The 144,179-nt window shown below is 41.2% G+C and overlaps 1 protein-coding gene across 3 annotated transcripts; it reads right to left on the bottom strand.

Moving 5' to 3' along the window:
* Positions 1-23,943: 23,943 nt before the first annotated feature.
* med23 (mediator complex subunit 23) lies at positions 23,944-121,814 on the bottom strand. Of its 3 annotated transcripts, none has more exons than XM_072251520.1 (30): positions 121,423-121,814; positions 114,455-114,486; positions 102,793-102,880; positions 101,781-101,905; positions 99,198-99,309; positions 95,692-95,790; positions 95,266-95,367; positions 90,548-90,617; positions 86,852-86,964; positions 75,617-75,712; positions 75,111-75,128; positions 74,165-74,365; positions 69,239-69,382; positions 68,993-69,138; positions 66,754-66,999; positions 65,749-65,891; positions 64,543-64,717; positions 60,767-60,930; positions 59,091-59,203; positions 51,117-51,322; positions 48,592-48,772; positions 47,572-47,742; positions 42,107-42,323; positions 40,303-40,539; positions 38,708-38,873; positions 38,098-38,170; positions 36,726-36,940; positions 30,895-31,015; positions 26,004-26,135; positions 23,944-25,553 (listed from the first exon to the last, which is right to left on the bottom strand). In XM_072251520.1, exons 1-30 carry the CDS (start codon positions 121,561-121,563, stop codon positions 25,383-25,385), a joined length of 4,218 nt encoding a protein of 1,405 aa, XP_072107621.1. In that variant the 5' UTR covers positions 121,564-121,814; the 3' UTR covers positions 23,944-25,382. The 3 variants fall into 3 exon arrangements, with proteins under 3 accessions (XP_072107621.1, XP_072107620.1, XP_072107622.1); XM_072251519.1 differs by having other exon boundaries at positions 23,945-25,553; positions 59,091-59,215; positions 121,423-121,813; XM_072251521.1 differs by lacking the exon at positions 75,111-75,128 and having other exon boundaries at positions 23,945-25,553; positions 59,091-59,215; positions 121,423-121,813.
* Between the last annotated feature and the right edge of the window lie 22,365 nt (positions 121,815-144,179).

The following is a 144,179-nucleotide window of genomic DNA, read 5'->3' as shown; positions in this document are numbered from 1 at the left end:
ATACTGCTACCCTGCTCCAGAGATTCGGGCTCTATCCTGAACTCAGTTCCTGTCTCCGTGGAATTTGCCTGTGGGTTTTCTCCAGGTCCTCCCTCAATGCAAAGACTTGCTGGAGGGTTAATTGGCTACTATAAAATGTCCCTAGAGTGGGCAAGTGGCAGGAGAATCAGGCTGGAGACAATGAACACGTGAGAGAGAATAGGTTACTGAAAATAAATGGGGAACTGAGACTGATTGGAATATTCTGAGAGCTGACATAGACGCGATAGGCTGAATGGCCTCCTCTCTGTCATTATGAAATTTAAGTCCAGAGGCAGGATGAAGAACCAACTGACCAAATCCTGGTGGGTTTTTGATGATGCAGCTGCACCATCCAAGATTGTATAATTCCCAAAATGAGCTGATATAGCTGATGCAGTGTAGATTTCCTCAAAGTGAATTATCTTTAACTAACTGAATTGAATAATCTGAAGAGATAATAGACATACATTTTCAGACTGCATGAAAGGCTGGTTAGAAAGATAAAATAAGGCTAATGCAATTAAAGCAGTTGGATAGAAAATTTCCTTCACATGCTTAAATCCTTCAAACCAAGAGGGTACATTGAGACCATGGTTTGTAAAAAAAAAGATAATAAATCTGGGATCCAGTGATTCATTAAAATACAGGGTACAGAAGCAGGGAAGATACTTCAAACCTGTACAATAAACAGATTAGACCAGAACCAGGGGGATGATTCACACTGCATTCTCCGAAGAACTTTCAAACCATTGAGAGACCAAGGAATTGATTGTGGACTTGAGAAGGGGAAGTTGAGGCAACATTTACCAGTCCTCATCAAGGGGTGGTGGGGTCAGCAGCTTCAAATTCCTTGGTGCCAGCATCTCTGAAGATCTATCCTGGGTTCAACATATTGATGCAATTAAAAAGAATATTTCATTAGGAGTTTGATTAGATTTGCTGTGTCACCAAACACTAGCAAATCTCTGCAGCTGTACGGTGGAGGGCATTTTAACTGGTTGCATTCATTGCCTGCTGTGGGGGGGGGGGGTGCCTTTGCACAGGATCAGAAAAATCTGCAGAGGTTTTTAAACTTAGCCAGCACCACCGTGGGTGCTGGCGTCCCCACCAGAGGACATACAGTACAGTACTGTGCAAACGTCTTAGGCACATATACAGTAAATACAGTGGCATGCAAAAGTTTGGGCACCCCGGTCAAAATTTCTGTTACTGTGAATAGCCAAGTGAGTAAAAGATGAACTGATTTCCAAAAGGCATAAAGTTAAATATGACACATTTATTTAATATTTTAAGCAAGAAAACTTTTTTATTTCCATCTTTTACAGTTTCAAAATAACAAAAAAGGAAAATGACCCGAAGCAAAAGTTTGGGCACCCTGCATGGTCAGTACTTAGTAACACCCCCTTTGGCAAGTATCACAGCTTGTAAACGCTTTCTGTAGCCAGCTAAGAGTCTTTCAATTCTTGCTTGGGGAATTTTCACCCATTCTTCCTTGCAAAGGGCTTCTAGTTCTGTGAGCTTATTGGGCCATCTTGCATGCACTGCTCTTTTGAGGTCTATCCACAGATTCTCGATAATGTTTAGGTCGGGGGGCTGTGAGGGCCATGGCAAAACCTACAGCTCGCCCCTCTTGAGATAGTCCATCGTGGATTTTGAGATGTGTTTAGGATCATTATCCTGTTGTGGAAGCCATCCTCTTTTCATCTTCGGCTTTTTTAGAGACAGTGTGATGTTTGCTTCCAGAATTTGCTGGTATTTAATTGAATTCATTCTTTCCTCGACCAGTAAATGTTCCCCGTGCCACTGGCTGCAACACAAGCCCAAAGCATGATCGATCCACCCCTGTGCTTAATGCTGGAGAGGTGTTCTTTTCTTGAAATTCTGCACCCTTTAACATACTAAAGGAACATCTAAACAAGCCTGATGCATTTTGGAAACAAGTCCTGTGGACTGATGAAGGTAAAATAGAATTTTTTGTCCACAATGAGCAAAGGTATGTTTAGAGAAAAAAGGGTGCAGAATTTCATGGACAAACTAAGAGAGCTTTGAGAGCGTTTGTCCATTGTACGTGGCCTATCAGCGGCTATAACCGGCGCACCAATCATGAGTTGGAGAGCAGGGAAGGTTCAGGCATAAAATGGGAGACACTGACTAGCAGAGCGGTCATCAACAGAGTGGTCTGAGGCAGGGTGGTAGGGCTTTGGCTCATTCGTGCTTTGGCGAGGTAAGTGGACTTCATTTTTTTTCTTTGCATTTTTTTGGAGGGATAGTACCTTGCTTTGGGTGTCAGATGTGGGAATCCTGGGAATCTTCCAGTCTCCCAGATGGCCACATCTGTGTCAGGAGCACCGAGATGCAGCTTCTGAGAAAAAGGGATATGGAGCTGTGGCTTTGATGACCTACAGCTCATAGGGAAAATGAGCAGGAGATAGATAGGAGCTACAAAGAGTTAGTCACACCAAGGCTGCAAGAGTTAGGTAAGTGGGTGACTGTCAGGGAAGGGATGGGAAGAGCTGTGCCCATCCCCCTCAGTAATTCTTATCTCGTTTTGGATGCTGTTGAGGGGGGTGACCTGACAGAGGACGACCACAGTGATCGGGTCCCTGGCACCGAGCCTGGTTCTGTCTTGCAGAAGGGAGAGAAGAAGAAGAGGAATGTGGTAGTCACAGGGGATTCCATAGTGAGGGAAACAGACAGGAGATTCTGTCAGTCTGATAGAGACACCCGCATTGTGTGTTGCCTCCCAGGTGCCAGGGTACGGCATGTCTTGGATCGAGTCCAGAATATTCTGAAGGGAGAGGGTGAACAGCCAGAAGTTTTGGTACACGTTGGTACCAACGACATAGGTAGAAAAAGGAAGGAGTCCCTGAAGAGAGAATTCAGGTAGTTGGGTAGGAAGCTGAAAAGCAGGACCTCCAGGATAGTAATCTCAGGACTGCTGCCTGTGCCACGTGCTAATGAGCGCAAGAATAGCGTGATCAGGCATATTAATGCGTGGCTGAGAGACTGGTGTAAGAGGCAGGGCTTCAGATTTCTGGATCATTGGGCTTCTTCTGGGGGAGGTACGACCTGTACAAAAAGGACGGGTTACACCTGAACCCAAAGGGGTCTAATATCCTAGCAGGCAGGTTTAATAGAGCTGTAGGGGGGGTTTAAACTAATTTGGCAGGGGGGTGGGAACTGGAGTGATAGGGCTGAGGAAGGGGAAAACAGAAATAAATCAGAGATAACGCAATAGAGATGATAGAAAGGACAGGCAGGAGATGAGACATAATCACAATCAGTGGGATGAGTTACAGAACAATAGAGGCATGGTGTAGTTAAAACAGAAAGCAACAAATCCTGGACTGAAAGTGTTGTATTTGAATGCACGCGGCATAAGAAATAAAATGGGCGATCTTGAAATAAGCTGCAGATTGGCAAGTATGACGTCGTGGCCATCTCTGAAACTTGGCTAAAGGATGGCTGCCACTGGGAGCTTAACATCCAAGGATATATGGTGTATCAGAAAAATAGGTTAGTAAGCAGAGGGGATGGTGTGGCCCTGTGTATAAGAAATAATATTAAATCATTAGAACGGGATGACATAGGATCAGAAAGTGGAGAGTCTGTATGGGTTGAGTTAAGGCAAGGGTAAAAGGACCCTAGTGACAGTTGTATACAGGCCTCCAAACAGCAGCCAGGATGTGGATTACAAATTACAGCAGGAGATAGAAAAGGCATGTCAGAAAGGCAATGTCATGATAATCGTTGGGGATTTTAACATGAAAGTGGATTGGGAAAACCAGGCTGGTAATGGACCAGAGAGAGAATTTGTAGACTGGCTTTTTAGAACAGCTTGTTGCTGAGCACACTAGGGGATCGGCTGCGCTGGATCAGGTGTTGTGCAATGATCTGGAGGTGATAAGAGAGTTAAGGTTAAGGAACCCTGAGGGAACAGTGATCACAATATGATCGAGTTCACTTTGAAATCTGAGAAGAAGAATCTAAATTCCAGTGTATCAGTATTTCAATGGAAAAAAGGAAATTACAACGGCATGAGAGGGGAACTAGCCAAGGTTGACTGGAAAGGGACACTAGCAGGAAGGACAACAGAGCAGCAATGGCTGGAGTTTCTGCAAACAATGAGGGAAGTGCAAGACTAGGAAGAAATAGGAAGAAATTTTCGAATGGAAGAAGGGAACTACTGTGGCTGACAAGTGAAGTCAGAACCAAAGTAAAAGCAAAAGAGAGGGCGTACAAGGAAGCCAAAGCTAGTGGGAAGATGGAGGATTGGGAAGCTTTCATAAACTTGTAGAAGGAAACTAAGAAGGTCTTTAGGAAGGAAAAGATGAATTATGAAAGGTTGCTGCTGACTAATATCGAAACCCTTTTTAAGTATATAAGGGAAAAAGAGAGTTGAGGGTATATATAGGACCAATAGAAAATGACGCTGGAGATATTGTAACCAGAAATGCAGAGATGGCAGAGGAACTGAATGCATATTTTGCAACAGTCTTCATAGTGGAAGACATCTGCAGTATACCAGACATTCAAGAAAGTCAAGGAAGTGAAGTTTGTGCAGTGAAAGATACGACTGAGAAGGCGCTTAGGAAGCTTAATGGTCTGAGGGTAGATAAAACTCCTGGACCTGATGGAATGCACCCTCGGGTTCTGAAGGAAGTAGCTGGAGAGATTGCAGAGGCATTAACAATGATCTTTCAAGAATCGATAGATTCTGGCATTATACCGGATGACTGGAAAACTACAAATATTACTCCACTATTGAGGAAGGGTGGGAAGCAGCAGAAAGGAAACTATAGACCTGTTAGCCTGACATCAATGGTTAGGAAGTTGTTGGAATCGATTGTTAGGGAGGAGACCTGGAGGCACATGACAAGATAAGCCAAAGAGAACATGGTTTCCTGACAGGAAAGTCCTGCCTGACTAACCTACTGCAATTTTTTGAGGAAATTACAAGCAGGGTAGACAAAGGAGATGTAGTAGATGTGATGTATTTGGATTTTCAGAAGGCCTTTGACAAGGTGCCGCAAATGAGGCTGCTTAGTAAGATAAGAGCCCATGGAATTACAGGGGAGTTACTAGCATGGGTGGAGCATTGGCTGGTTGGCAGAAAACAGAGAGTGGGAATAAAGGGATCCTATTCTGGCTGGCTGCCGGTTACCAGTGGAGTTCCACAGGAGTCGGTAGTGGGACCACTGTCTTTTACAATGTATCTCAATGAGTTGGACTACGAGATTAATGGATTTGTGGCTTAATTTGCTGATGATATAAAGGTAGGTGGAGAAGTGGGTAGTGTTGAGGAAATAGAGAGCCTGCAGAGAGACTTAGATAGTTTAGAGGAATGGGCAAAGAAGTGGCAAATAAAATACAATGTTGGAAAGTGTATGGTCATGCACTTTGGTGGAAGAAATAAACGGGCAGACTATTATTATGATTATGAGGACACACAGTCCCCTTTTATTGTCATTTAGTAATGCATGAATTAAGAAATGATAAAATGTTTTTCCAGAGTGATATCACGAAAAACACATGACAAACCGACTTAAAAACTAACAAAAACCACATAATTATAACATATAGTTACAACAGTGCAAAGCAATACCATAATTTGATAAGAACAGACCATGGCACAGTAGAAGTCTCAAAGTCCCTCGAAAGTCCCATCATCTCACACAGATGGTGAACCTCCAGCGCCACCAACTTGCCGATGCAGCATCCCAGAAACATCCATCCACAATCCGACTCCGAGTCCGTCCGAAAAACTCCGAGCCTCCGACCACCTATTCGACACCGAGCACCAAGCACCATCTCTACCAAGCGCTTCGACCCCAGCCCCGGCAACAGGCGATACGCAAAGCCGAGGATTTGGGGCCTTCGACTCCGGAGATTCTCAATCGCACAGTAGCAGTGGCAGCGAAGCAGGCATTTCAGAAGTTTCTCCAGATGTTCCTCTGCGCTTCTCACGGCTGTCTCCATCAAATCCGGATTGTGCATGGCACCCCTAGTTACACATACGGTATTCATTCGGAACGGCTGCATTTATTATTATTTATCCCCCATCTATTATTTAGATGGGGGAGAATTCAAAATGCAGAGATGTGAAGGGACTTGGGAGTCCTTGTGCAGGGTACCCTAAAGGTTAACCTCCAGGATGAGATGGTGGTGAAGAAGGCAAATGCAATGTTGACATTCATTTCTAGAGGTATAGAATATAAGAGCAGGGATGTGATGTAGAGGCTCTATAAGGCACTTGTGAGACCACACTTGGAGTATTGTGTGCAGTTTTGGGCTCCTTATTTTTGAAAGGATATACTGACATTGGAGAGGGTTCAGAGAAGGTTTATGAGAATGATCCTGGAATGAAAGGGTTACCGTATGAGGAACGTCTGGCAGCTCTTGGGCTGTATTCCCCGGAGTTCAGGAGAATGAGGGGGTATCTCAGAAGTTATTTCCCATGATTGGGGAGTCCAGGACAAGAAGGCATCACTTCAGGATTGAAGGATGTCCTTTCAGAACTGAGATGCGGAGAAATTACTTTAGTCAGAGGGTGGTAAATCTTTGGAATTCATTGCCACGAGTGGCTGTAGAGGCCAAGTCATTGAGTGTATTTAAGGCAGAGACAGATAGGTTCTTGATTAGCCAGGGCATCAAAGGGTATGGGGAGAAGGCATGGGAGTGGGGATGAGTGGACAAATTGTATCAGCCCATGATTGAATGGTGGAGCAGACTCAATGGGCCAAATAACCTACTTTTGCTTCTATTTCTTATGGTCTTATGGTCTTGCAGATACTAGATCAAAGAAATCTCTGGAATCCAACGATACTAGACTGAACAGCCAATCACGTTAAACAACTTACATGCCACGGAAAAAGAGAAAATGCAACTATTAAACAGGTTAGGGATATAATAAACATATGGAACATTGCACAGAGATAATGGTAGAAACAATGTTAAAAGCTAAAGTATAAAAATCATTCAGAATGTTTCACTGACAGCAGATATAAAATTAGCTTGTGAAAATAAAAAGATGTTGGAAATCTGTTGAAGAATCTTCAACCTAAACCATTATATTTTTCTCTCCATAAATGCTTCCTTGCCTTTTGAGAGCTTCCAGCACTCTTAAAAATTCACTACATCACTTAACAAAGCATAACAGAGTCAAGGTTATTTTAAGAAAGCAAAAGTGATTTGTTAATTCTCAGCGGGGCATGCGGTAACTGGGAAGGGAGAATCTGAGTTAATATTTCAGGTTTTGACTTTTCATCAGAATTAGACAGCTTGAAGACAAGAATGTTTTGAGTTTTAGACAAGGGAGAGGAACGGAAAGAATCACAGGAATGCCAGAGTTGGATGAAGATCATCAGAGACCATGATGGGATTGGCAGCCGAGCCGAATACCAAGCATGGTGATGAAGGTTTGTTACTTGTCGATGACACTTTTTGATATAAAAAGGAGAAGAATGGGAACAACAAGAAAATACTAGAACTGCGCCAAGGTTTAAAAAGAGGAATTTTCAACGGTTCTTGTTTCAGTCGAAGCAAGCAGCTGAGAAGAAGGGAGTGAAGAAATCGGGTAGAAAAAGTCTTTTTTTTAAACACTGCTCGGGGAGAAGGGTCTGCACTGCGCAGGCTCGTAATGTAGCACGCCAAGGTTTAAAAACAGACCACCGACCAGCGGGCAGCGTTGTGAGCAGGCAGCGGAGTGGGAGGGAGCAGAGTGGGATGGCTTTGGCTCAACAGGCTTCGGCAAGAACAGGCAGAGGCCAGGGTAGGTTCCGGTAAGTTTTTTCTCCAGTTTGTTTGGAGTAGAGAGAATGCCAGGCAGGATGTTGGAATGCTCCTCTTGCAGGATGTGGGAAGTCAGAGAGCCCTCTGGTGTCCCTGACAACGACACCTGCAAGAAGTGCATCCAGCTGCAGCTCCTAACAAACCACGTTAGGGAACTGGAGCAGGAGCTGGATGACCTCCGGATCATTCGGGAGAATGAGGAGATTATAGATAGTAGCTACAGGGAGGTAGTTACGCCAAAGGAGCAGAGGACAGGAAATTGGGTCACTGTCAGGCAAGGGAAGGGGAAAGGGCAGGGAGAGCAGGGTTCCCTTGTGGCCATTCCCCTCAACAACAAGTATACCGCATCGGTTACTGTTGGGGGGAGGGGGTGACTTAACTGGGACAAGCTGCAGTAGCCGGATCTCTGGCACTGAGTCTGGCTCTGCAGTGCAGAAGGGAGGGGGAAAAAGAGGAGAGCGGTAGTGATAGGGGACTCGATAGTTAGAGGTGCAGATAGGAGGTTCTGTGGTCATGACAGAGAATCCAGGATGGTTTGTTGCCTCTCGGGTGCCAGGGTCGAGGATGTCTCTGATCACTTGCATGACATTCTGAAGTGGGAGGGTGATCAGCCAGATGTCGTGGTGCACATCAGTACCAATGACATAGCAAGGAAGAGTGAGTATAGAGAGCTTGGTAGGAAGTTGAAAAGCAGGACCTCGAGGGTGCTAATCTCAGGATTGCTACCTGTGCTACGTGCCAGTGAGGGTAAGAATAGGATGCTCTGGAGGATGAACAAGTGGCTGAGGAACTGGTGTAGGGGGCAGGGTTTCAGATTTCAGGATCACTGGGACCTCTTCTGGGGCAGGTGGGACCTGTACAAGAGAGACGGGTTACACTTGAACTACAGGGAGGTTTGTTAGTGCTATTGGGGAGGCTTTAAACTAGATTTGCAGGGGGATGGGAACCAAAGTGCCAGAGCTGACAGTGGGACTGGGGTGAAAATAAATGATGTTAAAAGTTCAAGCAAAGCCGCAAATAGAAAGGTTGGGGAGTGGTGGTAAAAATCTTCTGAGGTGTATATATTCCAATGCTAGGAGTATTGCGGGGAAGGCAGATGAGTTGAGGGCGTGGATTGACACATGGAATTATGACGTTATAGCAATTAGTGAAACTTGGCTACAGGAGGGGCAGGACTGGCAGCTTAATATTCCAGGGTTCCGATGTTTCAGATGTGATAGAGGCAGAGGAATGGGGGGGGGGGTAGCATTGCTTGTCAGGGAAAATGTTACAGCAGTGCTCAGGCAGGACAGATTAGAGGGCTTGTCTACTGAGTCCTTATGGATGGAGCTGAGAAACAGGAAAGGTATGGCCACATTCGTGGGGTTGTATTATAGACCACCTATTAGTCTGTGAGAATTGGAGGAGCAAATCTGCAGAGAGATAGCAGGCAACTGCAGGAAACATAAAGTTGTGGTGGTAGGGGATTTTAATTTTCCATATATTGATTGGGACTCCCATACTGTTAGGGGTCTAAATGGGTTAGAGTTTGTAAAATGTGTTCAGAAAAGTTTTCTAAATCAATATATAGAGGTACCAGCTAGGGAGGATGCAATATTAGATCTGCTATTAGGAAACGAGTTAGGACAAGTGACAGAAGTGTGTGTAGGGGAGCACTTTGGTTCCAGTGATCATAACACCATTAGTTTCAACTTGATCATGGATAAAGATAGATCTGGTCCTAGGATTGAGGTTCTAAACTGGAAGAAGGCCAAATTTGAAAAAATGAGAAAGGATCTAAAAAGCGTGGATTGGGACAGGTTGTTCTCTGGCAAGGATGTGATCGGTAAGTGGGAAGCCTTCAAAGGAGAAATTTTGAGAGTGCAGAGCTTGTATGTTCCTGTCAGGATTAAAGGCAAAGTGAATAGGAATAAGGAACCTTGGTTCTGAAGGGATATTGCACCTCTGATAAAGAAGAAGAGGGAGTTGTATGACATGTATAGGAAACAGGGAGTAAATAAGGTGCTTGAGGAGTATAAAAAGTGCAAGAAAATACTGAAGAAGGAAATCAGGAGGGCTAAAAGAAGACCTGAGGTTGCCTTGTCGGTCAAGGTGAAGGATAATCCAAAGAGCTTTTACAGGTATATTAAGAGTAAAAGGATTGTAAGGGATAAAATTGATCTTCTTGAAGATCAGAGTGGTCGGCTATGTGCGGAACAAAAGGAAATGGGGGAGATCTTAAATGGTTTTTTTGCATCTGTATTTACTAAGGAAACTGGCATGGAGTCAATGGAAATAAGGGAAATAAGTAGTGAGATCATGGAAACTGTACAGATTGAAAAGGAGGAGGTGCTTGCTATCTTGAGGCAAATTAAAGTGGATAAATCCCCAGGACCTGACAGGGTATTCCCTCAGAAGGAGACTAGTGTTTAAATTGCAGGGGCCCTGGCAGATTATATTTAAAATGTCGGGGTCTACGGGTGAGGTGCGGGAGGATTGGAGAATGGTTCATGTGGTTCTGTTGCTTAAAAAAGGATCGAAAAGTAATCTGGGAAATTATAGGCCGGTAAGTTTGACGTCGGTAATGGGTAAGTTATTGGAGGGAGTACTAAGAGACAGAATCTACAAGCATTTGGATAGACAGCGACTTATTAGGGAGAGTCAACATGGCTTTGTGCATGGTAGGTCATGTTTGGCCAATCTATTGGAGTTTTTCGAGGAGGTTACCAGGAAAGTGGATGGAGGGAAGGCAGTGGATGTTGTCTACATGGACTTCAGTAAGGCCTTTGACAAGGTCCCGCATGGGAGGTTAGTTAGGAAAATTCAGTTGCTAGGTATACATGGAGAGGTGGTAAATTGGATTAGATATTGGCTCAATGGAAGAAACCAAAGAGTGGTAGTAGAGGATTGCTTCTCAGAGTGGAGGCCTGTGACTAGTGGTGTGCCACAGGGATCAGTGCTGGGTCCATTGTTATTTGTCATCTATATCAATGATCTGGATGATAATTTGGTAAATTGGATCAGCAAATTTGCTGATGATACAAAGATTGGAGGTGTAGCGGACAGTGAGGAAGGTTTTCAGAGCCTGCAGAGGGATTTGGACCAGCTGGAAAAATGGGCTGAAAAATGGCAGATGGAGTTTAATACAGACAAGAGTGAGGTATTGCACGTTGGAAGGACAAACCAAGGTAGAACATACAGGGTAAATGGTAGGGCACTGAGGAGTGCAGTAGAACAGAGGGATCTGGGAATACAGATACAAAATTCCCTAAAAATGGCGTCGCAGGTAGATAGGGTCGTAAAGAGAGCTTTTGGTACATTGGCCTTTATTAATCAAAGTATCGAGTATAAGAGCTGGAATGTTATGATGAGGTTGTATAAGGCATTGGTGAGGCTGAATCTGGAGTATTGTGTTCAGCTTTGGTCACCAAATTACAGGAAGGATATAAATAAGGTTGAAAGAGTGCAGAGAAGGTTTACAAGGATGTTGCCGGGACTTGAGAAACTCAGTTACAGAGAAAGGTTGAATAGGTTAGGACTTTATTCCCTGGAGCGTAGAAGAATGAGGGGAGATTTGATGGAGGTATATAAAATTATGATGGGTATAGATAGAGTGAATGCAAGCAGGCCTTTTCCACTGAGACAAGGGGAGAAAAAAGCCAGAGGACATGGGTTAAGGGTGAGGGGGGGAATGTTTAAAGGGAACATTCGTGGAGGGCTTCTTCACACAGAGAGTGGTGGGAGTGTGGAATGAGCTGCCAGACGAGGTGGTAAATGTGGGTTCTTTTTTAGCATTTAAGAATAAATTGGACAGCTACATGGATGGGAGGTGTATGGAGGGATATGGTCCGTGTGCAGGTTGGTGGGACTGGACAGAGAATGGTTCGGCACAGCCAAGAAGGGCTAAAGGGCCTGTTTCTATGCTGTGGTTTTTCTATCGTTTCTACGCTTTGTGTTATCATACAGAATTCTTCTGTCATCCAAGGGCGTTAAAGGACTACTAGTGGTTAAGATGCAAATTAAAAAGCTTTGCAAAGATGATATTTGTTGGGAGATTGTCTGAACCACTTGCAAATCAATATTGGGTAAGTGATCAAGTCCTCAGCATTCTAAAGTGGGAAGATGAACAGCCAGAAGTCATGGACCATGTAGGTACCAATGACATGGGCAGGATGAGTGATGAGGTTCTGCATAGGGAGTTCAGGGAGTTAGATGTTAATTTAAAGGGCTAGACTTCCAGGATTGTGCTCTCAGGATTACTACACATGCCACATACTGGTGAAACCAGAACTAGGAAGATTATACAATTTAATAAGGAGTTGGCTAAGGATTTGGTGTCGGAGGGAGGGCATAAGATTTTTGGATCATTGGACTCTCTTGTAGGGAATGTGGGACCTGTACAGAAGAGACAGTTTGCACCTGAACTGGAGGAGACTAATATCCCAGCGGGAAGGTCTGTTAATGCTGCATGGTGGTGCTTAAACTAATTGCAGGTAGATGGGAACCAGAGTGCCAGAAGAGTTAGTGGAGAGGTTATGGAGGCAGTGGTTGGTAAAACCTCAGACAAAGTTAGGAATCAAAAGGTTGAGCATGGTGCGACTAGTGTCTGGAGCTCCCTGTATTTCAACACAAGAAGTATCGTAGGAAAGGTGGATAATAGTGCTGAAGATGAGGTAGCTGGTTTACAAACAGAGGCAATGTGCAGTGAGGAAAGGCTGTTGATAGGGCAAAATTGCAGTCAACAGGATGAGTTGCAACGTTAAAAAGTCAGACAAAATCAAAAAGGGTGAATACAGGACTGAAGTTGTTGAATTTGAATGCACGCAGTATACGACAGGGGCTGTGGAGCATCCTTCTCACTTCCCTCGAAAAATTTGTCTCCATCCTAGACAATATCTCTTCCCACCCTGACACTTGCAAAAATGCCATCCCCTTCTCTCACTTCTTCCGTCTCTGCCGCATCTGCTCTCAGTATGAGGCTTTTCATTCCAAAACAAACGAAATGTCCTTCTTTAGAGAAAGGGGCCTTCTTTCCTTCACCATCAATGACACCCGCATCATCATCTCCTGCATTTCGTGCACCTCTGCCCTCACCCTATCCTCTCGACACCCCAGTGGCCTCTGCATCCAGCACATAATTCTCTGTAACTTCTGCCATCTCCAGTGGGCTTCCACCACCAAGCGCATCTTTCCCTCCACCCTGTTTTCTGCTTTCCACAGGGATCGCTCCCTGCACGACTCGCTTGTCTATTTAACCCTCCCCACTGATATCCCGCCTGGCATTTATCCTTGCAAGCAGAACAAGTGCCACACCTGCCCCTACACCTCCTCCCTCACTACCATTCAGGGCCCCAAACAGTCCTTCTGGGTGAGGCGACACGCCGCCTTGTGAGTCTGTTGGGGTCATATACAGTGTCCGGTGCTCCTGGTGTGGCCTCTTGTATACTGGGGAGAGCCGATGTAGATTGGAAGGGAGACTGCTCCACTGCACACCTATGCTCCGTCTGCCAGAAAAAGCAGAGTCTCCTGGAGGCCACCTATGTTTATACTACTTCCCATTCCCATTCTGATATGTCAGTTCATGGCCTTCTCTACAGCCGCAATGAGGCCACACTCAGGCTGGAGGAGTAACACCTTATTTTCATCTGAGTAGCCTCCAATCTGATGGCATAAACATCAAACTTCCCCACCCCACCTTCACCATTCCCATTCCCGTTTTTCTTTCTGTCTGTAACTTCTTACCTCCCTCTGTGCTCCTCTCCCTTTCCTTTCTTCCATGGTCTTCTGTCGTCTTATCAGATTCACCCTTCTCCAGCCCTTTATCGCTCTCACCAGCTTCAACTTCAACTTCCCAGCTCTTTTCTTCAGCAACCCCCTTCCCCGCGTCTGGTTTCGCCTATCACCTACCACCTTGTGCTTCTTCCTCCCCACCGCCCACCTTCTTGCTCTAACATCTCATCCTTCTCTCCAGACATGATGAAGAGTCTCGGACCAAAAGTTTGACTGTTGTTTTCCACTGATGCTGCCTGACCTGCTGAGTTCCTTCAGCATATTGAGTGTGTTGCTTGGATTTCCAGCATCTGCACTTTCTCATCTCCGCCTCCATCCTAGATCTGCTGCGAGCCATGATCTGAACGACTGGGGACCCCGTCCCAGGTAAGGCTGCCTCCTCCCTTCTCTCGACGAGGCTTCGCGAGACCAGGCGAAGGCAAGGGAAGTCAGTAGATTCATTCCTTATTCCTTTTTTCCTAAATTCTCTCTTCAGAGAACAGGAAGTACATCTGCAGAGCCAGTGTTCTGTTCTTGGTACCAGGTGTGGGATTTCCGGGAGACTACCAGCCTCCCCAGTGGCCACGTCTGCACCAGGTGCATCGAGATGCAGCTCCTTAGAGACCGTGTTAGGAAAAGTGAGGCCGTGATAGACAGGGGCTACAGGGAGGTAGTCACCCCAAGGCTACAGGAGACGGGTAAATGGGTGACTGTCAGGAGAGGGAAGGGAAAACATCAGATAGTGGAGAGCACCCTTGTGGCCGCTTCCCTAAACGATAAGTACTCCATTTTGAGTACTGTTTGGGGGGATGACCTACCTGGTAGAAACAACAGTGGCTGTGCCTCTGGCACAGAGGCTCAGAAAGGCAGGAAACGAAAGAGCATGGCAGAAGTAATAGCGGACTCTGTTGTCAGGGGGACAGGGGGACAGATAGGCGATTCTGTGGACGTGAAAAGAAAACATGGACCGTGGTTTGCCTCGCAGTTGCCAGGGTTTGTGATGTTCCTGAACGCGTCCACAATATCCTGAAAAGGGAGGGTGAGCAGCCAGAAGTCGTGGCACATATTGGTGATATTGAAATAGGTTGAAAAAGGGAAGAGGTCCTGAAAACAGGATACAGGGAGTTAGGAAGGAAACAGAGAAGCAGGACTTCAAGAGTAGTGATCTCAGGATTGCTGCCTGTGCCATGTGACAATGAGGATAGGAATAGAATGAGGTGGCGGATAAGTGTGTGGCTGAAGAATTGGAGCAGGGACAGGGATTCAGATTTCTGGATCATTAGAACCTCTTCTGGGGCAGGTGGGACCTGTACAAAAGGGATGAGTTGCATTTGAATCTGACGGGACCAATAACCTTGCAGGCAGGTTTGATACAGCTGTTAGGAGTGGGTTAAACTGATATGGCAAGGGGGGGGGTCCTTAAATTATCTGCAGCTTAATGTGAAAAAGACTGAGGAGCAGGTGGTGGACCTGAGGAGAGCTAAGGTACCAGTGACCCCTGTTTCCATCCAGGGGGTCAGTGTGGACATGGTGGAGGATTACAAATACCTGGAGATACAAATTGACAATAAACTGGACTGGTCAAAGAACGCTGAGGCTGAGTACAAGAAGGGTCAGAGCCATCTCTATTTCCTGAGGAGACTGAGGTCCTTTAATATCTGCTGGACGATGCTGAGGATGTTCTACGGGTCTGTGGTGGCCAGTGCTATCATGTTTGCTGTTGTGTGCTGGGGCAGCAGGCTGAGGGTAGCAGACACCAACAGAATCAACAAACTCATTCGTGAGGCCAGTGATGTTGTGGGGATGGAACTGGACTCTCTGACGGTGGTGTCTGAAAAGAGGATGCTGTCCAAGTTGCATGCCATCTTGGACAATGTCTCCCATCCACTACATAATGTACTGGTAGGGCACAGGAGTACATTCAGCCAGAGACTCATTCCACCGAGATGCAACACAGAGCGTCATAGGAAGTCATTCCTGCCTGTGGCCATCAAACTTTACAACTCCTCCCTTGGAGGGTCAGACACCCTGAGCCAATAGGCTGGTCCTGGACTTATTTCCTGGCATTTACAAATTACTATTTAATTATTTATGGTTTTATATTGCTCTATTTATACTCTATTCTTGGTTGGTGAAACTGTAACGAAACCCAATTTCCCTCGGGATCAATAAAGTATGACTATGACTATGGATGGGAACCAGTACGATAGAGCTGAGGATGAGCCAGCAGGTTTACAAGCAGATGATGTAATATGTAATATGAATGTAAAGAAGGACAAGCCAATGATTGGGTACAAATGCAGACAGAGCAAAGAGTTAAGTTGTACCACAGAGGCAAAATTCATAAAGGTGAAGAATGCAGGATTGAAGGTTCTGTATTTAAACGTGCGTAGCGTTCGGAATAATGTGGACAAACTCATGGTGCAATTAGAGATTGGTCGGTATGATGTTTTGGGCATCACTGAGTCATGGCTGAAAGGAGGCCATAGTTGGGAGCCGAACCTCAAAGGAGGAGGTCCTGCAAAGAGAGTTTAGGGAGTTAGGTGAAAAGTTGAAGGACAGGACCTCCAGGGTTCCAATCTCAGCATTGCTACCCGTGCCACGTGCTAGTGAGGCTAGAAATAGGCAGATAATGCAGCTAAATACGTGGCTAAGGAGATGGTGCAGGAGGGAGGGCTTCATGTTTCTGAACAATTGGGCTTTGTTCCAGGGAAGGTGGGACCTGTTCCGACGGGACGGGTTGCACCTGAACTGGGGGGGGACTAACATCCTTGTGGGATGGTTTGCTAGTGCTGCTCCGGGGGTTTAAACTAGATTTGCAGGGGGAGGGGAACCAGAGTGTTAGAGCAGATAGTGAGGTGGAGGAGGATAAAGGACATGTGAGGACTGCATGTATGGACAGTAATCAAAGGTTTGTATGTGATAGAAATGGTCTCAGGTGCATCTACTTCAATGCAAGGAGTATTGTAGGTAAGGCAGATGAGTTTATGGCGTGCATTGGCACGTGGGATTACGACATTATTGCTATTAGTGAGACTTGGTTGCAGGAGGGGCAGGACTAGCAGCTTAATGTTCCAGGGTTCCGTAGTTTCAGACGTGACAGAGGGGGAGGAGTGTCATTACTAGTCAGGGAAAATATCAAAGTTGTGCGTTGACAGGACAGCCCAGGGGGTTTGTCTGCAGAAGCCATATGAGTGGAGCTGAGGAACGGGAAAGGTGTGACCACACTAATAGGGTTGTATTATAGACCGCCCAGTAGTCAGGGAGAACTAGAGGAGCAAATCTGTAGAGAGATAGCAGACTGATGTAAGAAACAGAACGTTGTAATAGTAGAGGATTTTAACTTTCCACATATTGACTGGGACTCCCACACTGTGAAAGGGTTAGATAGCGTGGAGTTTGTCAAATGCGTTCAGGGAAGTTTTCTAAATCAATATATAGAGGTACCAACGAGAGAGGATGCAATACTTGATCTCCTATTAGGGAAACGGACAGGTCAGGTGACAGAAGTATGAGTAGGTGAACATTTTGGGTCCAGTGACCATAATGTTATTAGTTTTAAGTTAGTTATGGATAAGGATAGGTCTGGTCCTCGAGTTAAGGTTCTAAATTGGAGAAGGGGCAATTTTGAGGAAATGGGAAAGGATCTAGGAAGAGAGGATTGGGATAAGTTGTTTTCTGGCAAGGATGTGTTCAGTATGTGGAAGGCATTCAAAGGCAAAATTTTGAGAGTGCAGAGTTTGCATGTTCCTGCCAGGATTAAAGGCAAAGTTAACAGGCATAGGGAACCTTGGTTTTCAAAGGATATTGGCGATCTGGTTAAGAAAAAGAGAGAGGTGTATAGTAGGTATAGGCAACAAGGAACAAATGAGGTACTTGAAGAGTATAGAAAATGTAAGAAAATACTGAAGAAGGAAATCAGGAAGGCAAAAAGAAGACATGAGGTTGCTTTGGCAGATAATGTGAAGGTAAACCTGAAGGGTTTCTACAAGTATATTAAGAGTAAAAGGATAGTAAGGGACAAAATTGGTCCCCTGGAAAATCAAAGTGGTCGTCTATGTATGGAGCCTCACGAGATGGGGGAGATCTTAAAACTATTTTTTTTGCATCAGTACTTACTCAGGAAACTGGCATAACGTATATGGAAGGAAGGGAAACAAGCAGCAGTGTCATGGAACATATAGAGATTAAAGAGGAGGAGGTGCTTGCTGCCTTACAGCGAATAAAGGTAGATAAATCCTCTGGGCCTGACATGATATTTCTTCAGACCTTGAGAGAGACTAGTGTGGAAATTGTAGGGGCCCTGGCAGAAATATTTAAAATGTCCTTGGCCACGGGTATGGTGTCAGAGGATTGGAGGGTAGCTCGTGTTGTTCCGTTGTTTAAAAAAGGCTCCAAAAGTAAACCAGGTAATTACAGGCCAGTGAGCCTGACATCAGTAGTAAGTAAATTAGAACATAGAATAGTACAGCACAGTACAGGCCCTTCAGCCCACAATGTTGTGCCGACCCTCAAACCCTGCCTCCCATATAAGCCCCCACCTTAAATTCCTCCATATACCTGTCTATGGAGGAATTATGGAGTAAATTATTGGAAGGTGTTCTGAGAGATCGGATATACAAATATTTGGACAGCCAAGGGCTGATTAAGGATAGTCAGCATGGCTTTGTGTGTGGTAGATCATGTTTAACAAATCTTGTAGAGTTTTTCGAGCAGGTTACCAAGAAAGTAGAGGAAAGAAAGGTTGTGGATGTTGTCCCCATGGACTTTAGTAAGGCCTTTGACAAGGTCCCACATGGGAGGTTAATGAACAAGGTTCAGACACTAGGTATCCATGGAGAGGTTGTAAACTGGATTCAAAATTGGCTGTGTGGGAGAAGACAGAGAGTGGTAGTGGATGATTGCTTCTCAGACTGGAGGCCTGTGACTAGTGGTGTGCCTCAAGGATCTGTGCTGGGACCGTTGTTGTTTGTTGTCTATATCAATGATCTAGATAATAATGTGGTAAATTGGATCAGCAAGTTTGCTGATGACACTAAGATTGGATGCGTTGTGGACTGCGAGGAAGGCTTTCAAAGCTTACAGAGGGATCTGGACCAACTGGAAGGGTGGGCCAGAAAGTGACAGATGGAATTTAATGCAGACAAGTGTGAGGTGTTGCATTTTGGAAAGACAAATCAAGGTAGGACATATACAGTAAATGGTAGGACACTGAGGAGTGTGGAGAAACGAAGAGATCTGGGAGTTCAGATACATAATTCCCTGAAAGTGGCATCACAGGTATATAGGGTTGTAAAGAAGGCTTTTGGCATCCTGCCATTCATAAATCAAAGTATTGAGTACAGGAGTTGTGATGTTATGGGGAGGTTGTGTAAGACATTGGTGAGCCCAAATTTGGAGTATTATGTGCAGTTCTGGTCACCTAACTATAAGAAGGATATCAGTAAGATTGAAAGAGTGCAGAGAAATTTACTAGGATGTTGCTGGGTCTTCAGGAGTTGAGTTACAGGGAAAGGTTGGACAGGTTAGGACTTTATTGCTTGGAGTGTAGAAGAATGAGGGGGGATTTGATAGAGGTTTACAAAATTATGAGGGGTATAGACAGAGTAAATATGAATAGGCTCTTTCCACTTAGATTAGGAGAGATAAATATGAGAGGACATGGCTTTAGGGTGAAAGGGGAAAGGTTTAGGGGGAACATTAGGGGGAACTTCTTCACAGAGTGGTGGGAGTGTGGAACGAGCTGCCATCTGATGTGGTAAATGTGGGCTCACTCAAGTTTTAAGAATAAACTGGATAGATACATGGATGGGAGAGGTCTGGAGGATTATGGATTGGATGCAGGTCAATGGGACTAGCAGAATAATGTTTCAGCACAGACTAGAAGGGCTGAATGGCCTGTTTTCTGTGCTGTAGTGTTCTATGGCTCTATGATAGACTTTGTATCGAAAAGACAGGCAGGAAGGCATAGGTGGTGGTGTGGCTCTATTGGTAAGAGATGGAATTACCTCTTTAGAAAGAGGTGACATAGGGTCAGAAAATGTTGAATCTTTGTGGGTGGACTTAAAAAACTGCAAGGGTGAAAAAAACTTTATGGGAATCATATATAGGCCTCTAAATAGTAGCCATGATGTAGGGTTAAGATTGCAAAGAGAGCTGGAAAAAGCAATTGACAAGGGTAATGTCACAATTGTAATGGGGGACTTCAATATGCAAGGGGATTGGGAAAATCAGGTTGGTGTCAGATTATAAGAGAGGGAATTTGTTGAATGCCTACAAGATGGCTTTTTAGAGCAGTTTGTGCTTGAGCCTACTCAGGAAAGGCTATCTTAGATTGGGTGTTGTGTAAAAACCCAGATCTTATTAGTCAGCTGAACATAAAGGAACCCTTAGGAGGCAGCGATCATAACATGATTGAATTCATACTGCAATTTGAGAGGGAGAAGCATAAATCACATGTATCAGTATTGCAATGGAATAAAGGGAATTACAGAGGCATGAGAGAGGAGCTTGCCCAGGTAGATTGGAGAGGGTATTGGCAGGGATGACTGCAGAACAAAGGTGGCTGAAGTTTCTGGGAATAGTTCACAAGGGACAGGATAGAGATCGGAAGTAGTAGTTCTCAAATGGCAGGGGTAGGCAACCGTGGCTGACAAGGGAAGTTAAAGACTACATAAAAGCCAAATAAAGGGCAAATAAGGTAGCAAAAGTGAGTGGGAAATTAGATGATTGGGAAGCTTTAAAATTCCAACAAAAGGCAACTAAAAAAACTATAAGACAGGAAAAGATGAAATGAGGGCAAACTAGCTAATAGTATAAAGCAGGATATGAAAAGTTTTTTCGGTTATATTAAGAATAAAAGGGAGGCGAGGGATGATACTGGGCCACTGGAAAATGATACTGGTGAGATAGCAATGGGGAACAAAGAAATGGCAGATGAACTTAAGTAAATACTTTGCTTCCTAAGCAACAGGTATGCCGGAGGTCCATGAGTGTCAGGGAGCAGGAATGAATGTCATTGCTATTACAAGTGGAAAAGTACTAGGCAAACTGAAAGATCTTGAGTTGGATAAGTCACCTGGACCAGATGGACCACATCCAAGAATCCCGAAAAGAGGTTGCTGAAGGGATTGCACTGGTCATGATCTTTCAAGAATCACTTGATTACAGCATGGTCCTGGAGGAATGGAAAACTGCAAATGTCACTCCACTGTTTAAGAAGGGAAGAAGACAAAAGAAAGAAATTGTGGGTCAGTTTACCGCACCTCGAAGGTTCGGAAAGTGTTGGAATCCATTATTAAGGATAAGGTTTCAGAGTTTTTGGAGACTAATGATAAAATAAGTCGAAGTCAGCATGGTTTCTGTAAAGGGAAATCTTCATGACAAATCTGTTAAGAGTTCTTCAAGCAAATAACAAACAGAGTGGACAAAAGGAGATGTCATTTACTTGGATTTTCTGAAGGCACTGGATAAGGTGCCACACATGAGGCTGCTTAACAAGATAAAATCCTACAGTGTTACAGGAAATATACTGGCATGGATAGGGGAATGGTTGACAGGCAGGAGGCAGTGAGTGGGAATAAAGCGGGCCTTTTCTGGTTGGCTACCAGTGACTAGCAGTGTTCCTCAGGGGTCAGTATTGGGACCTTTTCACATTGTCAGTGACTTAGATAGTGGAATTGATGGTTTTGAGGCTGATACGAAGATAGTTGTGCTGAGGAAGCCATGCGATTGCAGCAGGACTTAGACAAATTAGAAGAATGGACAAAAAAGTGACAGATGGAATACAATGTTGGGAAATGTATGATAATTTTGGTAAAAGGAACAATAGTGCAGAGTATTATCTGAATGGGGAGAAAATTCAAACATTAGAGGTGCAAAGGGACTTAGGAGTCCTCGTGCAAGACTCCCAGAAGATTAATTCACAGGTTGAGTCTGTGGTAAAAAAGGCAAATCTAATGTTAGCATTTATTTCAAGGAAAATAGAAAATAAAAACAAGGTGATAATGCTGAAGCTTTATAAGACACTAAAGAGCCCTACTTTGAGTATCGTCAACAGTTTTGGGCCCCATATCTCAGAATGGATGTGTTATCATTAGAGAGAGTTCAGAGGAGGTTCACAAGGATGATTCCGGGAATGAAGGAGTTAACATACGAGGAACATTTGGCAGCTTTGGACCTGTACTCACTGGAATTTAGAAGAATGCTGGAGGATCTCATTGAAAGCTACTGAATGTTGAAAGGACTAGATAAGGTGGATGTGGAGAGGGCGTTTCCTCTAGTGGGGCTATCCAGAACTAGAGGGCACAGCCTCAAAATTGAGGGGCAATGTTTTAGAACAGAATTGAGGAATTTCCTTAGCCTGAGTGGTGAATCTGTGGAATGCTTTGCCACAGACTGCAGTAGAGGCCAATTTCATGGGAATATTCACAGTGGAAGTTGATACATCCCTCAGTGGTCAGGGCATCAAGAGATATGGTGAGAGCTCAGGTGTATGGGGTTGAATGGGATCCACCATGATGAAATGGTGGAGCGGACTTAATGGGCAGATTGGCCTAATTGTGCTGTCTTATGGTCTTCTCAATCCTTTTCATTGCCAAGATGTGCCTTACCTCCAATAAGCTATCAGCTGAGGTGCAGCTGGTCTGTAGGACAAATCAGAAACTTAAAAAAAGGGATCTAGTGCTTTCCCAGCGTATATGACTAATAAACTCTTTCATGATCTTTCATCCCTAAAGGAAGATGGCAGATTTTGTCATCGAAACATCAGTTATATAGATACCTGTACCCAGCTGGAATCCCAAGAGTTTATAATTCAGAAACTGTTCAACCTGTGCCACAGTCTCCTGAATGCACAAGAACATCCAACTTCTAGTATCAATCGTCAGTGTGCAGACGATGTTTGTTTGCAAATGTCCGATGTCTAAGCTCCAAGTCATAGTGGCGTCACACAACACAGTATTTGGGCAAGTGGACCTTGTACTTCATATCTTCAAAAGAAAGGGTCATCTACCAATGTGACATCATTCCACAACATTATCAGACAATAAAGACCCATAAGATTAGATTAGATTATGAGGACACTCAGTCCTCATTTGTTGTCATTTAGAAATGCATGCATTAAAAAATGATACAATGTTCCTTCAGAATTATATCACAGAAATACAGGACAAACCAAGACTAAAACTGACAAAACCACATAATTATAACATATCGTTACAACAATGCAAAGCAATACCGTAATTTGATAAAGAGCAGACCATGGGCACGGTTAAAAAAAAAGTCCCGATAGCCTCATCATCTCACGCAGACTGTAGAAGGGAGAAACTCTCTCTGCCATGAACCTCCAAGTGCCGCAAACATGCCGATGCAGCACCATTGGAAGCACCCGACCGCAGCGGACTCTGAGTCCGTCCAAAAACTTCAAGCCACCAACCAGCCCTCCTACACCGAGCACCATCCTCTGCAACAAGCAAAGCCGAGGACTTGGGGCCTTCCCCTCCGGAGATTCTGGATCACACAGTAGCAGCAGTGGCAGGGAAGCAGGCATTTCAGAAGTTTCACCAGATGTTCCTCCATGCTCTCATGTCTGTCTCCATCAAATCAGGATTGTGCACAGCACCCTACTTGACAGATAACAGACATCACCACCAGAGTGGCCGCTGCGAGCTGCCGCCATCTTCTCCTCCTGCCGACTTATGATCCTAGAGTACACGAGTCTGATTTGCTCGGCATGGGAGCTATTGGTGAAGAAATGCAGCATCATCTTCAATGTGCCAAAGTCTTTGGCTGTGTAATGAAAATATAATGATCTCAAATTGGGCATAGTGCCCATGCTCTGCTGGACTGCCTGCAGTGGACATTCCAAAGTACTGGAGAAATATCACTATCTCCACCAAATTTACTGGCTGAATATGTAAATCAATATCCCCTACATTGAGGCCTTAATTAAGCTGTTGGGTTCAAAGATAAAGACACATCATCTCCATGCCTGACAGAAGATGCTCAAAGCAAACACTAATTGGAACTTCATGACATTATGAAATTAACAGGTAAATAGAGGAAATAATTGCAGGATGTCCTCAAAGCTCAAAGTAAAAGGCATAACCTGTGCATTATCTCCCAAATTACCCCTCCACCTGTCCAGTCAGACATACCCGTCCCAACTGTGGTAAAGTCTGCGGGCCCCACATTGGTCTCATTAGCCATTTCAAAACTCACAGAATAAAGTATCCTCAAGGTAGAGGGCTACTGAAGTTGAGAGTAATATTGAATGCAATTCAAAATTATCTAATTTGCAGTAAAAAGGTTTGGGTCATCTTGAGGTCAGTGAGAGTGCTTTACAAAGTCAATAGCAATGACTGACACACTTTATTATCACAATACTGTACATTTTTAATTGTTGAAGTAACAGTGTTTCCATCTTCATGATATCAAACACTCAAATTCACAAGCAATGCAAGTCAGTCAATCAATTAAAGTAAATTGGCTAAAATTTAACCTGGAAAAACAACAATCTCATTTTAACAAAATAAATGTATGGACTATCAAAATTTCAATATTTCACAGCTGATTTTAAAAAATTGTCAGGATATTTGTACTTCAATTCACTTGTGCAGTTGTTTTATCAGTCACTAAGATTATTAACTGGATGATACAATAAGATTTCTTTGTTTGAAGATTATCATGTCTGAATACAAATTAGGGTTTGGATTAGGTGGCACAGAGCTAATGAAGCTGCTGCCTCACAGCCCAAGAGACCGAGGTTCGATCCTGACCTCTGCTATGACATGAATGGAGTTAGGATGTTTTTCCTGTAACTGTACTGGTTTCCTCTGGGTGCTCCAATTTCCTCCCACATCTCAAAAGCAAGCGAATTGGTAGATGAATTTGTCACTAAATTGTGTCTAACGTTAGGGATTGCTAGAATCTGGGAAGTTTACAGGAACACAAGAGAATAAAATGAGATTAATGTAAATGGATGTTTGATTGTCAGTGGCTATTTCCATGCTGTCTGCCTGAATGACTCAATAAAAGCACTCAAATTCTTAACTACAGAAATAATTTAAGGCCAGTAGACAAATAATTTTTCTCATCCTTATTACAGAAGGTGAAGCAAATATAAAAAGTATACCATTAATAAATATGGATTGACTTCCATTTGGACATGTAACTTTGCCCAATAAATCTGTTTAAAGTCTGTTAGGAGACCAGTTTATATCCCAAAGTAAAGCTTCAAGAATCTGAAACTTAAAACATGGACTGAATCTTGGCAACTAACATTAGATCAGGATTACTTCAGAAAGTACATCAACATGCCATGGGTGTTTTGGAACACTCACTTTTGGTCAAACTATTGTACGCCAGTGGTTATAGTCAATGAGTAAAATTATATGAACAGTAGGCAAGTTAATAAAAAATAAGAATAAAGTTGTCTTCAGTTTTAAATAAAAAACATTTCATTGTGTGGAGAAAAATAATAAAAAGCATCACCAACATAAACAAATATATTTAATATAAAACATTAGAATCTATATTTCTCATTGTTAATCAGCAAGTGATCTGCTGGACAAGGAAGACAGTTTATTTTGGTTTACTTTAATGGAACCTAGAGCCATCACGACCAAGATTATGTAGTAGGAAAAGAAACTTCTGCAGAATACATGCAGTTAACACTCCTTCTTGGTCAGCGTTGTTTATTTGATAATGTGAATAAGTACAATATTTAAAGTAACCTTATTGCAAGAGTTGGTCTTAAATACTAAATAATATATTACATCACAACATTTGAACACCCAAAATAAAATGCAACCCACATCTTCTTATTGTGTTACTGGTAGAGCAACACCAGTGGAGACCTGGTTGGAAGTGATGGCTGGTGAAGCACTGCTTGTTGGTTGTACTGGAGCTGCTGGTTCCACTTTACTTATGTGAGTCACAAAACGCAGCCGGAGTCTTAAAGCTGGCCTTAACGTACAGATAATTTTTTCCACCTAGAAATAAGGAGCAAAACTCTCAGATTAGAGTGTTGGTTGCTTCTATGCAAGTTACGAACTATAATTAATGTGTATCCATTCATTAACTGACCCATCTTATCTTTGAGAATTAATTGCCCTTCATTACTTTCTGAAAGGAGGATTCAATTTCTCAGAATCTTCACTACTAGGATACAAAGGATTATTAAACCCTCCCAATCCCATGTCTTGCAAACAATCCAAGATTCAAAGCCAGAAGGCAAAGTATCAGCATAGAACAATGCATGGAAAACAGTAATTCAGGGCAAACAACACTGCTGTTTATCGCAAAATCCTTAAATCCTAAGCTCTCTGATTCCACCAATGATTGATGAAAATAAAAAAAAGAATAACGACCTTCTCTCAGGCAAATTTTATCACTTTAGACACACTTTACCAAACTTATTAAGGTCCTTATAATCTACTCACCTGATCCTTCACACTATCTCCTGTAAACATGTACTTTACATGGTACAGGAAGTCGCAAATAGGGTCCATATAGCTCAAATGTTTGCTGTTTTGATCTACATTCTGTAGCATCTCATAAAAGGCTATGCCGATCTGTAGGGAATAAATGTTAAAACTGGTTAAATACACTAGCTCTGCCAAAAATCCAAGAGTTGCTTATCATTTAATACAACAAATTGCTCTCATTAACATTTGAACAGAAAACATCAAGTTGCCAATGGGTCCATACACATGTGGGATGAGAGAAGTTAAATTTTGCTGCGAGCCTTCACAAAAGAGGGGAAGCAATCTCATTAGCTGCAAAGCATAATAAACACTCAACATTGTATTTTGAACTGTCTCTTTGAAGAGCAATTTGTAACTGCATGGAGCTTTACTCAGGCAGAAAAAAATAACACATCTGAAAATTTAATGTAGCAAATCAATTGAGAAGAAAATTGAGCTTGCCATCCTTTTCATTTCATACAGGTGTATTACCTTCCAGCTGATCAACTTGTCAAGTGCTCATTAGCTTTCTAACAAACTTTCAAAAATATTGGTTAACATTAATAAAAAAAGATGCCAAAGAATGTGATGCTGTCAACAAAACATTTAGAGGATAATGATTATCACTGGAAGCAATGGAATGATTATATGGGAAAAATATACAACTGTCTCAAAATTCCAGTAGGATCCACATGGCCACTTACCAAGCACATTCATGTAATATTACATTATATGGCAGGGCTAATTAAAAGGGCAAGAATGATTAATAGAAAACCAGACCAATAAAAGCAAGTAAACCAAAGGACAACAGTATTTTAAGGCTCGCCAATGAAGGAACTAAAAGACAATCATGGCCTGATTGATGAAACTGCCTGAAAGTTAGATTTTGTGCATTACTTCATTCAACGTTTATGAAAAATAAAAAAAAAGAGTAAGAAGTGGGGCATCATGACATGAATCATTGGGTTTCCTTGTGCACCTGTCACAAAATACAAGCAACAGCAACCAATGATATGCAACCCACATCTAGATGTCACATCCAGGATTTCAATTGTTCTGGAGCAGCACGTGCCATTCCCAGGTCACTCCAAGAGAAGTGGCTTTTGAATCTCTGAGACCTATTTTTCCATGACTTTACTCAGAGGCCTTCCTGCATAGGCCTCTGCTGACAATGGGAACTTGACTCAGGCAAGCTCCTTTCAGGCTACTTACTTACAATCATGACCCAATTGATAAAACTGCCTAAAAGTTAGATTTTGTGCATGACTTAACTGGACCTCTTAGCACCTCATATCCAATCTGCTTACCCCTCTCATCTCCATCTCAAATCCACCAAAAATCAAATTCACAAGTTTCCATCTCCAAATGGCAATCACAAGCCTGCTACTGACTGCCATGAGTCAACCCCATCACGCCCACCTACCAACCCCAAGAAACACCCTGCCTTTAGTTCCCAACCTCTCCCTCAATCAACCTGGCGTCACTCACTGTGGAAATCCAACGGTCACACTAAATCCTTAAACCGATGAAGGGGTGTTATTCAATAGCACCTGTCCTGAGTTTCAGTATATTGGTTCCATAACAAAATGCTCTCTGACACACTATGGAATGACAGTTTTATATTCCTCAATGGAAAGTGATGAAATTCTAACCCAGGATGTCCTCATAGAAGTCAAAATAATCACTGTACCAGTAAGTTTCAACAGGTTCTATGAAAAGGACATAAAATTGAGAAAAAAAACACATGAATTATAAGCTACCACCAGAAAAAAAGCAACTGAACAAATGGCTATTGAGCTATTGCCGACATCCATAACCCACCTCCATCTTGAAGAATAAATATCACTCTCCTAGCGAGAAAATTCTACAAATTTCCATTCTCAGCAGTGAAGCAGAAAGTAAACACGTCAGGCTAAAGTGGAACATACACAACACCCCACCATAAGCCACAGATGACAAATGTAATCCTAATCCTACTTTAGCAACAGAGCTCAACTGACCACTTCTTGCACTGCTATGGACTTGTCTCTGCTGGTGTATATTTTTGTGCACTAATGTCTCACTTTACACAGTCCTTTTCTCCTCATTGTCTTGTAATGATTTGTGTTGCATGCTGTCTGACCCAATGTGCTTGAGATGCTGCTGCAAGTTTTCCATTGGACCTGTACCTTACACTACCTGTGCACATGATAAACTCAACTTGAGCTGGCCACATTTACTTAGGCAAAACCTTAATCAGATACAGAAAATTCACCACTAGCACAAAATTAGCTCCTTTTCTCCATCTCATCCTTCATGCCTCCACATCCCTTTACACCTTTTCTGTCTCCCATTCTTTTCCCTGACTTTTTCTGCTTTTGCTCACAATCAGCTTTCCAAGTTGGCCCATTCCTTCATTTCCCCCACTACTATCTACTTTCCCTCCTATGCTCCATTCAGCTAATCTGATTTTAATCTTAACTGCACACTCATGACTACCTGCAGTAACATTTCACTCCCTTGCTTATCAAGATTTTATTTTTCTCCACCTTAAGAATATTCAAAATACTTGCTTCCAAGTTCAAGGAAGCGAATTCTAAATACTCAACCTCATTTGGGAAGAAATTATGCCGCATCTCTCTTGCAAATGGCAAACACCTCATTTTTAAAACAGTGACCCTGCAGTTACAGCCTATCTCATAAGGAGGAGCATTCGCTCTATATTTATCCCTTCAAGGCCTCTCAGGATCTTGTGCATTTCAATTACATCCCCTTTAACTCTTCTAAACTACAATGTATATAAATCTACCCTCTCCAATGTCACAACTTGTCATACTCCACCCATTCCAGCTTATTCCATTAACCATTCTCTGAAATGAATTCTATTCAGAAGTCTTCTCCCTCTTCTCCATTCATTTGCTGTTTCCAATCCTCAGCCACTCTTGTATCTCTCTTTGCCTTATCAATGCTTTTCCCTCATGCAACCCAAGGATTCCTTGTTCATCACTCCACTTTCTCCTTTTGCCTGATTTCTTATATGCTTCCAAGTTGTTTACATATACAACAATTCAGCATGACCTGAGGTGCCTTTGGCTTCAACTGTTCACTTGGATATCATGAGAAACAAACCACAAAACAGCGAAAAGGGCACATGACAACTACAGATTAGCAAAATCCAAGTGATCCTGCTGCTAAAACATAACAGAATTTTAGCGTGTGCAAGTAAGGTTAAACTTAGACAGTAGGGTCCTTAAGGATTGTCTCCTTGTGGTTTAGTGTGGCATGGGGAAAAAGCAAAATGAGATAAGACAAGCCTTATGTACAGCAATGCAGAAAGGTTAAATTAAAAGCAGAGTACCAGTAAACGAAATTCACACCATCTTATTAAACCAGAAGGCGGTAACCGAGTTCCATCTAAATTTATGCTTGCTAACCTAGTTCAGATCTGTTAAAAATGCTGTTCTCCATCATTCTCTAGTTCAACAATCTGTTAAGATTTCAGCTTTTCTTTGAATTAGCCCACTTAAGCAACTCCAAATACAATCTTTCCACCAGTGGTATCAGTGAAGGCATTTTGGCTCCTAAACCCTTCAACTTTCAAATTACATCCCCAAACTCCACGTTTCCCCTCTTTACCCGAAGGATACTTGTTGAAATATACCTCTCTGGACAAGCCTGTGCTCAATTGTCCTAATACTGGATGCTACATTCCCATCTACCCCTAACATGTACTGACTATGAAAATAAATTGCAGACTTCTTTTCAAGCCACAGATTTGTTGCGTAGTTTATTTTGGTAAAAAAAACCAATTTAAATCATACTTTGCATAACTTGTAGAAAGCCAAAGAGAAAAGTACATTGCCACACAAACAACATGCTTACTTTTAAAAACTGCATAATTTATGCAACGACTTGGAAATGAATTTAAATGCAGTGGTTCATTAATTAAAGTATACAGGCACATTAGTTTTCCCCGTGCCTTTATTATTTGCACTTAATTGCATTCAAAAGGTTTTCATGTTACTAACATTTCAAGAGTATAGTAACTCCAAGCAATCCTCAGTTTTAAACTAATACAAAACAATTTGGAAACTATCTAGGGCCCCTTTTCTCTATGCATCACTAGCCTTTCAACCACAGTTTGTTCTAATCATTCATTCACTCATAAAACAGAAGACACGCCATGAATAATGAACAGACATCTGACATAGAGCAGGGCAGTAGGTGGAATCGCTGGAGCTGGCTGACTAAGAGAAGTTTTAAATTACTTATTGAATTAATATGTGTGATGTGTAATAATATGATTAATTCAAATGATGATGGCCATGTTAAGAGGATGATAATATCAATAGAGAATGGAAATAAACTGTTCCGTCAAATTGGATCATTCTATACAGATATGAAGAAAAATGTGCTGTAATTTGGATGCAACATTTTATAACTGAGATAGATACAAAAATACATTTCTTAATTGGAAGTGAACTTCATATAATTTACATGGTGTAATTTGCTGAGAGTACACAGGCAAATTACTCATTTGAAGATTCAAAGTTTCAGACATTGAAAAAGAGCAGAATTTTGTTCTAAATTATAGTTACCAATCTGTGGACCACCACTCCAAAATAAAGAGTTTGATGATAAACACTGAACATAAATGTATGAAAATTTGGAGAGATGATGAGTAGATTAAAAAAAAAACTTTTAAAAAGTGAAAGTACTTTGTCAAAGTATTCAACAAATTTTTCATTACTCTGATTGAAAAAGTCATTAATCTGAAATATGAACAAATACTGCCTGATATGCACTTTTTTTTATGTTTCTGAGAAATGGCAAACTCATTTTTCCATTACTTGAAATTCATATTAACATTAAGCATCAGAAAACTGACCTCAAGCATGCATCGAGTCCTTTCTTGCTGGAACCGTTGCAGAAAAGGCCCAACTAGATGATATACATACAACAGTTGGAATTCTGTCTTCACTAACGGTTTCAGCACTTCTGTGAGAAATCTGAGGAAGAGAAGCAGTTTACTAATTTTCACTGGATGTTCAAATTAAATATTTATTGCAAACAAATTACTTACCATATTTCTATAGCATTGATTTATGACTTTATTCCCATTTTATCTGAGGTTTCACATAAATCTTAATATGATAGTTTTCTCTGACCTAGAGAGCAGCTTCTTCAATATCATCACATGCCTTGACAGCTGACCCGATGTGTGGTACATAATATTCTAAATGAGCCCTAACTCGTTTGCATATTTTGTGTTATTAAATTCAATGCTTTTATTTACAAAGTCAAGGATCCCTTATTCATCTTTACCCTTTTATTGACCTTTACTGCAATATTTAAAAATACAGTATGTAAACACAGGCTCTTTCTAGTTTATGGCACTCAAGTTATGTAAATTCCATACACATGAACAAGTATCTGGGAGACTAGCAGCATGAATTTGCCAGCTGCTGCAGGGTTTCAGGCATTTTGTGCTGCGTGGGAACTCAATTTGCAGAAACATCTAGCAGCACATAAGTACCATTACAAAGAAGGCACTGCAGCGCCTCTACTTAGAAGTTTATGAACATTTGGCATGTCATTTAAAACTTTAACAACTTCTAAGAATGCACAGCGGACAGTATCCTGACTGATTGGATCATAGCCTGGTATGGAAACACTCAGTGTCCAAGAATGGAAAAGCCTAAAAAAAGTGGTGGATGCAGCCCAGTCTATCACAGGAAAAGCCACCCCTTCCTCATTGAGCAAATGTACAAGGTGTGCTGCCACAAGAAGGCAGGATCCATCATCAAGGACCTGCACCACCTTTGGCATACTCCCTTCTTAATTCAGCCGTAGGGAAGGAGGTGCAGGAGCCTCAGGTCCCACACTACCAGGTTCAAGAACAGTTATTACCCTTCCACCATCAGGCTCCTGATTCAGCGAGAATAATTTCACTCACCTCAACACTGAACTGGTTTCATAACCTATGACTCACTTTGAAGGCACCTACAACCCTTGTCCCCCAATATTATTTATTTATTATTATTTATTTTTCTTTTGTAGTTGCAGTTTGTCTTCAGTTATACAATGTTTTGTCAGTCTTAGTGTGCATTTTTTCCATTGATTGTTTTGTATGTCTTTGCTCTACCGTGAATGCCCACAAGAAAATGAACCCCAGGGTAGAAAATGAATATACACACTTTGACGATAAATTTACTTTGAACTTTGAAAATTTCGGACTTGCAAACTGTACATGTTGCAGTTCACAGGAACAGAATATCTGGTCATTACCCAAGACTGATGAACCTGTCTTTTGTTATTATGCTTTATCAATATTGGTTAATCAGGATTGCAATGGTGGCAGAAAAAAACCTTTAATGTGCTCTGGATAGAAATGAGAAGTTATGATATACATAGGTTGTCCTGTCTCTACCTCTTTCGAACATGCGAGTTTTTATTATCTCACCCCATTTGCTACGGATCACTCCGAATACTTTCTCATTCCCTGGTCAATCTGGTATTCAGGAAAAAATCAGTGTCCAGTAAAATATACGAGTTAATAGAGTAATTTTAATTAGATACGCAAGTAGACAGATTTTAGATCCAGAGCAAATTTTAAACATGAATTCTGGATAGGTCTGGGTGACGATATGATCTCAGTTGGGCAGCAGCCAATATGTTACAATAATACTGTAAAAGCAGTACATAGTTTGAAGGTGCAAATGAAATGTTATTTATTCCTTTAAAAAAATCAAATCAAAACATGGAAACAAACAGCATGGAATGCAATTCACTTAATTTGGCTGCAACTATTATACAACATTTGTCATGTGTATATTGCTCAGTTAATTTCACACTTGAACTGAGGAGTTTGAATAACTTCTGTCAGAGAAGACAATTGACCACAGCTCAGAAATCACTACGAAATGCAGTGTATTAACTTTTAATAAAGTTATTCCATGACTTCCTGTCAGTTCATTTATCAAAAGTGATGAGTGGGGCAAGTCTTAGAACATAGAACATAGAATAGTACAGCACAGTACAGGCTCTTCGGCCCACAATGTCGTGCCGATCCTCAAACCCTGCCTCCCATATAAGCCCCCACCTTAAATTCCTCCATATACCTGTCTAGTAGTCTCTTAAACTTCACTAGTGTATCTGCCTCCACCACTGACTCAGGCAGTGCATTCCACGCACCAACCACTCTCTGAGTGAAAAACCTTCCTCTAAAATCCCCCTTGAACTTCCCACCCCTTACCTTAAAGCCACGTCCTCTTGCATTGAGCAGTGGTGCCCTGGGGAAGAGGCGCTGGCTATCCACTCTATCTAGTCCTCTTATTATCTTGTACACCTCTATCATGTCTCCTCTCATCCTCCTCTCCGAAGAGTAAAGCCCTAGCTCCGTTAATCTCTGATCATAATGCATACTCTCTAAACCAGGCAGCATCCTGGTAAATTTCCTCTGGACCCTTTCCAACGCTTCCACATCCTTCCTATAGTGAGGTGACCAGAACAGGACACAGTACTCCAAGTGTGGCCTAACCAGAGATTTATAGAGCTGCATCATTACATCGCGACTCTCAAACTCTATCCCTTGACTTATGAAAGCTAACACCCCAAAAGCTTTCTTAGCTATCCTATCTTCCTGTGAGGGAACTTCCAGGGATCTGTGGACGTGTACCCCCAGATCCCTCAACTCCTCCACACTAGCAAGTATCCTGCCATTTACTTTGTACTCTGACTTGGAGTTTGTCCTTCCAAAGTGTACCACCTCACACTTCTCCGGGTTGAACTCCATCTGCCAATACTCAGCCCACTTCTGCATCCTATCAATGTCTCTCGGCAATCTTCGACAATCCTCTACACTATCTACAACACCACCAAACTTTGTGTCATCTGTAAATTTGCCAACCCAGCCTTCTACCCCCACATCCAAGTCATTAATAAAAATCACGAAAAGTAGAGGTCCCAGAACAGATCCTTGTGGGACACCATTAGTCACAATCCTCCAATCTGAATGTACTCCCTCCACCACCACCCTCTGCCTTCTGCAGGCAAGCCAATTCTGAATCCACCTGGCCAAACTTCCCTAGATCCCATGCCTTCTGACTTTCTGAATAAGTCTACCGTGTAGAACCTTGTCAAATGCCTTACTAAAATCAATATAGATCACATCCACTGCACTACCCTCATCTATATGCCTGGTCACCTCCTCAAGGAACTCTATCAGGCTTGTTAGACACGATCTGCCTTTCACAAAGCCATGCTGACTGTCCCTGATCAGACCATGATTCTCTAAATGCCCACAGATCCCATCTCTAAGAATCTTTTCCAACAGCTTTCCCAACACAGACGTAAGGCTCACTGGTCTATAATTTCCTGGACTATCCCTACTACCTTTTTTGAACAAGGGGACAACATTCACCTCCCTCCAATCATCTTTGGAAAGTATTGGAGCAGGAAAATTTGCATTTCAACAAAAGCTTCCTTTTAGCTTCAGTATTACCAGGACTGAATAGGAAAGTGGTCAATACCACAGAGAAGGAAACAGTAAAATTTCAAGTCATTGACTTTACTTCTCCTACTCCATTATCCCCTCCTCTCAGTGTGTCTACCTACCACTTCTCCTTTTATTTGCTCAACTACTTCCACCTTTTTTCCCAACTCACATCTTTATCTAACCATCCTTAACTGAATTTGTAATGAAGGAGCCACAAATAAGTACCAATTCCCTTATTTGCAAACAAGAGAAAATCTGCAGATTTTGGAAATTCAAGCAATGCACACAAAATGCTGGAGGAACTCAGCAGGCCAGGCAGCATCTATGGAGAAAAGTCCAATCAATGTCGATAGATGCTGCCTGGCCCACTGAGCTCCTCCAGCATTTTGTGTATGTCCCTTATTTGCATGTCTTTCCTTCTTGTCTTATGATTCTCTATGACTTTAACTCGTCATTTTTAGTTTGGTAGACAGTTAGCAGAGGCATAATGCAGACATCCCACCCTGCAAAAACTCATTTCAGGGAGATAGCACCATCATCTCAGGGAGGTAGCACCCCCTCCCCCCACCCCCCGGTCGACCTCCAAGGGCGCATGTTTACGGGACATTTGATTATGAAAGAACACAACAATTTATTTGACACACATTGAAACTATTTACACACACACACACACACACACACACTCCTTGTTGAGTATTTTGTTGGCAATCTCAATGCTAATGCAAATAATTTTTCTATTTCTTTTGCAAACTTTCCTTGTACTGTGATGTGGCTCTGCTGAAAAGAACTGAAATACTTGAGCAGCCTTCCCTGCGATTAGCCTCCCTAATATGTTGTGGTCTCTAAAAGAAATAAAAGCATAAGGTGTATCCTTATTATATTGTCTTATGTAATACTTTGTTTAGTGATTTTGTCTAATCTGTAAACCAATCTGTAAACTGGGTATATGCAGAAAATGTGACATTAAAATACAGTATGTACTTATATATTATCATGGAGTTGTTTTTAATTCTATTACAACTTTAAGCACGTCTACAGGGAGTTTGGCCTCAACGCGTAGGACATCAATAGAGTAGCTCCTTAGCAGCCAGCCAGCCAGCTAGTTTAAATAACGTTAGCAATGCTAATGAACGAATGACACCTGTTAAACTCACCTCAACATGTCTTTTAAATTTTAACCCACCATGGGCAGTAGAAAAGTCACTATGGCAAACAGTGCAGCGAGCAACACTGTCATTATTTTTGACCCCTATTAGGCAGGGTACACTTTAGTGCAGTCTGGGGTGAAGTGCGTTTTATATTTCCTTTTTTTGAAACACTTTGCCATGGCGGCGCAGGACACGAAACTCATGGAGAGACAGAGGTCGACTGTAAAGCCCGTCCACAGAGAAAACTGATAGGTCTACTTAGCACAAAGTGAGACCAATCAGGATGCTCACTCCCGCTCTCCCTCTCATTTCCGGGATATTGTATATAATTTGCGGGCGTCAGGGAGCTGCCATTAATATGCGGGAGACTCCTGGAACTTTCAGGAGAGGTGGGATGTTGGAATAATGCACTGAATCGCCCTTTTTGCTGTACTGGTTACGTGATTCTAATTTCATACTTTAGGTATTATTTCAAATGCTACATACTGATAGCTATACTATTGAGAAATGACCAAGACTGCAACAATATTTGAGGCAGATAATTATAGGAACAAAAAGAAATAAAGCAGTTGGAGCAAGTCTTAAAGGAACAGGAGCAGAAAGCAGAATGAGCTGAGACAAGGCAGAACAGATAAAATTCTCATGGTGGAACAGTGGGAAAGTAGGGGAATGGGGAACCTTCTTTTTGATTTGGACTCTGATTTGGATAATAATTGTCCTTCACAACCTCGAAGTGCTTAGTTAAATATTTTGAAGTGAAATTTAGGATGTGCATGTCAAGGTTCCACAACCAAATAGCTAAATGATCAGATTTTTTTTTGTTAATGCTGAATGAAGACATAAGGGAAAGATGGCCCCCTTTCTTGACAATGCTCAAGAATGAAACTTGAAGGCACAGCCTGCTGACTCAAAATCAAAAGTGCTACCAACTCAGCTATAAAGACTTGCTTCTTCTGTGGCATCACAAAGTTAGTATGACCATGAGCAAGCCCACTGCATTTTAAAAGTACAACAGCAATGCATACCAAGAGAGAACATTTCAGAAGAGATAGAACACAGAACTCTATTACATACTTGGGGATAAGAGAAAGCTGTCCAATACTTGAATGGTGCCATACAGCATGGGCCAAGGCTAAAACATAGCTGCAGTACATCTCGCAATAAGACTGATGGCAAGCTGTGAAATCAAAGAGTTGGAATGGATAGCCAACCCATTCTGTATCCGAGGTCAGTGTAGCACTGTTGATAACACTCACAATGCGATCATTCAATACTATCCAGTAGGGCTCCTTAAAACATAAAATTTTAAAAAATCACTCTGTAGAGAAATATATCTTTATTTGAAAGCATTTTCAAATTCTATTTTTCAATGAATCCATAACAACATATCATCCCACTCTCCATTCTAAGAATTCCATATTTGTCTGGTTTATGTTCCTACTGGGCATCTAAGATTTCTTGATGTTTTAACAAAAGAAGCAAATTGGAAACAATTCAGCAGTTATCGTTTAGCAGATTGAATTGTACGACCGTAGAGACATCCTCACTTAATAACACAATATAGGACCAGAAACAGGCCAATTGGTTCCACTACTGAAGATAATTGCCAGACCTCCACATACCTCACTCCCAAATCTTGTTAACACATCTCAAAACCATATTTCATATGCAAAATTAAACTCTGCGCAAGCAGAGAGCTTTCAAAGCTGGTTAAGATTTCTAAATCTGGACTAAACAGGAAACTGAACCATTAAATATTTCAGTTTTAGCCTTAAAATTCCAGTGAATATTCAGTATAACCAGGCATTTCATAAAATCTAAAGCAGAACTTTGTTCAGCTTACTAATATACTATTGTTGCCAAAACTGTGTCACAGCAAACCCTCTTCATGAATCACCATAGTAGCTGTGTTTTATTTCAGATCATTAACAAAGCAAAGTATCTCAGGCTAGAGCAGTTACCCAGCAGAAATTTTCTAGCTTGGCTACAGGCTTCACTTCCCACTTAATAATGTTTGTTCCCCATTATAAAATAGTTATTTTACACTACTAATTATGTGATGTATTCTATTTAGCACTTTCCTAATATTAATCTAAAACTGAAGTTGATGTTATGCACAGCAAACTGCTTTAACTAAACACAAGCATCTGTGCTGGTGGGGAACTTAAAAATCTGGCAGGAATCTCTTATGTGGCATATCTGAATTGAACATAAGCTAGAGTCAGTCACTTGAAAGCTAATGGGCTTTCAAAAAAAACAGCTGTTTCTGTCAGTGATTATCGAGTCATACATTAAAAAGAATTCTTTTGGTTGGAAGAATCTTCATCAATATTGTAGGTATGTAATCTCCCTCCATCCTGTTAATGTGTGCCTAAATTACAAAAACCTATTGGCTTCATCATTTATTGCTGTGGCCCCAGAATAATGTAAAAGCTTTTAGACTTACAGGTAATGCAGTAATTACAAGTCCAATTGCATTCATCCAAGCTGTAATATTTTCTCTCGGAACCAAAGGTTGACTGGAAAAAAAAGAAAAATTATCAGTGCAAGCGCAAATACCTCTAAAATATCTGCCCACTTTCTTGAACTAACTACAGCACTAAGTATTTGAATTCTTAAAGAGTAAATAATGAATTTACTGTCAATTTCATGTGAAATTTTAGGTTTTGTACTGAGATCCATTTTGACATTGTAAAGCACATTCAGTACTGAACCAATTTCCTGTGAGTGAGCCTTGCTTAAATCTGATGTAATAGACTGTGAAAGTTTGTGATTTATTCAATAGATTTAGATATAAGTAACATTACAACATTAAAGATTACACAACCTCAAACACTTACAGTTTAAAAAATATGTGCTTATTACCCACATCATTGCGCTAACTTTGCAAATGGGACCAGGAATCTTGAAAACACATGCACACAGAATTCACACACTTTTCAGCAAGACCTTTCCTTACATTAAATAAAATGTAATTGATCATTTCATAAGTTAGCCATTCTTTTTAGTCTATCCTTGCAAATACTGAATTAAAAATAATTTCCGGAAACAGCTACCTCTTAAGAACAACATTTAGCAGTGCATTTCCAACTTCCTTCCCTGATACAGACAATGCCATAAGTTCCACACATGTAACATGGAGGGCATGCGCTGCTGGGTTAGGAAATTCATTGAATCTCCAGTCACAGTTTGGAAATGGACCAGGTGATTTTCCTGCCATAGCTGAAGGACTAATTAAGGGAAACGTTACTGAACATCAGGATCTCCACATGGAGAAGACAAAACAGAATGCAGATAAAGCAACCACACCTCATTCAAAAATAATCTTGACATATTGAACAATATTTAACTCAACACAGCCCACACTTTTGAAACAAAAAGGAGTAAAACAAATGGTTACTGTTGGATCAATAGATTTTTAGAGAATTAAGGGATAGAGGCATTAATGCAGGAACGTCATGCTGAAGTAAAAGCTTAGCCACACCTTACTGAATGGCAGCGCTGGCACAAGAGTCTGAATGGACTACGCTAGCTTCTTATTCTTTGGTCCTTGCTAAGTCTTAATTATCCTCAATGGAGGACCTCAAGCCTCAGGAAAGTAAACCAAGAACTGTGTTGAAGATTTCTGGCAGTTTTATGCAGAATGCCCAATGTTTGGCTGTTCATAGTTAAGTATCCTTGGACTCAGGTGGCATTGAGGCACCCTGTCTGAAATGAGCTGAGCAACACATACTAGCATATTAGCTGAGGAATTTGCATCAGCCATTTTCTACCAGCAAGACCTCATGCAGGATTTGAAACTCCCTTCATTTTATGGGAATTCCTACCTGAAGGTCAGGAAATAAAAGCTTTTTAAAAAATTTAATTTTCCTCTAAATTTCCTATAAATGTCCATGTACATCAGAGATACCTAAAAATCTTATTTCCTGTCAGCACATTCTGGAAACAGGACTTTAACAATACACAAGTATGACTTAAGTATTGCCACTTACTTCTCATTATTTCCTCACCAAGGGACTCCAGTGACAGGACCCTACATCTCTGCCAGCTTAGCATAGATATGGGAAGAACCTGGCCCAAACAGAGGGCCAAATTGTATATTTTCCATTCACAAAGTTGTGTCATATAATTACAAAACATCTGGGTTTTGCCAGCTATTCTGCAGGGAGCTTTTGACACTTACCCTTGTAAATACTAGTAATTTCAAATCCTTTGCATAGCTTAGGGAGGCCACAAACTTAAATGCTACAATTTGCTTCAGGATTTTGTTGTTTAAGAGTGAGAAAGAAACTGACATCTTTCAGCAAAATCCAGTACCTTCTGACTCAATCAGATGGATCACATTATAATGCTACAAATAAAATTCAATCAGCTGGAACGATTAATTTCTATTTTAATGCCATATGCTCCTTCAACATGTGAAATTTTAATAAATTCTGGAAGTTGTAAAGAAATGTAGTAGTTCTTATATTTTTAGGTGAAGACCACAATAACTCTTTAATCTTCAGGATAACAAAAACCTCTTGCAATGTTTTTCTGTAAAGACAATATTTTTGATTTATACATCTTCCTATGAGATTAACATTAAATGTCCACAGTTTTTGGTGCTGATCACTTTTTGCATGTAAAAATAGGTAGCACAGAAGGATACTCTCCACTAATCGACCAATCAATTTGCAGTAGTAAGTGTCATCAGGAACCCATGGATTATCCTCACGTGCGTTCATAGCAGATTTCAAATAGGTTTCACTTAAACACCAGCCCTGTGGACGGTTATCTTTTAGGGAACCAATAACTGCATGAACAAGTTTGCGTTTAAGATTTGTACGGTCTCTCAGATGTCTCTCATAGTAATGAAGAGTGTTGTACAAATACGTCACAGGTCGGTCTACAACAAAAGCAAAAATGATTACCCTTAAACCTATGTAGAAATAATCAACTTTATATACAAATCTGGGTACATCTGTTAATATTAAAATATAAATTCTCTTCACAAACAGGAATATAATAGACACCAGGGTCTGTTCTTAGTCAATTGCTAACCCAGTATATTATATTTTAATGCAATGAGTTATGATCAAGAAAGCAGTAAACTTCATAGTTTTTCTAGCCTATGTAAGTCCCCCAACATACTTTTATAAGTTTTTCTTTACAGATTCTCTAATGCCTTAAAAGCTCACATTAACAGCAATTTCAGTTCTGTCCAAACCCTTTCCTTTCCCTCATCTAAACCCCATGAAGAATGTAACTTGGGGATGCTCTGTTATACAAATTACAATATTTGACACTCCTCTCATCTATCCAAGACAGGCAAAATTTCTGAGACTTCATGATAAATGCACAACATTTGACTGACAAGCATTGTGTTGACAAATTTCCATTAAGGTTGGCTTTCCAGTCTGCAGAATCTTCAAAGCCTTTGTATATTAAATGACAACATGCATCATATGAACAAGAGAAAATCTGCAGATGCTGGAAATCCAAGCAACACACACACACAAAATGCTGGAGTTGATACTTGGGTCCTGATGTAGGGTCTTGGCCCGAAACGTCAACTGCGAATGGTATGCTGGCATTCATAGCAAGAGGATTCGAGTACAGGAGCAGGGAGGTACTACTGCAGTTGTACAAGGCCTTGGTGAGACCACACTTGGAGTATTGTGTGCAGTTTTGGTCCCCTAATCTGAGGAAAGACATTCTTGCCATAGAGGGAGTACAAAGAAGGTTCACCAGATTGATTCCTGGGATGGTAGGACTTTCATATGATGAAAGACTGGATCGGCTAGGCTTATACTCGTTGGAATTTAGAAGATTGAGGGGGGATCTTATTGAAACGTATAAAATCCTAAAGGGATTGGACAGGCTAGATGCAGGAAGATTGTTTCCGATGTTGGGGAAGTCCAGAACGCGGGGTCACAGTTTGAGGATAAAGGGGAAGCCTTTTAGGACTGAGATTAGGAAAAACTTCTTCACACAGAGAGTGGTGAATCTGTGGAATTCTCTGTCACAGGAAACAGTTGAGGCCAGTTCATTGGCTATATTTAAGAGGGAGTTAGATATGGCCCTTGTGGCTAAAGGGATCAGGGGGTATGGAGGTACAGGGTCCTGAGTTGGATGATCAGCCATGATCATACTGAATGGCGGTGCAGGCTCGAAGGGCCGAATGGCCTACTCCTGCACCTATTTTCTATGTTTCTATGCTTACTCTTTTTCATAGATGCTACCTGACCTGCCAATTTCCTCCAGTATTTTATATGTGTTACATGCAGATTATATATGCATAACTAATCTTCAGGTTAGAAATGACAATGCCAGTTCAAGATCACAGAAAGAAAATGATGAAAGTAGTATTAACCTGAAGATCTTAAATTATAAATAGTAAAAAAATCTACTTAATTAATCCACAAACTAAGGAGCCAAAAGCTAATTATTATACTGAGGTGTTTAGAACTTACCATGAAACTTGTACAGGCCTCCTAAATGATCAAGAAGTGTTTCCAAAGACTTTGAAACTGGAAGTAGTTCTAAGAATCTGTGGATTACAATATCAAATACTGGCAAAAATCGAAGGCAGACATTTCCAAAATAAATGGGCAGATATTGAGGCTGAATCTGCACAGGAGGATTCACCTGCTCAGCCAAGCCTTCAAAATACAGCTTCTCAGGATATTTCTGAAAGAGAAAACAAGCAACTATCAATAGAAAATCTTCAGGTGCTGTAAATAAAAATGGACTTCTAAATATTCAATGTAAACATTTTACACTTCCAATTTTATGGTTTTAATCACCAAATAACAATAATCTTTTTAATAAAAAATTGTAAGTATAGCAGCCCAACTAGGGACATCATCTAGGAGAGTGGCAGCCCACTACAAGTAAGAGACTTTAACTTGCTAAAATGCAAAGTAGAAAATATTGCTGTGTGTGAGAAGAAAGTTATTTTCTGTCTGTTTAGAGAAAAAAAAAATAAGCTTGCTGGTGACACCCTGCTCTCTCTTTTGGTATCTCCCCATCTTTTATCTGACATGTAGTATTGGATGAACATAATTTCTTTCAACTAAGTATAAAGAAGATCAAAGATACTGATTCTCATCCCCATCATGCATTGCATTACCCAGTCACCAACTCAACCATTTTCTACAAAGTCTGTTTGAAATTGAACCAGGTGCCATATTATGATCAACTTCCCCCCCCCCAACTGATCTTTGGGCCACATATTTGCATGAGCACTAAGATTGCCTATTTTAACATTGCTTTCTCCTTCTTCAGCTCATGCCCTGAAATGATGTCTTTATTACTTTAGACTTGTTGATTAATTATAGAGAAGGATTTATTCACCTGGAGAAGGCCAATTATTTGTAAAGTTCAGAGATTTGTACGGTGGAAGTTGAGAACAAATTATTATCAGATAGAAGGTGCCATCAAATATCTTAGTGACTGTAAATATAGGGCATGATGAATTTGTATCCCGCGTGGCCATGCGGGGCAAGGCAAGTAATTATTAGAGCTTTATTAGAAATTTTTAAATCATCCCTGGTCACAGAATAGGTACCATGTCACTGGAGAACCCAAATTCAAGAAAGGCAGCAGATGTCAGTCCAGTAATTACTGGCTGGCAAGTCTAAAATCAGTAGGAGGGAAGTTGGTGGAAATGTTTCTGAGACAAGGTTAATCTATACTTGGAGAGGAAGGAACTGATCAGAACTGTTAAAAGGATATCCTATCTGACTGAATTTTGAGGCATTAAGTACATTGATGAAGGTTGGCTGATGTAGTTTACATGAGCTTTAGTAAGGGCTATTACAAGGTACAACAACGGAGCCAAGTACTAAAGGTAAAGCTGATGGATCCACAGCAAGTTGGCAAATTGGATTCAAAATTAGTTAGGATACAAAGGGATGCTTTTTGCAAATGGAAGATTGTGATTAGTGGTGTACTCAACTGACAGAGACTGGGACCTTTACAGTTTATTATCCATGTTATTGACATCTGGATGCCAATGCGGTAAGTTTGATTACACAAAGTTTGGTGGTCTTCGTCTACATTTGGTAAGAAGGTCTGAGAAGTGACTCTAAGCTTGGAAAAAAAATGAGATATATTTTGAGTTAACTAGTAAGATAAGGATTATCCAGTCTTTTGCAGAGGCAAATGTATCCAGAGGGCAGGATTGTTTAAGTGCCAGGAGAGTTAGAAAGGATTTGGGGAAGTCTTTCTCAACAAGTGGGCAGTCAGCAACTGGAATGAAAGGTGAAGGCATGCTCTCAACATTTTACACGTACTTTTATCAGTACATTGAGCTCCTTGGCATAGAACTCTACAGGGTAAGTACTGAAAAATAGGATTAATACAGTTACAAGAAAAAAATTGGAACCCTTTGAACTCACCTGGTTTTCTGCATTAATTACTCAAGATGTGGTCTAATCCTCATCTAAGTGACAATAATAGACAATCACAATCTGTCTAAACTAAGAACACACAATTACACTTTACATGTCTTTACTGAACACATTGTTTAATCATTCACAGTCCAGACTGGAGAAAGTATGTGAACTGGTCGAACCTCCTTTAGCAGCAATAACCTCCACTAAACGTTTCCTGTAGCTGCTGATCAGACTTGCACAATGACGAGGAGGAATTTAAGACCATTCCTCCATGCAAAACTGTTTCAGTTCATCAACATTTCTGGGATACCTTGCATAAACAGTCCTCTTCAGGTCATGCCACAGCATCTCAATTGGGCTAAGGTCTGGACTCTGACTAGGCTATTCCAAAACATGAATCTTCTTCTTTTTAAACCATTCTGTTGTTGATTTAGTCTTGTGTTTCAGATCATTATCTTGTTGCATCACTCAACTTCTATTAATCTTCAGGTGATGGACCGCTACCTTGACACTCTCCTGTAAAATGTCTTGATACAATTTTGAATTAATTGTTCCTTCAATGATTGCAAGCTGTCCAGGCCCTGAGGCAGCAAAACAGCCCCAAACCATGATGCTTCTTCCACCATGTTTCATTGTTGGGATAAGGTTTTGGTATTTTAGTGCAATGCCTTTTTTCCTCCATAGCCTTGTGCATTTCTGCCAAAAAGTTCAACTGCTGTCTCATCTGTCCACAGAACATTGTCCCAGAAGTGTTGTGCAACATCCAGGTGGTCTTTTGCAAACTTGAGATGTGCAGGATTTTTTTTTGCGAGCAGTGGCTTCCTCCATTGTGTCCTTCCATGAACACCATTCTTATTCAGTGTTTTTCTTATAGTGGACACATGAAAAGAGACTTTACCAAGCTCCAGAGGTCTTTTGCTGTTACCCTTGGGTCCTTTTTCACCTCCTTTAGCATTGCACATTGTGCTCTTCCTGTGATCCTTGGTGGATGCCCCCTCCTAGGGAGAGTAGCAACAGTACTGAATTTCCTCCATTTGTAGACAATTTCTCTTAATGTGGACTGATGAACACTCAGGTCTTCAGAAATACTTTTGAAGCCTTTTCCAGCTTCATGCATCTCTACAATTTTTCTTACAAAGTCCTCCAAGAGTTGTTTTGATTGAGGCATGGTACACATAAACAGATCTTTCTAGAAAAGCATAGGCTCTGTCAGTAACCTAATTTTGGGTGTCTTTATTTTAATATATAGGGCAGGGTACCCCTACAACCTACACTTCCAATCTTATCTCATTGATTGGAACACCTGACTCCAAACAGCTTTCATGGAAGGCATTACCCCAGAGGTTCACATACTTTTTTGAGCCTAGTCTGTGATTGTTTAAATGGTATACTCAGTGGTTGATGAGAAGAAATACAATTGTTTGTGTGATATTAGATTAGGCATTTTGTTTGTCTATTATTGTGACTTAGATGAAGATCAGCACACAATGATTAATTAATGCAGAAAAACAGGCAATTACAAAGGGTTCACAAACTTTTTCTTGCAACTGTATTTGGTGAAACAGACGTGGTGGGCTGAAAGGCCTGTTTTCTTCTGCTGTATGGCTATTCATATATACTCCTGATCAGTCTCATTCATCCTACTCTCCAAAAACTTTACATAACTGAAAATACTTGTGTCCATGCCAGACCATGCACCACCCTTCTCTGCAGGTTTGATAACAAAATCTGTGTTGAACACGATGTCAGCTTGAGGAAGAGCAACTTATCTTCCAGAGTTGATATGAAATTCTACAACTTCAGATAACTAGTTTTCTCTATTTGTTTCGGAATTGATCAGCTCTGATGTACGAACGTATATCATCCATTTATGTATGTCAGGAGTTCCCAGCCTGGGACCCACAGACCCCCTGCCTAATGGCATTTTGATCGATGGGATAAAAAAGGCTAGGAACTCCTGATCAATGCTATTAGCTCAGTTTTTCTCTTTCCACAGGCCGTTTTCTGGCAAAGGTGTGCTTGGTAAGTGGAAGGCCTTCAAAAGTGAAATTTTGAGAGTACAAAGCTTGTATCTATCTGTCAGGATAAAAGGTTAAAAAACTGCTACAACCACTCCGTTCTGTGCTGTACTTTTCTATGACTCTATGACTAACATGGTTGGATCTGCTTGTTAGTTACTAGAGCTGTGCATTTTGCAGGTTTTAGATACTCCTCTGTGTGAGTCCTCGCTAACTGTCCTTTAACCAGATAATTTCATCTGCAACTTATCTCTGCGGCAACCCTGGCCTTCAATCAGAGTTATTCCCTTTGTCTTATTCATTAGGAGTAAAGGTTGATTAAAGAAATAACCACAGCTGTGAGATCAAGTACCTAATTAGAGGGATTATCAAATGGAGCTACACCTGATGAAAGATCATGCTGAAATGCTAATTGCATTTCTCACTCTACAACATTAGGCCTTTATCTGCTCCAAACTCCATAGGGCACCTGAGCACAAGAGTCATCTCCTCCAAAAGGACAACCTAAATCTTCAGACAGCAAATGATCAAAAGACACAAAGTGATCAAGGACATTCAGCAAAGATTTTTTTTAAATGGGAAAGTCATGACCAACTAACTTGACTGAATGTTTCTCTGGAGAAGGCAACAAGGAATATCAATAGGGACTGTAGGGATGATGAATTCTATGTACGTGCAGTACAAAGACAAGCTATATTTTTTCAAACTTGGAAAGTTGATTCCCTAGTGATGCATATAAAATGACATCTTTCCAAATTACTGCAATACTGATGATTTGAAATTAAAAAACAAAGACCTGAACCCCAGATAAATCTCAAGAATCAGAATCAAGTTTAATATCACCAGCACATGTGAAATTAGTTAAATTTGTGGCAGTACAATTTAATAAATGATAAATATTGAAAAAATTAATTACAGTAAATAGATATTAAATAGTTAAGTTAAAATAAGTAGTGAAAAAACAGAAATAAATAAAAAAGGTAGTGAGGTAGTGTTCATGGGTTCAACTTCCACGGCAGAGAAGAAAAAGCTGTTCCTGAATCAGAGTGTGTGCCTTCAGGCTTCTGAACCTCCTTCCTGATGGTAACTATGAGAAGGCGGCATATGCTGGGTGGTGGGGGTCCTTGAGGCACCACTCCTTGAAGAAGTCTTGGCTATTGCAGAGAAGGCATCATCTATCAAAGATGCCCATGATCCAGGCCATGGTAATTTCTTGTAGCTATCACTGGGTAGGAGGAGGTGGAGAAGACTTAAGTCCCACAGGTTCAAGAACGTCTGCTTCCCTTCAACCATTCTGTTCTTGAACCAATTTATATAACCCTAATCACTGCCTCAGTATAGCAACATTATGTCCACTTTGCACTACATTGGACTTGTATAATTTACATTTAACTTGTGTTTTTCTTGTGAATGTTGTGCCTCTAATGCTTGTGTTGCTGCTACAGGGAAGCTTTTCATTTTAGTTACAATAAATTTGATACATGTAATCTGAACTGAAGTATCAATAAGAAAGTCACTCACCTTGTGGTAGCTCATGTGTTTTGTATGCCAGTCATTCTGCAGCCAATGCTCTGGAGAGTTTTCTTTCACAAAGTCACTCACTCTGTTCCTAAAATCATTTGGTTTTAACAGCAGCAACTGAATAATGAAGTAACAGACTTGGGCTTCATTCCCTTCGTGGCTTCGCAAAGCCTACATTTAAAAATAATTTTCATTACAGCAGTCAGTTCTCTTGTATACAGTGGAGAAGGAGGATAGAAGACAGGCCACACACACATAATCTGGGAGCATTTAAGTTAAGATATTTCAGATACAATTTTTCCTGGTTCTTTATCTTTGTGGGGATGGGAGAAGTAAGTATGACAAGAACTATTACATCGGTGTCTTGAAAAAGTATTCAGCCCCCACAACTATTTTTATATTTTACTGTCTCAGTTTCTAAAATTAAAATACATTGATATAGGATTCTTGAGCTAATCTACAAAGCGTTGCACATCATATCAAATCAAAAGAACAATTCCAAAACCTGTAAAAACCAAAACTGTGAGGCTGAAAAAGTATTCATTCCCTTTGTAATTATGATACTAACTTTCCTCAGGTGCAGTATACCTTACCGACTCATCCATTTTGCTGATGTGGCTCTGAGAGGTGGTTCAACTAAGTACTGAGCAAAAGGGAATGAATACTTTTGAACTGCTGACATTTCAATTTTTGAATTTTTGGGTTTTCAAAATCTTCCAAAAAGCTCATCTAAAAATCAGGTATGTTGTAAAGGAAGACACCCGAATCAGAGATTTTAAAACCCTATTAATTATTGCATGGCCATAGCTAGAAAATCTCAAATTGACAATGGTCGACAATAAGAAATTTTTAGTGTTTACTCTGAGGAACACTGAGGTCACAAATAAAGCTATAAATATGTTCCAGTTTTACACATTGCATTCAAAAATATGCATTTAATTTTCAGTCTGAAATATCAAATGTGTAGCATGACTCATATTTTTTCCACTGAACTTGAAAACTGATTAACAGTAGACTTACTAAGCACAAAATCAGTCTGTCCAAAGTGACAATGTTGTATTTCCACACCATATCATTGAGGATTTCAATGCATTTGTTCAACTGTTGCCCTCCAGCAGAGGTTGAAAATTCATAAACGAGGAAATCGGCAAATGTTCGAACATGAGCTACCAAAGCTCTAGCTCCAATTCTTTCCAATACTCTGCATTCAAAGAAAAATACAGATCTCTTTCACTATATACTATTTATAGAAAAATTACATAACTTGCAAATACATTATACATTTATACAAGTAAAAAATGTGTAGCTGCAAAATACTAGAATTCAAAAGCAACGCAGAATAAAATTTACATTTTTCAAACAAGATGCTAAGAGCTTATTACATTAAAAGAAATAAAAAATTAAGTGGGTGCAAACTTAAAGGCAAAACTACACTTTAAGGTACTAAATCAGATTGTGAAACAGAAAAATAATTACAGAAATATCTAAATCTGTTGAAAACAGGTAAATGTTACAGTTATAATAGTACAAATTAATTGTACAGAAATATACAATTAAACTCTTTTTCAGGATTGAGAATTACTTGCTTTCATTCCAATTTTGTTGGTTCTGAGAAATCTAATGTAGCCAATTTTGTAAACACAAACATTTCCACAGATGGGGGAGAAAAGTGGAAAGGAGTTGAGTTATTTTATCAGGTGACATACTCCTTCTGTGTAGATTATGTGCAACTCCCAATGCATGACCTGAGTTTTACAACACCATCCAGATTGCATTTTTCCACTTAAGAGTGCTCATGGGCCAAAATTACCAAGAATCATTAAGCTGTCAGCAGAAATAGTACAGATATACATTTAGAAGCCATTTGGGCAGGTTTTTGAATAGGAAAGCCTTAGGTGCTTGAAGGTCTAAGGTTACATCCACACTAGACCGGATAATTTTGAAAACACCGGTTTCGCGTAAAAATGATTGGCGTCCACACCAGTCCACATTAAAATGGGTATTTGGGCGAATCTCCTCCTACTGGGCATGCGCAGGACACACAGAAAACAAGCAAAGAGGAAATGTTATACCTGGTGCGCGTTTGTCCAGTTAGACTAGAAAAACTTAAAAGGAAATTGCCAAACAAAAGACATGTTTGTCCAGAAACATTTTCTACAGCCATAGTCTCTTCACTGATGAAAGGGATGACAGCTACAACTAAATGCAATAAGGCTTGTTACTTGGCAAAAGTGAAATTTGCTGTTACATTTGTTTGCCTTTACTTTTGCCGTGTCTTTCTGTATTATTTTGCTGTATTTAACATGTGCAATAAAATGAGTTACTGGGCAAAAGTGACAATTGCATCCATTGAATGTTTGCACAAGCAATACGTTAATAAAGCACCTTGTTAAATGTACAAAACATGTCTGCAGTGTTATCTTGTATTTCTGTACAATGTTACATTAGGCTGTTACACATCTATTGTCAGATATTGTTGTTGTGGTGTTGGAGGGCGCGTTCAAGAAAATGATGAAATGCTGCGCTGCAGCCACCATCTGTTCCGGCACGTCATGGCAGCGTTTTTAAAATTAGCCGGTTACCCCGTACACACTACAACGCCCAACCAGCGTTTTCAGATTTAAACACTCTGGACGGTGTTTTAGAAAAGCTCCGTTTTCAGGGGAGGAAAACGCCATTTCAGTGCGGACGGAGGGTCAAAACGAAGAGAAAAAGCCTCGGTTACGGATTTATCCGGTCTAGTGTGGACGTAGCCTAAAACAGGTATATAGGATTAGCACGAATATGTATTAATGAGGTGGGCCAGAAAGGCTGGCTTCAGTTTTGTGTGATTCTATGAAGAGTGAGCACGTGCAACCCCCTCAACTTTATGTAAACATTTTCGATACTAACATGGTCCTTAAGGCAAGGAATGCCTAATGCCCAATTATTTTCTATGTTTTATTAAACAATATTAGAAAATGGAACAGTACAGCACAATGCATGCCATTCAGACCACAATGTTCTGCAAACCTCTTAAACTACTCTAAGATCAATCTAACCTTCCCTACTACATAGCTATCCATTTTCCTTTCATCTGCGTGCACTGTTCCAGCAGTAAGTGAAATGTTCTCATGCATATAGCCTTTCTTGCTGCGCAGTTGGAATTTTCTTTTATATAAATGTTAACATAATTTTGAAAGAATGCTAATATAATTTTGAAATCTATGTTAATATAGTTGTACAATACCCTGTAATTATGTGTTAATGAATATAATTCATACATTATCTAAATAAAAAACTTACCACAACCTTTACTTTGAAAACAATAGTCAATTCAAACCTGGTAACTCATGTAATGCTCAATTCATATACTGTGGTGGTGGTGGTGGGCATGTGGGTGTAAAGTGGAATTCTATTTTGCTACGATTCAAAACAATTAGATTATAGCTAAAAACCTGCACAATGTTATTTATAAGATCTGTAACATGAATATTCTGCAGAAAATTTCCAGTTCTTACTACTTTTTCAGTAAATTTGCATGAAGTCATTTTGTTGGTGTTCACCTGTAGCCAATCTGGTTAATGTGATCAGTCTCCAACAACATTTTCCACAGTAGACAGAGGAACAGTGGTGGAGAACCCTGCATGGAGAAATGAGTAATGATATCGTTCTCATTGGTCATGGACTTCCACTTCCTATATTCTTCTTCCACGTTCTTTTTTAAATTAAATCGGCTTTCCTGAGGTACGTTGTTTTGTTTGAAAAAGGCCTAAGACAGATAAAATATTTTAAATCAACAGATTTAACAACTTCAATATATTATAAACACAGATATGAAAAACTGTGGTTGCAGAATTATTTTCAAAACTTGAGTGTATCACTATTAAACGCTGGCAATGAAATTCTATTTTTGATTTTATGCTGATAGTGGATCACCTTTATACTTCAACTGCTTTAAGACCTGTTTTAATACTTTGAAACCATAGCAAAATATAAATTAGGAGCAGTAGTAGACCATTTGGTCCTTCAAGCCAAGTCCATCATCCAAATTCAGTACCCTGTTTCCACTTCTCCCCATTTCCCCTGATCTCTTTACTATTAATCAATAGCAGCACTTATAAATTGACCTCAACTGCCTCCACAAGCCTATCATTTTTTTGGGTGAAGAAACTTCTCCACTTCTCTGTCCTAAATGGCATACCTTCAACCTGTGGCCCATTGTTCTAAACTTCCCCAAAAATCAGGAATTCCTTTCCTGCATTTTGTCTGTCCAGATCTTCTTGGATTTTTATAAGTTTCAATGAGATTCCACCTTATTCTTTTAGGCTCCAATGAAGATAAATCCAAAAGTTTCAATCTCTTTTCATTTGTTAGTCCTGCTAGCCAAGTACAAACCCCATTTCCAGAAAAGTTGGGATATTTGGAGTACTGTGACCAGTTCTGGTCGCCTCACTATAGGAAGGATGTGGAAGCATTGGGAAGGGTACAGAGGAGATTTACCAGGATGCTGCTTGGTTTAGAGAGTATGCATTATAATCAGAGATTAAGGGAGCTAGGGCTTTACTCTTTGGAGAGAAGGAGGATGACAGGAGACATGATAGAGGTGTACAAGATAATAAGAGGAATAGATAGAGTGGATAGCCAGCGCCTCTTCCCCAGGGCACCACTGCTCAATACAAGAGGACATGGCTTTAAGGTAAGGGGTGGGAAGTTCAAGGGGGATATCAGAGGAAGGTTTTTTTTACTCAGAGAGTGGTTGGTGCATGGAATGCACTGCCTGAGTCAGTGGTGGAGGCAGATACACTAGTGAAGTTTAAGAGACTACTAGACAGGTATATGGAGGAATTTAAGATGGGGGGTTATATGGGAGGCAGGGTTTGGGGGTCGGCACAACATTGTGGGCCAAAGGGCCTGTACTGTGCTGTACTATTCTATGTTTTCCAAAATGCAATCAAAACAAAGTTCTGTGTTATGTTAATTCACGTGAACCTTTATTTAACTGACAAAAGTACAAAGAGAAAAGTACAAAGAAAAGATTTTCAGTAGTTTTACTGACCCACTTAATTGTATTTTGTAAATATACACAAATTTAGAATTTGATGGCTGCAACACACTCAACAAAAGTTGGGACAGAGTTAAAATAAGATTGAAAATTGCACAGAAAAGTCATGCTACTGTGACAATTATAGCCACCTGGGCTCGGGAGTACTTCGAAAAACCATTGTCACTCAACACAGTCCGTTGCTGCATCCAGAAATGCAACTTGAAACTGTATTACGCAAGGAGGAAGCCATACATCAACCAGCGAGTTCTCTGGGCCTGAGCTCATCTCAGATGGACCGAAAGACTGTGGAACTGTGTGCTGTGGTCAGATGAGTCCACATTTCAGCTAGTTTTTGGAAAAAACAGGCGGCGAGTTCTCCATGCCAAAGATGAAAATGACCATCCAGATTGTTATCAGTGAAAGGTGCAAAAGCCAGCATCTGTGATGGTATGGGGGTGCATCAGTGTCCACGGCATGGGTGAGTTGCATGTATGTGAAGGTACCATTGACTCTGAGGCATATATTAGGATTTTAGAGAGACATATGTTGCCATCAAGGCGACGTCTCTTCCCGGGACGTCCATGCTTATTTCAGCAGGACAATGCCAGACCACATTCTGCACGGGCTACAACAGTGTGGCTTTGTAGACACAGAGTGCGTGCGCTTGACTGGCCTGCTGCCAGTCCAGGTCTATCTCCTATTGAAAATATATGGCGCATCATGAAGAGGAAAATCAGACAACGGAGACCACGGACTGTTGAGCAGCTTAAGTCTTATATCAAGCAAAAATGGACAAAATTTCCAATTGCAAATCTACTACAATTAGTATCCTCAGTTCCAAAACGATTAAAAAGTGTTATTAAAAGGCAAGGTGATGTAACACAATGGTAAACATGCCTCTGTCCCAACCTTTGTTGAGTGTGTTGCAGCCATCAAATCCTAAATTTGTGTATGTTTACAAAATACAATTAAGTTGGTCAGTAAAACTATTGAAAATAATTTCTTTGTACTTTTGTCAGTTAAATAAAGGTTCACGTGAATTAACATATCACAGATTTTTGCTTCTATTGCATTTTGGAAAATATCCCAACTTTTCTGGAAATTGGGTTTGTAATAAGTCTTGTGAACTTTCACTCCACAGCAATCACATACTTCTCAGACAAGGAGACCTAAACTGAACTAATAGTTAAGGTATCGTCTCACAAAGACTCTGTACAACTGTAGTAAGGCACCTCTGCTTCTGTGTTGAATTCCTCCCACTACGAAGGCCAATATTTACCACTCCATCCACCTGTTTGTTTACTTTCATCTACTGGTGCAAAGGATTCACAGGTCTCACTATATCTCCCCTTTTCCTATTTTATTGCTATTTAAATCATAATCTGTCTTCCTGATTTGTCATTATAATAGCCTTACAATAAAGTGAAACAGTATTAAAAAATATTGGGGCAAATAAAAACAAGTTCTGAATTGTAACATTTCTTTGAAGGTGAAGAAATGTAGTAAGTCTTATTCTGAATTTTACCACTGAGTTGCAAAGAATATGCACTTTAAGCTACTTGACTACCACCATAGAAAATCTCTTCTATATGGTTGTATTCAGAAATATAGATAATTTTGATGGGTATTGCGGTATCATTCTAAGTGAATTGTTTAAGTGGCAAAGGTAGACAGCTCTTTCATGAGCATGTCAGATTCCAGTTATATCCACCTTTTCCTTTAAATTAGCTTCCTTTCACCAAGTGAAAGTCAGAATGCAGAATGCAAGAATATGTTCACAGAGTTTTAATAATTTGACTCAGGATCAGGAGTGCTCTAATCAAAGTACATTTAGAACTTTCCATCCATGTCTATTTTTCATCTTATCGCCTCACAATTTATTGCTTTGTTCAGTCAGAACACACTGGAATCACTTTAGAAGACCTAATGTGATTGACAACATTTGTGGAGGGATTAGAGCTTGAGCTTTTGGGTTTCGTTAGCTAAGAATAAAATCAAAAAACAGAAACAGGAAAAGAAATGCTGCACAAGTTTCAGAGAAATGTGAATTTAGTGGGAATACTTTGGTAGTCATTGTTACTTTCTTTCACTGTTAAGGCTGCTCTTTGTAGAATTGTTGTAGCTCTTATTGTAATTTATACCTTTTTAATACATTATATATTGCAATGTATTACTGCTGCAAAACAACAAATTTCATGACATATGCCAGTGATATTAAACTTGGTCTAATTCTGATGCAAGAAATAAAATTAACATCTCAAGATGATGATTCCTCAAAAGAAGAAAAAGTTATAAAGATTTAAGCAAGTACAGAGGTTGGGGAAGGGGAAAGGGAAGCAGTAGCAGGAATGTTCAAGTGATAAAAGGGACATAGGAACAATTAGAAGAACTAAAGAGGTATGAATTAGCACAACATTGGTTCAAAGAAATGTGAGCAATGATTAATATCTGAGATTATTGAGCACTGGGAAGATTCCAGAATTATATTGAGAATTGATTTCTGTTCCTACAGTTTGCATTGGACTTAATCAAAAAGTACATCCAAGAACAGCAGAATCAGATTCGTAGCCTGTCCTCATAGACACCTGAACTATTTCTGATACTTCTATTCCTTTTCTGGATCTGTCTGTCCACATCTCAGTAGACAAACTATCCACTGATAAGCTCGTTGAAAACCCAGGGACTCCCACAGTTACCTCGGCTCACCTTTTCCCACCATCCCTTTCTCTCAGTTCTCCATCTCTTCCACATTTGTTCTCAAGGTGAGGCTTTCCACTCTAGGTCATCCTTCTTTAGGAAATGTGGCCTCCCTTCTGCCATAGTTGGAGCCCTCATTCACATTTCCACCTGTCAGTGCTCAAACTTCCTCTCCCAGGCCAAGCAGAATTTTCTGGTTTTCACCTTTCACCCCACTAGCTATTGAATTCAGTATATCATCTTTTGCCATTTTTGCTACCTCCAACAGGATCCCACTACCACACACATCTTCCCTCCCCATCGCTTTCTGCTTTTCAGAGACCACTCTTTCCAAGATCAGCTATGCTACTCATCCCTTCCATGTTCCCTGCACTTTCCCCTGCAACTGTAGGAGGTGCAACACTTGCCCCTTCACCTCCTTCTTTAGTAACATTCAGGATCCTAAGCAGCCTTTCTGGGCATGCAAAGATCAACCTCCAACTTTTGTCTGCTTCAGTCAGTGTTCGCGATGTGGCTTTCTCTACAGCGTTAGAACCAAGCACAGACCAGGCTACCAATTTGTAGAGCTTCTGTGTTCTGTCTACAACAGCCAATTTGAGCTTCTGGTCAAAAGTCTTTCAATATCCTTTCTCTTCCCACACTGATCTGTCTCTCCTCAGCCTTTTTCACTGCCGTGATGAGGCCAAAAGCAAACTCAAACAACATCTTGTATTCCACTTGGGCAGCCTACACCCAAATGGCATGACGACCAAATTTTCTCATTTCAAACAACTCACACCCCTTGTCTTCTTTTCCCACTCACTCCTGTCCTTCCCGGCGTCCTCTCCTTCTGATCACTTTTTCCTTCCCTCCAAGACTCTTCACTCACCCTGATCTGGTTTCATCTGCATCAGAAGGATTTCTTCTTCCTTCTCCCTTGGCTCATCTCTCCTTTCCCCCTTCCACTTAGTTCCATCTGCCCATTAGCCCATAATGTCTGGTTCCACCCATCACAAAACAGCCTATTTCACCCTTCCCTATCAACTCAATACACAAGCTATATTCTCTCGACATTCTACATCTTGAAAATATCATTACTCCCACTGGGGAGGAGATACAGTAGCTTGAAGACCTATATTCAAATGTTTTAGACAGCTTCTTTCCCTTCTCTATCAAGTTTCTGAATGGTCAATGAACACTACTTGTTTTTCCTCTTTTGCACTATTTATTATTTTTTGTAACATAGGGCAGCTTTTATGCCTTGCACTGAATTACTGCAGCAAACAATAAATTTCACAGCATGTCAGTGATAATAAACCTGATTCTGATGGTGACCCTCTCTTTACCTCAGCAGATGCTGCTTAACCAGTTGAGTTCTCCTAACAGTTTGTTTTTGCTTTAGATCATATTAATGTGCAGTGAATTTAAATGAAAGACAACTGGAAGCTAAGGTTCACATTTGTACTTAACAGTAAGATATGCAAAACAATCCCTCACTCTGCTTCGAGATTCTTCAATGGAAAGGAGATCCTTACAGCAAGCAGAAACTGAAATGAGTAATTGATAATTCACCTGGAAAGAGCTTAGAGGGTCAAATTGTGGGAAAAGGCAGGCATTTAAAATAATGTTATTCACTTGAGACAAAAGATTACCAAAAAATAATCCATTTATAGTAGCCCGTAAATCAAATTTGCTAAACTAACTTTGATTTGGGGTTGGAATGATGCTTGAGGTTGCTTTACATTTTCTTTGTCTCTGTTACTGTTGAAATCACTTCAACATTTTGATTACAGTAAAAAAAATTGAAATTTACCTTTCTGATAAGTTTGATATGAAAACATAATAAATTTTAAAAAATTACAAATAATGAAACCATTACATGATTTTTTTATTTTCATACTTGGACAGGAATATGTTAGATATATCTGATGTTTACTTTTCAAGGCATTGTATTTCAAACTTTTATTTGAAGTTCACTACTTAGAAATACTTACACATATGATTTAAACTAGCGCTCAAACAAGCAGAATGGGGCCGACCTTAGAAGCTATCTCAAGTTAGTAACAAATTATCTATCCTTAAAGAGCCTTCTTTGAAACTTATGTCTAAAGCTTAGACAATCATAGGCAAAGCCCTCCCTGCCGTTGAGCACAACTACATGAAATGTCACAGAAAAGCAACATCCATCCACCCAGGACATGCTTTCTTCTCACTGCTGCTATCAGGATGATGATACAGGAGCCTCAGAGCTCACATCACCAGAGAGAGAAAAAAGGAAAAAATAAAAAAAAACAAATAAGAAATGGGGTGAGAATGGGAGGAGGGGCATTAGCGGAAGTTAGAGAAATCTTTTTTCTCTCTCTGTCCCTCTCACAATCACTCCTTGCCTGCTCTCCATCTTTCTCTGGCGCTCCCCTCCTCCGTTCTTTCTCCCTAGGCCTCCCGTCCCATGATCCTCTCCTTTCTCCTGCCTTTAATCCCATTTGCCAAACAACTTTCCAGCTCTTAGCTCTATCCCTCCCCCTCCTGTCTTCTCCTATCATCTCGGATCTCCCCCTCCCCCTCTCAAATCTCTTACTATCTCTTCTTTCAGTTAGTCCTGACGAAGGGTCTCGGCCTGAAATGTCGACTGTGCTTCTTCCGATGGATGCTGCCTGGCCTGCTGCATTCCACTAGCATTTTGTGTGTGTTGCTTGAATTTCCAGCATCTGCAGATTTCCTCGTGTGTGTGGTCTTTTATTGACTCTGTTATGGTTATTATTCTATTATGGATTATCGAATAAGCCTGCCAGAAAATTAATCTCAAGGTTGTATATGGTGACATATATGTACTTTGATAATAAATTTACTTTGAACTTTTGAAATAAAACAGAATACTTCAGATCTTTACAGATGCATGATAAAAGCATCTTATTCAGATGCATCAAAGCTTGGAATGGCAAAGACAAACCTTCAGAGAGTTATGAACAAAGCCCAGTCAATCACAAAAACCAGCCTCCCCTCTACTGACTGTCCACACTTTCTACTGCCTCAGAAAGAGAGCCACAATAGTCATGGACCTCTGCCACCTTGGTCATTCTCTCTTCTCCCCTCTCCCATTTGAAGATAGAAAACATGTTACCAACAGGCTCAAGGAAATACTTAACCCCACTGATACAAGACTCTTGAATAGATCTTTTATACAACCTAGAGGAATTCTTGATCTCACAATCTACCTCTTTGTGCTCTTGCACTTTACTTGTTTACCTGCACCACACTTTCTCTCTAACTGTAACACTACATCCTGCATTCTGTGTTTTTCAAGCAACACACATAAAAGTTGCTGGTGAACGCAGCAGGCCAGGCAGCATCTCTAGGAAGAGGTACAGTCGACGTTTCAGGCTGAGACCCTTCGTCAGGACTAAATGAAAGAAGAGCTAGTAAGAGATTTGAAACTTACTAGCTCTTCTTTCAGTTAGTCCTGACGAAGGGTCTCGGCCTGAAATGTCGACTGTGCTTCTTCCGATGGATGCTGCCTGGCCTGCTGCGTTCACCAGCAACTTTTATGTGTGTTGCTTGAAATTCCAGCACCTGCAGATTTCCTTGTGTTTCTGTGTTTTTCCCCCTTTTTGTACAGGGTACTTCCTTTATATACTTATGTATGGAATCTGTCTAGATGGCATCCAAACAGAAGCTGTTCCCAGTACATGTACTGTAAATCTCAGTACATGACAATAATAAACTAATAAGCTAATTAAGAATTTTATTTGCATGGCTACCAACTTGTGTGCTATCACATTTAATATTTACCTCCAAAATCTCCAAATGATAACCTTACCTGCAATGGAGCTGGAAAACAGCTGAGAGTGTGGGAAGCCCAGTTGTGAGGGGTGAAAACCATAATTGTCTGTAGAATGTCTTTACACCAGGTACCTTGTATAGATTCTGACCCTGTAAAAAAGTCTATATATATTTTTAAAAAGACATGATAAGCAATAAGAATAGCAGGTAATGCAGAAGTACAAGGGCATGAAGACAATACTGAACCTGAAAACCAGCACTTAGCAAACATGACCCAAATTCCATAGCTGCAGCAAGCCACCTGTGCTTATCTACCCACTAGCCCTGCTCTTACGATGAGGGGAATTGCATGGTGAGAGTTCTCCGATCGGCAAGGTGCTGTTCAAATCCACAGAACTACATAAGCAGGCCTTTAAACCACTCTCCAGGATGAAAATGGCTGCCAAACTGCTGAATGGTTGGAAATGTCATACATTTTCTTAACAATAGCAACTAAATGACTTCAAAAAACACTAAATAAGATTGTACAGAAAAAAATTAGCACATATCAATTGAAAATATAAACTATTTTTCTGCCTCATAGTGGTTCATTCAAACTATTAACCCTGTGCCAGGACTAGAGGCTGATTTATACTTCTGCCTCAACTTGATGCTATAGGTACGGCGTAGCCGCGAACCCTACGCAGATCCCTACGCCGTAGCCCAATGTGCACCTCTCCCAAAACGTAACTACATGTCGCAGAAACAATTGTGATTTGTCTGCTTGGTAGCATCGCATTTCCTCCTACGCTGCAGTAGCTTCCCATTGGGCAACTGAAGGGCAGGGAAGGAACTCTGGCTGCAATGCTTTCCATAAAGCTTTACAGATCTCTGAAATTATGGAGGACACATTTCGCTTTCACAAAAAAAGACGCTCACTTGAAACTTGTTTACCCTGAGAAAGACTACCGTGAAGCCTTGCACGGGCAGGTCTGTGCGCATGCGCGACGTACCCAAATTGCAGAGCGACGCAGACACACCAACGCACAAGTATAAATGCTCACAAGGCGCGTAGGCCACTTGCGTAGGTTACGGCGTCCATTTGACGCATAAGTATAAATCAGCCTTAAGCTAATAGAAACTTAGTACAACATCTACTGGCAAGCTGCAGAAGGCTGATTCATTGAGACACAGGGCCATTTGTGACTAGGGCTAGGCAGTCAGGAAGCCTGGTGAACAGAAGGTTGGTCAGGTGAGGATTGTGAATCGTGGGTGAGGCTAAATTACTACCATAGCCCAAATGGTGCTTACAGAAGAATGTGAGGGATATTTGGGAGTTCAAGGAGAAGCAGGTAAAGCAAGTGACTAAATGGACACTCACACAGCTTCAGTTTACAGTACTGGACCAGGACTGCTTAAGAAGGTCCCAGTCAGGGTAGAAGCAAGCTTTCACCGAACATTGGGACCTTAATTAAATGTTACAGAAAAGCTCAAAAATGGCATCTTAGTATGCAGTCACGCTCAAGATTCTTCATGTACCGTATGCTTAATGTGCATTGCAGTTAGAAATGTGGACTCCTAGCGACTTGCATGAAATCTTCAATTTTCATTAATATTTTTTAAAGAAATTGGATCCCATGTAATATTGGATAATTTACTCAAAATAATCTCAGTCTAACAATGGATAATGCAAGATATATTTATAAAAAGCTGAACCTACATATTAGTACTTACCGGTTACATGTGTTGCTCTAGCTAGAGTAAGAATTAGTGCTCTGTTAAGTTCCTCAGACTCTGCGGATAGAACTGTTTTGGGATCACTGAGAAAACGAGTAAACTGGGGCTGGACTTCAGAACTGCCCAAAGCAGTGATGAGCCGGAGAGCAGTGCTTTCAACACTAAAATGATCAAAGATAAAACTGTAAGTAAACTACAGTCTTGCATATAATTCCATATTCCAGCTCTTACCTAGATAAGATTTATGAACAACTACCGCCCAGCCCTCCTCTGCAATTTTGTCAGCTCTTAAAAGAAGCCAATTATAATCTCGCTCCAAGTAGATTCTTCCATAAGTAAAAAAACCTACATAAACAATCCACTAAGAGGACTACAAACTTGTCGGTGGGTATGTGTGTGTGTGTGTGTGTAAAACACTCACACAAACAAACAAACAATGGGTGCCAATGAACAAATGACATTAGCTAAAACAAATATTACAATTTCTAACAACACACATCAAAGTTGCTGGTGAACGCAGCAGGCCAGGCAGCATCTCTAGGAAGAGGTACAGTCGACATTTCAGGCCGAGACTCTTCGTCAGGACTAACTGAAGGAAGAGTGAGTAAGGGATTTGAAAGTGAGAGGGGGAGGGGGAGATCCAAAATGATAGGAGAAGACAGGAGGGGGAGGGATGGAGCCAAGAGCTGGACAGGTGATTGGCAAAAGGGGATATGAGAGGATCATGGGACAGGAGGTCCGGGAAGAAAGACGGGGGGGGACCCAGAGGATGGGCAAGAGGTATATTCAGAGGGACAGAGGGAGAAAAAGGCGAGTGAGAGAAAGAATGTGTGCATAAAAATAAGTAACAGATGGGGTACGAGGGGGAGGTGGGGCCTTAGCGGAAGTTAGAGAAGTCGATGTTCATGCCATCAGGTTGGAGGCTACCCAGACGGAATCTCTAACTTCCGCTTATTCCGTCTGGGTAGCCTCCAACCTGACGGCATGAACATCGACTTCTCTGGCTTCCGCTAGGCCCCACCTCCCCCTCGTACCCCATCTGTTACTTACTTTTATGCACACATTCTTTCTCTCACTCTCCTTTTTCTCCCTCTGTCCCTCGGAATATACCTCTTGCCCATCCTCTGGGCCCCCCCCCCTTGTCTTTCTTCCCGGACCTCCTGTCCCATGATCCTCTGGTATCCCCTTTTGCCTATCACCTGTCCAGCTCTTGGCTCCATCCCTCCCCCTCCTGTCTTCTATCATTTTGGATCTCCCCCTCCCCCTCCAACTTTCAAATCCCTTACTCACTCTTCCTTCAGTTAGTCCTGACGAAGGGTCTCGGCCTGAAATGTCGACTGCACCTCTTCCTACAGATGCTGCCTGGCCTGCTGCGTTCACCAGCAACTTTGATGTGTGTTGCTTGAATTTCCAGCATCTGCAGAATTCCTGTTGTTTACAATTTCTAACATACTGTTTTAAAAACCTAACTCATTTATTAATAGCAACACACATCAAAGTTGCTGGTGAACGCAGCAGGCCAGGCAGCATCTCTAGGAAGAGGTACAATCAATGTTTCAGGCCGAGACCCTTCGTCAGGACTAACATTTATTAATATCTTAGGGGAAGCATATCTGTCACCTCTTTTTGACCTAGCCTACAAGGTGATTCATTTTCACACCAATTTCTTCTGAAATTACCAGGCTAACAACTTAGTTTAAAAAAAACAGTGATTCAAGAAGGCTTGCCACATCCTCTAGCCATTTAAGATTTTAATTAAATTTGAATGAAATATGACCTTTTGAAACAAAAGAGATGACAAAAAAGGTACTTTCACTTTTGTGGAAAAAGTGATGAAAATATAAGTGTATCAGAACTTATTCAACATTGTGGAATAAGATTTAGTGTTCAGATTAACATGAAGGATAAGAAGTCCCCGGACACAAATCCCAATAAGAAAGTATAGCTCATGTTTGAAATATCTCTAATTGAAGTAAACCCAAATTTAGGTTAGAGTTCCTACAAAGGTAGCAACTTGCTGATTATTTTTAAAAATATAAAATATAGTATGTTAAGGCTTTAGTTAGTGGTGGCAATTCTTTCTGTTCATTTGCAACCTCATTTGTATAACAGTAATTTGAACAGTAAAATTAAATTGCAGACATCACAATTACACCAATTCCCCAAAACTCAATGAGGAGAGCGTCAGAACATTATAATTACTTGGTCTTCCAAATTTCAAGTGAATGATCGCAAAAATGGTGTATTAAACAAGAGAATACAAATGAATTGTATTGCTCTAAACTAAAACAAAATCAATGACAATGGAGGGGAGGACCCCAATGCCTTCTCATCATTCAAGACAGCTATTCAAAATGACCCACAACGGTTTTGAAAAGCCATCCTGAATGATAAGGAAATGAACAGAATGCATTTTTCTTCATAAGTAGTTGGTTACAGAAAATGGCTACAAACCAAAGCAACCAGAGTTTATCCTATTCTCACACTGAAGAGCAGCACTCACTAGCCACATTATTAGGTACCTTCTGTATCTAATAAAGTGGTCAATGAGTGTATGTTTGTGGTCTTGTGCTCTTGTAGCCCATCCACTTCATTGAGTTGTGTGTTCAGGGATGCTTTTCTGCACACCATTGTTGTAATGCGTGGTTATTTGAGTTACTGTTGCTTGAACCAGTCTGGCCATTCTCCTCTGACCTCGCTGATTAACAATGCATTTTCACCCTCAGTACGGCCGGTCACTGGATGTTTTTTCACACTATTCTCTGTAAACTCTAGACATAGTTGTGTATGAAAATCCCAAATCAGCAATTTTTGAGATACTGAAACCAATTCAGACAAAGCATCATTATCTTTCCAGAAATGCTCCCTAACCTTCTAAACATTCCCAGCATTTCTCGTTTTTAGTTCAGAGTTCTAAGTGTTTAAACTAAGCACCGAAGCTTTGTTTAGTAAGAAACAAAAATGTTCCTGTGTTCCTATGGTGGGAGAGTCTAAGACCAGAGGACACAGCCTCAGAATAGAGGGGTGTCCTTTTAGAACAGAGATGCGGAGGAATTTCTTTAGCCTGAGAGTGGTGAATCTGTGGAATTCTTTGCCATAGGCAGCAGTGGAGGCCAAGTCTTTATGTATATTTAAGGCAGAGGTTGATAGATTCTTGATTGGTCAGGGCATGAAGGGATATGGGGAGAAGGCAGGAGATTGGGGCTGAGAGGAAAAGTGGATCAGCTATGATGAAATGGTGGAGCAGACTTAATGGGCCAAATAGCCTAATTCTGCTCCTATACCTTATGGTCTAATCTAAAGTAATTTACATACATTTTAAGCACAGGGTTGTAATTGATGGATTAATAAACATTAGAAATGATGAAAAAAAAATCCCTTACTGAAGGTTACAAGTAGCAAAGAGTTCCTCCACCGATTAAGGCATTTGCAACAAAGCAATAAGTTTTTGTAAGTGGGGAAAAGAGATTCATACCATCAGTAATCAAAATGTAAAAGTTTTACTTCAGATTCCTAATGAGGCAGGACTGTATCACTGAAAAGGCAACTGGACAAGTATTTGAAATGAAGAATATAAGTGCTATGCAAGAAGACAGGGATGTTGAAATAAGATAGCTCTAGATAAGGTGCAGGCTCATTTCTGTGTTAAAACTTCCATTCTTCATTTAAAGTCCACTCAACAAAAGCAAGGTTTTAAGTTCACTGCCACAATATTATTTCTATTTAAAGAAGCATGTATTGAAATACTACCTTAGTTATAATAAGTAACTTACCATAGGTGAAGTTGATTCTGATTGGTATGTGGCACTGCTGCCAAAGAATGAAGATGACTTAATAGTTGTACTCTGTAGTGGGGCTGGATATGATGCATGCGGTAGCTAAACATCTCCAGCAGAGTGTGTAAGATCCCCCAGGCATGTGACTTGAAAACATTTGGTAAAAGCTGGCCTAAAGGGGGAAAAAAAAAGTTAAAATTTGTGCACAATGAGGAATTTATTTTCCTCAAAAATATATGTATTTTAAATGAGCTAAATCCAATGCCCCAGGATGAAAGATCAGAACTTAAGGATGGTAATACTGTTAAAGAAATCTCATTCTTAATTATCTAATGGTACAAATGAATCTTTAACATCTAATTAAAATTCCACTCTCACAACTGCACTGTGTTACAACTAGCAAAAATATTGGTATGCACAGCAAAGGGCAATTCTAGAAAATAGAAACATTCTAAATTTTGTTTAAGAACTTTTTGGCATATGCACAACTACAGCCATCATACGCTTGAATGAATTAACTCTATTCTATTAATCCATTCTCTACATTCCATACAATGAATCTTAACTCAATTCGTGAATGAATTCTGTTAAACTTTGGTAGATCTAAACAGGTTCTAGAAGTTATTGCACTATTAAGAGACTATTGCCATTTTAGTAAAGATGAAAATTGTCCTAATTTTTCTTCATCTTTGCAGCACTGAATATTTTGACATATGGAGTTTATCCATATTTTTATTCTGCCCGCAACAAAATTAGTACATGATCCAAACATTACAGATACTAGAAAACTGAGGTAATTATTTTCTCAAAACACCAGTGTGTGGTCTCTGAGTGCCATATTTTCAAAAATGTCAAATTTACAGGAAATGGACTACAAATACTCCAACTTCATGATTTAAAAGCATTACATAAAATCAGAGAAATATACAAAATTTCCTTCTACAAGTTTGACAACAGAAGCCCGAGAAATAAATCTACTGCTTTATACTGATTCTCAAGATTTTACACTTGCATGTAGATTAGAGGAAGACTCCAAGTCCCAATTCAAATTAGCGAAGCTCAGAAACTTTACAAGTCTTCCATCAGCCCAAATTATTCTCTTAGCCCCACTGAATTCAAAGTGTTTTTCCATTCTAAACTTAAAAACATGCAACATTAATTTTCAAAGTACTTCGTATATTTAGACTTCAAGGATACACTTACTGATAAAACCTTTAATTCCAAGGGATTCGATCTCCATATAAACTAAAAGACGACTGTAAGTTTCTACCAGAGCAGGAGCTAATGCTAGGCTTGATTTGGCATGAGCTAGTTTGATCACCCTTGTAGCTATACTGTGAATGAGGCTGAAAGACAGAAAATTTAAATCAACACTCAAATATTACATAAATCATGGTAAAGAATAGCAGTAATGTTCTTTATTTATTGCCTATAATGATATTCATGCAAACAAGTAATTAAAATACCAATTGCTTGACAGGCAGACAAAAAATACTAATTATGTGAAATGTAATAAAATCACTAGCTACCATGGTGTTATTACTAAAATAAATAAAGCAATACTAAATTGAAACTAACATTGTTTGAGTCCAAGAAACATCTTTAAAACTGGCATTAAGGTAACTCATTTCTCTGTAGGCTACATTCATTTTTAATAGGAAATACATCCCCTAATACTCCAAGCTTTTCATTATTAAAACCATTTATTCTTGTATAGTCTTTTGACTTCACTAATATTTTGTTGTATTTTTAAAACCAAACCTTATATTGGGGCGGCATGCACAATCATTTTAAAGTTCCAGGTATTACCGATCAAAGTTCGATCCCCACTGGTGTCTGTAAGGACTTTGTACATTCTCTCTGTGACCACGTAGGTTTCCTCCTGGTGCTCCAGTTTCCTCCCAAAGATGTACTGGTTAGGGTTAGTAAGTTGTGGGCCTGCTATGATGGCATCAGAAGTGTGGTGACACTTACAGGCTGCCCCCAGCAAATCCTCACTGATTTGATTTGATGCAATTTACACCTTTCACTGTATGTTTCGATGTATTGATAAATATTTGACAAATAAAGCTAATCTTAATCCTTTAAGAGCTGTCTTCCTATCACTATAAGATATCCCAACTAAGGATTAATAACAATGAACATGATAAAACTTAACAACAAAAAATATTGCACTGTAGTTGATCAGGATTTAATTCTAGTCACTACCTCATTTTGGCATGAACTGTTAGTGAATCCAGTAAGTTCATAGGCAAGGGGGTAATAGACCCTGAAGCTGTGCAATTTGTTCCTGGAAGAGATATCCTCAAGCTTCCATTCCCATATATTGTTTCAACCAATACTCCCATTGGCAATGTAAAGTATTCGGAATTAGTGGAATAAGCATTGCACAGCAAGGCAATCTTGTAATCATTCATCTGTAGGCTTTTATTTCTCAAACTTTGTTGCAAAAACCTGCATTGGAAATAATTAAACACAATTAATTAACTTTTATTTATTAAACATTGAGAATTGATTCTTGTGAAGAGAAATGTGTATTTTTATTTTCCAAGGACAATATCTCAAGCTACTGTGGGAAGCTAGCGAGGAGACTGCTGAGCCTCTGGCAATGATCTTTGCATCATCAATAGGGACCGGAGAAGTACCAGAGGATTGGAAAGTTGTAAATGTTGTTCCCTTGTTCAAGAAAGGAAGTAGAGATAGCACAGGAAATTATAGACCAGTGAGTCTTACTTCCGTGGTGGGCAAGTCGTTGGAGAAGATCCTGAGAGGCAGGATTTTATGATCATTTGGAGAGACATAATCTGATTAGGGATAGTCAGCACGGCTTTGTCAAGGGCAAGTCGTGCTTTATGAGCCTAAATGAATTCTTTGAGGAGGTAACAAAAACACAATGATGAAGGTGGAGCAGTGGATGTAGTGTATATGGATTTGAGTAAGGCATTTAATAAGATTCTCCATGCAAGGCTCATTCAGAAAAAAATGAGGCATGGCATCCAAGGAGACCTTGCTTTGTGGATCCAGAATTGGCTTGCCCACAGAAGGCAAAGGGTGGTTGTAGATGGTTCGTATTCTGCATAGAGGACAGTGATCAGTGGCGGTCCGCAGGGATCTGTTCTGGGACCCTTCCTGTGATTTTTATAAATGATCTGGATGAGGAAGTAGAAGAGTGGGTTAGTAAGTTTGCTGAGGATACAAAAGTTGGGGGTGTTGTGGATAGTCTGGAGGGTTGTCAGAGGTTACAACAGGACAATGATACGACAAAGAACTGAGCTGAGAAGTGCCAGATGGACTTCAACGCAGGTAAGTGTGAAGTGGTTCATTTCGGTAGGTCAAATTTGAAGACAGAATATAATATTAATGGTAAGAATCTTGGCAATGTAAAGGATCAGCAAGAGCTTGGAGTCCATATCCATGGGACACTCAAAGCTGCTGCGCAGGTTGACAGTGTTGTTAAGAAGGCTTATGGTGTGATGGCCTTCATCAATGGTGGGATTGAGGACTAAAGCTGTAAGGTAATGTTGCAACTATACAAGACCTTAGTTAGACCCAACTTGGAGTACTGTGTTCAGTTCTAGTCACCTCACTACAGGAAGGATGTGGATACCTAAGAGAGAGAGTGCAGAGGAGATTAACAAGGATGTTGCCTGGATTGGAGAGCGTGCCTTATGAGAATAGGTTGAGTGAACTTGGTCTTTTCTCCTTGCAGCAATGGAGGATGAGATGTGACTTGATAGAGATGTACAAGATGATGAAAGGCATTGATCATTTGGCTAGACAGAGGCTTTTCCCCTGGACTGAAATGGCTACACGAGGGGGCATAGTTTTAAGGTGCTTGGAAGTAGATACATGGGGGATGTCAGAGTGAAGTTTTGGTGGGTGCATGGGATGCACTGCCAGCGACAGTGGTTGAGGTGGATAGAACAGGATCTTTTAAGAGACTCTCAGATAGGTACATGGAGCTTAGAAAAGTAGAGGGCTATGTGGTAGGGAAATTCTAGGCAGTTTCTAGAGTAGGTCACATGGTTGGCACAACATTGTGGGCCGAAAGGCCTGTAATGTGCTGTAGATTTCTATGTTCTATATAAGGAAGATCACTTTCAAAAGCATTGCATCATCCTTTCAAGGATGAGAGATAGGCTTCATCTCTTCATTGCTTATTAATATTTACTCTTTATTCATACCTACTTTTCAAAAACATCTTTTTAATAGTAAGTTAAATGATAGTAAGATAACATCATACATTAAACTAGCTAATTTTAATTGCATTTTACCATGCTAAAATACACATTGCACAGAATAAAAGATTATAAGAAATAATCTGACCAACTGTTTTATTTATTACATAGGCATTAATCGGCCAACAGCCTTGCAGGCAGTGTGCTATTATAAATATTAGGGACACTTGTCTAAACAATAAACACAAACTTTCTATTCAGCAGCTTACTCATGGTGGAGTTTGAGAGAGTGAGGGATGGGTATCTGCAGTTTGGAATTATCATTCTGTGCCTTCCTGTTGAGATGTATCCAGATACAAGTCATAGCAAAAGCATGAGTTGACTGTGGTTTGCTAATGTCAGGTACTGGAATACACTGCAAATGAAAAAAAGAACAAGCACACGTGAAAATCGAGACAGCTACCTTCATCCCTTACTTAAATAAATGCACTGGTAAATTGATGCATAAATCCTACTTCTTTCTCTGGGTAGAGAAGGTCAAACAGCTTCATCACTGGAAGGAAGTCAGCCAGCGCATTCTTCTGAATACTGCCAGAGATGAACTGTAATAAAACCCACATCAGATGGTCTCGACCTTTTATTAAACCTCGGCCTGCCAGCTAAAAGATAAAGACAACAGAGGTGCAAATTGAAATTGCTTAATATTTCAAGTGCTGGAAAACAGAAATTCAGATTTAAAATGTAATTGTGGTACAAGCCAAACATCTATGTGTGCAAGTTTCTGAAATGAGGATGTATGGCAGAGGGAAGAGATTAGATTTTGGGAAGGTTTGGGGAAAAGATGACTTGGATGTTTAATGGCTGAAATGGATATTAAGCATGCATTCAGCTCCTGCCCAATATATCAAAGATTAAAGTCACAATTTTGCTGATTATACATGTGATTGTGAGCTTTCATTTCATCACTTCCACGTTTCCAGAATTGATTGCAAAACTCAAAGTGTGACCAAACAAATCAAAATAACTGATTGTAATAAATTCAGTATCTCATATATGTAAGTGAAATTGATTTGTTTTTCCTGTTCCAATTTCAAGTTGTCCATTTTTAAGATTGAAGGCTGCACCCCATATCTTTCTGTTCTCTGGCCCAACTCACCCATGCCAAGTTGCTTGCCTGAGCTAGTCCCATTTGACCATACCTAGCCCATATCCCTCTAAACTAGTGGTTCCCAAAGGGGGCAATATCAACCCCCTCACCCACCTCTGGCAGGGGCGATGGGAGTTTCTAAGGGGGTAATGAAGATAAAGTTGTAGTGGGGGGGGTGCTTGGTATGGGGGGGTGCATGATCACCACTCTCTTAGAATTTTCTTGAAGCACATTATAGTTGTTGAAAAGGAATGTGACACTTCTGAATTTGGCATATCATGAGAAATCTGGACTGAAGTAATTGTGTTATTTCCGGGCCCAGCCCACGCATTATTGCCATTCACCACTAAGGTACAGTATTAGCTTCTACGATTCCTGTACTCCAAACATGCAGTGATGAAATTCCTGTGAATTAGGGTATGGCATTCAAAGTGGTAAAGTTCAGAATCTCCCCCTTCAAATGGTCTTGACTGCATTTGAAGGCTCCTTGAACATTTGAGAATACACTTTGATAAAGCAAACACGAACTTAGCTTATTTTCAGACAATTTGAGATAACTTTCAGAAATAGAAAACACTTAACGCTTCACAACGAAACACTGATGGGTTACGTGCTTCATAAAAACATTTCATTGCTCCTTGCTAAATCTGGAAAGCCCCGTATAATTGGAGAAGAACTGATTCTGCCAGCAGTAAGGGAGATTCTGAGTACAGTTTTGCAGAAGTCAGCAGACCAAATAATTAAAGCGAATTCATTCAGCGACAACTCTGTTCAAAGACAAATAGATGAAATGTCTAAGAATATGGAAGAAACATTGTGCAACATACTTAGGACAACAGAATTTGCTCTGCAGTTGGATGAGTCACCTTTGCCAGGAAACAAATCGTTGCTCCTTGGTTATGTTCACTTTATACAAGATGAGAGCATGGTTCAAGAGTGTTATTTTCAAGTAGACTAGAAACAGAAATGGAGGTGGAGTCAATATTTCGGGTTGTTGAGCAATTTTTCCAAAGAGAAGGACATTCCACCCATCAACATTCCTGCTCGTGCGACAGAGGGGGCACCATCAATGACAGGATGCCACTGTGGGGTTATTACTTTCTTGAAAAGGCTGTACCTAACATATTTACCATTCATTGTGTAATTCACAGACAACATCTTGTCACAAATTACCTAAGGTATCAGCTGCACAAATGTTTTGAGATTTGTATTGAGAATGATGAACAGTTTTGAACGTGGTCTAAAGTACTGTAAGGTTGAGTGCTGTCAAGTCATCGTCGACTCACGGCGATCCAGAGTTTTTGTGGCAAGATAGGGAAGTAAATTACCAGGCCTTTCTTCCGTGCAGGTACTGCTGCTGTTCAGGTTGGGACGCGGCCGGATTCGAACTCTGGACCATCCACATTAAAGTCCAGTGCTGATGCTACTGCAGTCCAGCCAAAGGGTCTTGATCCGAAACGTCAACTGTACTTTTATCCACAGATGCTGCCTGGACTGCCAAGTTCCTCCAGCATTTTGTGTGTGTTGCAGCAGTTTTGAATGCTTGCTGTTGCACCCAGAAGTCAGATGGCTCTCAAAAGGAAATCGCCTGAGATGCTTTTATGTGTTTTTGAAATTGATAAAATTCTTTGAAGACTCAAATGCTTCATTCAGTAATCAATTCAGGAACATTAGGTATGACATTTCTGATTTGCCAGAATTATTCATAAAGTTTAATGAAATTATTCTTCATTTGCAAGGAAATCATGTGAATCTTATCAAAGTCAAAACAGATGTGTCCACATTTTTGTCCAAGTTAAGTGCAATTAAGTGGCCCATTTCCAAATCTCTCTGAGTTAGAAGAGAAAGAAAGAATGCCAGGTGATGATCTTCAAGTATACTGTGCCCACCTGGGTAAGCTACATAAAGACATGTCAGAGAGATTTCAGCAGCTTCTTTCGATCCAATTTTGAGATTGAGTAATAAATCCTTCCTGAACACTTGTAATGAGGAATTAACAGGAAGGATGGCGGAAGGTCTGATCTCGCTCCAAAAAAAAAATCCTATCAAGACTTTTATGCAGAAAGAAGTCTCCATATGCCATCCTCACTGTGGAAAAAGGTCAAGATGTTCTTTATTGCCTTTCCAAAATTACATCCAGTGGTGCACAGTTTCAGTGTAGTCCCACAACTTCAAAGCAACAAAAGAGATTACGGATTACTGGACGTGGGGATAAGATATGATCACAAGACCATAAGATATAGGAGCAGATTTAGGACATTTGGCTCATTAAGTCTGCTCCACTATTTCATCATGGTTGATCTATTTTCCCTCTCAGCACAGGTCTCCTGCCTTCTCCCCATATCCCTTCATGCCCTGACTAAGCAAGAATCTATCAGCCCCTGTCTTAAGTATACCCAATAACTTGGCCTCCACAAATGGTTGACCAGTGAAGGGCCTCAGCCCGAAATGTTGACTGTTTACTCTTTTCCATAAATACTGCCTGGCCTACTGAGTTCCTTGCTTTGGATTTCCAGCATCTGCAAATTTTCTTGAGTTTATCATTTTCATGCGCCTCTTCTGAATCCTCTCCAATGTCAACATATCCTTTCTTAGATAAGCGGCCCAAAACTTCTCACAATATTCTAAAGTGACGCTTCACCAGTGCTTTATAAAGCCGCAACATTACATCCTTGCTTTTACTTTGTAGTGCCCTTGAAATGAATGCTAACATCACATTTGCCTTCCTCACCACTGATTCAACCTGCAAATAAAGATTTAAGGAATCGTGCAGGAGGACTCCCAAGTCCCTTTGCACCTCTCCGCACATTATGGTTAGGGTTAGCGTTATTCTAATTTTCTCTCCATTTAGAAAATAGTCTAGGCTTTTATTTCTTCTATTAAAGTGCATCACTATACACTTCCTGACCTGTATCCATCTGCCACTTCTTTGCCTATTCTCCTAATCTGTCCAAGTCCTTCTTCAAGACTAACTGCCTGTCCACCTATCTTCATATCATCTGCAAATTTGGCCACAAAGCCATCAGTTCCATCATCCAAGTCATTGACATATAACATAAAAAGAAGCGGTCCCAACACAGACCCCTGTGGAACACCTCTAGTCACCATCAGCCAACCACAAAAAGATCCCTTTCTTCACACTGTTTTCCTCCTACCAATCAGCCAATGCTCTAACCATTCGAGTAGCTTTCCTGTAATACCATAGGCTCTTAACCTTGCTATTATAAGACTATTTCCTTCATGTTAAAAGATCGACAATTGACTCAACAATCTATTTTGTTGTGACCTTGTACCTGAGCTGTACTTTTCTCTCTAATGCAACACTCTGTAAGCAGCCTCAAGTGTGGCACCTTGTCAAAGGCCTTCTGAAAGTCCAAATATTCAACATCCACTGCATCCCCTTCATCTATCCTACCTGTAATCTCCTCAAAAAATTCCAGGAGGTTCATCAGGCAAGAACTTTCTCTGAAGAAAACCATGCTGACTTTGTACTATCTTGACCTATGTCACCAAGTACTCCATAACCTCATCCTTAACAACGGACTCAAACATCTTTCCAATCACTGAGGTCAGGCTAACTGATCTATAGTTTCCTTTCTGTTGCCTTCTTCTTTTCTTAAAGTGTGATATTTGCAACTTCCTCTTACTTTTCATATTTTACCTTGTGTACAGAAATTCTAAAATTTCACTTAAAGTGAAATGAGTTATCATTGACTTGTTACCTTTGAGATCATTCACACATATGCCACATTGTCAACATTTAAAGATTTATCTCTAGCTTCCTTCAGTATATTTGATATGTATTTAATCAATTCAATTAGCACTGTTAATTTCAGTTTGATCAATGCTTTTGATAACCACACTCTATTAGTAGCTAAATTGTGCTTCAGCATTTTTCTTTTCCCATTCCATAATAAATATTTTCTCTCTAATCCTGCCATGCTTTGAAAAACACCCTTATTTTCTTACTCTTCAAGTCCAAATGAAAGATTTACAACGTCAAATGTTGACTCTGATTGTGTCTGGCAACCTGAGTGTTTCCAGAATTTTCAGTTTTTATTTCAGATTTTCAGAGTTTACATATTTCTTGATTTACAATGACTATTCATGTGCAATTTTCAGACACATTCCTTTTTATACATTATCAGCTGGATTGGCTACCTCCTAATGCAAAAAAAAAGCTGCAGAAGTTTATCATCTTAGACACTCATGAATTAATCATGGATTAAAATGTGAACTGGGCACAATTCAGGTTTGAAATGAGACATGCATGTACTCTACATCCCAAACTTACCTTTTGATGAAGTGATAACACCATGTGTGGGAAGCTAGCAAACTGAAACAAGACAAAGAAAATGAGCTGACTGGAGAGGTGCTGCCACAATAACTGACTGGTGCCTCCATCATCAAATTTTTCTTCTGTCTCTGAGCGCTCCATAGCATAAACCACTAAATCCACAAGCTGGTCTTCCAAAACTGGGCAACGTTGTTTGTGCTGTAAAGTAGACACTTATTACAGTAATGAACATTAAACACAAAGACAGACTTCTTATGCAAAGGAAAATGAACAAAGCATGAAATGCTAACCTAAACATACTGCATGAGATATTTCAGAAAGCACCTAATTTGCATGTAGCGTAAAATAAAAGATGCCAAGCACTGCAATGATTTGCCCTTCTCCCCAAATCTACTTATTCAAATACACTAGTATTTTGTTTTTTTTTTGGAAAAGTCAAAAACTCAACTTTGGTCAGCAAGAAACTTAACCACACATATTCTAGTGATCAAATTTGTGAAGCAGAATATTTTTGATATCTTCAGAACCTAAATTCTATTACTACCTACATATAAAATTAGCATGCTTTCCATGTATGATCATGAAACTTAAAAAAAGACTACAATAAAATTGTACTTCCTTTGAAAGCATGCTTTAATGATCCCTAACAAAAGTAGAGCTACTTTGAACACATCTTTTGATGCCACTTTACATATGCAGTTATCTAGTTTTCAAAGGTCAACAAAAGAATATTTTCTAGACAACCTCTCCATGACAACTTTAAAAAATCTTAGGTGCAAGAATTGCAACAATCACACATTCTGTAGCAGACAGCGACAGACACCACTACATACTCTACGTATACCAGCATGCAGATCTACTTTATTCTCTAAAATGGCATCAGTTGCTACCAAGCAGTCAGCATCTCGTTAGTCACAATACAACAGTAAGATTGTAAACATACCTGAGCAATGTTCAAGGTCTAGAGCATTGTAGGATGGGCAGGACAAGACAGGACAGAACAAAAATAAAGGAAGAAAAAAAGAAAGACATAACAGTGACTATGAGGCCAGCCTCAGAATGCCCCAGACAGGCCAAGCCCCACAAAAACCAATGTACAAATTCTAATGTTTGAGGCTGGCCTAATAGCTAAAGCAATGTAAATAAAACTCAAATTATGTATTTCTATTTCTTTATATTAATTCTACTGTTATTTCATAAGGTACTGCATTTACAGTATTTTACAGTTCCCATCCACAAGGCAATACAAACTGGAAGATTAAACTTTGTTCTCCTGTTTCATGTAACTCAAGAGTAATATCCATGAGATACTGATGCTAACTTACAGTCCTGCTATTCTTGCTAAGCACTCTTTTGCTTATTTAGCCATAGCAACAGAAAAGAGAAAAAGAACAGTGCAGGCTATATTTAGAAGTCAAATCCAAGGCAAATTACAGTGAGACACAGTACCTGCTTGTTTAGACCTAGCATGTTGCAGACCATGTCTCTGGAATAAGGCTGTTCTAAAACATATCTCAGTAGGGCAGTCTGTGGGTCAAAAAGGTCCTAAGGGAAAAAAAACACATGGGCTTAATATTTAATAATTTGAGGAGAATTTCAACACAAATACTTGTAATACCATGTTCTAAAGGTTATGAAATTAACAAAAGATGCTCTTCACAGCACTTAAGTACCAAATCATAAAATAGTGGATTTGGGTGGAGTTATGGATTAGGTGATTAAACAGGTGACCGCCCTGTTTTAGAAACTCAAGAGCATTTGAAATAGACAGGCTAAGCTGCTCTGCCATTTAATGAGGCAATGGCTGAATTGTGCTCTTTGTCCACTTTCCTCACTGATCACCGTGTGCTGATATTGTACAAAGTTCAATTCGTCTAAGCTTTAAAAGAGAGAAAATTCAATGACTAATAATCCTGTGCCACGTATCAAGAAACTTTTCATGATCTGAATGGCAATCACTCAGCTTAGGACTGCCTATTTCTAGACTCTCTGACAAACCATCTTTTAGCATCTACCTTTTCAAAACTGGATATGGGTGTTTGATTTCAACCATAAAATGTTAATACAATTTGAATTCTTGGTTTCAATGACTGCTCATACCGATTTCAAATTCAATGCTGATGGGCAGTCATTTTAAACCTTTCAACATTACGATAATTCTGAGATTATTAATACTGCAAGCATACCAATAAACTATTATTATATGGATTGGAGAGAGGGCTTGACAACATTTGGCAATTGTAAGCTCTAGAAAATTCATCTCCTACATTTTCAATGCTTCTATCCAAACTGTAGAGAATGGATTCAAAGTGATAAATTGTCCAAGCCACAATGTAATATAAAGGTCCCTTCATCTCCACTGCAATAGCTTTTGCCTTTTTTTGAGATCAGTCATTTAAAAATTCTCTTGTAATGCATTGAACTGAATTTATTTTCAAATCATTTAAAATTTGTCTTTTATCAGTAATTTCCTTAAAGTTCATTTGGTTGGAAATAAATGCAGTACTTAATATCAACCTCTACAATCAACTCTGCTACTCATTTCCTTCAATCGTATGCTCGTTTTATGGCTTGTTGATGTACGCTCATATAATCTGGAACTGCAAGAGGCAACATCTGATCTGAAACCAATTTGAACTTCAGTTTGCAAAAACTGGTATGTTAATCTCAGATTTATTCAACCTTCAGATTTTAATCCGACAAAGTGAATTTCAAAATTTTATTCAAACCATCAAGATTGTCAGTAAAGCAAGTGTGTATCCATACAGCTTCTCAAAATGCATCATCTAATACTATAGCATCTAGCACACTTCTCCACGTTCTGGTCAGACACATACAAAGAATCACAAACTAGACTTATAAACCAGTTTCACACAAGTACCTATATTGAAAACATTTCCGTTCCAGACAGGCAAGAAAACCATGAGAGATACACGGTTACTTAACTTTAAGAATATTCCTAATTTTTTAAACCAGTTACCTAATTGGTCGGTTCACAAAAGTCACGTATAGAAAGGCCAATTTTCTGCACTATCACATTATGGAAAATCATTATATTAAAGGATAGGGCACAAAGGGAATGGAATTCACTTTGCAGAGAATTTTTTTTGATTTGATGGAATGCTGCTGCAATATTTAACTATATAACAATTACAGCACGGAAACAGGCTATCTTGGTCCTTCTAGTCCGTGCCGAACTCTTACTCTCACCTAGTCCCACCGACCTGCACTCAGCCCAAAACCCTCCATTCCTTTTGTGTCCATATAGCTATCCATTTTAACTTTAAATGACAACATCGAACCTTCCTCAACCACTTCTGCTGGAAGCTCGTTCCACACAGCTACCACACTCTGAGTAAAGAAGTTCCCCCTCATGTTACCCAGGCAACATTCTAGTAGATCTTCTCTGTACTCTCCCTATTTTGTTGACATCTTTCCCATAATTCGGTGACCAGAACTGTACACAATACTCCAAATTTGGCCTTACCAATACCTTGTACAATTTCAACATTACATCCCAACTCCTATACTCAATGCTCTGATTTATAAAGGCCAGCATACCAAAAGCTTTCTTCACCACTCTATCTACATGAGATTCCACCTTCAATGAACTATGCACCATTATTCCTAGATCCCTCTGTTCTACTGCATTCTTCAATGTCCTACCATTTACCATGTATGTCCTATTTTGGTAAGTCCTACCAAAATGTAGCATTTATCAGCATTAAACTCCATCTGCCATCTTTCAGCCCACTCTTCTAACTGGCCTAAATCTCTCTGCAAGCTTTGAAAACCTACTTTCTTATCCACAACTCCACATATCTTAGTATCATCTGCATACTTACTAATGCAATTAACTACCCCATCATCCAGATCACTAATATACATGACAAACAACATTGGACCCAGTACAGATCCCTGAGGCACACCACTAGTCAGCGGACTCCAATCTGACAAACAGTTATCTACCACGACTCTCTGGTGTCTCCCATCCAGCCACTGCTGAATCGATTTTACTATTTCAATATTAATACCTAACAACTGAACCTTCCTAACTAATCTTCCGTGTGGAACCTTGTCAAAGGCCTTACTGAAGTCCATATAGACAACATCCACCGCTTTACCCTCGTCAACTTTCCTAGTAACCTCTTCAAAATATTCAATAAGGTTTGTCAAACATGACTTTCCACGCACATGTCCATGTTGACTGTTCCTGATCAGACCCTGTCTATCCAGATAATTATATATACCATTTCTAAGAATACTTTCCATCGATTTACCCACCACTGACGTCAAACTCACAGGCCGACAATTGCTAGGTTTACTCTTAGAACCCTTTTTAAACAATGGAACAACATGAGCAATACGCCAATCCTCCAGCACCATCTCTGTTTCTAATGACATTTGAAATATTTCTGTCAGAGCCCCTGCTATTTCCACACTAACTTCCCTCAAGGTCCGAGGGAATATCCTGTCAAGACCCGGAGACTTATCCACTTTTATATTCCTTAAAAGTGCCAGTACTTCCTCTTCTTTAATCATCATAGTTTCCATAACTACCCTACTTGTTTCCCTTACCTTACACAATTCAATATCCTTCTCCTTAGAAAATACCAAAGAAAAGAAATTGTTCAAAATCTCCCCCATCTCTTTTGGCTCCGCACATAGCCATCCACTCTGATTCTCTAAGGGACCAATTTTATCCCTCACTATCCTTTTGCTATTAATATAACTGTAGAAACCCTTTGGATTTATTTTCACCTTACTTGCCAAAGCAACCTCATATCTTCTTTTAGCTTTTCTAATTTCTTTCTTAAGATTCTTTTTGCATTCTTTATATTCCCCGAGCACCTCATTTACTCCAAGCTGCCTATATTTATTGTAGATCTTTCTCTTTTTCTGAACCAAGTTTCCAATATCCCTCGAAAACCATGGCTCTCTCAAACTTTTAACCTTTCCTTTCAACCTAACAGGAACATAAAGATTCTGTACCCTCAAAATTTCACCTTTAAATGACCTCCATTTCTCTATTACATCCTTCCCATAAAACAAATTGTCCCAATCCACTCTTTCTAAATCCTTTTGCATCTCCTCAAAGTTAGCCTTTCTCCAATCAAAAATCTCAACCCTGGGTCCAGTCCTATCCTTCTCCATAATTATATTGAAACTAATGGCATTGTGATCACTGGACCTGAAGTGCTCCCCACACGTATCTCCATCACCTGACCTATCTCATTCCCTAACAGGAGATCCAACACTGCCTCTTCTCTAGTTGGTAGCTCTATGTATTGCTGCAAAAAACTATCCTGCACACATTTTACAAACTCCAAACCATCCAGCCCTTTCACAGTATGGGTTTCCCAGTCTATGTGTGGAAAATTAAAATCTCCCACAATCACAACCTTGTGCTTAATTCAAATATCTGCTATGTCCCTACAAATTTGCTCCTCCAATTTTCACTCCGCATTATATGTGAAGTGCCGGAGGATTGGAGAGTGGCTCATGTTGTTCCGTTATTTAAAAAAGGATCGAAAAGTAATCCAGGAAATTATAGGCCGGTGAGTTTAACGTCAGTAGTAGGTAAGTTATTGGAGGGAGTACTAAGAGACAGAATCTACAAGCATTTGGATAGACAGGGGCTTACTAGGGAGAGTCAACATGGCTTTGTGAGTGGTAGGTCATGTTTGACCAAACTGTTGGGAGTTTTTCGAGGAGGTTACCAGGAAAGTGGATGAAGGGAAGGCAGTGGATATTGTCTACATGGACTTCAGTAAGGCCTTTGACAAAGTCCCGCATGGGAGGTTAGTTAGGAAAATTCAGTCGCTAGGTATACATGGAGTGGTGGTAAATTGGATTAGACATTGCCTCGATGGAAGAAGCCAGAGAGTGGTGGTAGAGAATTGCTTCTCTGAGTGAAGGCCTGTGACTAGTGGTGTGCCACAGGGATCAGTGCTGCGTCCATTGTTATTTGTCATCTATATCAATGATCTGGATGATAATGTGGTAAATTGGATCAGCAAGTTTGCTGATGATACAAAGATTGGAGGTGTAGTAGACAGTGAGGAAGGTTTTCAGAGCCTGCAGAGGGACTTGGACCAGCTGGAAAAATGGGTTGAAAAATGGCAGATGGAATTTAATACTGACAAGTGTGAGGTATTGCACGTTGGAAGGACAAACCAACGTAGAATATACAGGGTTAATGGTAAGGCACTGAGGAGTGCAGTGGAACAGAAGGATCTGGGAATACAGATACAAAATTCCCTAAAAGTGTCGTCACAGGTAGATAGGGTCGTAAAGAGAGCTTTTGGTACATTGGCCTTTATTAATCGAAGTATTGAGTATAAGAGCTGGAATGTTATGATGAGGTTGTATAAGGCATTGGTGAGGCCGAATCTGGAGTATTGTGTGCAGTTTTGGTCCCCTAATCTGAGGAAAGACATCCTTGCCATAGAGGGAGTACAAAGAAGGTTCACCAGATTGATTCCTGGGATGGCAGGACTTTCATATGAAGAAAGACTGGATGAACTGGGCTTGTACTCGTTGGAATTTAGAAGATTGAGGGGGGATCTGATTGAAACGTATAAGATCCTAAAGGGATTGGACAGGCTAGATGCAGGAAGATTGTTCCCAATGTTGGGGAAGTCCAGAATGAGGGGCCACAGTTTGAGGATAGAGGGGAAACCTTTTAGGACCGAGATTAGGAAAAACTTCTTCACACAGAGAGTGGTGAATCTGTGGAATTCTCTGCCACAGGAAACAGTTGAGGCCAGTTCATTGGCTATATTTAAGAGGGAGTTAGATATGGCTCTTGTGGCTACGGGGGTCAGGGGGTATGGAGGGAAGGCTGGGGCGGGGTTCTGAGTTGGATGATCAGCCATGATCATAATAAATGGCGGTGCAGGCTCGAAGGGCCGAATGGCCTACTCCTGCACCTATTTTCTATGTTCCTATGTTTCTAAATAAGGTTGAAAGAGTGCAGAGGAGGTTTACAAGGATGTTGCCGGGACTTGAGAAACTCAGTTACAGAGAAAGGTTGAATAGATTAGGACTTTATTCCCTGAAGCGTAGAAGAATGAGGGGAGATTTGATAGAGGTATATAAAATTATGATGGGTATAGATAGAGTGAATGCAAGCAGGCTTTTTCCACTGAGGCAAGGGGAGAAAAAAACCAGAGGACATGGGTTAAGGGTGAAGGGGGAAAAGTTTAAAGGGAACATTAGGGGGGGCTTCTTCACACAGAGAGTGGTGGGAGTATGGAATGAGCTGCCAGATGAGGTGGTAAATGCGGGTTCTTTTTTAACATTTAAGAATAAATTGGACAGATACATGGATGAGAGGTGTATGGAGGGATATGGTCCGTGTGCAGGTCAGTGGGACTAGGCAGAAAATGGTTCGGCACAGCCAAGAAGGGCCCGAGGGCCTGTTTCTGTGCTGTAGTTTCTACGGTTTCTATGGTTTCTATTAGGTGGTCTATAATACAGCCCTATAATTGTTACTACACCTTTTCCATTCCTCAATTCCACCCATATAGCCTCCCTAGACGAGTCCTCTAATCTGTCTTGCCTAAGCACCGCTGTTATATTTTCTCTGACAAGCAATGCAACACCACCCCCTCTTGCCCCTCTGATTCTATCACACCTGAAGCAACGGAATCCAGAAATACTTAGTTGCCAATCACACCCCTCCTGCAACCATGTTTCACTAATTGCTACAACATCATATTTCCAGGTATCAATCCATGCTCTAAGCTCATCCACCTTTCTTACAATGCTCCTAGCATTAAAACGATTGACAATAGACAATAGGTGCAGGAGTAGGCCATTCAGCCCTTCGAGCCAGCACCGCCATTCACTGTGATCATGGCTGATCATCCACAATTTGTATCCCGTTCCTGCCTTCTCCCCATATCCCTTGACTCTGCTATCATTAAGAGCTCTATCTAACTCTTTCCAGAAAGTATCCAGAGAACTGGCCTCCACTGCCTTCTGAGGCAGAGCATTCCACAGATCCACAACTCTCTGGGTGAATAAGTTTTTCCTCAACTCCGTTCTAAATAGCCTACCCCTTTATTCTCAAATTGTGGCCTCTGGTTCTGGACTCACCCAACACCGGGAACATGTTTCCTGCCTCTAACGTGTCCAATCTCTTAATAATCTTATATGTTTCAATCAGATCCCCTCTCATCTTTCTAAATTCCAGTGTATACAAGCCCAGTCACTCCAATCTTTCAACATATGACAGTCCCGCCATCCTGGGAATTAACCGCGTGAACCTCCGCTGCACTCCCTCAATAGCAAGAAACGCCTTTCCTCACATTTGGAGACCAAAACTGTACATAATACTCCAGGTGTGGTCTCACCAGGGCCCTGTACAACTGCAGAAGGACCTCTTTGCTCCTATACTCAACTCCCCTTGTTATGAAGGCCAACATGCCATTAGCTTTCTTCACTGCCTGCTGTACCTGCATGCTTACTTTCTGTGACTGATGAACAAGGACACCAAAATCTCGTTGTGCTTCCCCTTTTCCTAACTTGACACCATTCCGATAGTAATCTGCCTTCCTCTTCTTGCCACCAAAGTGGATAACCTCACATTTATCCACATTAAACTGCATCTGCCATACATCTGCCACTCACCCAACCTGTCCAAGTCATCCTGCATTATCTCAACATCCTCTGCACATTTCACACTGCCACCCAACTTTGTGTCATCTGCAAATTTGCTAATGTTACTTTTAATCCCTTCATCTAAATCATTAAAATAGATGCATTTAAGAAACTCTCCACCTCTTACTCCCTGTTTATCCCTAATGGTGCAAACAACTTTGTTATCTTTTTCTTCCTTCTCCCCTACATCTTCGGTCTGAGTGCTCCCGTTCTCTGTCCCCTGCCTATCCTTCCTCACACACTGTCTGCTAGCTTTCTCTATTTGTGACCTAACCTCCTCTCTCCTAGTCTCTTCAATTTGATTCCCACCCCCCCAACCATTCTAGTTTAAAGTCTCCACAGTAGCCTTTGCAAATCTCCCTGCCAGGATATTGGTTCCCCTAGGATTCAAGTGCAACCCGTCCTTTTTGTACAGGTCACATCTGCGCCAAAAGAGGTCCCAATGACCCAGAAACTTGAATCTCTGCCCCCTGCTCCAATCCCTCAGCCACGCATTTATCCTCCACCTCATTCCATTCCTACTCTCACTGTCCTGTGGCACAGGCAGTAATCCCGAGATTTCTACCTCTGCGGTCCTTCTTCTCAACTCCCTTCCTAACTCCCTATATTCTCTTTTCAGGACCTCTTCCCTTTTCCCACCTATGTCATTGGTACCTATATGTACCACAACCTCTGGCTCCTCATCCTCCCACTTCAGAATATCTTGGACGCGATCAGAAACATCCTGGACCCTGGCACCAGGGAGGCAAACTACCATCTGGGTCTCCTGACTGCATCCACAGAATCGCCTATCTGACCCCCTAGCTATCGAGTCCCCTATTACTACTGCATTCCTCTTCCTTTCCTTACCCTTCTGAGCTACAGGGCCTGACTCTGTGCTGGAGGCACGGCCACTGTTGCTTCCCCCAGGTAAGCTGTTCCCCCGCCCCCCCCAACAGTACTCAAATAGGAGTACATTGCCAAGGGGCACAGCCACTGGGGTACTCTCTAGTACCTGACCCTTCCCCCTCCTAACTGTGACCCACTTGTCTGCCTCCCGTGTACCCGGTGTGACCAACTGCCTGTAACTCCTCTCTATCAACTCCTCACTCTCCCTGACCAGACGAAGGTCATTGAGCTGCAGCTCCAGTTCCCTAACACGGTCCCTTAGGAGCTGCAGCTCGGCGCACCTGGCGCAGATGTGAACGTCCGGGAGGCCAGGAGACTCCAGGACCTCCCACATCCGACACCGAGAACAACAAGCTGCCCTCACACTCATATACTACACTACCCTTTCCTCAAGTAACAGGAAAAATTGAAAACCAAACCTACTTTGCCTCGCCTGTTGAGCCAAAGCCCTTAAGCCTTCACTCTGCTCCCGGTTCACTCTGCTGCCTGCTGTCTAAGGCTGTTTTATATTTATTAATATAAAAAATTGGGAAGGTAGAGAAATACAGTAGGATGAAATTAATAGTTGTCTGTAATACAGTCATATGAGCTAGGGCCTCCATAATTGGTGTGCAAATGCTCCCACTACAAACAGGCAGGTGAATTACAATACGACAAGTTTGCTAACATCCATTCAGCTAACTGTGCAGGTTAATGGACAAAACTATCAGGAAGCAAACTTACAGAAATGTTAATGTATTAAACATATTTTTAGATTACAAAGAATCTTACAAGCTAAGAGCTACCAAATAGTTACATAAATACCATTAAATCAGGTGGGAAAATGTACCTCTTTAAATAAACTGATTTAAGGTCAATTCAAACCTTAATGCACAAATGTAACTTAGTAAAGTTTAATCCAAAACAATTTTGAATTGCAATAAGAAACAAGTATGTTGCTCAAGAATCCCAAATGTTCTTGTACTGAATACAGAGCACTGGATCTCATCAAAATAAATGAAAGGCAGCAAAACTCAGGCTATGGTAACTACCTAGCTTCTAACCTTCATTCTGACAATGGATCATCTAATCTCAGCTCTTCTCATCATAGACACTTCGTGATTAGTTATTTCAGTTTTTAATTCAATAGATAAAACCTTGAAGCATCCAAGATTTCTTCCTGTTCTAAACAGATAAATTTCCCTGGTTGAAAAGTGTTTGCTACAACCAAAGCTAGACAGGAATAGCTTCAAATATCTGGGTTGTTCTTGTTTAGAAAAGCCTCTGCAAAACATCTATACCATACTTACAATGAGCAGTACCTTAATGTCACTGTTTCTGACCTCTGCCATTTTACCAGCATTTTTCTCTTGATACTCAACTGCTGAGAATTTTCTTTCTTACCTTCACTATAATTATGAAGGAGTTGTCAGCATCAGAATTTTTAAAAAATTGCATTGTAATGTGAAACTTAAAAGTTGACATCTAATGACATAAAACAAAGCTGAAAAATAACAAAACACCAAAGAACTGATCTTTTTGTAGAGTATCATGCATTAGCTGTAAATAAGGCTTAAGCTTTCCTTGTTTCTAATCCAGATAATTTACCAGATTTATGGATATGCATGATGCCTTCAATGTCATCACAAGAGCAAATAATAATTGTGACATTCAGTTGAGACACAATAACACTGAACTGCTGCTGCTAAGTTAACAAATTTCACGTCACATGCCGGTGATAATAAACCTGGTTCTGATGAGAAAGTGAGAAAACTGCCACTCTTCATTATCTATAAAGATACTGACAAACTTATCCTAATTTTAAATGAATCAGATCTTTTGAAAAACACCTAGTACTTTCAAAAGAAAATTACAATATTTTGTATAATGTGCAAGCCACGTCAATATTCTATAGTACTTTCAATATCTTTCTATGAACACGTGATAAATCAGTTCGTAGTTTTAACATTATTTTGGAACTCCCAATTTCTCACTGTCCAGTTGTAGTTTAAAAAAGTACACATTTCACCTGCTTTCCATGTAAAATGACCTCTGTCCAACATTGCTTAATAAAAGTACTGTTCCAAAGCTGATAGGCAATTTTAGGTGAACTATTGCTGGATCTACCTGCATGCGTTACAAGTTCAGAATATACCGATATATTTGAAGAGGGCGAATTAGTTAGCTCTCCCTGCCATGGAACTGCGAACCAATGCCAACCCATCAAGACAATGCAAAGTCCTATTAACTTTGAGGACTGCAGATTAGTAGAAAAATGGAAAAACATTTTTAAGATTCTGTCATTGTACAATTTTTATTACTTCATGCGTCCTTATTTATAATTTTCTATTTTTAAACATTTCTTTAATTATTTGAACCCATTTTAAAAGTTTTAAATGCTTCTGAGCTGTTTAAATACATGACAGCTGTCAAATTCTGACTCTAGCACTGCTTTCTGTCAAAGCCAATCAGGAGTTTATATTCATCCTAGGTCTAGTTGTGATTCAATACAACGATACAGAGATCCAACAAAATTGGTCCCCAAGATCTGAGTTGAATAAGACTCACCTCATCAGAAAAATCTAAGCTTACAAAAGTCAAAAGTATAATATCAACACATTTTAATAATTCCTCCACACACACAAAATGCTGGTGGAACGCAGCAGGCCAGGCAGCATCTATAGGAAGAAGTACAGTCCACGTTTCGGGTCGAGACCCTTCGTCAGGACTGTCATGGCACTACATTCTAGAACTTACTTCCAAAACCTCTTACACCAAGCCTTCAGTCAATTGTCCTAAAATCACTTGATTCCATTGTTTTAGTATTATAGTCCTGTGAAAGACCAGCATTTTTTTTTGGTACATTACAGATATTACATTATTGGAAGTTATTTGACTGCAAGTGGAAGCTGTTGTTATAAAAAATACAACCTCACTTACATCTGTGAGGGACATAGATTTACATGCAATGGAAAAACACTTGCCAGGAATTGATTAAAAGATAACTTTAAAACATGTGAGAATCTTAAAATATGCTGCTGAAATAAATCACAATATACAATTTATTTGAACATTCTTTAATGCTATTGCTTGTCCAATTATTAAATATTTGAATAGGTTTAATGAAATAATGATAGTTACATATCATACCTTGTCATAGGGCAAGAGTCCTCTCAAAGGAAAACGAAGAGTTGCTGGATCCAATTTCCAGGAGTTACAGATTGCACCAGAGTTGTTCACTACAGGCAAAAGACTGCAACGTCCTAGCCATTCAGTGCATGAAAAGCAAGAAAAATTTAGAAGATTCTTATATTGGCTACTTACTTTTAAATAGCTCATAACCTCAAATCAGTTTTAATTTGTGCACAATGAAGAGACAGATTTCATTCTCACATTTAGATTTCAGTAGTTCTGTTTTGAAAGAGAAGCTTAAATGACGATATTCAGCGAAGATGCATACATCAAGATGCTCTCTATTGCCTACAGCTCAGCATTCAATACCATCATCCCCTCAAATCTAATTAATAAGCTTCAAGAAATTGGCCTCAATACCTCCTTGTGCATTTGGATTCTGGATTGCCTCACTTGCAGACAAGTCAGTTCAGATTGGCAGTAACATCTCCTCCACAATCTCCATCAGCACAGGTGGAGCACAAGACTGGGTGCTTAGTCCCCTGCTTTACTCACTTCACACTTATGACTGAGTGGCTAGGCACAGCTCCAATATCATATTCAAGTTTGCTGAGGACATCACTGTCATAGGCCAAATCAAAGGTGGTGATGAATCAGCATATAAGAGGGAAGACTGAAAATTTAGCTGAGTGGTGCCACAACAGCAACCTCTTACTCAATGTCAGTAAGACAAAGGAGCTGATTATTGACTTCAGGAGGAGAAAACCAGAGGTCCATGAGCCAGTCCGCCTCAAAGGATCAGAGATAAAGGTTGAGCAACTTTAAAGTCCTCGGTATTACTATTTTGGGTACGTGTCCTGGGCCCAGCACAAAAATACAATTATGAAGAAAGCACAGCAGCGCCTCTGCAAGAGTTTGTGAAGATCTGGCATGACATCTTAAACTTCGACAGATGTGTGGTGGAGAGTATATTGACTGGCTGCATCATGGCCTGGTATGTAAACATCAATGCCCTTAAATGGAAAATCCTACAAAAAGTAGCTGATACAGCCCAGTCCATCATGGTTAAAGCCCTCCCCACTAATGAGCCCAGCTACATGGAATGCTGGCTCAGGAAAGCAGCATCCATCATCAGAGACCCTCACCACCCAGGTCATGCTCTTTTCTCGCTGCTGTCATTGGGAAGAAGGTACAAGAGCCTCAGGACTCTCACCACCAGGTTCAGGAACAGTTATTACCCCTAAACCATCAGGCTCTTTTGCATACTGGTTGAATGCCCAAGATGCTGTGGTCGTTCACTGATTCTACAAAGACTATCATTCTACTATAGAGTTGTGTGGAAGTGTGGCTTATTTCCCAGTCAAAACCTGCTTCTGTCATGCCAGTCAGTGATTGGTTCGTTTAAGGTCTGCGATGCTCTCTTCCCATTGAATGGCTTGCGTGCCACAGCACCCATTTCCATTTCCAGATGCCTTGAGGGGTATAAAGTATCACATGCAGGAGGCTTGCCCTCTCTCTCCTTTGTCTAAGAGACTCTGCACAGAACCATCAGGAAGGTATGCTCCACGTACACTTTTTATCTGTTCGTTGAATATTTAGTTCTATAGTTTGCTTAACTTGGGGGAACTTAAATGTTTGGTCGAATGTTTGACTGGTTGTAAATAAATGATTAATATATTTATTCAGTCAGTGTTTTCTGTTTCATTTACCAAACCCGTGAACCTGCTTCAGTGTTACAGCCCGCAAGAAAATGAATCCCAGGATTGCATATGGTCACGTACATGTACTTCCATAATAAATTTACTTTGAATTTTCTGACCCAATACTCTGATGTAAATCCAATGGAATTCAACACAAAACAATAGAAAAGTCATACAAGTAGATAATTGGCAAAGGAAATAAACATGATAATAATTTCATGCTAAAAGAAGGGAAATTAGGCTGGTGTAGACTTTAGGTGGATGGCAGAGCTGCGACGACATTTATGAAGACATTTCAGACTGTAGACTTTAGCAGACATAAAGCAATACCATCAAAAGTAACTCAATAGAAGGCCAGTAGAATGGCAGTCACATATTCAAATTGGAGTGGAGCGAAAGTTTTGGAAAAGAAACTGCAAAATTAATTGTTAAATGTAAAAGAAATTTAAAAAATAAACATTGGGTGATAGGAAATTTAAATATAATACTGACCACACTTCAGAAATACATAGCACCGTAAGACAATGGTGGGACAGAGGAACTCTCAGATCTAAACTTCCGATTAAAGGAGAAAATGGAAATAGTGGGGTAATCTGAACAAAAGGGCAAATTACATCAAAAAAGATTTCCATTGGATGTTCATAAATAATGTTTTAGAGTGCAATGAAAAATGCAAAAAACTAAGTTCTCCCTCAAATGTTCAACAACTCTACTAATATCTTACTGTCCTGGATCACAACCCCATCACTGATCAACAAGTTAGTGCAATTCTTCGCAAATAAAACAATCTATGCCTGAATGGATCTGTGCACAGTGTGATATGTAACACAATCATAAAATTAAAGTGGAAGCAGTACTCATTTCCAAAATGAGACTGTCTAACCACATTCAACGGTATCATCAGGGTACTCTCAGATCAACATCCCGAGGGCAATGTCAGCCAGAAAGTTATCTGGACCAGCTACATCAATATTGTTGCTACAAAAGCATCTTGGAGGTTGGGTGTCCTGTGGTGATGAACTCAACTTCAGATACTTAAAATCTTTCATCATTGCTGAGTCCTACTCCTACAGAATCCTATTCAACAGCATCACAGGAGTGCCTTCACCAGAAAGACTAATTGTACATCGAAGCAGCTTACTAGCACCTTCACAAGGGCTATTAGAAATAAGCAGCAAATATGAACCTTGTCAAGCTTGGAAGAGTGAATAAACACCATTTATAACAGGTCCTGACTCTGATAAAACATATTCTACCAGAAAAAGTAATCCTGCCACCTTCTTCTCACGACATTTGCTATCTTCCCTATCACATCTTTTTAAGATGTTCAGTTCAAATTTAAAGCTGTTGAAGGATTAAAAAAAATAACATTTTTACAGGTGCCAATGAACATACTGTGTGGTTCTAAATTTCACACAAAACGGTGAGAGGAACTCAGCAGGCCAAGCAGCATCTATGGAAAAAAGTACAGTCTATGATTTGGGCCGAAACCCTTCAGGACTGGTGAAAAGAATAAACAGTCAACATTTTGGGCTGAGACACTTTCCAGTCCTGATGAAGGGTCTCAGCCTGAAATGCCCACTGTTTACTCCTTTCCATTGACGCTGCCTGGCCTGCTGAGTTCTTCCAGCATTGTGTGTATAGTACTTTAATATCCAACATCTGCAGATTTTCTCGTTTGTGACAAAAACAGAGACGCTGGAAGAACTCAGCCAGTCAAACAGCATCTGTGTAAAGAGAAAGCAATTAAAGTTCAGGTCAAAGTTTCTCCATCGGATCTAATGAAGTTCTGATGAAGGGTCTTCAACTGAAATGTTAACCAGTTTCTCTTTCCATTGATGCTGCTAGACAAGTCGGGTTCTTTTTCAACAATTTTGTTGATTCCAGCATCAGCAGTTATATTTTGCTGTTACTATTGAAGTAACACAAACGTGGTTTATAATGAAAATAAACAGGGAAACTCCACTAGAGATGTAATGCATTCATTAATCCATAGAATTGTTAGTGCTCTTACCACATATGGAGTTTATTCGTGCCGTGGGTCTAAAGCTGTCCACAAAATCAGAAGCCAAGTTGCCTAGCAACTGCAAGCAAAATTTTAAAACTGAATTAGTATAACATAAATAAAAATACTTTATCTTTTGTAATTTATTCATTTTAAGATATGACTCTTAAAACAGAAGCTAACCACCTAATGACATTCAACTTCTGCTATGAGTGAGAACATTTTTGGAAAAGTATTTAATATAGGTATAGAGAAGCTAGTTAGTATATTCATAAAAACATTTGAAAGTGACTACGCCTATGCATTTTTCAATATGTGTAAAGATTTCCCTTCATTTAAAACATTGCTTTCAAAATTTAATATGTTCTAAAGCTATACCCTGTTTCCGAATAATTATGATATTCCATAAAAGAAAAAAAAATGCTATAGCATATTTATAGCACGGGAGGCCTGTTTATGTTAAACAAAACAACCAGGAGCTACATAATTTACCCCCATTTCCTAACCCTCACGCAACAGGCGTGTAGGTTATGACACTTCAAATGGGATCGTTGTTTCTGCCTCCTTCACCTTTTCTGATGGCATATTCCAAACCACTCTGCATTGTTGCGGAAATATGCTCTATTCCTTCTATAATTAACATTAATTTGTATCCACAAGTTGCAGATCTGTCAAGGAAAATAGGTTCTTCCTCTTCACCGCGTTTTAAGACCCTCAAATTTCTGAACTTGTAACACCAGACCTACTCAAAATTCTTTGCAAAATATTTTGTATTTCATTCATAAAAATGTCCCCCGATGTGCCACAAGGCGCAAAAAGGAACAACATGTGCCTATCTAAATCTCAGAATTTCAGAATCAAGCTTATTACTAAAATATGCTATGAAACTTGTTTTGTGGCAGTACAGTGTAATATATACAATTACTATAAATTACAATAATATATGAATAATGTGAAATAAGAGGTAGTGACCTTTCAGAAATATGATGGCAGAGGGGAACGTCTCTTTTCCTAATATTCCAGATGCACTGGCCTTTACCACACCTGCAGCACATTCCACACACCCACCACTCTCTGTAAAAACTTACCTCTGACATCCCCCCCAGTTCTGCTCTTATGTCTCATGGTCTACTCTGGGCAGGCCAATTCTGTATCCATACAGCCAAGTTTCCCTGGTTCCCTTGTCTTCTGACTTTCTGAATGAGCCTATCATGGGTAAACTTGTCGAACGCCTTACTAAAATCCATATACACTACATCCACTGCTCTACCTTCAATTTGTTTTGTTCTCTCCTTGAAGAATTTGGTCAGGCTCGTGAGGCACAACTGTGTCTGATTATTCCTAATCAGACTCTGCTTCTCCAAATGCTTGTAAATCCTGTCTCTAAGAATCCTCTTCAATAGTTTGCTCACCACTGACTAAGAATCCGAAGTCTACAATTCTCAGGATTATTCCTTTTACCTTTCCTGAACAAATGAGTAACATTTGCCACCCTCCAACCATCTGGTACTAATCCTGTGGCCAGTGAGGATGCAAAGATCTTCAAAAGTGCAGAAATTGCTTCTCTTGCTTCCCATAGTAACGTGGAATACTTCCCTCTAGCCCCTCCTAATGCTTTTCAAAAGCTCCAGCACATCCTCTTTCTTAATGTCATCATGTTCCAGGATAGCAGCCTGTTGTATGTTGACCTCACATTCACCAAGGTCTTAGATTCTTAAGAGATAGGATCTCTGGGCATTTAGAGAATCATGGTCTGATCAGGGACAGTCAGCAAGGTTTTGTGAAGGGCAGATCGTGTCTAACAAGCCTGATAGAGTTCTTTGAGGAGGTGACCAGGCATATAGATGAGGGTAGTGCAGTGGATGTGATCTATATGGATTTTAGTCAGGTATTTGACAAGGTTCCACACGGTAGGCTTATTCAGAAAGTCAGAAGGCATGGGATCCAGGGAAGATTGGCCAGGTGGATACAGAATTGGCTTGCCTGCAGAAGCAGAGGGTCGTGGTGGAGGGAGTACATTCAGATTGGAGGATTGTGACTAGTGGTGTCCCACAAGGATCTGTCCTGGGACCTCTACTTTTCGTGGTTTTTATTAACAACCTGGATGTGCGGGTAGAAGGGTGGGTTGGCAAGTTTGCAGACGACACAAAGGTTGGTGGTGTTGTAGATAGTGTAGAGGATTGTCAAAGATTGCAGAGAGACATTGACAGGATGCAGAAGTGGGCTGAGAAGTGGCAGATGGAGTTCAACCCAGAGAAGTGTGAGGTGGTACACTTTGGAAGGGCAAACTCCAAGGTAGAGTACAAAGTAAATGGCAGGATACTTGGTAGTGTGGAGGAGCAGAGGGATCTGGGGGTACATGTCCACAGATCCCTCAAAGTTGCCTCACAGGTGGATAGGGTAGTTAAGAAAGCTTATGGGGTGTTAGCTGTCATAAGTCGAGGGATAGAGTTTAAGAGTCACGATGTAATGATGCAGCTCTATAAAACTCTGGTTAGGTCACACTTGGGAGTACTGTGTCCAGTTCTGGTCGCCTCACTATAGAAAGGATGTGGAAGCATTGGAAAGGGTATAGAGATTTACCAAGATGCTGCCTGGTTTAGAGAGTATGCATTATGATCAGAGATTAAGGGAGCTAGGGCTTTACTCTTTGGAGAGAAGGAGGATGAGAGGAGACATGATAGAGGTGTACAAGATAATAAGAGGAATAGATACAGTGGATAGCCAGCACCTCTTCCCCAGGGCACCACTGCTCAATACAAGAGGACATGCCTTAAGGTAAGGGGTGGGAAGTTCAAGGGGGACATTAGAGGAAGGTTTTTCACTCAGAGAGTGGTTGGTGCATGGAATGCACTGCCTGAGTCAGTGGTGGAGGCAGATACACTCGTGAAGTTTACGAGACTACTGGACAGGTATATGGAGGAATTTAAGTTGGGGGCTTATATGGGAGGCAGGGTTTGAGGGTCGGCACAACTTTGTGTGCTGAAGGGCCCGTACTATGCTGTACTATTCTATGTTCTATGTAAGGTCCCTCTCAATGTTGAATAATGAAGCAAAGAATTAACTAAGGACCTATCCTAACCACCTCCGACCCCAGGCATGTTTCTGCTTTTACTACCTTCACTGTAGTCACGTCCTGTTCTTCACATACATGTAGAATGTTTAGGATTTTTCTTAATCTTACTTACCAAGGCCTTCTCATGTTTCCTTCGAGCTCTCCTGAGTCCCTTCTTGAGCTCCTTTCTGTCTATCTTAAATCCTCCTCAGCCCTGTCTAATCCTTGTTTCCTAACCTTTGTACTTCATTCTTCATCTTGACAATGTTCACATCTCTTCTCAACCATCATGCCTTTACTCCATTAGCCTTTTCCTGCCTCTCCGGGACAAACCTATCCATAACTCCAAGCAAGTACTCCCTAAACAACCTTTGCATATCTGCTGGGCATTTCTGCTGAGATAGTGAGAACATCTGTTCCCAATTTATGTATTCCCATATTCCTGCCTGATAGCATCATAATTCACCCTCTCCTAACTTTTCCATATTATCTGCTCCTTTCTCTGTCCAAGGCTATGGTAAAGGTCAGGTAGTTGTGGTCACTGTCTCTGAACATCAAGATGGTTCCCACTAGTGGGGTAAAGGGGTAGAGAGAGCTGTAAGATAAAGGGACAGGCAGATGTACAAGATTTTTTTTTTGCAGGTAATGGATCTGTGGAATTCTCTACTTCAGATGGTTGTGGAGGTTATCACAAGGGGAAATTTAAAGAGGAAGCAGTTAATTTTTGATGAGGGCTCTGTTGAACTGGCACAGAAGAGTCAAGGCCTTGTACAAATCCCCAACTATACAAGCCCCTATTTTTGTGTATCCTTGTACTTCTTTGCTGTAATCTACTCATCTCTCTGACACAGTGGTGTCAAGAAAACAACCTCTCCATCAATGTCGCAAAAACAAAGGAGCTGGTTGTGGATTACAGGAGGAATGGAGACAGGCCAGCCCCTATTGACATCAATGGATCTGGGGCTGAGAGAGTAAACAGCTTTAAGTTCCTCAGCATTCACATCACCGAGGATCTCGCGTGACCTGTACACACCAGCTGTGTGGTGAAAAAGGCACAACAGCGCCTCTTTTACCTCAGACGGTTGAGGAAGCTTGGTATAGGTCCCCAAATCGTAAGAATTTTCTACAGGGGCACAATTGAGGGCACCCTGACAGGCTGCATCACTGCCTGGTATGGGAACTGTACCGTCCTTAATCGCAGGATTTTGCAGAGAGTGGTGCGGACAGCACAGCGCATCTGCAGTTGTGAACTTCCCATGATTCAGGATATTTACAAAGACAGATGTGAGAAAAGGCCCGAAGGATCATTGAGGACCCGAGTCACCCCAACTACAATCTATTCCAGCTGCTACCACCCGGGAAACAGTACCGCAGCATAAAAGCCAGGACCAACAAACTCCGGGGCAGCTTCTTCCACCAGGCCATCAGACTGATTAACTCACACTGATCTGAGTGTATTTCTATGTTACATTGACTGTTCTATTTATTATAAATTACCATGATTGCATATTTAGACGGAGATGTAACATAAAAATTTTTACTCTTCATGTATGTGAAGGATGTAAGAAATAAAGTCAATTCAAATTCACTTTGCACCAGATCATTAACAACAGAATGCATTAAAATTATTAATTTGTCTTTACTTAGCAAAACTACAGCAGGAATCTCTTACCCAATGAGACAATTTTCCTTCAGGATAAAGCTTCCTAATCTCAGTAACTGCAAAATATGCCGGCAAAAGACAAGCGTTTCTGTCCAGGATATATGCCACAACCTGGGAAGGTTAATGGAAGGAACAGCCATTACATTCAGAAGAAAATATTTGAACTAATCAATATAAAACAAAACAAATTCAAACACTGATTTTGTCAGTATAATTAAATTAGGTTAAAAGCAAATGATGTGCACATGCTAGAATTCCAAAAAGATTAGTTTATTGCTTGGCATTCATTATTTCATTGAGAATGAAAGAACATTGCTATCAAAAGAACAAAATGCAATCATTTCAAATGTGAAAGTACCAGCACGAGTCCAAGCAAGATCAGATTACTGTTTAATATTGACTTCAAATATGGGAAACGATATATCAAAAACTTACATCTTTGGCTGTTTGCAACTGCTGTACAACAGCGGAGCTGACGGTGTTGGGAATAGTTTGCATTTTCTCTAAAATTGCTTTCAACAGATCTCTTACACCCTAAAAGATTAAATTGTGCTTTATAAGGTTAATATTGACAAAAATTCCTTTAAGCCCATTAGCTGAATGCATTTAAGAATACGTAAACTATTATTATCACTAGATACACAATTAAGGTTTCACACACAAAATGCTGGAGGAACTCAGTAGGTCAGGCGCATCAGTGGAAATCAATAGTTGACATTTTGGACTGAGATCCTTCAACAGGACTGGAAAGGAAGGGGAAAGAAGTCAGAATAAGGTGGTGGGGGAGGGGAAGGCACACATGCTTGAAGGTGATAGGTGAGGCCAGGTGGAAGGCGGAGGGGATGAAGAAAGAAGCTGGGAGGTGATAAATGGAAAAAGTAAAGCACTGGAGAAGGAATCTGATAGGAGAGGAGAGTTGGACCACTGGAGAAAAAGAAAGGGGTGACAAGAAGAAGTAAGAGGCGAGAATAAGGAGTCGAAGAAGAGGGAAGGGACAGGGCAAATATGACCGGAAGGAGAAAATCAATGCTCATGCCATCAGGTTGGAGGCTAACTAGATGTGGTGTTGTGCATCCAACCGAGAGTGGACTCATTGTGGCAGAAGAGGAAATATCGGAACAGAACAATAAACAATAGGTGCAGGAGTAGGCCATTCAGCCCTTCGAGCCAGCACCATCATTCACTGTGATCATGGCTGATCATCCACAATCAGTACCCTTTTCCTGCCTTCTCCCCATATCCCTTCACTCCGCTATCTTTAAGAGCTCTATCTAACTCTTTCTTGAAAGAATCCAGAGAATTGGCCTCCACTGCCTTCTGAGGCAGAGCATTCCACAGAACCACAACCTTCTGTGTGAAAAAGTTTTTCCTCAACTCCGTTCTAAATTGTCTACCCCTTATTCTTAAACTGTGGCCTCTGGTTCTGGACTCCCCCAACATCAGGAACATGTTTCCTGCCTCTAGCTCGTCCAATCCCCTAATAATCTTACATGTTTCAATCAGATCCCCTCTCATCCTTCTAGATTCCAGTGTATACAAGCCCAGTCACTCCAATCTTTCAACATATGACAGTCCCGCCATCCCGGGAATTAACCTCGTGAACCTACGCCGCACTCCCTCAACAGCTAGAATGTCCTTCCTTAAATTTGGAGACCAAAACTGTACACAATATTCCAGGTGTGGTCTCACCAGGGCCCTGTACAACTGCAGAAGGACCTCTTTGCTCCTATACTCAATTCCCCTTGTTATGAAGGCCAGCATGCCATTAGCTTTCTTCACTGCCTGCTGTACCTGCATGCTTACTTTCAGTGACCGATGAACAAGGACACCTAGATCTCGTTGTATTTCCCCTTTTCCTAACTTGACACCATTTCGATAGTAATCTGCCTTCCTCTTCTTGCCACCAAAGTGGATAACCTCACATTTATCCACATTAAACTGCATTTGCCATCCATCTGCCCACTCACCCAACCTGTCCAAGTCACCCTGCATTCTCATAACATCCTCCTCACATTTCACACTGCCACCCAGCTTTGTGTCATCTGCAAATTTGCTAATGTTACTTTTAATCCCTTCATCTAAATCATTAATGTATATTGTAAATAGCTGCGGTCCCAGCACCGAGCCTTGCGGTACCCCACTAGTCACTGCCTGCCATTCTGAAAAGGACACATAAATCCCCACTCTTTGTTTCCTGTCTGCCAACCAATTTTCTATCCATGTCAGTACCCTACCCCCAATACCATTTGCTCTAATTTTGCACACTAACCTCCTTTGTGGGACCTTATCAAAGGCTTTCTGAAAGTCCAGGTACGGGGATAGAAATTAGAATGGCTGGTCACCAGGAAATTCTGCCTCTTGCGGATGAAGCAAACATGCCTGTCAGAGCTGTACCCCAATCTATGTCAAGTTTCACCAATGTACAGGAGGCCGCATCAGGAGCACTGGTTATATTAAGATATGCAGGTGAAGAGTTACCTCATCTGGAAGGACTGATAGGGGCCCAGAGTGGATGTGAAGGAAGAGGTGAATGGGCAGGTGTAGCACTTCTGTTGCTTGTAGGAATAAGTGCCGGGAGGGAGATTAGTGGGGAGGGATAAATGGACACACAGGAGTGATCCCTGTGGAAAATGGAGATGGGGCAAGGTAAATTCCCGTTGAAAACGGCACAAGTTGTAGAGAATGATGCGATGGGTGTGGAGACTCATGGGATGGTAGGCGAGGACAAGAGGAACTACATCCCTGTTAAGGTGGCGCGAATGTCTAGAAAACGGAGGATCTATGTGTGAGGGCAACATCATTGGTGGAAAAAGGAAAACCCCATTCTTTGAAGAATTAGGACATCTCTGATGCCCTGGAAAGGACGGCCTTATCCTAAGAAAAAGGAATGGCATTTTTACAGGAGACAGGGTGGGAAGAGTTATAGTCAAGATAGCTTTGAGAATTGGTAGGTGTATAGAAGAGATCAGTAGACAGTTTACCTCAAGAGATGAGACAAGAGAGATCAAGAAAGGGGTGAGAGGTGTCAGAAATGGACCAGGGGAATTTAAGGGCAGGGTGGAACTTGGAGGCAGAGTTGAAGAAATTGACGAGCTCAGAATGAATGCATGAACCAGCACCTTTACAGTAGTCAATGTAGCACAGAATGAGTTGGGGAGCGTTTCCAGGAAGACTTGGAAGGTGGATTGTTCCATACGGCCAATGAAAAGGCAGGCATAGCCGCGGCCCATGCGGATGCTCACGGGTACACTTCGAATTTGGAGAAAATGGGAGGAGCCAAAAGAGAAATTATTGAGTGTGAGAACCAGTTTCACCAGATGGAGGAGGGTGGTGGTAGAAGGGAACTGATCAGATCTCATCAACAAAGAAGAGAGCTTTAGGCCTTCTTGACGGGAGACAGAAGTATATAGGGATTGAACATCCATGGTGAAAATAAGGTGATCAGGGTCAGGGGATTGAAAGTTGTTGAGGAGACTGACAGCATATGAAGTGTGTGGATGTAGGGGGGTAAGGGACTGAACCAAGGGGGATAAAATGGAGTTCAGGTATGTGGACACAAGTTCAGTGGGGCAGGAGCAGGCAGAAACAATGGGTCTACCCATACAGTCAGGTCTGTGGAACTTGGGTATGAGGAAGAAACAAGCAGTGTGTGGTAAGGGAATTATGAGTTTGGTGGCAGACGCTAGGAGATCTCCAGAGTTGGATGAGTTTGGTGATGGTGCAGGAGACGTGATAGTCCCAAGTGGGGTCCTTTTCAAGGGTTAAGTAAGATTTAAGGTTTTAATATTTTAAAAACAAAACATTAGAATTGATAATTATCTAAAACAATTTCAATTATTATCCACAAAAATAATATTAATTTAACCAACAGTTTTGCTTATAATTAGAAATTGCTACTAGCATCAAGGTGAAGGTGATTTAATCAGTTCTTTGCATAGTACCTTGTAGTCAACACCTCCTATTATTTTTCGAATCAGTTTAAATGTTAGAGCCCAAAGCTGCATTCTCTCCCATTCCAGACTTTCAGAGTTGATTAGGGATTCACAGACCAGTCTGGTAAAATATACAGAAAATCACTTCAAAATGTTTCCACAAAATTAAAGTAACCATTGTGATCACACGCACTGAGCTAACTCACACATTACAGGATTTGCTGTTACTAATTAAGATGTCAGTAATGCAAATATTACTCAATACATTGAGAAAAAGGATCTCAATCACAATGCAAAGTATATTTTTAAGGATCACTACTTATTGCCGTGAGCTCCATTATATTCTCAGTTTATGCTGGGAAGAAGTTCCGACAGAGAATTGTGAGGACTGATGAGAGGATCATCGGAGTCTCTCTTCCACTCATCAGAGATATTTATTAGGAGTGCTTATCATTGTTGGTGATCTCTCCCATCCACCCAACAATTTCTTTGACCTCCTACCATCAGGCAGGAGGTATCATGGCATTAGGACAAGAACTGTTAGGATGGGAACTAGTTTCTCCCCCCAGGCTGTAAAACTACTAAACTCATTGCTACCACCCAGGTCTCTTCATGCTTGAAGAGCTGGTAGCATATACTGTGATAAATGCACCATATGTAGCAGGAGTAGAAGATGGCAGCGCGCCTGCGTGTGCGCAGCTCTCTGGTGAAAAATGATATCGTATCTGTTAAATAAGGGCCGTGGACAATTCTGATTTGATGGAGAATGGACGTGAAAGCACAGAGGAACATCTGGAGAAATTTCTGAAACGTCCGTTTGCGGCTGTCGTTACTGTGTGGTCGGGAATCTTTCGGAGGGTAGGCCTCAAAATCCCCGGCTTTGCCTGCTTTTGGCGACCGAGAAGGAAGTCGAATCGTTTGGCAGAGATGCCGCTCAGTACTCGGTGTGGGACAGCTGATCAGAGCTCGAAGTTTTCGGATGACTCAGAGTCGGATTGTGGTCGGGCATGGCAGGGAGAGTTTTTCTTCCTTCTCCCGTCTGCGTGAGATGTGGTACATTTGAGAAACTTTGAACTTTACTGTGCTCACGGACTTCTTCATCAAGTTATGGTATTGTTACACTGTTTGTAACTATATGTTATAATCATGTGGTTTTGTCAGTTTTTCCAGTCTTGGTTTGTCCTGTGTTTTGTGATATCACACCAGAGGAAATAATGTATCATTTCTTAATGCATGCATTACTAAATGACAATAAAAGAGGGCTACGTGTCTTCATAATCATATTATCTGTTAATTTATTTGTAGTAATATTACTTTATGTGTTATAGTGCTGTGTTGTGCACTTTGGTTGGAGGAACATTATTTCTTTTGGTGGCATACAGGTATGTGGTTGAATGACAATAAACTGAACTTGAACTTCAAAACCCCTCTGTTAAAGGGGACTTAATGTTAACTGTTACAAGTACTGAAAGCAGGCTTATAAGACATAGGAGCAGAATTAGGCCATCTGGCCCATCGAGTCTGCTCCACCATTCAATCAAGGCTGATCCTTTATTTCCTCCTCAACTCCAGTTCCTGGCCTTCTCCCCATAACCTTTGGTGCCATGTCCAATCAAGAACCTATCTGACCTGATCAAAGTTCAATGTTGGAGCATTCAATTTCATCACTGACACTGTTCTTTCATAACTGGAATGCCTTTTTTTAAAAACTAGTGTTACCTGAACTCACATAATATACTTTGATAGCACATCAAACTGGTGAACAGTTGCTATAGTAGTCAAATTACTAGCACTAATGATCTGCTTGGTTATTAAATATTGAAGCTGAACTTGACCCAATCAGAGCAAAAATCAATCTGACTCAGGCCCAGAGCTGATTTTTGTTTTTTCATATCCAACCTGACCTATCAATGCTATTTTATTGGGTCCCATGGGGCCAAATCAAGTAGCCAGATCAGGCACTGAGAATTAGGAACCCCCTCTTGTGTGTTACATTCACCCTCCTGGCTATTTCTAGGCAATCTGCTCCGAGCCTAGTATATCATTCATAAAGGGCTACCATAGCTCGATCTGATTCCAGTTACATCATTTTTTATTTTTGCTACCCAACCTGAACCCTACAGATATAATTTGGTCACTGCAGATTGAGGCCGAGTAGCTGGTCTCCAGCCAGTACATTGCATACAACTGTAAACTGGTGTAAAATGTCAAAGCCCGACCACAGTATTCAAGAACACCATTAAAATTTTAGTATAGTTAAATAAATCCTGTAAAGCTATTCCCTAAATGCCAGTAGTTGGTTTTGTTATGGAGAATATTCACATGTGAGGAGAGAACTTTAGAACACAGAATTTCCTATATGATTAAAAACATAGCAAAGGGCTGTAGTGAGCAGGTAGATAAGCTAAACAAATAACACTCTCAGAATACATCACATTCTAAAGCTGTAGAATTTGATACATTAATAGAATATTGCAATTAAGTATTTTAGAAAAATTTTTTCAAATTTCATGCGTTTGATTTTTTGATAAATTTAAATCATTTATCCAACAAAAAAAATTAAAACACTTTGCTTTCTCCTTTCAGTTATACCTGGGTGGTAGCAGTCCATTTTCAACTGCCATAGCCAAGCAATCATACAGAAAAGAAATCCTCTTGGGGTTGTGTTGTCCATGGATGAAGCGAACAATCCACTGCACACACTGTTCATGTGATTCCTAGCAGTCAAGAAGTATTTATCAATGTATCATATGAAGAACTTCATACAAAATTAAGTTAACTTTAACCGAAAACATATTTCAGGTAAATACAGTGGATTCTGGTTAATTGGGGCACATCAGAAATATAATGGAAATAGTTAAAAGGTATCAAAAGACAAACTGTCATTTTAACTGAGTAAAAATAAATGTATTTAAATTACATACAGAATAAATTAGAACACTACCAATACATCCACAGTGCTATAAAGCTGCGTATTAGTTCCAAATAGTTACCAACGGAGGAATTCACCTGTGTTCTTTTGATTGACTATAAAAGAACAAAATCAGCTCAGGTACCTAGTGCAGATAATGGACTGCTTCGTACAATGTCTTAGACAATTTCATCCTCGAAATCTTTATTTTCATTGTAATATTCAAGATGATTGTCGATATCTTCAAATTATTTGTAATCCATAACTTGTTGAAGTAATGAAACCATTTCATTTTCACTCCCAGCAGTTTCTGGCATCTCTAAGTCTGAAACCACGGTGAGCAAAACGGTTCCGAATTGTCTTACTGTTTATTTCTCACCAACTGTCAGTGATGAAAATCACTGCTTTTTGAACACAAACGCACACAACTGATGCTATTTAAAAACTAATCGCTCAAAGCACGGTGTAGCGTCTAACTGCCACACAAGTGTACGCCACTGATGCTAGTTAGAAACTTTTCAGCAAGTGTCCTGTCTCAGTTAAGCATTATGGTGTCCCAAATAAATAAAAGGAATCCTGACTATTTTTTCTATTTAGATTTTGTTCTTGAAGAGTTGTCCCAAATAAATGGCTGCCCTGATTCACCGATGGCCCAATTAACCAAATCCACTGTAATAATCTTTGGATTCTAACCTGAGGGAGTGTCACCCAGAGTTGTCTAAATGCTCCGAGACAACTGATCAGCTTGGTTCTTTCATCTTCAGCTGTGTCCATAAACATACTGTGAAAGATTTGTTTAAAAATATATTTATAAACAAAAACAAGTATTGGCACAAGACAATTAACAGCCAAGTGTTTTAAGTTTTGTAAAGAAACAACTGCAGACTACAAATACGTATATTATAAAAAGTCTACATTATAGATCCTAAATAATCATCAAAAATCAATGTTTGGAAGTACATTCCTTTTCCATTATATATTTACTCAACTATATTCTTCTGGTTAGATTATTCTGTTAATGCATTTGATGTTAATTGGCATAACTGATGGTTTATATCCCAAGGTCCTTAATTGTGGCACTAACCACATTTTGACCGGGCACATAAAAATATGAAAACTGATGGAGAGATTGAGCAAAGTGGTGACAGACAACTGGTTCGCATCAATGCTGATCGCATATTTGTGGATCATACTTCCATGAAACAATTAGCAAGCCAATTTAAAGTGCAGGCCAGGATATTGATATAATAAGTCATTGAAAAGCAAAATGGGAACACAGTGACTACTTTACAATAAATGTTTTCTGTAACAGGAAAACCATAGCATTTGATGGCCCTGGCGTTACACAAGGAGAAATGGTGGGCAAATTGAATGGAACTAGAAGAAAAGTGACAGGCTAGTGCCAGAATACTGATTGAAAGATCAGTGATTAATGAAGTGGAGACACCAGACTGCAGAATAATGAAGTGTTTGAAGTAGCTATTTCAGACAAGCAAAACAAAGAATGGTGTTAGGGACATAATAAAGTTGTAATGAAGAAGTAATAGATAGGAAAGAAAGAGGTCTTCAGGGCCTAAGACGTCAAAAGAAGAAATAAAGGAAGTGAAAGACTGAACTCTCAAGTAATTGTTAAAAACAATCCAAATGGATGTTTTAGATTTCAGAAGGAACAGATTCCCTAGAAAACAGGTAAAGGATTATATAAACTGCCTAAAAATGAACTGTAGTACAAAGAATTTAACTTATTGTTAAAGTCAGCTTGGAAATAGCCACTAACTAACACCAGAGCTTAAGAGTCATTTTAGAAACGTACAGATGCAGAAACTGCTTGGGGAAAAAAAAACAAAGACTTTACGTTATATAGCAGTTTTTACTATCTCAAGACATCTTACAGCATCTTTGCAATCAATGACTGTGAAGATGCCGTCCATGTTATAACATCAAAAACACTGATACCAATATAGTTACAGGAATTGAGGGCGAGGGCGATTGACACTAAAGAAATGAGGTCTGGTGCAGATCAGTCATGTTCACATTGAACGCCACGGCAGGTTTGTGGGAGCTATATGGCCTACCATTTTTTATGTATGTAAGGTTGCACAAAAAGAAACGTGGAAGAGAGTACATTCAACGTTTTGGGCCGAGAGCCTTTGTGGAAGAAAATTTGAAGCATTATTACCGATTAGGGACCAAAGGGTCAAGCCATTTCTGCCACGACAGCAATACCGTCTGTTCTTGGTTAATTGCCAACTAACTAACCATACCTCGCTACAAGTCGCATGCTTGCTTGTACTTTGAGAAAGAAGTGGTAACTTGTTTCTCTCAGGAATCATTGTTCCGTAATCTGCCCTAACACGGTAAGCAGAGTAACTTTTAAGCTGATTGGTGTTTCGGGTTATCATCTAGAACATGCTGTGAAACTTTTCTATTCTATTTTGTGTGACAAAGTGCTTTTTGTCACGTATATTTTGATTATGAATATCAGAGTAATCTTTTGTTGAGCAGAGCTGTGGAGCTCCGCTTTAGGAGTCTGCACTCTCCATGATATCATGTAATAAAACCCTTTAGTCTGAAACAACTCTCTGAGTCTGCCTGATCTACTCTGTCTGCTGCTCCTGAGATTTATCCGCAACGGATTGGCAATGAGGATGGAATCCTCAATCTAGTCTCCTAGCTGAAAGGGGGAGGTTAGAAGAGCAGGATTCAAAAATGAACCCCAGACAGAAAAGGAGAAGCAAGACAGAAAAGTGCCTTCCAAGTTGGGAAGGAAGATCAGTCTCCCAGCTGAAAGGGGGAGACAGGTGCTCTGCGTCCTAGCTGAAAGGGGGAGACAGCAGGGGTGATCATAGGAGTACCAAGGTAGCTACCGATTTATTCCGTGACCGAACTCAGAGACTTGTGTAAATACAGAGGAAACACACTGGCGAGCGCTCATTGTGTACATACTGTGAATAAAGAAACTTTGTGCTGTCTTAACTGAAATTGAAATCCTAAACAGAAAAAATGGAAAGTGCGAGCAGTCGATCAGCTAGCGCTGATCCTGCTAATAAACCGAAGAGTTCCGGAGGTAAGACGAAGGCTTTGAACACTCATCGACAGGTAGGAAAAAGGCTGCCAAAAAGAAAAAAATTAGAAAGATAAAACAGCACCACCAGCAAATAGGAGACCCCTTAGTCCCGCCTGGATCCCCGGCAGATATGGTAATCAGAGAGACCGGAGATGATCTATATGCAGCAACATTCAGTTGCGATTTGCATGAGTGGTCACACGGGGATCGGCCATATGGGAGAAGTTTTAATTTGAGACTAATCCAGCACTGGGAGGATGCCACCTGAAATGGGGACGGCGACCCAAACTGGGATGCTGACTATATGTTAAAACGTTTTAAATGATGGAAGGAGGTAGTTAAAAGACACCAACCTCCAAAGAAAAGGAGATTAAGCAGCCTGAAACAAAGAAGGCTGTGGCTGAAACAAAACCTGCCACGGGACTTTATCCCCAACTCCCCGTACCGGCCAGTGCCCCATTGGCATCCAACAGTGAATTAGACCATTTAACAATGACGATGACTGCCTTAGGACAACCCGCGCCCACTCCTTACAACCCCCCATGCCAGAAGTTCAGGCACCTGACACCCCCAGTGCAGCAGATATCTCTGTTACGAGAGAAGGTTCTCAGGAAAGAGGAACGGAAGCTAAGGGAGTTGAAGGAAGTGTTAGGAAGTACTAGAGATGAGAAAAAAAAATGCCTGAAAAGAAAAAAAAAAGATGCAGGAAAAGAGAAAAAGAGAATGGCGGATAAGCTTTTAACAGACACCTTCATTATATCTAGAACAGCCCCACTTCCCCTGCTGGGTCCACAGACCCTTTATAAATTAGGGGCAACAATGCGCTGTACAGCTGAAGGTATATACACGGAGCTTCCTCAAATTAGGGTCCCTCAAATGCTAAAATTAATGAATGGGCAAGAAAAGGACAGTTCAGAACCCATATCATACTGTCGACAGCTGGATAGTAATCTCTATGTTTGGCAGGTTCAGAGACTGTATGACACATTGATAGGATGAGCCAACCTCTACATGCAAAATCTGCAATATTTGATTAATAGCAGCCGAGAAAAACAGCAGCTCCATTGCACGGTCTATTACACTTTACTAACTGACCCGCACTACGATCAGGCTATACACCCTTATTTAAATGGTAAAGCTGAAGGTAACACCGAATGTGTATTTTGGTTCCGAGGGATTAAGGCTCCTGGTAGACTTAGTGGAAGATCAGAAAAAAAAAGATACCGACTAGGGAACTCCTCAATGGCTCATTTGACAGTGGCCATAAAACCACCAGCAAAGCCTAAAGATATCGGGACGATGATAAAACGATTGACAATAGACAACAGGTGCAGGAGTAGGCCATTCAGCCCTTCGAGCCAGCACCGCCATTCACTGTGATCATGGCTGATCATTCACAATCTGTACCCCGTTCCTGCCTTCTCCCCAAATCCCTTGACTCTGCTATCATTAAGAGCTCTATCTAACTCTTTCCAGAAAGCATCCAGAGAACTGGCCTCCACTGCCTTCTGAGGCAGAGTATTCCACAGATCCACAACTCTCTGGGTGAATAAGTTTTTCCTCAAATCCGTTCTAAATGGCCTATCCCTTTATTCTCAAATTGTGGCCTCTGGTTCTGGACTCACCCAACATCGGGAACATGTTTCCTGCCTCTAGCGTGTCCAATCCCTTAATAATCTTATATGTTTCAATCAGATCCCCTCTCATCTTTCTAAATTCCAGTGTATACAAGCCCAGTCACTCCAATCTTTCAACATATGACAGTCCCGCCATCCTGGGAATTAACCGCGTGAACCTCCGCTGCACTCCCTCAATAGCAAGAAACACCTTTCCTCACATTTGGAGACCAAAACTGTACATAATACTCCAGGTGTGGTCTCACCAGGGCCCTGTACAACTGTAGAAGGACCTCTTTGCTCCTATACTCAACTCCCCTTGTTATGAAGTCCAACATGCCATTAGCTTTCTTCACTGCCTGCTGTACCTACATGCTTACTTTCAGTGACTGATGAACAAGGACACCAAAATCTCCTTGTATTTCCCCTTTTCCTAACTTGATGCTGTTCAAATAGTAATCTGCCTTCCTCTTCTTGCCACCAAAGTGGATAACCTCACATTTATCCACGTTAAACTGCATCTGCCATACATCTGCCCACTCACCCAACCTGTCCAAGTCATCCTGCATTATCTTAACATCCTCTGCACATTTCACACTGCCATCCAGCTTTGTGTCATCTGCAAATTTGCTAATGTTACTTTTAATCCCTTCATCTAAATCATTAATGTATATTGTAAATAGCTGCGGTCCCAGCACCGAGCCTTGCGGTATCCCACTAGTCACCGCCTGCCATTCTGAAAGGAACCCGTTAATCTTTACTCTTTGTTTCCTGTCTGCCAACCAATTTACGATCCATGTCAGTACCCCACCCCCAATACCATGTGCTCTAATTTTGCTCACTAATCTCCTATGTGGGACCTTATCAAAGGCTTTCTGAAAGTCCAGGTACGCTACATCCACTGGCTCTCCCTTGTCCATTTTCATAGTTACATCCTCAAAAATTTCCAGAAGATTAGTCAAGCATGATTTCCCCTTTGTAAATCCATGCTGACTCAGACCGATCCTGTTACTGCTATCCAAATGTGTCGTAATTTCATCTTTTATAATTGACTCCAGCATGCTCCCCACCACTGATGTCAGGCTAACTGGTCTATAATTCCCTATTTTCTCTCTCCCTCCTTTCTTAAAAAGTGGGATAACATTAGCTACCCTCCAGTCCTCAGGAACTGATCCTGAATCTTTAGAAAATTGCAAAATAATTGTCCACGATTTGTAGAGCTACCTCCTTAAGTACCCTGGGGTGCAGACCATCAGGCCCTGGGGATTTATCAGCCTTCAGTCCTATCAGTCTACCCAACACCATTTTCTGCCTAATGTGAATCTCCTTTAGTTCCTTTGTTACCCTAGGTCCTCCGGCCACTATTATATCTGGGAGATTGTTTGTGTCTTCCCTAGTGAAGACAGATCCAAAGTACCTGTTCAACTCGTCTGCCATTTCCTTGTTCCCCATAATAAATTCACTCGTTTCTGTCTTCAAAGGCCCAACTTTGGTCTTAACTAATTTTTTCCTCTTCACATACCTAAAGAAGCTTTTACTATCCTCCTTTATATTCTTGGCTAGCTTGCCTTCGTATCACATCTTTTCTCCCCGTATTGCCTTTTTAGTTATCCTCTGTTGCTCTTTAAAAGTTTCCCAATCCTCTGGCTTCCCGCTTATCTTTGCTATGTTATACTTCTTCTCTTTTATTTTTATACTATCCTTGACTTCCCTTGTCAACCACAGTCACCCCTTACTCCCCTTAGAATCTTTCTTCCTCTTTGGAATGAACTGATCCTGCACCTTCTGCATTATTCCCAGAAACACCTGCCATTGTTGTTCCACTGTCATCTCTGCTAGGGTATCGTTCCAGTCAACTTTGGCTAGCTCCTCCCTCATGGCTCCATAGTCCAACTTTGTTCAACTGCAATACTGACACTTCTGATTTTCCCTTCTCCCTCTCAAATTGTAGTTTAAAACTTATCATATTATCACTACCTCCTAATGGCTCCTTTACCACGAGTTCCCTTATCAAATCCAGTTCATTACACAACCCTAAATCCAGAAATGCCTTCTCCCTGGTAGGTTCCAGTACAAGCTGGCGAAAGAAATCAAGGCTGTTTATACTATAACTCTGCCGGCACTGGGACAAGAAGCCCGAATAGAATTCTTTAATGAAAAGGAGGGGAGAATTATGTTAAAGTCCGAGAGCTGGGAAACAACCTTTGAAGAGCAACAACCACCAGCAGAAGACCCTCTACCTCCCCCTAGAGCCTTAGCGCGGGTACCAGGGAACCTAAAACATAAAAATCACGTGGGAAAAGCCCAAACAGCTCCAGAGCACAAAGTTACTCTAAAAAAGAATGTGCCACTGCCCTGTATTAAACAGTACCGTATGGCTACTGAAGCTGAAGAAGGTGTCGTTCCAGTAATTGACTCATTGCAGCAAGGGGAGCTGGTGAAGACACAAAGCCTGTGTAACACCCCTATATTACCTATCCCAAAAGTGGGCCGGAGAAATGAGTGGCAATTTGTGCAGGACCTAAGATCCATTAATAAGACAGTCATCCCCATTGCTCCACTGGTGCCAGACACCAACATTATGCTTACTTCTGTACCTGCGGGAGTTAGTACCTTTACTGTAGTCGATCAGTGCTCAGCATTTTTCTCCATACCTGTGCACAAGGACAGCCAGTATTTATTTGCCTTACTCATAAGAATGAGCAACATATGTGGACATGTCTGCCCCAGGGATATACCGAAAGCCCCTGCAGCAGTTAAAAATAAATTGGCCGAATGCCAGCTGTCTGAATATTCCACGCTGATTCAGTATGCAGACGACATCCTGATCGCTTCTGCTACAGGGCCAGAATGTCTGACCTATTCTTTAACGTTCCTTGAACTTTTGGCGAGAAGAGGGCACAGAGTGTCTGTGGAGAAAATGCAGTTTTGCCAAGAGACTGTCCTGTACCTTGGATTCCAGCTCAGTAAAGGTTGGTGAAGTTTGGGAAGGGATTGAATAAAAGCAATAAAGAAGGTCCCAGTCCCCAAAACAAAACAGGACATTCTTTCTTTCCTGGGCATGGTAGGGCACTATCGACAGTGGATTCCCGAATACCAGGAGAGGGATGCAGTAATGCTTTCTGCTACATTGAAAACGGAGCCCCTCATCGTGGAATAGACACCCGAAAGGGAGAAAGCCTTCCATAGTCGGCACGGACTAGAAGGGCCGAGATGGCCTGTTTCCATACTGTAATTGTTATATGGTTATATGGCCTAAATGTAACGGTAGAAAAATTTATTCCTGTTGTATTGGATCACCCGTGTACTGTGACAGTACCCCATGCTGTAATGCTACTGTTGAATTCAGCTGCTACTCAGCATTTTACCACAGCCAGAAGGACAGGTTATGAGGTGATTCTTCTCTCTCGATCCAACTGTACGCACAAAAGATCTTCGGCTATTAATCCAGCTAATTTTGTTCCGTTACCATCTGCACAGCAGGATGGGGATGACCATGACTCTTTGATCACAGTGGAAGCCACAACTACTGCCCCACCAGATCGGAGAAGCGAGCCTATTGATAACCCTGATTTAATAATTTTCACAGATGGCTCTTTGCACTGCCCAAGAGATGATCTGTTGCTGGCAGAGTACGTTATAGTAACTCCCCACGAGGTAGTAGAAGCTTATGCCTTGACAATAGGAACATCAGTGCAGACGGCAGAACTCTATTCTGTTACCCGAGCCTGCTTGCATTTTGGCCTAAGGAAAAGCTGCCAATGTTTATTCCAACTCATGTTATGCGTTTGGGATAGCACATGACTTTGGGCAATTGTGGAAAAATAGAGAATTTATCACCTCCTCGGGGAAAGTGATTAAACACGCCTCCTTCGTACTGAACCTTTTAGAAGCTATACAGTTGCCACAGACTTTAGAAATAATTAAGTGCGAGGCACACACCTCAGCCGAGAATGAGGTATCCAAGGGGAATTGGCTTGCAGACACGGTAACAAAACAGGTGGCCCTTCAGCAACAACCTGTGCTATAGACCCCTCGGCTTGAATCGGGAGGGAAGGAGCTCCCTGTGTGTATTGACGTCCAGCAGTTGCAGGAAGCCCAAAATCTTGCCTCACAGCAAGAGAAATGTGCCTGCAGCAAACCTGCATGTTACCAGAATACCGGGCTATGGCATCACCCAGACGGCCCAGTAGTGTGCCCGCATAGTTTAATTTTGCCCCGGCTCACCTGGCACATGGCTAGGCTCATACGGGCAAAGGAGGGATGCAGCATGCCAACTTTGTACATATGCCTGCTGAAAGGAGGTTTAAGTATATATTGGTAATAGTAGACATATTTTCCAGATGGGCGGAAGCCTATCCAACTAGGAGGAATAATGCAAGAACTGTGGTGAACATATTGATGAAAGAAATTATACCTAGGTTTGGAATTCCCCTAGGGATAAATACCAACAGGGGAACCCATTTTACAAATAAATTAGTACAGGGACTGAAGGAAGCCTTGGGGTTCCAGTAGAAATTGCATATCCCCTACCAGCCTCAGTCCTCGGGTATGATGGAAAGAGCAAATGGGGAAATAAAAGCGGCTTTGACAAAAGTTTGTCAGCAAAACAGTCTCGGATGGCCAGAGGCAATGCCCTTAGTAACGTACACTCTGCGAAATCAGAACAATAGAAATACAGGACTTATCCCTCATGAAATTTTGATGGGCAGCCTATGACAACAGGAACTAAGCCTCCCATGACCCCAGTAAAGGTAGTGCTAATATGGAATGATGAGAAGACACTGAAATACGTGCAAGTATTGTGTCAGGAGGCAGGGAAATTGTACGAGAGGGTCTGGCAAGCCCAGGCACCTTTAACTGAAGGTAATGTGCATCTGCTTAAGTCGGGAGATTGAATATATGTGAGATCAATGAATAAAGATTTGTTCTCTCCCAGGTGGAAAGGCCCCTACCTAGTGCTGCTGACGACCCGTACAGCCGTTAAGGTGAAGGAGAAACCTGTCTGGATACATGCCCGCAGGTGCAAGTTGCACCACAACGAGGATGAAATAAAACACAGAACAAGTGACGTCTTCCCTGAGAGAGAGGAACGGCACTGAGAACTAAGAACAAAGTGTTATTGAGAGACTGGAACATAAATCTATTTTAACCTGCACCTCATGTTACATACATAGTGACTGATTATTAACAAAATACATACTCAACAGAGGACTAACGTGAAGGAAGTAGTGATAATAATCATATTGGGGGTGGGATTGATTGATTACCTAACAGCATTGGAGGGTAAATACAAAGAAACAGGAAAGCAGAGAAGAAGTATTAGCCTGGGAAGGAGGGGTCTGAGCGTTAGTAGGGAAAGAATGTTGCACCTACATACCCGATGCTTCAGAAAATATGACTCATGTGTTAGAACACATGACCCAGTTGCGAGATGGAACGCATAGACTGAACTCTCAAGCCCCTCCAGAAGGCTGGGATTTATTTAGGTGAGTTAAATCAGTGTTAGGAGAAGGAATATTTTCCTGGCTATAGCCCCTCTTTTATGGCCTCATTGCCCTGGTCTGCTTAGTGGTGGTAGCTCATTGTGTCATACAACTCTGCATTTGCTGGGTCTGCGCCCGTACGAAGTCAAAGTCAGGGAGACGGTAGCATTACTCTATGCGCAATCACACATCACGGGAGACAGGAAAAAAGAATGAAGAGGAATGTTGTACTTATATTCCCGATGCCACAAAAAACATAACTGACTTAGGCCAGCACATTATAGAGAAGGTTAAGGAGATTAGGAAGGTGGGAAAACTGCTCAAAAACTTTAACAGTGGAGGATCTTGGTGGGAAGGAATATAGGGGTGGTTTTCAGGCTGGGGAAGCTGGATAACGCATGGAATACTAATAGTGGCAAGGACATGTGTTTTAGGGTGCTGTGTATATAGAGCCTTGAGATTGTGCTGTTACCAGTTAATAAAGAAAACTTTATCAGGACCTGAAGTCCCGGCTCCCCAAATGACCAGAACCTAACCCAGCAAGGAACATTGGTGGGGTGAGGAGGTGCATCCGAAAAAGGAAAGACCCTTCCCGAAGGGGTATGACCCACCATATGAGGACCTCAGTAGTGACGAGGAAATACCGTAAGTGTTGATCTAAAAGATCAACAAGCAGGGAACTGTGGAAGAAAATTTAAAGCATTATTACCGATTAGGGACCAAAGGGTCAAGCCATTTCTGCCACGACAGCAGTACTGTCTGTTCTTGGTAAATTGCCAACTAACCATACCTAGCTGCAAGTAACTGACTCGCATGCTTGCTTGTACTTTGAGAAAGAAGTGGTAACTTGTTTCTCTCAGGAATCATTGTTCCGTAATCTGCCCTAACACGGTAAGCAGAGTAACTTTTAAGCTGATTGGTGTTTCGGGTTATCATCTAGAACATGCTGTGAAACTTTTCTATTCTATTTTGTGTGAGAAAGTGCTTTTTGTCACGTATATTTTGATTATAAATATGAGAGTAACCTTTTGTTGAGCAGAGCTGTGGAGCTCCACTTTAGGAGTCTGCATTCTCTATGATATCATGTAATAAAGCCCTTTAGTCTGAAACAACTTTCTGAGTCTGCCTGATCTACTCTGTCTGCTGCTCCTGAGATTTATCCGCAACAGCCTTCATCAGGACAAGGTCTCAGGCCTAAACATCAAATGTACTCTTTTCCATTGATGCTGCCTGGCCTGCGTAGTTCCTCCATCATTTTGTATGTGTTGCTTGGATTTCATGGAACATTAAGTGGGGCAAGGGATAAATGTCCCATTCTTCTTCAAAGCTTCAGTTCAAGAGAAGAGAAGGGGTCTTGGATTAATGTCTCTGTCAAAAGGCAGAGATCAGTGATGTCATTGGTGTAAGATGCCCCGTGAAATTTAAAAAAAGTAGTATTTGTCAGCTTTGTGCCAAAGGATGTCAATTGTGAGGTTAAACAAAGACTAATTTCAGTAAACCTGCATACTTTTCTTCAAACACAAGTGAAAATCAGGATTTGCAAATTCTGTCACACAATAAACAACCAGCTCGACAGATTAATAGTGAACAGCAGTGCAAAATGCTCTAAAATTCAATCTTGCTTGCTGTCAACTTCACCCAAGTAAACGCAATGAAATTTGAAGTCAGAAACATCTGATGAAAAACCCTCAACACATGTTTAGTGCCATCAACCTAACAAGTTTCTAATTCTTGTTTTCTTCACACCCTATCAATGAAAATTGACCCTTGCAGTGTACGCGTATGTAAATAAAAATAGGCTTTCAAATAGAACTTACAATCATGGTCCATATTATACAAGTAAATTTGGAGCAACTGATAAGGTAATAAGATAGAGAAAATGCATGAATATTACACTTTTCATCTTTCACTAAGATATTTGCTTCAGGTGTTGTTCGATACTATTTACCTATCATCTTAGTAAATTCAAAATAATCTTTTTAAATGTAAAAAAATAAATTCTGTCCAAGCCAATCCCAATTAAAAATTTATTATAATTGTAGCTCAATTATTATTGGTGACAATTGTGGGCTGCCCCCATCACATCCTTGGGTGGTGTGTTGGTTTTTAATGCAAACAACATGTTTTCATGTGCGTGATAAATAAATTTGAATCAAAATTGCTAAGATGTGGAAGTATACACTCACCCAGCAAATGCTTCCTCAATTACTTCAGTTTTCTGCAAAAACAAAAACAATAAGCTCATGAAATTTGGATCAAAGCAAGGAAAACTTGGCAGTCTAATAAATAAAGGAAAAAACTGTAGGTTGCCGAGAAGACACACAAAAAAAGCAAAAACAGAAGTTAATAAACTGTCAATAAAAATAGCCAGAAATTTGTTGGCTTTTCAGTACACATTTATAACCAGTAAGTGACAAGTCACTGTTAGCCACAAAACTACCAGACAACAACCATCTCCAACAAGAGAGAGTCGAACCACATACAGTATATTTGACATTCAATGGCATTACCAGGTAATCCACCATCAAATTCATGGGAATCCAGAATCCCAGACGGACCAGCCATACAACAATCACATCTACAAGAGCTAATCTGAGGGTGTATTCTCAGGTGAGTGCCCCATTTTCTGACAACTAAAAGCCTTTCTGCCATGTACAAAGCACGTCAAGAGTGTGATACAATAGCCTTCACTTGTCTGGAAAACTGGACTGCTAACTTAATAAGATTGGGACCCTGAAGGATCAAGCAGGCCACTTAATTGAAACCCCATCCACAACCCTAGGCATTCATTTCCTTCACCAAAGGTGCACCATGGCCACAGTGGCATATGTTTAGTGCCACCATCTACAAAACAGACCTACAAATGTACACCATCTACAAAATATACTGCACTCTGTAAGGTTTCACTCCTAATGTAATGGTTTCTCTGGAGCAGCAATGTTTGGGTTATAACTGGAGATAACGGGGGCTTTGGAATGTGTGTCATCCAATGAGAGGCACATTGTTTCTTTCTTGTGTGTCTGAGAGAAGGGATGCGCGGGCTTTTAGTTCAGGAGAAGATGGAGAGAGAAGATGCCAGAACGGGGAAGTCGCAGGCTACAGGACTAAGCGGACTTGGAATGGGGTCAGGAGACGACGACAGCCGGGGGAAAATGATGGAGAACAAACCGACGTGAAAACAGTGAGCTCTAATGTGCCCATTAGACTGTTTCATTAAAATGGGCCCTTTTTCTTTTCGTTTTCTTTACTAATCCTATAACCAAGTTAAGAATTATAAAGCTCAATTGTTTAATTGCATACTGTGTACTGTTTGTTATTTTGCGGTACTGATTTGTAACAGGGGACACATCATGCAGGATCCACCCAAAGAAGATTTCACAAGTTTGGCCGGGCCAAAGGCTTTCTCCCGCTAGATTAACGAAGCTGGCCAAACCTGAGGGTTACACTTACTTATCAAGGATATTTTCAACAACCTCACAATCACTATCATTATGGGCAAGGTCAGCAGGAGCTTGAGAAAACAGCAGCAGCAGCAGGTTCCCATGCAAGCTGCACCCCATCCTGATCTGGAACTATATTATCAGTCCTTCATGGTCATTGTTATAGCCAGTTCATTGGCTATATTTAAGAGGGAGCTAGATATGGCCCTTGGGGCTATGGGGATCAGGGGGTATGGAGGGAAGGCTGGTGCAGGGTTCTGAGTTGGATGATCAGCCATGATCATAATAAATGGTGGTGCAGGCTCGAAGGGCCGAATGGCCTACTCCTGCACCTATTTTCTATGTTTCTATGTGGAATCATAATCATGGAGATATAGAAAAGTACGGCACAGAGTGCAAATGACACATCTAGTCTGTGCCTAACTATCTAAGCTGCCTAGTCCCATCGACCTGCACTGGGACCACAGCCCTCCATACACCTATCATTCATGTACCTATCCAAACTTACCTTAAAAGTTGAAAATGAGCTCGCATGCACCACTTCCATTAGCAGCTCATTCCACACTCTCATGATCCTCTGAGTAAAGAGGTTTCCCCTTAGGATCCTCTTAAATTTTTCACGTTTCACCCTTAGCCCATTACCTCTAGTTGTAGTCCCACCCAAACTCAGTGAAAAAAGCCTACTAGCATTTACCCTATCCAAACTCCTCATAATTTTGTATACCTCTATCAGATCTCCCCTCAATCTTCTATGTTCCAAGGAATAAAGTCCTAAACTACTCCATCTTTCCTTCACAAACAACAGGAATTCTGCAGATGCTGGAAATTCAAGCAACACACATCAAAGTTGCTGGTGAACACAGCAGGCCAGGCAGCATCTGTAGGAAGAGGTGCAGTCGACGTTTCAAGCCGAGACCTTTCGTCAGGACTAACTGAAGGAAGAGTGAGTAAGGGATTTGAAAGTTGGAGGGGGAGGGGGAGATCCAAAATGATAGGAGAAGACAGGAGGGGGAGGGATGGAGCCAAGAGCTGGACAGGTGACAGGCAAAAGGGGATACGAGAGGATCATGGGACAGGAGGTCCAGGAAGAAAGACGGGGGGGGGGGGGGGACCCAGAGGATGGGCAAGAGGTATATTCAGAGGGACAGAGGGAAAAAAAGGAGAGTGAGAGAAAGAATGTGTGCATAAAAATAAGTAACAGATGGGGTACGAGGGGGAGGCGGGGCATTAGCGGAAGTTAGAGAAGTCGATGTTCATGCCATCAGGTTGGAGGCTACCCAGACGGAATATAAGGTGTTATATATAATATAATATAAGGTCTTTCTTCCCGGACCTCCTGTCCCATGATCCTCTCGTATCCCCTTTTGCCTATCACCTGTCCAGCTATCCCTCCCCCTCCTGTCTTCTCCTACCATTTTGGATCTCCCCCTCCCCCTCCAACTTTCAAATCCCTTACTCTCTCTTCCTTCAGTTAGTCCTGACGAAGGGTCTCGGCCTGAAACGTCAACTGCACCTCTTCCTACAGATGCTGCCTGGCCTGCTGCGTTCACCAGCAACTTTGATGTGTGTTGTCCATCTCTTCTTATAACTCATGTCCTTCAGTCCAAGTAAATTTTCCCTGTACTCTTTCAACCTTATTTACATCTTTCCTTTAGGTAGGTGACCAAAACTACACACAAAACTCCAAGCTAGGCCCCACCAACATCTCATACTTCAACATAACATCCCACCTCCTGTACTCAGTACATTGACTTCTGAAGGCCAATGTGCCAAAAGCTTTCTTTATGACCTTTGAGGGAAGGATAAAGCCAGTCAGGGCAAAAGTGATAGGAGACTCTACGGCCACGTAAGAAGTGCTAGGATGGTGCTGCCTCCCCAGTGCTAAGTCCAGGGTGTCTCAGAGCGGGTGCAGAACATTCTCAAGGGGAAGGGTGAGCAGCCAAAGGTTGTGGTGCACATTGGCACCAATGACATAGGTAGAAAAGGGGGGAGAGGTGTTGCACGGTGAGTACAGGAAGTTAAGAAAGAAGCTGAAGGGCAGGACCTTCAAGGTAATAATCTCTGGATTACTCCCAGTGCAATGTGATAGTCGGGGCAGGATAATTTGAAGTGTGTGTATTTTAAAGCTAGGAGTATTAAGGGTAAAGGTGATGAACTTGGAGCAGCATGGAACAGTATATGGAACTATAATTTTGTGGCCAATACAGAGACTTCATTGAGAGAGGGGCAGGAATAGGTGCTTAATGTCTCAGGGGTCTGGTGTTTTAGAAAAGATAGAGAGGAAGGTAAAAGGTGTGAATGAGTTGCACAACTAATCAAGGATAATATCATAGCCTCACTCGGACGGCACATAATGGAAGGCTCATCAACTGAGTCTGTATGAGTAGAACTCAAAAATAGGAAGGGTGCATTCGCTCTGATGGGATTGTACTACAGACCCAATAGTCATGGTGACAATGAAGGACAGCTATGCGGCAGATTAAAGAAAGGTGTAAGAACAATAGGGTTGTTATCATGGGAGACTTTAGCTTTCCTAATATAAACGGGACCTACTGTATTCAACAGGTGCATCTAGGAAGGTTTCTTAAGATAGTCTAACAAGAGGAGGTGCTGTACTGGACCCGGTGCTGGGTAATGAGCCTGAGCAGGTGACTGATCTTTCAGTGGGTGAACAGTTAAGGAACAGTGACCACAACTCCTTAAGTCTTAAGGTAGCTATAGACAGGGATAAGCATAGACCTTGTAAGAGAGTATTAAACTGAAGCAGAACAAAATACAAGAACATTAGGCAGGAACTAGGGAGAGTTCACTGGGAATATCTGCTTTTGAGTAAGCCCATATCCAACATGTGTTGAGTGTTTAAAGACTAACTACACAGAATTCAAGACAGGTATATTCCAATCAGAAGGAAGAATAAGGATGGCACGGTAAGAGAACCTTGGATGTTGAGAACTCATCAGGCAGCATCTGTGGAAAACAGTAAACAGTTAACATTTCAGGCCGAAACCTTTCATCAGGATTGGAATAAAAGACGAGCAGTCAGAGCAATAAGATGAAGGCAAGGGAGGAAGAAGTACAAGGTAGTAGGTGATGGGTGAAACTGGGAGGTGGGGGGAAGGGGTGAAGTACAGAGCTGGGAAGTTAGTGAAAGAGATAAAGGGCTGGAGAAGGAGAAATCTGATAGGAGAGGGTAGAGGATCATGGAAGAAAGGGAAGGGGAAGGAGCACCAGAGGGAAGTGATGGACAGGTAAGGAGATAAGGTGAGAGAAGGAAACAGGAATGGGGGAATAGAGAAGGGGAGGGGGGGAAATTACTGGAAGTTCAAGAAATTGACGTTCATGCCATCAGGTTGAAGGATACTCAGACCGATAATAAGGTGTTGCTCCTCCAACCTGAGTATGGCATCATCGCGATGGTACAGGAGGCCATGGACTGACATGTCGGAATGGGAATGGGGAGTAGAATTGAAATGGGTGGCTGCAGGTGGATGGAGCATAGGTATTCAGTGAAGCGGTCTCCCAATCTTCGCCAGGTGTCACCGGTACATAGAAGGCCACATAGGGAGCACTGGATGCAGAGGATAACTGTTGTGGGTCATATCAAAGGTGGTGATGAATCAGCATACAGGAGGCAGATTGAAAATTTGGCTGAGCGGTGTCATAACCACAACTTGTCAATCAATGTCAGCAAGACCAAGGAGCTGATTGCAGACCAGGAGAAGGAAACCAAAGTCCATGAGTCAGTTCTCATTGGAGGATGAGGTGGATCCATGCATTCCCCTACTTCCTTTTCACTCACCCTTCCCCTCTATCCCTCCCTCTCGCACCTCTTGAGATCTTCCAAAATTCAAAGTGGACAGGGTCAGTAACTTTAAATTTCTGGGTGTTACTATTTTAGAAAACCTGTCCTAGACCCAGCATGTAAATGCAATTAATAAGCCAGGGCATCTTGCGGTAAGAGAGGAAGGAAGTAGTGTTGAGCCTCTTAAAGAGCATTAAGATACACAAGTCTCCAGGGCCTATTTGTGTCCTCCCTAGCCACAGACAAGGTCAGAGAAACTGGCAAGAAGCTAACGTTGTTCCATTATTCAAGGAAGGAACCAGGGAGAATGCTGGAAATTATAGACTGGTGAATCTCAGATCAGTGGTAGGGAAGTTACTGGAGAGAACTCTTTGGGATAGGATTTACGAACATTTGGAAAGCCATGGCCTAATCAGGGTGAGCCAGCATGGCTTTGTGCAGGATAAGTCTTATCTGACCAATTTGACTGAGTTTTTTGACGAGATGGCAAGGTTAATTGATGAAGGTGGAGTTGTGGATGTTGTCGACATGAATCCTGGTAAGGCATTTGACAAGGTCCATCATGGGAGGCTCACCCAAAGGTTAAGATGCATGGGATCCATGATGAATAGACCGGTTAGATTCCAAACTGGCTTGCCCAGAGAAGAAAGAGTTCTTTTACCTTAAACTCTCCCAATCCAGAATAGTTGATCCTTTATTGGGCTCAACCACGAGCTGCTCTAGAAAGCCATCTTGTAGGCACTCTAGAAATTTCCCCTCCTGGAATCCAGCACCAACCTGATTTTTCCAATCTACCTGCATAGTGAAGTCCCCCACGACTATTTATAACATTGCCCTTTTGGCATGCATTTTCTATCGCCCTTTGTAATTTGTAGGAAACATCCTCACAAATCGGGGTCTGTACACAACTCCCATCTGGGTCTTTTTACCCTTGCAGTTCCTTAGCTCTATCCACAATGATTCAACACCTTCCAACCCTATGTCACCTCTTTCTAATGATTTGATTTCATTTTTTACCACAGAACAAAGCTGCCCCCTCTGCCTTCCTGCCTATCCTTTTGATATAATGTGTATCCTTGGACATTAAGCTCCCAGCTATAATCTTTTAGCCATGATTAAGTGACGCCTACAACATCATACCTGCCAATCTGCAACTGTGCTGCAAGTTCATCTACTTTATTCTGTATGCTGTGCACATTCAAATACAACTTCAGTCCTGTATTTCGGATCTCCCCCTCCCACTTTCAAATCTCTTACTATCTCTTCTTTCAGTTAGTCTTGATGAAGGGTCTCAGCCCAAAACGTCAACTGTACTTCTTCCTATAGATGCTGCCTGGCCTGCTGCGTTCCACCAGCATTTTCTGTGTTGCTTGAATTTCTAGCATCTGCAGATTTCCTCATGAACAGTCCTCTATTCACCCTTTTTGATTTTGTCTGTCTTTTACGTTACAACTCATCCTGTTGACTAATTTTGCCCTATCATCAGCCTCTCCTCAATAAACATTGTCTCTGTTTGTACACCAGCTAGCTCATCTTCAACACTACTATTTGCAAAATACAAATGATTCTATGACACTAGTCGCACTATGCTCAACCTTTTGATTCCTAACCTTGTCTGAGGTCTTATCAACATCTGCCGTCACAACATCTCCATTAACTGTACTGGCACTCTGGTTCCCATCCCCCTGCAACTCTGGTTTAAATTCCACCGACAGCATTCCAAATCTATAATTCTGTCTTCATCTCATGTGAGCAATTACAAATATTCTGAATCCCACCGTTTTCCCTCCCAACTCTTCACCTACCCTCTCTCCCTGGAATCCTTTCCCCGGACTCCCTCCACGCACTTCCCCTTCGCCCTCCCTCCCCCATTTCATGGGATCCTTCCCCTCTTTTTCAGACGCTTACGCACCACCACCTCCTCGAAGATGCTTTGAAGCTGCGTCTCCATGGAAACGGCCACTTTCCTCGCCTGTGCCGCCCGCTCCACAGATACCCATCGAAAGCGCGAACAGTTTCCGTTTCCTGTATCAGCAGCGCCGTCGCCCCTCATCCTCCGCCCTGCCGCAAGGGCTGCGGCACCTAGGTTCCGGCAGCGTGCAGAAACTCGGCCGTGGGTAGCGCGCCAGCGGACGGCCGTCCATTCGCTGCAGCCGTGTTCGACCCCGCTGTCGGAGGGAACGCGATGGGGTTGGGGGGCTCGGCCGTTTCAGAGGTTCACGCTCTGCTCCCCTCCGGGCTCGTCCAACGAACGAGACCGCCAACCGTGCCTCAGTAACTCGGTGGGGCGAAATGCGCCGGGGGTTGAACGCCCGTGCCCGGCTCCCCCTGCGGCCAACCGCGATATGGCAGCCGAAGGACCCTCATGTCACCGGACGCCCCCGACTCCCTGTCATCTCCCACCCGAAGGGACTCCTATCCCCGCCGCCCACCGTAGGCAGAGCATAAGCGCCCCTCTCCTGCTTTGGCAGATGTACCCACGGTCTCCCGTTGTCAGCTGGAGTTTTATTTCTCAGAATGTCTATTATCACTAATATATGTCGTGAAATTTGTTGTTTCGTGGCAGCAGTACAGTGCAATACATAAAAAAATTACTTTGTTACAAATAAAGTGTAAAAGAAGAATAGTGAGATGGGGTTTATGGACCGTTCGTAAATCTGATGGCAGAGGGGAAGAAGCTGTTCTTAGTTCATAGAGACTCCTGTACCTCCTCCCTGTTGGTAGCATTGAGAAGAGGACATTACCCAGATCGTGAGGATCATTATTGACAGATGCTGCCTTTCTGAGGCACTGCCTTTTGAAAATGTCCTTGATGAATGGGACATTGCGCCTGCGATGCAGCTTGGTGATTCTACAACATTCTGCAGCCTCTTTACATGCTGCATGTTGGAAGTTCCATACCAGGCAATGATACAACCAGTCAGATGCTCGTCGTTGCCTGCCAAAGGGTTTCGGCCCAAAACGTCAACTACATTTTTCCGTAGATGCTGCCTGGCCTGCCGAGTTCCTCTAGCATTTTGTGTGAGATGCTCTTCATTGCACATCTGTAGCAATTTAGGAGTGATTTAAACTAATATGGCAGGGGATTGGGAACCAGTATGATAGAGCTGAGGATGAGCCAGCAGGTTTACAAGTACAAAGTAGATGATGGATGTAACATGAATGTAAGGAAGGACAAGCCAATGATTGGGTACAAATGCAGACAGACCAACGAGTTAAATTGTACCACAGAGGCAAAAATCCAAAGGGCCAAGAATGCAGGACTGAAGGTGCTGATTTAAATGTGCCTAGTATTTGGAATAAGGTGAATGAACTTGTGGGGTAACTAGGGCTGTGGAAAGGGCTTTAAACTAAATAGTAGGGGTGGGTTCAATAGTTTGGAGAAGTATGGATAAAGTGAAAAAGGAAAGTGTGGATAAAGATAAAAAAAAACAAAATATAAAAAAGAGAAAAGTATGAGTGCAGTGAAGAAAAGTCAAGTGCAAAATAGTAAAAGATTACAAGATTTTAAAAGCACAATGAGTGTAAGACCACTTTATTGGAATGCCCGTAGTACTCGAAACAAGGTCAGTGAACTTGTGGCTCAAATTAGTACAAAGAGGGATGATTTAGTGGCCATTACAGGGACGTGGTTGCAGGGTGGAGAGGATTGGGAATTAAATATCCAAGGATATCAGGTAATATGGAAGGATAGGCAGAAAGATAAAGGAGGTGGTGTAGTGCTCTTAATTAAAGATGAGGTCAGGGCGATAGTGAGAGATGATGTAAGATCTAAGGAGCAGAATGTTGAATCAATCTGGGTAGAGATCAGGAATAGTAAAGGGAAAAAGATCACTGGTGGGAGTTGTCTATTGGCCACCGAATAATAACATTACATAGAACATAGAATAGTACAGCACAGTACAGGTCCTTTGGCCCACAATGTTGTGCCGACCCTCAAACCCTGCCTCCCATATAAGCCTCCACCTTAAATTCCTCCATATACCTGTCTAGTAGTCTCTTAAACTTCACTAGTGTGTCTGCCTCCACCACTGACTCAGGCAGTGCATTCCACGCACCAACCACTCTCTGAGTAAAAAGCCTTCCTCTAATATCCCCCTTGAACTTCCCACCCCTTACCTTAAAGCCATGCCCTCTCGTATTGAGCAGTGGTGCCCTTGGGAAGAGGCGCTGGCTATCCACTCTATCTATTCCTCTTATTATCTTGTACACCTCTATCATCTCTTATCCTCCTTCTCTCCAAAGAGTAAAGCCCTAGCTCCGTTAATCTCTGATCATAATGCATACTGTCTAAACCAGGCAGCATCCTGGTAAATCTCCTCTGTACCCTTCCCAATGCTTCCACATCCTTTCTATAGTGAGGTGACCAGAACTGGACACAGTACTCCAAGTGTGGCCTAACCAGAATTTTATAGAGCTGCATCATTACATCGCGACTCTTAAACTTTATCCCTCTACTTATAAAAGCTAACACCCCATAAGCTTTCTTAACTACCCTATCCACCTGTGAGGCAACTTTCAGGGATCTGTGGACATGTACCCCGAGATCCCTCTGCTCCTCCACACTACCAAGTATCCTGCCATTTACTTTGTACTCTGCCTTGGAGTTCGTCCTTCCAAAGTGTATCACCTCACACTTCTCCGGGTTGAACTCCATCTGCCACTTCTCAGCCCACTTCTGCATCCTATCAATGTCTCTCTGCAATCTTTGACAATCCTCTACACTATCAACCACCAACCTTTGTGTCATCTGCAAACTTGCCAACCCACCCTTCTACCCCCACATCCAGGTCATTAATAAAAATCACAAAAAGTAGAGGTCCCAGAACCGATCCTTGTGGGACACCACTAGTCACAATCCTCCAATCTGAATGTACTCCCTCCACCATGACCCTCTGCCTTCTGCAGGCAAGCCAATTCTGAATCCACCTGGCCAAACTTCCCTGGATCACATACCTTCTGACTTTCTGAATAAGCCTGCCGTGTGGAACCTTGTCAAATGCCTTACTAAAATCCATATAGATCACATCCACTGCACTACCCTCATCTATATGCCTGGTCACCTCCTCAAAGAACTCTATCAGGCTTGTTAGACATGATCTGCCCTTCACAAAGCCATGCTGACAGTCCCTGATCAGACCATGATTCTCTAAATGCCCATAGAGCCTATCTCTAAGAATCTTTTCCAACAGCTTTCCCACCACAGACGTAAGGCTCACTGGTCTATAATTACCCGGACTATCCCTAATACCTTTTTTGAACAAGGGGACAACATTCGCCTCCCTCCAATCCTCCGGTACCATTCCCGTGGACAACAAGGACATAAAGATCCTAGCCAGAGGCTCAGCAATCTCTTCACTCGCCTCGTGGAGCAGCCTGGGGAATATTCCGTCAGGCCCCGGGAACTTATCCATCCTAATGTATTTTAACAACTCCAACACCTCCTCTCCCTTAATATCAACATGCTCCAGAACATCAACCTCACTCATATTGTCCTCACCATCATGAAGTTCCCTCTCATTGGTGAATACCGAAGAGAAGTATTCATTGAGGACCTCGCTCACTTCCACAGCCTCCAGGCACATCTTCCCACCTTTATCTCTAATCGGTCCTACCTTCACTCCTGTCATCCTTTTTTTCTTCACATAATTGAAGAATGCCTTGGGGTTTTCCTTTACCCTACTCGCCAAGGCCTTCTCATGCCCCCTTCTTGCTCTTCTCAGCCCCTTCTTAAGCTCCTTTCTTGCTTCCCTATATTCCTCAATAGACCCATCTGATCCTTGCTTCCTAAACCTCATGTATGCTGCCTTCTTTCACCTGACTAGATTTTCCACCTCACTTGTCACCCATGGTTCCGTCACCCTACTATTCTTTATCTTCCTCCCCGGGACAAATTTATCCCTAACATCCTGCAAGAGATATCTAAACATTGACCACATGTCCATAGTACATTTCCCTGCAAAAACATCATCCCAATCCACACCCGCAAGTTCTAGCCTTATAGCCTCATAATTTGCCCTTCCCCAATTAAAAATTTTCCATAAGACCATAAGACAAAGGAGCAGAAGTCGGCCATTAGGCCCATCAAGTCTGCTCCGCCATTTTATCATGAGCTGATCCATTCTCCCATTTAGTCCCACTCACCCGCCTTCTCACCATAACCTTTGATGCCCTGGCTACTCAGATACCTATCAATCTCTGCCTTAAATACACCCAATGACTTGGCCTCCACTGTTGCCTGTGGCAACAAATTCCATGGATTCACCACCCTCTGACTAAAAAAATTTCTTCGCATTTCTGTTCTGAATGGGCGCCCTTCAATCCTTAAGTCATGCCCTCTCGTACTAGACTCCCCCATCATGGGAAACAACTTCCCCATCTTTCCTGTCCTCTCTGATTCTATCCTCTTCCATGATAATGCTAAAGGCCAGGGAGCAGTGGTCACTGTCCCCCAGATGCTCACCCACTGAGAGATCTGTAACCTGACCCAGTTCATTACCTAGTACTAGATCTGGTATGGCATTCCCCCGGTCGGCCTGTCCACGTATTGTGACAGGAATCCTTCCTGGACACACTTAACAAACTTTGTCCCATCTAAACCCTTGGAACTAATCAGGTGCCAATCAATATTACAATGGTACAGGCAATAAACCAAGAAATATCTGAGGCATGTGAGAATGGCTCAGCAGTTACAATGGGGAACATTAACTTGCACATAGGTTGGGTGAATCAAGTCGGTCGAGGCAGTCTTGAGGAGGTTTTCATAGAATGCATCCGTGATGGCTTCCTTGAACAGCATGTTACTGAACCTACAAGGGAATGTGCTATCTTAGATCTGGTCCTGTGCAACAAACAGGTAAAATTAGTGATCTTGTAGTTAGGGATCCTCTTGAAAGTGTGATCACAGTATGACTGAATTCCTCATACAAATGGAGGCTGCAATAGTTCAATCTAAAACGAATGTATTTTGTCTGAACAATGGAGACTACAATGGGATGAGGGAGGATTTGTCAAGAGTAGACTGAGAACACAGACTATCTGGTGGGATGGTTGAGAAACTGTGGAAGACTTTCAAAGAGATTTTTTATGGTGCTCAACAAAAGTATATTCCAGTTAAAAACAAAGACAGTAAGGGTGGGGAGAGCCAGCCTTGGATAACAAAGGAAATAAAAGAAGGCATCAAACTAAAAGCTCGTACATTCAAAGTTGCCAAGTGTAGTGGGAAACTGGAAGATTGGGAAAACTTTAAAAAGCAACAAAGTACCACTAAGTGAGCATTAAAGAAGGGAAGCTAGATTATGAGAAGAAAATAGCACAAAATATAAAAGTGGATAGTAAAATTTTTTGTAATTATATGATGTGGAAAAGGGTGGCTAAAATGAATGTAGATCCCTTGGTGGACGAGAAGGGGTAATTGATATTGAGTATTGAGGAAATGGCTGAGGCTTTGAATGACTATTTTGTGTCATTCTTCACAGTGAAGGACACATCTAACATGCCAAAGAGAGATGCTACGGATGCGATGGGAGATGAAGACCTCAGTTCAATAGCTATCACTAAAGTGGTAGTGCTGGGCAAACTTGAGGGTCTGAAGATAGATATGTCCCCTGGTCCTGATGGAATGCATCCCAGGGTATCGAAAGAAATGGCAGAAGTTATAGTAGAGGCTTTGGTGATGATTTACCAAAATTCTGTGGACTCTGGGCAGGTCCCGGCAGACTGGAAGACGGCGAATGTCATGCCACTGTTCAAAAAAGGATGTAGGCAAAAGGCAGGTAACTGTAGTCCAGTTAGTTTAACATCTGTAGTTGGGAAAATGCTTGAAGCCATCATTAAAGAAGAAATAACGAGGCATCTGAAAAGTAATGGATCCATCAGATGGACGCAGCATGGATTCAGCAAAGGCAGGTCCTGTTTAACAAACTTACTGGAACTCCTTGAGGATATAATGAGTGCATTGGATAGAGGGGAACAGATGGACGTTATTTACTTTGATTTCCAGAAGGCGTTTGATAAGGTGCCACATAAAAGGCTTATCCATAAGATAAGGATGAATAAAGTTGGGGGTGATGTAGTAGCATGGATAGAGGATTGTTTAACTAAAAGAAAGCAGAGAGTTGAGATAGATGGGGGTTACTTTGGTTGGCAATCAATGGTGAGTGGTGTGCCGCAGGGGTCGGTACTGGGCCTGCTACTGTTCACAACATACATTAACGATCTCGAAGAGGGTCCAAGTGTAGTTGATCTAAGTATGCTGATGATACTAAATTGAGGGGAAAAGCAAATTGTGCAGAAGATACGGAGAGCCTGCAGAGAGATAGGTTAAGTGAGTGGGTAAGGGTCTGGCAGATGAAATACAATATTGGCAAATGTGAAGTCATCCACTTTGGAAGGACAGATGTAAAGGCAGATTATTATTTAAATGGTAAAAAATTGCAGCAAGCTGCTGTGCAGAGGGACTTGGGAGTGCTTGTACGTGAATCACAAAAGGTTGGTTTGCAGGTGCAGCAGGCTATCGAGAAGGCATATGGAATGTTGGCCTTCATTGCTAGAGGGATTGAATTTAAGAGCAGGGAGGTTATGCTGTAATTGTACAGGGTACTGGTGAGACTGCACCTAGAGTACTGCGTGCAGTTCTGGTCTCCTTACTTGAAGAAGGATATACCGCTTTGGAGTTGGTGCATAGGAGGTTCCCCAGGTTGATTCCAAAGATGACGGGGTTAGACTATGAGGAAAGATTGAGTCACCTGGGACTGTACTCGCTGGATTTCAGAAGAATGGAAGGAGATCTTATAGAAACATATAAAATTATGAAAGGTATAGATAAGATAGAAGCAGGAAAGCTGTTTCCATTGGTAGGTGAGACTAGAACTAGGGAACACAGCCTCAAGATTCAGGGGAGTAGATTTAGGGTGGAGATGAGGAGGAACTACTTTTCCTAGAGAGTGGTGACTCTGTGGAATTCTCTACCCAATGAAGCAGTGGAGTAAATATATTTAAGACAAGGTTGGATATATTTTTGCAATTAAGGGTTATGGGGAAAAGGCAGGCAGGTGGAGATGAATCCATGGCCAGATTAGCCATGATCTTATTGAATGGTGGAGCAGGCTTGACGGGCCAAATGGCCTACTCCTGCTCCTATTTCTTATGTTCTTATGCAATTAGAGATTGGTCAGTATGATGTCGTGGGCGTCACTAAGTCATGGCTGAAAGGAGGCCATAGTTGGAAGCTTAACATTAAAGAATATACAGGCAGTCCCCGGGTTACGAACGAGTTCCGTTTCTGAGTTCATCCTTAAGTCGGATTTGTACATAAGTCGGAACAGGTACATCCAGTATTATTTAGCGTCAGTCAAATGTTTGTCTTAGTATATAGTATATATTTTACCTTTCTATGCATATAAAACACTTAAGAAACATATGTATTTCAATAATTAAATCAGTACGTTGCTTAGTAATAATTGTAGCTTTCATTGGGGCAGGGCCTTTCACATGCTCCATCATTCTCACTTTATCCTTTATCCTTTTAAAATTGTTCCGATTGTTGACCGACTGTAGTTTAATGCTTTTCCAATGACCGATGGCATTTCACCACTTTCCGATCGCTTTATTATTTCCACTTTATTTTCAATCGTGATCATTTTCCGTCAACGGAACAGAAATGCTGCGGATTCAGCAGCAGCCATGGGCGGCGGGTCCTGACCTGAGCTTTCCCGGGTCCTAAAGTCCACCTGCACTGAGACAGGTTAAATGGACAAATGGGGGTGGTGCTGACCGGAAAAGGAGGGGGGTCAGGGTGAATCTTGCTAAGAAAAATTTAAGCCAAATTCAAAGTTACACACTCAACACAGTGTTAACGGCAACGAATTAAAATGGCGGATGGCGTTGTGATCCGACTTTAAGTGGCGGACGGCATTCTCCTTCCTCTGTAAGTACGAGTTGTTCATAAGTCGTATGTTCATAATTCGGGGACTGCCTGTACTTTGTATCGAAAGGACAGGCAGGAAGGCGTAGGCACTGGTGTGGTTCTGTTGGTAAGAGATGAAATTACATCATTAGAAAGAGGTGGCATAGGGTCAGAGAATGTTGAATCTTTGTTGGTGGGGTTAAGATACTGCAAGGGTGAGAAAATCATTATGGGAATCATATATAGGCCTCCAAATAGTACCTAAGATGTGGGGTTGAGGTTGCAAAGGGAGCTGGAAAAGGCATGTAATAAGGGTAATGACACAATTGTAAGAGGGGACTTCAATATGCAAGGGGATTAGGAAAATCAGGTGTGTGTCACTGTAAGAGAGGGAATGTGTTGAATGCCTACAGGATAGCTTTTTAGAGCAGCTTGTGCTTCACCCTACTCGGGGAAAGGCTAATTTAGATTGGGTGTTGTATAATAACCCAGACCTTATTAGGGAGTTTATCATAAAGAAACCCTTTGGGGATAGTAACATAATACAATTGAATTCATACTGCAGTTTGAGAGAGAGAAGCATAGCTCACATGTATCAGTATTGCAATGGAATAAAGGGAATTACAGAGGCATAAGAGAGGAGCTTGTCCAGGTGGATTGAAGGAAGATACCGGTGGACATGACAGCTGAGCAGAGATGGCTGAAGTTTCTGGGAATAGCTCATAAGGAGCAGAATAGATATGTCCCACAGAGGAAGATGTTCTCAAATGGCAGGGGTAGACAACCGTGGCTGACAAAGAAAGTTAAGGACTGCATAAAAGCCAAGAAAAGGGCATATCAGGTAGCAAAAGTGAGTGGAAAGTTGGATGACTGGGAAGCTTTTAACATCCAACAAAAAAAAACAACTACAAAAGCTGTAAGAAGAGAAAAGATGAAATATTGGCGCAGACTAGCCAATAATATAAAGCAGAATACCAAAATTGTTTTCAGTTATATAAAGAGTAAAAGGAAGGTGAGAGTTGATATTGGACCACTGGAAAATGATGCTGGTGAGGTAGTAATGGGGGACAAAGAAATGGCAGATGAACAATGGGTACTTTGCATTTGTCTTCACTGTGAAAGACACTAGCAGTGTGCCAGAGGTCTGTGAGTGTCAGGGGGCAGGAGTGAGTGCCATTGCAATTACAAAGGAAAAAATGCTAGGCAAACTCAAACGTCTTAAGGTGGATAGGTTACCTGGACTAGAGTCCTGAAAGATGTTGCTGAAGAGATAACGGATGCGTTGGTCATGATTTTTCAAGAACCTCTTGATTCTGGCAATGTGATTGCAGCATGACTTAGACAAATTGGAAGAATGGGCAAAAAAGTGTCAGATGGCATACAGTGTTGGGAAATGTATGATAATGCATTTTGGTAAAAGGAACATTAGTGCAGACTATTATCTAAATGGGGAGAAACTTCAAATGTCAGTGGTGCAGAGGGACTTAGCCCTTGTGCAAGACTCCCAGAAGGTTAATTTACAGGTTGGGTCTGTGGTAAAGAAGGCAAATGCAATGTCGGCATTTATTTCAAGGGGAAGAAAATATGAAAGCAAGGAGATAGTGCTGAGTCTTTGTAAGACACTAGTCAGTCCGCACTTCAAGTATTGTCAACAGTTTTGGACCCCATATCTCAGAAAGGATGTATTATCAGTGGAGAGAGTCCAGACGAAGTTCCCAAGTATAATTCCAGGAATGAAGGAGTTAACATATGAGGAGTTTTTGGCAGCTTTGGGCCTGTACTCACTGGAATTTAGAAGAATGTGGAGGGATAGCATTGTAACCTACCGAATGTTGAAAGGACTAGATAGAGTGGATATGGAGAGGATGTTTCCTATGGTGGGCACAGCCTTAAAATTGAGGGGTGACCTTTTAGAACAGAGGTAAGGAAGAATTTTTTTTAGCCAGAGCGTAGTGAATCTGTGGAATGCTCTGCCACAGACTGCAGTGGAGGCCAAGTCTGTGAGTATATTTAAGGCAGAAGTTGATAGTTTCCTGATCAGTCAGGACATCAAAGGATATGGTGAGAAGGCAGGTGTATGGGGTTGAGTGGGATCTGGGATCAGCCATGATGGAATGGCGGGGCAGACTTGATGGTCTGAATGGCCTAATTCTGCTCCTATGTCTTATGGTCTTATGGTCTAATCTTTAGTAACATACCAAAGCTCCTCAAGTTCCTAATGAAATATAACCACTGGTGTCCCTTTTTAGTGATTGCATCAATGTGTTGAGCCCAGAATAGATCCTTTCAGATGTCGATGTCCAGGAACTTGACGCTGCTCTCCCTTTTGACCATTAGATGAGGTTTGGTGTGTGTTCTCTCAAGTTCACCATCCTGAAGTTCAAAATCAGTTCTTTTGTCTTGAACTTCAGGAGAAGGAAAGCAGAGGTCCATGAGCCAGTCCTCATCAGATGATCAGAGGCGGAGGAGGTTTGCAACATTAATTTCGTCGAAGTTATTTTGGAGGACTCGTCCTGGGCCCACCATGTACAAATGTTTGTAAATGCAATTACGAAAAAGACGCAGCAGCTTTTTCTTCCGGAGATTTGGCAAGACATCTAAAACTTTGACAAAATTTTTTAGATGTGTAGTGGAGAGTATATTGACTGGCTGCATCAGAGCCTTTTGTGGAAACACCAATGCCCTTGGACAGAAAATCCAACAAAAGGTACTGGATATGGCCCAGTCCATCACATGTAAAGCCTTCCCAACCGTTCAGCACATCGTTTTAAAATGCTGTCACAGGAAAGCAGCATCTACCATTGGGGACCCCCGCCACCCGGAACATGACCTCTGCTTGCTGCTGCCATCAGGAAGAAGGTACAAGAGCCTCAGAACTCACACCACCAGGTTAAGGAACAGTTACTACCCTTCTACCATCAGGCTCTTGAACCAAAGGCCATAACTTCACTCAATTTCACTTGCCTCACCATTGAAATGTTTCCATAACCAACAGATTCACTTTCAAGAATTCTTCATCTCTTGTTCTCAATATTTATTGCTTATATATTTATTATCATTGTTTCTTCTTTTTGTATTTTCAGTTTGTTGTCTTCAGCACCCTGGTTGAACACACTTGTTGAGCAGTCTTTCATTGATTCTGTTATGGCAGAGATATTCAACGGGGGCGGTTACATGTCCTAAGAGGGCTTTAGAGGAGATAAAAGTAATTTTTTTTTAGATTATGAGGACACTCAGTCCTCGTTTATTGTCATTTAGAAATGCATGCATTAAGAAATGATACAATGTTCCTCCAGTATATCATCACAAAAAAAACAGGACAAACCAGAGACTAAAACTGACAAAACCACATAATTATAACATATAGTTACAGCAGTGCAAAGCAATACCATAATTGGAGTTCAAGATTCAAGAAAAGTGGTACGCAGCACCCTAACTTGAGGCACAACACCTGACCTACTGTTAGTAGAGCAGGCACTTGCAAAAAAAAAAGATGAGGCACTGGAATGCAGGAAGGACCATAGCCCTCTCAGCAATGAGCACTCATCATCACAACTCATCTGAAGTTCAGCAATCTCATCTGACCTCACCAACCAAACAAGCATGATTGGAGATGCATAAATTAGCAACCAGGGTGCCCAACAGTTCCCCTTGACTCATGGCACAGGACCTCAGCCCATTTTTGCATCCAATCAATGTCCCGCTGTAACCTCTGACAGCCCTCCACACTATCCACAACACACCCAATCTTTGTGTCATCAGCAAATTTACTAACTCATCCCTCCACTTCCGCATCCAGGTCATTTATAAAAATCACAAAGAGTAGGGGGTCCCAGAACAGATCCCTGAAGCACACCACTGGTCACCGAACTCCATGCAGAATATGACCCGCCTACAACCACTCTTTGCCTTCTGTGGGCAAACCAGTTCTGGATCCACAAAGAAATGCCCCCTTGGATCCCATGCCTCCTTACTTTCTCAATAAGCCTTTCATGGGGTACCTTATCAAATGCCTTGCTGAAATCCATCTACACTACATCTACAGCTCTACCTTCATCAATGTGCTTAGTTACATCCTCAAAAAATTCAATCAGGCTTGTAAGGCATGACCTGCCTTTGACAAAGCCATGCTGACTATTCCTAATCATATTATGCCTCTCCAAATGTTCATAAATCCTGCCTTCATCAACTTACTAACCACGGAAGTAAGACTCACTGGCCTATAATTTCCTGGGCTATCTCTACTCCCTTTCTTGAATAAGGGAACAACATCTGCAACCCTCCAATCCTCTGGAACCTCTCCTGTCCCCTTTGATGATGCAAAGATCATTGCCAGAGGCTTAGCAATCTCCTCCCTCATTTCCTACAGAAGCCTGGGGTACATCCCGTCTGGGCCCAGTGACTTATCCAACTTGATGCTTTCCAAAAGCTCCAGCACATCCTCTTTCTTAATATCTACATTCTCAAGCTTTTCAGTCCACTGCAAGTCATCCCTACAAGTGCTTAGATCCTTTTCAGTAGTGAATACTGCAGCAAAGTATTCATTAAGTACCTCCGCTATTTCCTCCACACACTTTTCCATTGTCACACTTGATTGGTCCTATATTCTCTCGTGTCTTCTCCTCTTGCTCTTCACATACTTGTAGAATACCGTGGGGTTTTCCTTAATCCTGTCCACCAAGGCCTTCTCATGCCCCTTCTGGCTCTCCTAATTTCATTCTTAAGCTCCTTCCTGCCAGCCTTGTAATCTTCTAGATTCATATCATCTCTTGAACCTTTCATACGCTCTTCTTTTTGACTAGATTTACAACAGACTTTGTGCACCAAAGATCTTGTACCCTACCATCCTTTCCATGTCTCATTGGAACGTACCTACTCAGAACCCCACAGAAATATCCTCTGAAGATTTACCACATTTCTTTCGTACGTTTCCCTGAGGACATCTGTTTCCAATTTATGCTTCCAAGTTCCTGCCTGATAGCCTCATAGCTCCCCTTACTCCAATTAAACGTTTTCCTAACTTGTCTGCTCCTATCCCTCTCCAATGCTATGGTAAAGGAGATAGAATCGTGATCACTATCTCCAAAATGCTCTCCCACTGAGAGACCTGACCAACTCTTGTTTTCTCTTGTTTATGGAAAGTATGGAACTCTCTTTCACAGATGGTAATTTGTAGGAGTACTGCTTGCACCTGCAGTCACCGAAGAAGGAATTTCAGAATCGATTCAAGGACTTGAACGATCTGGAAATGACTGGAAATTCCAGACTGAGTAATTAACCCACTTCTTTGCAAGATGAAAGAATAGGAAGAGAGCTTGCAAGAAGAAAATATCAAAATCTAGAATGATGAAGAAGCAAAAATGCTTTTCAAAAATGTCTGCTTTTGTGGTATGTGGTTACACTGTCATACAGAGTTTCCTGGTCTTTGGAGAAGAGGCAAACTGCTCCATTGCACTTCCATCCTCCTACCTTGTTGAAAGAGGCTCCAGTGCAGTGAACCACATACTCACAAAAACAAAAACTGCTTGGATGTTGTTACATGTGGGGACTTGAGGCTTCTGCTGTTACAACTTGAACCAGAAATTTTAATTCTTCCTAAAAACTCTCAAGCTCAAGGATCACATTGATATTGAAACCGCTGTGCAGCGCACAGCTACTGAATAAGCTAGGTTTATTAAAGGCATCCGTTAGTCTTGCGAGACCATGGATCTGCGCCTGGAAATTCTTCACTCTCCAGGGTGCAGGCCTGGGCAAGGTTGTATGGAAGACCGGCAGTTGCCCATGCTGCAAGTCTCCCCCCTCCATGACACCGATGTTGTCCAAGGGAAGGGCAAGGCACCAGTGTCATCGCAGAGCACTGTGTGGTTAAGTGCCTTGCTCAAGGACACAAGACACTTCCTCGGCTGGGGCTCGAACTCATGACCTTCAGGTCGCTAGTCGAATGCCTTAACCACTTGGCCACGTGCCCAGAAGCTGGGTTTAAAGAAAGAAGAAAATAAAGCAGAATTATTTTTCTCATGTTAGCATATGGTAGACATGTTCTTGCACCATGGGGGCTTCAGCTCTTCATTCCGCGAGGTTTACTCATCTCTGCACCAAACTGTGGCTGTAGCCTGCTACTATCATGGTGTGAACTCATTTTTGTGAAGCAACACACATAAAAATTGCTGGTGAACGCAGCAGGCCAGGCAGCATCTCTAGGAAGAGGTACAGTCGATGTTTCGGGCCGAGAAATTCCAACATCTGCAGATTTCCTCGTGTTCACTTTTGTGAACTTCAGTTCTGAATGCTATTTGCTTACTCATTGTTTACACTTTTTTTCCTCTGCATGTCGTGTGTTTGGCAGTCTTTTGTTTTAATTGGTTCTACTGGGCTTCTTTGTTTTGCAGCAGCTTGTAAGAAGGTGTAAAAATCTCTAGGTTGTAAAAAGTGTACATACTTTGATAATAAATGTACTTTGACTTTGAAATATTTTTGATTCATAATGGAGAAACAGGCAGAGCATAAGCTATCTGAGTAGTTTGCTGATGACATGAAAATATGTGGAGTGTATGTTTCAATTGAGATATTTAGACTCTGCAACTGGATATAGGTGGTGTGAATAAGTGGGTGAAAATGGACTTTAATATGGGAAAGTGTGAGCTCATGCACTTCATTAACTAGAAGCTAAAGGCAGTCTATTTTCTAAATGAAGAAAGTTACGAAGAGATCTAGTAGTTGTGCAACAATCACAAAAGTTATCACAAGAGAGAAGGAGTTTAAAAATAGGGAAGTATTGTTGTATTTCTATATATAAGAAAGCATCTATGGAAGAAATGGGCTGTCCACGTTTTGGGTCAAGACCCTTCATGAGTCCAGATAAAGATCTTGACCCGAACCATGGACTTTTCTCTCCACAGATGCTGCCTGGTCCATCGTATTCCTCCAGCAGTTTGGTTTTTTTGCTCCTAATTTCTTATGCTTCATCAAGAATCAGGGCTAAGGAGGGCTATAGTTCTGGAAGTAGGCAGTTCAAATGGCTTGGCATGGACTAGATGGACCAAATGGCCTGTTTTTGTGCTGTGCTTTTGATGACTCCGAGGAACTATTATTAATTAAAATGTACAGTACATAATTCTGGGCTGCATAACATTAGATGTTACGAGAAATGAAGGTCAGTCACCTTATCCATCTTTCCTTTCATCTGATGATCCAAGATAGATAACATATCTGCTGTGACACGATGCAAAAATCTCTTGAGAATAGGGGGAGAAATGTTTCCCTCATTGTGGGGGATAGCATTGTGTGCAACTGCACCAACATTCAGAGTTCAAAGTAAATGTATTTTCACCATATACAACCCCACGATTCATTTTTTTGCGGGCATAATCAGGAAGTCTAAGAAACATAATAGAGTCAATGAAAGACCACACCCAACAGGATGGACAAACTGCAAATGCAAAATAGAAAAAAAGAAATAATAATAATTAATAAATAGGAAATAAATATCAAAAACATGAGATGAAGAGTCCTTGAAAGTGAGTCCATAAGTTATGGGAACAGTTCAGTGATGGGGTGAGTGAAGTAGAGTGCAGTTATCACCTTTGGTTCAAGAGCCTGATGGTTGGTTGGTAATAACTGTTCCTGAACCTGGTGGTGTGGGTCCTGAGGCTCCTGTACCTTCTTCACAATGGCAACAAGAAGAAAAGGGCATGATCAGGGTGGTAGGTGTCCTTGATGACGGGTGCTGCTTTCCTATGACAACACTTTTGTGTAGGTGTGCTCAATGGTAGGGAGAGTTTTACCAGAGATAGACTGGGCCGTATCCACTACATTTTGTAGGATTTTCTGTTCAAAGGTGTTGGTGTTTCCATACCAGGCTGTGATGCAGCCAGTCAATATATTCTCCACCACACATTTATAGAAGTTTGTCAAAGTCCTAGATATCCTGCTGAATCTTTGTAAAGTTTTAAGGGGATAGAGGAACTGACGTGCACTGAGGTTGTTGTCGTAGCACCACTCAGCAAGATTTTCAATCTTCCTCCTATATGCTGATTCATCACCTCCTTTTATTTGGTCAATGACAGTGATGTCATCAGCAAACTTAAGTATGGCATAGGTGCTGTCGTTAGCCTCATGGTCATTAGTTTAAAGCAAGCAGAGCAGGAGGCTAAGCACACAGTGTTGTGTATACCTGTGCTCATAGAGATTGTGGAGGAGATATTGTTGCCAGACTGAATTGACTGGGGTCTGCAAGTGCTGAAATAGGGGATCCAATTGCGTAAGGAGGTATTGATGTCAAGGTCTTGAAGCTCATTGATTAGTTTTGAGAGGATGATGGTGTTGAATGCTGATCTGTAGTCGATAAAAAGCATCCTGGTAAATGCATTTTTGCTGTCCAGATGTTCCAAAGTTGAGTGAAGAGCCAATGAAATAGCATCTGCTGTTAATGTGTTGTGCTGGTGGGCAAATTGGAGCAGATTCAAGTCGCTTCTCAGTCAGGAGTTGATATGTTTCATCACTAACCTCTCAAAGCACTTTGTCACAGGGGTGTAAGTGCTACTGGACAACAGTCATTGACACAGGTTACGACATTCTTCTGAGGCACCGGTATAGTTGGAGTCCGCTTGAAGCAGGTGGATACCTCAGACTGCTGAAGTGAGAGGTTGAAGATCTCAGTGAACACTCCAGCCAGATGATCAGCACAGGTTTTTAAGTACTTGGCCAGACACCCCATCGGGGCTGGATGCTTTTCATGGGTTCATCCTCCTGAAGGATGCTCTCACGTTGGCCTCAGAGACAGAATTCACAAGGTCATCAGGGGTCTATGAAAGTTTGTGAAGTTTCCTCCATGTTTTGAAGATCAAAACAAGCATAGAGGGCATTGAGCTCATCTGGCAGCGAAGCCTTGTTTTCACCTATATTGCTTGGTTTCACTTTGTAAGAGGTAATAGCATTCAAGCCCTGCCACAACTGTTGATCATCCTTCAGTGATTCAAGTTTTTTTTAAATATAATTTTTATTGTATTTTCAAAATGAATACATGAAAAGATAGTATCTACCCTCCTCCCTCCCCTTAACCCTCCCCCCCCATATATAGTCCGACCTAAAAAAGAAAGAAGAAACAAAAAGAAGAACCGCCTGGGCGTTGGAAGGTTTCCACATGCTCCATGGAATTCAAAATAAATTTGGTATACTTATGCGTTACTTTCCCCAAGGGACCAAGATCTTTATCGGAGCACTTAAATATGCCATCCTATCGTTTGTAAATAAGGGCGCCAAATATTCAAAAATGTTACATATTTATCTCTTAAATTATAAGTAATTTTTTCGAGTGGAATAGAACTAGCCATTTCATTATTCCAACAATTCATACTTAAACACAAATCAGATTTCCAAGTAACTGCTATAGTCTTCTTAGCTACTGCCAATGCAATTTTTATAAATTCTTTCTGATACTTATTCAATTTAAGTTTCGGTTTTATCCCTTCAATATCACCTAATAGAAATAATACAGGGTTATGTGGAAGTTGAGTTCCAGTAATTTGTTCCAATAAGACTCTTAAATTTATCCAAAAGGGTTGAATTTTAAAACAAGACCAAGTAGAATGTAAGAAAGTTGTGTTAATATAGGAGATTCTTTCTTTTCCCGTATCCATTTAGATTCCCATTTATATATAAAATCTTCAGGTCTATTTTCTCCTATCTTGTCTAATTCTATTTTAATCCATGCTGGTTTTCAATCATCGAAAAAAGTGATTCAAGTTTGATCCAGAATTGCCACTTCACCTGTGAGATGACATTCCTGGACCTCATGTACCTTACTTAGTTGTCAGACCTGAATCCCACTGATCTGGCCCTCAGCAGATTGTGGACTCATGGTTCATCCAGGACTTCTGGTTTGAGAAGACTCTGAACAATTTTGTGGGACACACTCATCTACGGCTGTTTTAATAAAGTCCTTGGACAGCTGTGGTGTTTTCATTTAGATCCTTTGACGAGTCCTTGAACATGGCCCAGTCCACTGACTCAAAGCAATCCTGTAGTTGTTCTTCCGCCTCCCGTTTTGTTATTCTTATCTCTGAAGCCTTTCTCTTTAGCCTCTGTATGTAGGTAGGAGAAGGACAGATAAGTGATCAGATTTCTTGAATTGCAGTCTGGGCTTGAAACATTTGGCATTCTTTACCATGGTATAGCAGAGCACAGACCTTGTGCAAAAACCTACTGTGACCATGTACTGAGATTATCCCTTTCTGAAGTGTTGCATCATTACCATGGAGTGTTCCTTTTCAATGGACCATATCATTTCCTCTGTTCCTTGTAGAAAGATCTGTACATGAGGGTCTCAGACTGTTTACTCTTTTCCATAGCTGCTGCCTGACCTGCTGAGTTCCTCCAGCATTTTGTGCGTGTTGCTTTGTACAGGAGACCATCTATGACCACACAGCTCCAGGAGATTACAATCCACTGACTTTAGGCAGTAATTGGTAGTCAGTTTAAGATGATCCCAAATTTTTTATAGGTCTGGGTATCTAGGCTAGAAGCCTGATATGTGTAGTGTTTGCATCCTTTATGCCCTGTTCAAGAGTTTTTGTAGGAGTAAACTTGCTGGAGAATTCTTCCCCAAATACATATTGACTGAAACAATGTTGATATAGGTCCTGCATTGCTTCTCCCTCCACCCTTATTAGGTGCTTAAGTTTTTAAAAAATCTGTAAAATAGTTCTTGCTGGTCCTGGAACTTGCCAAAAATCCTTAGGCTATTCAGCTGTGTGGAACATGCAGGGCAAAATGTTTGATTATTTTATAATGATATGTGAGCACTATTTTCTGCTGACAGTGTGGTTGCCCAATGCCCCATTGCATTCTTTTAGCTTTGTGTGCTGTTCTCTCAGGTTCAGAGTCTCTGATCACTCTTGTATGTCTCCTACAATCAGTTCAGTAATGACCCATGAATCACTGTTCCAAACAGCTGCCAAAATAACATGTGTGCTAATATGCATGGGTATTTCCTCTTTATGGAAGGTACATTGAGAAACGAGATAGGTAGATTTCAAGGATGCATTTATAATTTTAAAAGTAGTTTGTATTGATTACTCTTAATCCATTGATAGGGAATCTTAATAGTTGTAAATAAATGGAAATTGAAAATCTGTAGATGCTGAAGATGTGAGAAATATTCAGGAGGTCTATTGATGTCCATAAGAAGAACAGAATTAACATTTCTGGTCAAGAACGTTTTTCAGAACCAGAAAAGTTAGAAAACAAGTTTATAAAATAAATTGCAGAGATGAAATAAGCCACATAGCATCTGTGGAAAGACAAACAGGATTTCAACTTTAATAAATGAACAACCATCCACTTCCTCCCGAACTGTTCTGATGAAGGGTTCCGGCCCGAAACGTCGACCGATCTTTTTCCACGGATGCTGCCCGACCTGTTGAGTTCCTCCAGCGTGTTGTGAGTGTTGCTCCCCCATTGATGGTTGACTTCATCTGGAGTTTATTTCCAGGGCAGCAGTGGCCTCATCCTATCAGAGCTATCTTTGTCTATCCCTTCTCCTCCCACCCTGCAGCTTGACGCTAACTTGTCCTCTTTCCTTCCCAGTTATGACAAAAAGTCTTCAACCCAAAATGATAACTGTTACTCTTTCCATCGATGCTGCCTAACTTGCTAAGATCTTTTTCTGCATTTTCTGTTTTTGCTTCAGATTTCCAATACCTGCTGTTTGTTTGATTTTTGTTGTCTCTGATGGGGTGTAGCTAGGATTGCCCTGGTGGTACGTTTTTGATAAAAAAAATATGAGGTTGATTGGTTAGTGAAATAACTTAGAGAAATAGAGAATACAAAGAGAAAGACAGGTAAGACCTTTGAGATGCAGAGCACGAGGAAATCCCAGAGGCTCGTGTTGTCAGATGTGGAGAGGGGTAACAACTTGATATTCCTAGAGATTAAATCTCTGACTAAAGTAATTTCTCTGCATCTCTGTTCTAAATGGACGTCCTTCTTTTCCTTTTTCAATCTTTTTATTAATATCAAAATCTCAAACATTACAAAAAATTGATACAAAGCTATTGGGATTACATTGTTAATAGTTCGTATACATGGATATAAATGCAGTTAATACAGAGATATTAATCTCCCAACATCTTACAGAGTACAAATATAGTAGTATATAGAAAAAAAATACAAAAATATCCTGGAAAAAGAAAAAAGAAAAAAAAAGCCCCAATAAGAAAAAAAAACTACTCTAAATCAAACTGATCAACTAAATGGACGTCCTTCAATCCTGAAGTCGTGCCCTCTTGTCCTAGACTCCCCTACCATGGGGAAATAACTTTGCCATATCTAATCTGTTCAGGCCTTTTAACATTTGGAATGTTTCTATGAGATCCCCTGTCATTCTCCTGAGCTGCCAGACATTCCTCATACGGTAAACCTTTCATTCCTGGAATCATTCTTGTGAATCTTCCCTGAACTGTCTCCAATGTCAGTATATCCTTTCTGAAATAAGGAGCCCAAAACTGCACACAATACTCCAAGTGTGGTCTCATGAGTGCCTTATAGAACCTCAACATCACATCCCTGCTCATATATTCTATACCACTAGAAATGAATGCTAACATTGCATTCACCTTCTTTACCACAGACCCAACCTGGAGGTTAACTTTTAGGGTATCCTGCACAAGGACTCCCAAGTCCCTTTGCATCTCTGCATTTTGAAATCTTTCCCAGTCTAAGTAATAAATAATAGTCTGCCCGTTTATTTCTTCCACCAAAGTGCATGACCATACACTTTCCAACATTGTATTTCATTTGCCACTTCTTTGCCCATTCCCCTAAACTATCTAGGTCTCTCTGCAGGCTCTCTATTTCCTCCACTCTACCCACTCCTCCACCTGTCTTTGTATCATCAGCAAATTTAGCCACAAAGCCATTAATCTCATAGTCCAAATCATTGACATACATCATAAAAAGCAGCGGTCCCAACACCGACCCCTGTGGAACTCCACTGGTAATCGGCAGCCAGCCAGAATAGGATCCCTTTATTCCCACTCTCTGTTTTCTGCCGATCAGCCAATGCTCCACCCACGCTAGTAACTTCCCTGTAATTCCATGGACTCTTATCTTGCTAAGCAGCCTCATGTACAGCACCTTGTCAAAGGCCTTCTGAAAATCCAAGTCCACCACATCTACTGCATCTCCTTTGTCTATCCTGCTTGTAATTTCCTCAAAAAATTGCAGTAGGTTAGTCAGGCAGGATTTTCCTTTCAGGAAACCATGTTGGCTTTGGCCTATCTTGTCATGTGCCTCCAGGTACTCCATAATCTCATCCCTAACAATCAATTCCAATAACTTCCCAACCACTGATGTCAGGCTAACAGGTCTATAGTTTCCTTTCTGCTGCCTCCCACCCTTCTTAAGTAGCGGAGTAACATATTCAATTTTCCAGTCATCCGGTACAATGCCAAAGTCTATCAATTCTTGAAAGATCATTGTTAATGCCTCCGCAATCATCTTCAGACCATTAATCTTCCTGAGCACCTTCTCAGTCGTAATTTTCACTGCACAAACTTCACTTACCTGACACTCTTGAATGTCCGGTATACTGCTGATGTCTTCCACTGTGAAGACTGATGCTAAATACACATTCAGTTCCTCTGCCATCTCTGCATCTCTCATTACAATATCTCCAGAGTCATTTTCTACTGGTCCTACATCTACCCTCAAATCTCTTTTACCCTTTATACACTTATAAAAGCTTTTAGTGTCTTCTTTGATATTAGTCACCAGTTTCCTTTCATAATTCATCTTTTCTTTCCTAATGACCTTCTTAGTTTCCTTGTGAGAGTTTTTAAAAGCTTCCCAATCCTTTATCTTCCCACTAGCTTTGGCTTCCTTGTATGCCCTCTCTTTTGCTTTTATTTTGGTTCTGTCTGCAGTTGTCAGCCACGGTAGTGTCCTCCTTCCATTCGAAATTTCTTCTTATTTGTGATATGTCTGTGTTAGCAGAGAGAAAGAAAACCTGAGCTATTATCTCAGATAGTTGACGCAGCTGAATTGGCCAGTTCTCCTATGGAGAAAGTAAGCTGAATTCATATTAAGCCATTGAGATTAGAATAGGTAACTGCGATGATTAGCATGACATTGTGGGCCAAAGGACCTGTTTCAATCTTTTATGAATGTGGCAGCATGGCCAGATGGATGATGAGATGCTGTTCCTCAAACTTACATAGGACCTTGATAAATCACTGCATATGATGCCATAACATTAGGCTCTTTAGATCCTTTCCAGCTAAAACACTTATTGTGTGAACAGATTGCTATCATATCTGGACCTACATTGCTACTACATTGTTGAGATTGACCAAGATATTCATTGTGGGGAGGTTTTGATTTTTAGGTAATTGTGTAAAATAGTCTATAAGAACAGTATCTTGCCTGATATCCCCCATTTTCCAGTTCCATTCATGTCTCATGGTGGGAGGACATTCAAAGTTGCCATAAACCACTCGTGAGGATTTGCAAATGTATTTTGCCTTCATGAAATGGGAGACAACAAAGTTTCTAAAATAAAAAAAAGACTTTTAAAATCTTTTTTTAATTTTTAAAAACTGGAGCTAAACTTATTATTAATTTTTAACTTCATGGAAGAACATTTCAAATCTCCCCTTGTACCAATGACTCATCTGCTGATGGTGGTTGAAAATATATGAATGCTTCAGAGTGAAATGGATATTAATCTGTAGTCACTCAAGATTTTTCTTTGCTGACGTGGAGTT

Source organism: Mobula birostris, chromosome 2, assembly GCF_030028105.1.
Source record: "Mobula birostris isolate sMobBir1 chromosome 2, sMobBir1.hap1, whole genome shotgun sequence".
In the NCBI taxonomy this organism is placed as follows: Eukaryota; Metazoa; Chordata; class Chondrichthyes; order Myliobatiformes; family Myliobatidae; genus Mobula; species Mobula birostris.
This window is presented reverse-complemented; position numbering and strand designations above follow the sequence as displayed.

Bases quoted from the DNA above. Each gene is read 5' to 3' on its own strand.
- med23 (XM_072251519.1), bottom strand. From the start codon at position 121,563: ATGAGGGGCGACGGCGCTGCTGATACAGGAAACGGAAACTGTTCGCGC. The intron at 75,713-86,851 runs GTATGATATGTA...TTTTTCCCTTAG, and splicing joins GACTCTTGCCCTATGACAAG to GACCTTTTTGACCCACAGAC. The intron at 51,323-59,090 runs GTAAGGTTATCA...TATCTGTCTTAG, and splicing joins GTTTTCCAGCTCCATTGCAG to GCCTTTTTCAAACAAAACAA.